The sequence below is a fragment of the Pararge aegeria genome, chromosome 7 (genome assembly GCF_905163445.1).
Source record: "Pararge aegeria chromosome 7, ilParAegt1.1, whole genome shotgun sequence".
Taxonomy (NCBI): domain Eukaryota; kingdom Metazoa; phylum Arthropoda; class Insecta; order Lepidoptera; family Nymphalidae; genus Pararge; species Pararge aegeria.
In genome coordinates, this window is record NC_053186.1 from 8,603,587 (window position 1) to 8,747,765 (window position 144,179).

A 144,179-nucleotide genomic window follows, 5' to 3' on the forward strand; every position below is an offset into this window, starting at 1 on the left:
TAGTACCCATAACACAAGCTACGCTTACTTTGGGGCTAGGTGGCGATGTGTGTATTGTCGTAGTATATTTATTATTTATTTATTTATTATTATCATAGTCAGATAATAATAAATAAATAAATAATAAATATATATGATGATTACTGCCACACTGTTGGGCACAGGCATTTTTACATACCCACATAATCATATTCAGAGAGAGACTGTGCTTTTTCAATAACATAGATGGTTGCCATTTATTCTATAGACTATGATGTAACTAATGTCGCAATATGATTAACACGATTAGTGAAATAAGCCGGCCAGTAGAATGCATGCGAGCAAATTCACCACCGATTAATTTAGCCCGTATTATCCTTTGTTTCAAATGACAAATACGTTTCCTAACTGCTAACCGGGTAATGGTTCGGATAATCGGGCCTTATGGCATGTTGTTTAGAAATCTTTTGCATCGACGCGTCCTTATGCGCGTTCTATCAACCATTTTCACTTGAATCTGAAAAGAGTTTGCCTATTGACTTTTGACTGTAGCCAGTGTTGGGTGTGCGCAGCGCGACGCGGCGCGATGCCCCGGTCGGCACGCTAGGGCATGCTCTGCGGCGCCGTGTGGTCCGCCGCGCCGGTGAGCCTGCGCGGCCTGGCGCCGCCGCTGCCGCCGCGCCCCGCACTGCTGGCTGCGCTCGTCATGCACGCGCTGCATGCCAGCGACGAAGACAGCTTTATAGGTGAGTGGCAACCCTTATCTGACTTATAGCTCCGTAGGACTTTATTCCGGCCCAACCGGCGTCACAATTGTCATCGTCGCAAAAGTACACGCTGCATGAGACTCTCGAGCTTCATAGGTGAGTGACAACCCTAAATAAAATAAAACAGCCCCAATGATCAATCTCCAATGAGGTTCCAACAACGCGGGAGATATTATAGTCCACAAGTGTGTGCACAACATGGGCGTGCAAAGGGTTTTTGACCTGGGTATGCATTAAAAAAGCAACAATATAAAACAACATAGAAAAACCTTACAGTTTTTACAAAATGTTTAGGTAAAGCAATGTTTTATTACACTTATGAAATACACACACACACATCGCTGCTGGTTAGTCAAGAATCTGTATCATAGTGTTTCATTCTATTTCTTCCAAAACCCTGATAGGCTCTGAAGGTAGGGTATGCAATGCCTGTATGCATGTTTGCAGTGCACGCCACTGGTGCGCTGACACAGGTTTTCTTTTCCCTGACCGTACAGATCAATAGGACGGTTAACGGTTAACGTGCGGTGAGGTATAAGGGTGAATCACCGCTAATTTCCAAACTCTCGGCCATAAGCGGTGAAATTAATGGTATTGAGCATTTCTTGATAGAAAAACCCAACCAACGGTGAAGGAAATCATAGTGTGGAAACCACCATGCCTGAGAGTGCCCCACAATGTGTTCAAGATTTGTGAAGTCTACCAATAGCCTGTCCTTGTGGTGGACTGCGGCCTAAACCCTTCTTATTCTGATTGAAAACTCGTACCTTGTGTGGGCCAGTAATGAATAACCCTTAGAAGATCATAATAGGCGGATTTACTGAGAAGAGGCGCATCAGTCGCAAGAGGAAGTGTTGTTTACTCTGTTGAGTTATCCAGTTGCTTAGGGACATTTTCTGCAGATGGACAACTAAATTTTATAACTTGTGTGTGGATAAAATCGCGGAAAGAAAAATGTTGGTTTTTTGTCTATGTCGTGCTGAGCTATATTTAATAATTGTATTTGAAAAGATCTACCAACCTTCATACCTACTTACTAATCTCGAATAATTCAAGCGCCGGCGTTTTAGATATTTCTCGTAGTAATTAAGTGATTTTTATTTATTTTTGATCGTAAATATTAAAATAATACCCCTGCATAAAGGTAGGACAATAAAGTCAGGGTCACCAGCTCACCGCTGCAGACGAAGTTAAATCAAAGTGACCTTCTTTATGTTATGACGAACCTTCGTTTTAGTAACTATGGTAGAATAACTGTATAGTAAGTGCATCGAGGTTACCTCCCGCGTCGTAGCGGTTAGCGTAGAGATAAACGAAAGATCGTAGCCAAGACATCGTTATTAAAAGTCGCGGTCTCTCTCTAGTCGAGTGCCATCTAGTGAAAGTACTGTTTCTCTTGATGGCGCTCCTTTGATACTATATAAATCGCAGTTAACTTCCACGCGATCGAATTAGTAAACGTAGGTTCAAAATCTCACTCGAGGCAGTCTAGTCACGGGACATTCTAGCACAGTGCGAAAAGTTCGAGGTGTGTATAATTTAATCGGGCAAAATCACCGCATCAGACGCCGCTACCCATACATTGTTGTATTCGCTAGACTTTTTGCGTAATTTTGGGAATATTTCAACAGGTGCCCACTTAAAACACTACGGTTTCATACTTTACATGGACGTTTTTCCATTCCATGTAATAGGAAAATGTCACCACTCTTTGGCCTTGACGTTAGATGTAAAATCACCGATACCCCCCCTACAGAGGGCCACTTTAGGGTCGTAGAGAAACTTCAGCAAGGGCAACTGTAGTGTCATGGAGAAATTACGTCACCATCCTCGCTTACAGTGACGTTTTTCCCGTGGATGTAATAGGTATAACTTATCTGAGTCACGAGCCTTTAGCCCTGATGTTTGGTGTAATTTCACTGATAAATTCACAACAGAGACATGGTGATATTATATCTTCTCGCGTCGTAGGGTAAAGAAAACTTCGGCAAGTGCATCAATACAAATCGCAATTATGTCGATATAACATCTAACATGCTGTATCATACAAAATGAGGTCTTTTTTTAGTTTTTTTGTTTCAGCGCCAATCAAAAAGTCTTATTCTACTATCAGTCAAATTTTTTAATTTCATATTACAGTTCTTGTAGACGGTAATAGGTTATTTAACATCCTGATACAAGGACAATTATAAAAAATTCAAAATTCATTTATTTCAAGTAAGCCTAATATAAGCACTTTTGAAACGTCAAGTCTGTCTGTGTGTAGTGACTCTACCACCGGTTCGGAAGGCAGATTCTACCGAGAAGAAGCCGGCAAGAAACTCTGCAGTTGCTCTTTGCCAATATCAACAATTTACATTTTACATTTTAAAATTCAATTTTTATCTTGTGAGTGTTATATATATGTAAACTTAGACTTGAGCCTAGTTTCTTAGAAAAATAGAAATAAAACTGTAGCTCACCTTGATATTTAACGGGCTTACATTTAAAAATGGCAAAAGTTTAGATCACTTTTACGATGGTATAAAAATGTTTTTGTGCCAATGGCGACGTGCTCGGAATGCCGATGAGTTTCGCGTAATTCTGTGAGCAATAATGTAAAAGACAAGTAACCAAACCTGGAGCACTCTAAAGTTTGAGAACAAAGTCTGAGCTGAAACTTTGGGCAAGCTTCAGCTATCTTCAACCGTTTGCTTCTATTAAATTCAACGAAAGGTTATGGTTACACAAAAAAAAAAAATTAAAAAAAGTCAATTTTGTAGTAATACTTCTTTTGTTGCGTTATGAAAATCGGATGACATTAAAGTGAGTTTTGGAATGTAACAAAAGCCATGAAGTTAACAGATGCACTTTTCACAAGCTTAATTCCTAAACACATGTTGACTCTCGTAAAACTGAATTTCAAATGGTGATTTACCTTTATTGTTTATATTATACCTAAATGAGAAAGTGTATCTGTATGTTTGTTTATTTCTTACCTATGTACAATGTACCAATCTGTGGATACAGATTCCTATCTATATTCTACCACCCTTGACTCCAATGTCACCTGATGTAAGTGAAGATGACATTGGAGTCAAGGGACTGAACTCGGGACCTCTTACTTAAAATACCACAGAACTCACCACTGCACGAAAACACTGACTAAATAATTATGCGACGTTAAATGTGTAACATCGATAGCCTACTAACCGATCGATGACTTCTATCAGTAATACAAGGCAACCGACTCGTTCCACCAAAATGGCTGTGCGAGTCACGCGAGCCGCTATCTGCAGACATCTTGGCGCCGGTGCCTCCCCCTACTCCCCCACGCGCGCCGCTGCATGGTATAGTGCGGATTTTCTTAAAGACATGTTTTGGTGGCTGATTGAGGGTTGCGCTTTAAGTCGACCTGGAGAAAACATAGTTCATAGGACAAAGATTATAAATAGGTAAGCTTACTGCTTAAAATAAGGACTTCAACTTCACTTTCAGGGATGATGGGATGGGATTCGATTTCCAGTAGGCACCTCTAACTTTTCTAAGTTTTGTGCGTTTTAAGCAATTCAAATATCACCTGCTTAAATAGTAAAGGAAAAAATTGCGAAGACAGGTTTCTTCATGTCTAAGAGATGTTTTCAAAGGTGTGTGGAGTCCACCAATCCGCACTGGGCCATCGTGGTGGACAACGGATTTAACCCCTCCTCATTGGGAGGAGACCTTTGCTCTGTTGTGGGCTGATAATGGATTAATGTGATGATGATGAAGCTAACTGCGAAAGCAGAAGCGGTGATAGCCTAGTGGGTAGGACTACGGCTTTACTTTCCGTGGGCAAATTTGAACCCTCTTCAAAAAGTCTTCCAATTCTGACAGGAGACCCGTGTCCTGTAGCGGTAATTGCTTGATGATGATGAAGTTAACTGGGCAGGAGGTCGGTTCAAGAAAAATAACTGACCTAGCTCAAAATTACCATTAAATTAGTCAAGGTAATCCAATCCAACTAAAACACAGAGTAAGCATTAAGAGGTAAATGCTTTCAGTGAAATCATTAGTCTTTTGTCGACTCTGAAAATAATATAAATTCTGGGTATTTGTGAGTGCACTCGACGAATACAGTTCGGACTCAAGCGTCCTCGTCGAAACGTTATTGGTGTATTTGGGGAATCTCAGGGTTTATATTGAATCGGTATTAATTTACCTCAATAATGCGTTTATTAAATAAAACTATGATTCTCTCGTAATATATATAACATTAATAATTCATGAAATATCATAATACGAGCATCTCATGTACATGTGAATCCTTACTAATATCACATCTCACTACCGTGTACTTTTCATGTAATGTACCCATGAAAAGTGCCACCTGTGGGCCTTTTTGAATAAAGATAGTTTTGACTTTGACTTTGTGTATCACTTTTTATCCCAGAGAAAAAACCGTAATAAACGCGGACGAAGAATGCGGGCAACAGCCAGTATTATTATAAATCTGGATATTACTGAGACGCAAAGTTATAGAAGTGTACATTATAATATATTTAGCTTAATAAAATGGTTAAAATGTTATAATTATAATTGGTTATTATTTTTATGTAGCTTTTATAATTCTTGAAATAACACAAAAATACATTTATTCTCTTAACTAAATGGAAACGAATAAACTAATGGTACTATTTTCTACGTAGGTATTTGTGAGCCCACTCGACGAATACTATTCAGATTCAAGCGCGCTCTATAAAAAGTTATTCATTAAATCCAATTTTTTGCATTCATATTTTATTCATGGTTAACACAAATTCATTTGTCCATTTGGTCTTTTATACATTGGGAAACTAATATAACACACGTTATATCGATTACATATTGTACACATATTGTATATATGTTAAACTTTACGCTCACGTTTGTGTTTAATTCCAGAGGACTTAAATTAAATGATGATACATTGCACTCAATAAATATATATATGTATACTTAATGTATAAATAATTAGAATATTTATACGTAACATGTGGAACCTGTAATTTATGCAATAAAACCAATTCTTTTGTATAAATGGAAACTTATATATAAATTCTGTCTATTCGTGAGTGCACTCAACGAATACATTTCTGATTTCAAGCGTGCTCGATAAATCGCTATAACTGTTCGTTGCATAATCGGAGTGTTTATATGAAAAGATATGATGAACTAAGTGACAAAATTTAATTTTTTACTAATAATTAAATATTTAACTTTTGGTCTATTATCAAAATGGTTTATTAAATACGTTATCACGTATATAATTACGTTCATCACAGGTGGAGCACACCTTTAAAGACTTTAGTCTTCAGGTCTATTTGTATCGACGAGTTGGAAACATGTCATAGTTTTCCAAATGGAAACGTTTATTCTGGATATGGCCTCATCCACAAACTTAAAATCACTTAGTGTAATATGAACCAAGCTAAGATGGATCTCTTTGAACAAAATGTACAACGAGGAAGCCCGTAGGAGAACCAAAGTAGCCAAATTATACCAAAGGATCATCAACCTGAAATGGCAGTGGGCAGGTGATGCCTCTTGCAGAATTGATATTCGCTAGGAGGGACGTGTTCTGAAGGTGAGACCGCGTAAGAGTTCAAGACCGATACACTACATACCTCGGAAAGTCGCTGGATAAGGATAAGGATACGGAGGTAGTGGACATTCTTACAGTGGAGAGTTTATATCCAATAGCGATAGAAAAATTATAATGATTTTCTCGTTAAATGTAGTATTTATAACAGAAACACGTGGATTAGTTATCCATGTTGAATGTTAAGCTTAAAAAATAAAGGTTTTCTAGATATTTGCAACGTATTAGTGACGTTATTTCTTGGGCTTTTGTATAAGCGGCAATTTGTAAACTTATAGTAAAATAGAGACTAGCCCCGACATCGCACGGGTGGAATGTGGATACTAATGTGGGGCAGTTGAGAGTCATTTAGTCATCAGTCTAAACGAATATGATTATGATACTACATAGAAACCATCCTCTTGAGTCACTCCATCTATTACATTAACATGCGTTGCATAGTTCATAAGATCTAATCCTACAAACAGCGGGAGCGAGTCAGTTTTATACGAAAAAAAACACGAAAAATCATCGAGTCATTTTTATATTTGTTTAAAAATAAGGATGCTGACATGGTTTTCCACAAAAAAACTCTTTCCAGCTGAACACCATTTTTCTTTCGTACTCTCCTTCTGAATTTATCTTAAAGTCCTTCATTTTACTACTATTGAAATACCTATTAATAAATTTGACGGTTTTACGTGAGTAGAATAATACCAACCGTGCCAAACGAGCCGCTATTAGAATATTAATAGTTTTAGTTGGGAAACTTATACCGAGTCACTCTCATTTCTCAAAAGTTAATACCTTTTAATGAGGTTTAAGAAAACGCAAACAATATTTCGCTGAACAACGTTGATCAACCAAACTGGATAGGTGACCGATATGTCCAATTAGTGTAGTATTTGGAGATTCGATTTGGCTTTTTGTAGCTCGCCTTTTTGACGGAATTTAATAAGTTTGTCTAAGATCCACGAGGTTTGAATTCCCGGTTTTGATGACCTTCCTGGCTCAGTAGTAATCGCTGTGGTCTTAAAAGTCGTAGGTCCTGGGTTTTATTCGTGGCAGGGAATTTATAATTTGTGCATTTTCTCTAAGGTGGTATGTTGGGAGGCTTTGGCTGTGGCTGGTTACCACCTTAACCTTCTTTTATTCTATTCTTAATAGTCAACTATCTCCCTCTTATTTAAAGGATCATTTTCGCTTTATTTCTGACTCTACTTCTCATTCCAACCTTCGATCCCGCCTCGGTAACCGCCTGGTACTCCCATTTTGTAAAAATAAGTTCTTCGGTAATTCTTTCACCTTTAAGACAATTATGTACTGGAACAATCTGCCTGATGAAATCCGTGGAAGTAATTCCCTTCCTATATTTGAGAGTCGTCTGCAGGACTACAACCTCTCTTTGGGTGTTGGCAGTTGAAGTTCTTGCTTTACTACTGTCTGTAAATTATGTATTAAAATCTACTTTTATATATTATGTAAATTATATATTTATATATATTATGTATATTTTATACTTTTATATTACGTATATTTATTAAAATTATCTATGTATTAGTATCGATACATATTGGTATTTATGTATATACTACAACACTCTTGGCATTATCCCGTTTTCTTGCTCTAAGTCCTTTCTACAAAGGTTGCCTGTAAGTGATTGCTTGCATAAGGCCGCCTTTGCATATCCACATTGTTTACTGTTTCATTAATGTTTCTTTTCCTATATGTATGTTATACGTGCAATAAAGTGTTTCTTCTTCTTCTTCTTCTTAACATTAAAGATGTAGTGCCAAGCGATTTAGCGTTCCGGCTACTGCTATACCACACACAGGCTACATTGTTCGATTAGATTGTCCTTTAAGCCCCTTAGTCTTAGACTGTATATTTACTAACCACCCGATAAGATTGCACTCGAGGGACTACTGTACACACTAACATGTATCTATCTATCTATATATATAAAAGAGAAAGTGTTTGGGTGTGTAGACTCCGAAACGGCTGGACCGATTTCAATGTACCTTTCAGGGAATCTCCGGATTGACCTGGCGAGTAATCCTGTAAAGTTTGGTGACGATCGGAGCACTCCTATTTTTGAACTGTCAAACTGTCAAAAAGACCTTTAATTTACTATGATGATATTCTATTGTTGGGTGTACATGGGTGTAGATAATGATCTTCACCCGCTCGAGAAGAGAATAGAAGAGAATGAATACGGAGAGAAATAAATGGTTTAATATGTTATGAGACTTAAATTAAAAATTTAATGATGTAAGTTTATTGTTTAAATAAAATAAAGCAAAATCTAGCCCGGCGAAGCGGGCTGGGTACGCTAGTAAATAAATAAATAAATAAAGCCTTTATTGCTGATATCTAACACCCTATATCTCGCACTTTAGTTAATATCAGCGCGTCTCCTGACGCATAGGCCTCTAGGTGTTTCCATGTATGCCGGTTCCGTGCTTTCCTTGACCATAGTATGCCTGCCGTCGGCTTGATATCATCAACCCACCGCTTTCTTTGTCTACCCTTTTTTCTTTTTTAAGCCATCCCTAACTTGCCATTCAGTCAAAGCTTTGGTCCATCGCGTTTCTCGCGAAGCATATGCCCTGTCCATCTCCATTGTAGCGTTTTGGTCAGGTCATCTTCAAGCTTAGTGATTTCTCTTAAGTCTTTGCACCTCCTCCTATCCTTTCTAGTGAAGCCCAACATGCTGCGTTCCGTTCGTTGGCAAGTCCTGATTTTTAGGAGGGTTTTTTTGCAAACAAAACACACTAACATGTACCTACTGGAATAAAAAAAGGATAGAAAATTAAGAAATAGGCGACATCAAACGTGTTTTTTGGAGCCGCTGGACTCAAATGGCATAATTTGACCTGACAACAACAAGACCTGTATCCAGCAAAGGCCGTTCATCGACAGGGGATCGAAGGATGATAATGAACTAAGTATAAGATACCTTCTATTTGTGCCGCGCAGTCGGGTAAAAATGAAAGAACTAGCGACATGCAAACTGGCAACAACAAATTATCAGTGCAAGCCATTTGGCACCATGCCGAGGAGCTAACGGGAGAATTTACAGGATGCAAGAGTAGCTCAGGCACTTGTAACACTTTCACAATAAAAGTTTTTTCAGAAAATCTGATTCAAATGCCACAACAAAGTAGAAAATCTATTTTTGTTTTTTTTTTGGTTTACTATGAACATGTATTTCACATGCCTTTTTATAATTAAGTAGTCCGCAGAAGTCACAAAGATACTTCCCATAAAAAATAAATACTTAGTAAATAAAACCGCATTCAAAAATAATCACAAAATCTAGATGTACCTAGAATAAGCAAAGTCTTTATAAACCTAACTAAAAAGTCTTTAAAAACCTAAATTGTGTTTAGACAGTCAGTTATTTTGTTGGTTGACATTTGGAAATCACTAGGATTTCTTTGGAGGATCACTCGATACATATTGTTACAACTTACAAGAACAGGTTGTTAATGTGTGACTTTGTAGAAATATATCATCTTTTAAGTGAATGAATATACTTTTATTGGATCTTTTCTTTTTTTATTGAATAAAAAAAATACTTGCTTTATCAAACTAAATACGAGTGCAACTATTGACTTAAATAAAAGCAATCAGCCCAGAAACGGTAAAGACATCGCAGTACCTACATAGATTAAAACGCATTGAATTGAAAACGTCCGCCATTTAAATTGGGTTAGAAATAATAAAAGCTTAACGGAGATGTCATTGTTCGAATACGAATAACCTCTTGAGCACGTTTTGTGCGGATTTTCCGCAATACCAGATCATTTCTGCAGCGCACATTCAAACTGTTATCCAAAGAGAATATAAACACAACGTTGTGTTCAGTAGCGTTACTACCCTATAAGATTACTTTCGAAACACGGATTTAGACTCTTGAAAAACTGAATATCCAATATTTGCTCCTCATTAAGTTAATATGAGACCTAGTAACTTAAATTACAATCTACAATTTAGTCTCGCTGTTTTCTTAAATGCGTCAGTGCTGCCATCTAACGATAAATCATAAGACTGATGTCATAAGATATGTAAATTATCGTGCTGGTTTTAAAAAATGTATAAGTAATTGTGCATACTTATTACTTTAAAATTACAGTTTTTACAACATGTATCTTCCTGTCCTTAAAACTGGCCCCCTTGATCACCGGAACTATGCTGCTTAGCGGCAGAAATAAGCAAGATGGTAGTATTTCAAGCTACGCTTACTTTGGGGCTAGGTGGCGATATGTGTATTGTCGTAGTATATTTATTTATTTATTTCCCCTTGCAACTTCAGTACGAGCTGTCACAAAAAGCTCCACTAATACTAAAAAAAAAATCATTCTTTCATTCATTCGAAACCTAACCGATGCTCTGTTTGATTTAAAAGAGTTTCTAATTTTACACTTATTTTGGCTCGTGAATTTTTACAGAACAGTCCGTTTTGGAGCCTTGACACTCGATCAATACTATGGGAATACATATCGAGCCATGTTATTTATTAATTTGTATGACTTATATTCTTTCAAGGCAAGCTTCTGTGCATATACGACTCCAAAGTTTAAAAACCTCGTCGATGTAGAGTTAGTTATCACTCTTATTTCCAAAAGTTGTCCGCGTGAATTTTTGAATAATAGACAATTCTATATTGGAGTTAATCATTTAGTGAAATTGCGAATTAAAATAGGAATCGGATTTGGATGATTTTAGAAAATTTGTGACAAGCGTCCCACTCAGTTCAATTCTTAAACTAAATGTTTTGTGATTAATTACAAAGAAATATAACATGAATGCGGAATCCGAAAGATTTGAGTTAGTAATCACTCTTATTTCCAAAAATTGTCCGTGTGAATTTTTGAATAATAGGTAATTCTATATCGGAGTTAATCATTTAGTATGGTGTCAGTTTAAAGTAGGAATCGGATGGGGCTGATTTTAGAAAATTTGTGACAAGCGTCCCACTCAGTTCAATGCTAAATGTTTTGTCATTAACGTCAAAGAAATCTAACATGAATGCGGAATCCCTAAGATCTTTAGATGATTAAAAATCTAGAAGGTAGAATGTTTCAAACGATTTCCACAAACCTCTACCGTACAAATTCTATGAAAACCTAGTGAAATGATGCAAATAAAAGTGACGTACTTTCAGGTATTCAGTTCAGATATGACTCAGCTACATGGTTTTCCCGGTAGCCTATAAACAAGTCGACGTCCTAATATTTTATGCAACCAAATTTGAACTATATCGATCTGGCATAAGGTCGAGATTTCTGTGCTTGCTATTCAGGAAGGTTAAAAAGATTTGCAATAGAATTCAAACTTTAGCGACGGACAAATAGAGTTGTTATATCTTCGTCGACGGGTCAGGAAGGTCTTTAAGGCTTTTGCAGAGAGCAACGCACCACTATTAGTCAGATATTGGTTTTGTTTTTCGATGCTAGTGCAATGCAATGTGTGGGTTGTTGACTTTAGTTAAATTCCTGAGATATATTCTGCAGTTGAGTAAGTTAGTTTTCTTATTCGTATGTTTATAAGTCACTGATAGCTCCGATATAATCATTCGCAGATACTCCCAGCAATTAACTTAAGTAGAATCATTAATCAATGACCTATTTCGTTGATAACTGCATACAGATAAAACAGCTAAAAACCCAAATTAAAATTTACTAACTTCTCTAAACTCGGAATAGCAACTCCATACAAATCAGATATATTATAACATTCTACGCTTCATCACTCATAATTTAGAGCTGTCGAAAACTATTTAACCGATCCTAAAACCGTTTTAACCCCCAATGCAAAAATATGGGATGTTATAAGTTTGTCGTGCTTGTGCGTGCGCGCGCGCGTTTGGGTGTGTGTGTGTGTGTGTGTGGGTGAGTGTGTGTATTTCTGTGGCGTCGTATTTCCTAATGGATAAATCTATTTTGATTGTTTTTTTTTGTTTGAAAATTGAATTCGTCGGAAGTGTTCCAAAATTTGAAAATTGGTCCAAGATGGCCGCCGCACGCCGCCTCAATATGACTTAATACATATTTTTTCACAACACCCTCTCAACATCGGTACTCATCTAGCATTCAGTCTCATTTTACATCCGCGGAATGTTGCAAGCTCACAACTTTTTCCCATTTTATGGTGAACGCTTAGAAAATTATAGGTAAAATAATTACTGTCAACTGCGAAATCATATGAAGTAACTAATCGTTTGTTCGAGAAACAATTCTAAAGGGGAGTGGTTTTTTCCGCTTCAATATTAGTCGTGTGCACGGTTTCTGTTCTTTATTCTTTGTGAAAGGTTTTGTGTAGTAGAATACTCTATATTGAAAAATGGGCGGTTTTATAATTTCATCCTACAATAGAACTCAATCGTCCTTTGTTTGTGTTGTTGCCGCTATGCTGTGTCTAAATGGCATCCTAATGGATAATCAATACGTTCCAGCGGTCGCCAGTCGCGGATGATTTATTATTCATTGGCTGGAACTAAGGATATCTACGTTACCTTTAGGATATCTATGTTTCTCCAGCAGAGACTTCTTTCTGCGATCATTTCCATCTCATAATCCTAACACAGCTTTTCTGGGGTAATATCTAACCTAGTTTACTGCCCTAAACTATCTAAACGAATTTTAATGTTTTATTATACTGAATAGTGATCAGAATGCAGTCAAAGTCAAAGTCAAAGTCAAATATTTCTTTATTCAAATAGGCACATAGATGGCACTTTTGATACGTACATAACAAGTAAAATATGACATAGGAGTGGATTGATGGCGATAAATAAATTCGTCAACTTTAAACTAAGGCTACGAGGGTTCCAATCGCGGCCCTGGTCTAAGAAGCCCACAACAAACTTAGCCGGTTGTTATTTTTTTTCGTTATCACCATCTCTCATTGTCTTTTAAAAACTATTAAAGAAGCAACCTGGTTAGAGCAATAATTTACACCCAAGCATTTTTATCGTTAACATAGTCCTTAATACTATGGCATTATTATTATTCATTATTATTATTATTTACTTAATGGCAGCCATTTTATTTTCAATCCATGGATTTAATTTAAGATATTATAATATAGTCCATACTAATAATATAAAAATGAAATGTCTGTTTGTTTATTAATTTATTACTTCTGCCAATTCGACTATGTAGTGTTTGCATCTATTAAATAGATGCACATACATTGTCTCACGTAGACTAGCAGAGGGGGTCAGCTGATAATCGAGTAGTCTTGTGACGGACACGGTACGGATAGGACGTGCGCCTGAACTGACTTTGTAGTAGAGAGCCAGTGGATTGCGAATACTGCCGGCCATTACAGGCTATTTTGATGAAATTTGGCAAACATGTCGCTTGCATCCTGGAAGATGGACATATTACATCATATATAAGATGTTTTATTCCAGAATAGCACTAGAGTAGAGTTAATGGGGTAATAAATAATAAAGCCATTCGCAAAATTTTGCATACAAATAGCTGTGTAATTTATTATTTGATTGTTTTCGAAAAACTGTGTGGTGTGTATAACCACATTAAATTTCTGATATCTGTGATGGATCACGCTAATTTCCTATTCACGAAATATTTTATAAAATGTTGACTCGAACTATAAATCGGATCTAAGACCTCGTAATACTTAGTCTTCAGTGGCGTGCACAGGGTTTTTGACCAGGGTATGCAAAAAGCAAGTACAACATATTGAAAAATTCCCCTCCAGTACGGGTTATATAAAATAATTTGGGTATGCAGTGCTTTTGTGCATGTATGAAGTGCACGCCACTGTTAGTCTTGCAAACTACTACATCAGAGAGGTAGTTGTCGATTTTTCTTGTTGTAAATAAGCGGTAGGCCACACTGTTAGTTCAGTAGAGCTTTTGTGACAAAGCTCGTCGACGTGCTCATTTCTACCACAAAAGCTCGTCTGGGGAAATACTACTTATCTCTTCGTATAACATACATACGTATTGATAGTATTTATGTTATAAATTTACATATTTATATATGTTGTATATGATTTTTAGTAGTTTACATTAATTATGGGTAATTTCATGTATGTTTATATCTTATTTGTATTTATATGTAATATATTTATATTTTTATATAGTTAAATATTTCATTTAAATAATTGTATAATTTTTAAATCTTATTGATTGCCACCTACCTCTTTTCTAGGTTTTTTCCTTTTACGCCTTTGGTTGCCTGGAAGAAATCGCTATGTAGCGATAAGGCCACCAAATTGTACTCTCTTGCTTTTTTTTTTATATCTCTGTAACTACATTTTTTCTTTGGTGTACAATAAAAGTGTATTCATTCATTCATTCACTCTACGAATACATAGCATTGCTGTGTTCCTGATTTGAAGAGCGTAGTGGCAGGTGTTATTATAGGCAAATGAGGTTTATAGGCACAGGTCGGCTCTCCGTAGGACATGTTCCTTAGATGCCCTGCGAATTGTTCCTCTGTTTATAGGCGATGATTTGCATCGTACCATTTTCAGTTAACCATCTTCTCGCTCCGTCAACTAATAAGAATATAAACGGCCAAGTGCAAGTTGAACTCGCGCGCGATGGATTCAGTAGCATTAATTACAAAAACGGTCAAAAATCATGACCGTTGTATGGGAGCTTTTTTAATTTTTTTTGTGTTCCTGTGAAAATTTCAACTGTCTAACTATTACGGTTCAAAATTCATTTTCTTTCAAGAAGGCCCTATTTTATAAGCACTTTTGAAACGTTAAGTCAGTCTGTTTGTAGTGGACTCTACCACCATGTTCATGAGATACAACCTGATGACAGTCAGACGGACGGACTGGAGTCTTAGTAATAGGATCCCGTTTTACCTTTTAGGTACGGAAGCTAAACTATACTAAAATAATTATACTACGGCAATACACACACCACCATCTAGCTACAAGGAAAGCTAAGCTTGCGTTCTGGGTACTATGATGATTGATGAATATTTTTATGAATAATAAACATAAATACTTATAATATACATATAAACACCAAGAAATTGAAAACCATTTATATTCATAGCACAAACATTTTCCATCGAACCCGCAGCCTTGGACTCCGAAAGCAGGGAAGCCCCCACTGCGCCAATCGGCCGTCCAACAATCCGTCAAAAATAAAAGACAACTAAAGTGTGCAGTTGGTATGTGCTTCATTCTAACGCAAAGAACTGGTTCTTCATTCGCTGCTGTAGAATGGTCAATACGCCGTTGAGCATTGAAGGATAGCATTTTACCCAATCACTACCCTAATTACTTGTGTTGTTGCGTCATAATAACGTAACTTGTTTTATCATAATCATTTTTACTTGCTACTATTTTAATTGGTAAAGAAGGCTTCGGCATTAGCTAGTTACCACCGTTACGATTAATACGTGCCGCCTAACGATTTAGTGTTCCCGTTGGTATGATGCCGAGTAGAAACCGCAGGGTGATGTGTTTAACTGAACTGCCATATTCCTAACAGTTTAGCCCGTTACCATCTTGGACTGCATGCCCATCAGCCGAGATTGTCAAGGGCAAACTTGTAGTGGAATAAAGAAAAAGCTGGCTCCCAATACATCTAGGAACATATTGTAGACTAATGACAATATTTCTCGCCAGTCCCGAACGGTTAGCCAGACGGTAATAATATTTGACGATAAAAACTTTTCTCGCTTGTAACGACTCGGGCAATAACGATTGTGGGCGAAACGAACGCGCCGTAACGAAACGAACGTGATATTTTGTAACGGAGCAATAACACACAATAACTGCAGCACTAGCAGTTTTATCCAACTTGCAAAAAAGAGGTTCACAATTAATCGCTATCCTCTTAATATTTCAACTCTCACATAATATTTCAACCTAAGCCGCAGCCTTCTTTCATGCGTGGATGTCTTATATTAAGTATTATTTTACCATTTCTGCAGATCTACGTAAGATTTTGAAATGATTCGATTTATATTTAAATATTTGGTATATTAGCTGTTGCCCGCGTGGTTCATTCGCGATAGGAAAACTAGAAAACAACTAAAGTTTATATTACTCTGTGCTTTCGTCTATATGGCCAGAAATCAAGTTGATTGATTTCTTAGTTGGGGTATTAAGACAAGACAAACAAACAAACAAACGAACAAACAAACACACTTTCGCATTTACAATATAATTAATGATTACATTGAATGACTTTACGTAAAAACTCCAATAAATTCTGTTTCTTTCCGATATTCATTTCATTTTAATCGAAATTATAGGAAATAGCATTCGAATCTAATCTAATGTATTAAAGGCGAAGCATCACGAGCCAAGTAGTCGAGCAAGTCTAGTCTTTCTCGAGCAGAGTTCCGTACTCTTAAGAGAAAAAGTATTTAAATAAAACGGTAATCTTATACGTATTGATATATCTAAACGACTATACTAGAAAGTGTGGAGGCTTCGGCCGTGGCCAGTTACCACCCTACTGATAAAAACGTGCCGCTAAGCAATTTAGCATTCCTGTACGATCTTGCGTAGTACCTAAACGATTCGGGGTAGGAGTTTAATATAATTGTGTACCACTAACGGGTTAGCCCGTTACTATCTTAGATTGCCTGAACACTTTTCAGCAGAGTGAGATTTTAGCTGAGGGCTAACTTGTAGTGGGATAAAAAATTAATAAAAAAAAAGTTAGTTTTACTTGTCTGTACAGTTTATGTAAATAATGACCACGCAATTAATGATAATCGTAATAATTTCCGATTTTTCTGAAATTGATGATTGAGATTTGATGGTCGCCTATTTTTTTATGTATGTACATATATATATATACATACATAAAAAAAATAGGCGACCTTCCGCGCCCATTGCTTTCGATTTTTACGCATCTCAATCTCTCTCTCTCTCTCTCTCTCTCTCATATATATGTATATACCCTTCTCTGAGGTGACTCGGCCGACCTAAATGCCTTGCAGTTCTATCGTAAAAAAGATGAAGGAATAAAATCTTCTTTCTTTTGTTCTTGGGCATAGTCTCCCAAATATAACAGTATCTAACTAGAAAGAAAAAGAAAGAACAGACTACCTGAGGTATAACAAATATATAGAACATCGCCCAAAAGACCAGTTTGGGCAACGCTCTGTATATCTAAACTTGTAGATGTAATAAAAAACTGGGACTCCTCCGCACGTAAGTGAATAATGCTATCTGTCCCACTATGAGCTTCAAAGGTAGGCCCTTATTACACTCTCAGACGATTAACGACCCACTGCTAACCACAGGCCGTCTCTCTCACAATAGATTCTGTATTAAAGCATCACCCACAATGCTGGTTCAATGCGGGTTTGCGGGCTATAATGACTATAACAACTTAGTTACTACTACCGGTTAGACTAACCGGGTGTCCAATCGCTTAACGTGCTCTCCGAGGCACGGGAGTTGACCGCCAATTTCCTTATTAATAATAATAAAACTGGGACTATGTTTACAACAAGGTCAATTATTTGTGCGAAAGTAAAAGTCGACGTTAAACTACAATCGCTATGAGAACAAACGTGATCCAGTTATAATGAAAATCCGAGCGAAGTACGAGCAACTTAAGAAGAAATAATTATAGGTTTTTTACCGCGAAACGACTAAACTGATTTTACAGAAACTTTTATAGCTAGTTAAGACTCGAAGTTTCCGAAAGTTTTCTTGGCAATTTATTGCGGGAAATGGGAATGCAGAAATACTGCGCAGGAAGATTATTGCAAGTAAATAGTAATTCCATATGAATAATTATAGTTAAAACTACAACTGCAACTTTTTGATTTCTACAACTACAGCCCGATTTCGACAATACTGTTCGCCTCGTTCATAAATGATGAAGGTTGAAGGATTCAGGCTACATTCTTAGTTTATTCTACTAAACTGTAAGGCACAGCTGAATAGGTATATAATAAAGTCAAATCGTCTGTTTTTAAATAACTTTTGACCAAATCACAGTTAACAAAGAACTCGATTCCATTCCAACGATAATGGCCTGTGAGACACAGCTAAAAGAACCAAAAAAGTTTTTATATGTATAATCAGTTGTGGAGGATCGCATAGTGTAGTCTGTGACTAGGGTTGACACCTTTTTAAAACGATCGAGTTCAGAAACGTCCTATTAGTGTACACGTTCACTATTTCAGTTGACACGAAATTCACTAGCCACTTTGGTAATTTGCTATCAAATAACCTATTATATCCATATTTATCATTCCGAAACCTAAGTTTCTAGCTGAGTCCATTTCATCTCAGTTGGCAGGTACAATTACAAACTAAATACTTTGTATAATTGCTCAAACCATTATTATAATGAGCGCTATTTGATCGTGACTTTCCACAGTAGGTAAGTAGTTTGTCCACCAAATTTAATGGTGTCAACTGAAATAGTGAATCGGCCTGCTAATCTCTATCCAGTCGTGTTCGAGCTGCCTATATCAAATGGAGTGCAGTGAGTGTGTTTGCGCACGCACGTGTCCACTATAATATCTCCCGCATAGTTTGAAAATCTCTCTGGAGATTGACATCCGCGCCGTGGCTGTAATCGGTCAACGAAACTATTATTCTAATGTACAACTTGGGTGCATAACTGCTTACCTCAGGAGAGAGATTTCGAGGTAAGACTCTTAATGCGTTCTAGGAAGCTTAATATCACGTACGTGTAAAGTTGTGAGACTCAAAAGAAGGCTCAGAGTTATCCAGAGTTCGATTTTATATTTTTACGAAAACGTTAAATCTGAATTAAGTATAAGATCCAGCTTAACCAACATAGTCCAACGAGTCGCAAAGTGGAAATAAGCGGGTCAACATAGCTTAGAAGAATTATGGACGTTGGGGTCCCAAAGTGCTGGATATCCCGCACCGATAAGCTTAGTGTTGGTAGACCCCCTTTAGATAGAAAGACGGCATCAAATATATTCTCATGACAATCAAGATTGAAAAAAAGAGTGGAGATTGCAATCGTCCTCATTGGCTGAGGATTGTAATGATAATAATTATTGGGTTTTCTTTATTTCACTTTGAAATAAGATACAGGTTTCACTATAATTTTCTGATACTTTATAGAATAAGTCTGTCCATTTTAATGTACTATATTATAAAGTGAGACGTGTGGCAGCCCTATCTTCGAGGGAGGGTGCCCACTCCCTCCTCCAATGCCCTCTTTCAGCCAGTCGACTGCCGACCGCGCGTGTATATGCACTAACGTTACGTCCTTCATTCTGTTTTATAGTGATTCCATTTTTAAACGGTGCCCTATACGTGACATTTGTTTTTTTAATTGGGTATTTTATAAAGTGAACTACTAGTGAGAACATTAAAGAAAAATCTGTTTAGTGTACGGCGTACGAAGGTTTTTTTTTTATTGTGATGCTATTGTTAAACAGTTTTAATTATTATTTTCGTGTTTAACTTAATGTTTATTGTGTCAGTTATATAGCGTGATTGGATTATATTCATGTCTAGGTCAAAATTATAAAGGTTTAAGTAGAATCCATTCATTAACTGGTTATAAAAATTATATTACAAATGATTCTGTGAAGTAAATTTATTTTATCCGTTTCAATTTTTTATTCGCTTTATTTAAGCTACCTAGTTAAAATAGGAGTAAATTTTTAAAAGCAAATTGTTAAAGGTATATGCAGACATAATCGGCCTTCGTGCAATAAATCTAAATATTATTGATCGAACTAATATATAGAGTAGGTACATCAAAGACGTTTTATGTGATTAGGAAGTCAAGATTTTTTCTTTTAAAACACTGAATTCTAATGTAACTAGATATTAAAAAAAAGGTAGCCATGTTGACATCGGCCGATCTTCTTTTCAGTCTTTTCTATGCCAACTTCAAAATACTAGTAGGTACCTGCCACATACTTGTGGAAACGTTTTTTTAAATTTTTTAATGGCTTTACAAGTCGCATTTTACTCGATTACCCATAAAATCCACCATAACTTCAAAATGCCTTACCAGATTTCGTACCTCAGTACCTCAGTACTATCGTTAAAATCCATGCTTCATTCCGAGTGACCGTGGTGCATTAAAAAAAAAAAAACAATAGGTCGGCTTTATGGCGTACTTTTAAAATGTGAGCACATTAGTAAGATAATACAATTATTTAAGTGTGAAAATTCGAACAGTTTTTGGCAGCTGTTTTAATTAATTACCTTCGTCTATTTAACTCTATTAATTTTCGGTTGCAAAATCAATATGCAAATGTAGCATCAATATGTAGGCAATTTAAAATTTCGTTCGAAGCAGTATAACGAATACTTATGTAAATTTTTGTTGCAATATTGTTATTAACATCCTTCGTTGAAAAAAACTAGATTTACATTGGCTCCTTGCTGTGTTAATTATGTGAATAATTAGTTTTATTTATCATTATTATTCAAGCATCAACTTTGCGATTTTGTCTACGTACTTACCTACTTAGTGACTTGGTCACAAACAAAAAACAAAAAACATAGTCCTTCCGCCGAAATTGACTGTACTTGCGCTCTAATCTCAGAAATTTCTGCAGGGAAATAAGCACAAAAATAATAAAGCATTGAGTACGCTGCTTAAATGCAGGTTTGCGGGCTTTAACGATTAATATCACATGTTAGAAATAATAATCTGGCACGATGACAATAATGTGCTCTCCGAGGCACGGTGATGAATCAAACACTTGGTAGTCTTTACACGTCTTTGAAAACATTATTGAGAACTCTCAGGCATGCAGCTGTCCTCACCGTTCATTTAAGTAAAACGCACATAACTCCGAAAAGTGAGAGCTGACCGGGGATTGAACTCTTACTTCTCCCTCAAGAGCTAGAAAGAGAAGCCGAAGCCTTACCCTTTTAGAATTTAAAAACAACATATATTTAACAATTCAAACACATAACTAGAAAATTCCTTTTTTTTTCAATTAATAACGTGACCGATTTGAGTTTCCGGCCCATTAGTGACCCAAAAAGCGCGGCGAAAAAAGCAAATGATGGATCACCTTATGAAACAGGGTGTGTTAGGGTGTGATAGGGTGCAGGGTGTTCGTGATTGATCAGACTTGAACCGGCGACCCGTGAACGTTGCGTGAGCTTCGTTCGGAGTGCACTAACGAGGTGCGATTAGTTTGTTTGGGAAGTTAATGGACGATTGGGGATTGAAAATTTTTATCTTTTTGTTGACAAATTACGTGTTTCCCAAAATATTACTCTTGTCTGAACAATGTCCTCTAACACTGGGCAATTTCGAAATAACAATTAATATTGAAATTTATGGAGCACAGTCATTGACTTTTATAATTTGCACTGGACGGTGTCCATGCCTGGTATTGTCCCAATAAATGACAAAAATTACTAATGAAAAAACATTGCATCATCTTCATCAACACATTACCAGTCTACTGTAGGGCATGGGTCTACTCTCAGAATGAGAAGGGTTTAGGCCGTAGTCCACCACGCTGGTCATGTGCAGATCGGTAAACTTTACACACTTTTGAGAACATCATGGTGAGCTCGCAGGCATGCCGGTTTTGTCACAATGTTTTCCTTCGCCGTTAAAGCAAGTGACATCATCATATCGGCCCATTACCGACCAACATGGCACAGGTCTTCTTCAAAAATAAGAAGGGGTTAGCAAGCGACATATAATTAATTTTTTTATAAACAGGTGGATCGTTTTTCAAGAGATACTCATTACCAGCCCAGAGCCTACAAATAAGTAAATGCGAGTCCCGATCCCGATTTATATGATAATCGATGAAGCCTACCAATCCGCATTAGAACAGCGTGGATAATGTCTTAAATTTATATATTTTATTTATCTTCATCTTATTTATATTAATTAAATGCAAAACATTCAGTCAATACCATCTCACATTTGTGGTATTCGCTCGATGAACTTTGTACGATGCAAAACAGCGACCATTAGAAAAGAGAGGACCGGATGATACAAAATTACCACTTTCAATTTTTTTTATTTGTCTGCAGCAATAGGAGGTTTCCTAAATTTTTTTTACACATCATCCCATAATTGAGGCGAAACAAAAATAAATAAATTAAATCGCACCATATTTGTGTGCCTATTATGTACAAATTCGAGCGAATTATGAGTACCTACTATGTAACAATTTAAAAAAAATTTAGGTTAATTTGTTTATTATGTGTAATTTTGGGCTCTTAGTTATAGATTTGAATATAAGTTGTTAATTTCAACTCGAACAAACTGACCATATGAAAGGTATACATACAAATAAAAGTATGTAGATAAATTGGATTAAGAGAATTAAAACCGCCATTTTTCTCAACTACTTTATACTCTTAAAAACCGGCTATATCAGCGGCGATAGCTTAGTGGGTAAGGCTTCGGCTTTCCTTGAGTGGAGACCGAGTTCGATCCCCAGCGGCACCACTGACTTTAAGGAGCTATGTGCGTTTTTAATTTAAACAATTTAAATATCACTTGCTTTAATGGTAAAGGAAAACATCGAAAACTTGCATGCATGCATCTCCATAATGCTCTGAACGTCGTGTGAAGTCTATCAATTCGCACTGTGCCAGCGTGGTGTACTACACCCTATTATTTTAAGAGGGGATCTCTGTAGTGGGCCGGTAAGGGTTTTTTTTTTAAATAATGATGATGATACAATACTGCCTACCAGTACAGTAGGGCCATTAAGTTAAGTTAGCTACTACGAATAACTTATACCAAAATTTAAATACCTACAGTTACTGCATGTCTGGTTAAGGTTAAGAATTAAAAACAAGGGCTTTATGTAAACTTTTCAGTTTCCGACTTGATTTAATATCATTTAGGTAGACACTGAATAGACCTGCTGGTACTCGAACCCAAAACCTATTCCCAAATCCAGTAACCACTTCACCGAAAAGGCAGTTGGCATCGATAGGAATTACGGTTCAAAGCTAAATCTGGGCCACACAAGAATGCCTACATTTAACAAAATGGCGCGCAATCTGGAACATTGCGGGGTCGTTGACTCCCATACATTCAATGGTTATAATAACCATTCAGTGTATGGTACGGTTTAACCTTATTTAGTTTGTTTAAGGCGCGCTTCCCATCAATATCGTTTTATTTAAAATTTTTAGAAACGATTTTTAGAAATCCATTGTAAGTCAAAATCAAAATACATAGAAATATTATTCGGAAGTAACTGTGTATGTTATCATTTCACGTCTAAATCACTGAACGGTTGTCAATAAAATTGGCTGCACTGAGTAGGTATTTTTAGCCAGGAAAAAGGCACAGTTTCTTGTCAGTTTGACAGCTTTTTAGTCATTGTCCGATTTGTAAAATCTTTTTTGCGGTTGAGACCCCAATAATTGAGGAAGATATTAATCATTGTACTTTTGTAGTTTGGGGTATATTTGCTTGAATAGCGAATTAATATTTTTGTTAGGAAAAACTTATTAGAAGTTGGATGCGGATGGAGTCTATAAAATCCAAAAAAATCAAAATTCGTTTATTTCAATTAGGCCTAATATAAGCACTTTTGTAACGTCAAGTCTGTCTGTGTGTAGTGACTCTACCACCGGTTCGGAGATTTAGCTTGGCAGATTCTACCAAGAAGAAGCCGGCAAGAAACTCATCAGTTGCTCTTTTCCAATATCAACAATTTACATTTTACATTTTAAAATTCATTTTTCTATCTTGTGAGAGATGAAAGCAGAGCCTGGATGCTTCCAAGCAACCGTTAAGGAATTTATCAATTTTATAGTAAAATAAACCTCGCTGTAATAAATTTGTTTTAACATCTTCTTTAAACTTATGCATTGGTAGGTCCAAAATTACGTTTACATTCCTAAGGAATCATATTATAAAAGCTTATACTCAATCCCACAATTGACTTTTGCACCTTTTGCAGACGATATGCAGATGTTTCTAATTTATGACCATTTCTTGTAAGTCGACTGTTTATATCCACACTGTTTATGTTTATGTTTATACTTTATTACCACCCTTATGACGAAGACGTGACACCAAGCAATTAAGAGCGTTCTATGTATGGTTTAATATAACTACCAGTACCGCTTACAGGTTAGCCCGCCTGGTTAGGTGATAGTGCTGTCTAGGGCTAACTTGTTGTGGTATAAAAAAGGCTTCATCATCACTTACTATTGGATGAGATTGCAGACAAAGGCTTTAAATTTAATAAAAAAAGTGGATGTTTAGCCTTCCATCAGACTTAAGAAATAGCTAAAAGGAGACAAACAACAAAATTTTTCTCGTTTTACCACAAACTTAGTCCGAGCTTAAAAGTAGGAACGTTCTATAAGTCTTAGCCTTAATTATTAAATCACCCTGTCTACCTTTTAAAACGGCATTTAGTTATGCACCTACTTGCCAGACAGGTCTAAGGTCAAATAAGTAATTAATGTATTCACAAAAAAAGACAATGTTAAAATTGTATACATTGATATTTCAAGTGGTGACCTTAACTTCTACACTACAATTCTTAGAAAGTCGTATTTCTACATAATATTTTTTTATGTTGTAATAACTTGTTTAGGAGCGATTATCTATTAAAACATTTTTCAATTAACAAATTACAAAGTTTTGATGAGCTAATAGCTTAGTTGATGTCAAGGTAGATACTGCCAATTTCTTGATTTCAAAACAATCCCAAAAATTATTGGCACGTCCAGAAATTAAACTCAACACCTTGTGATCCTCACCTAGACCAGCGAAACAGATAACAGATTAAAATATATTAAGTGAGAAATATATAAATTTTAAGTGCATATATAAATTACGGAAAAAGCAGATTTTGAACCATCTCTCCGACATATTAGTTTCGGCATCGGTTGTATGAGATCAGGGACTTGATTGGCAAAGTACTCGGGCTGCAATTGCTGCAAAGACGAGGATTGAAATCCTGCCATAACAGTTACAACTTATAAACTCATATAAAAAAAAAACATTTATTTCAAGTAGGTAGGTCTAATTTATAATCACGGTCTAGCTTATAGGCTATAGGTACGTGGGTACGAGTTGCAAAAACCGCATCCAAATTGACATACTAGATTTATCAGGAATGACAGTCAAAAACAAATATTGTTAGGTACTATTTCACGAAACAATTTTATCGTTTAAAAGCAGTTCCGAAATTGGCTTATTTCCCCTGTAAAGCCTCCAATAGTCATAATACCTAAGAATCTATGGGCTTAACTTTCTAGGTCACTTCAGTCCGGGTTTTGCTCTGAATCGCTGGATTAAACCTTTCAAATGCCTAAAACTAAAAGCTGAATTCAGAGTAGACCGTTTCACGTAATACCTACCTTGCGCTAGAATGAGAAATATGTTTTCAAATATACTTCATTTTTGTTACCTTTTATATGAGGTAAAAATGTTTTCATTCTCTATAGTGTAAAGGGATTTTAAGACTTTAGCTTATTGCTGTGCTTTAAATAGGAAAAACTTTAGTCAAATTTACATTGTGGGATCGGATGGGTCAAAAAAAAAAAAAAAAAAAAAAATAAAGATATTTGTCTGTATGGTTGTCCTATTTAACTGTTAAAGACATGTAAGGAAAAATAGACTAATTAAAGGCAACTTTAAATAATTATATGAATCGTTCAAAACTATTTTCCAGTGTCCATGAGATTGGGAGACATAACAGTCCAAATATGTCATATAAAATTTGTAGTGACAGCCTTCCTTAACATCACCGATTACAATATCAAAATGGTTTTGTTCCTATATAATGAGATGTACGCAATACCAAGGACGTAACCAGCTTCTGGCCTAGCGCCTAGCAAGTGAAAATTAAAAACGCACATAACTCCAAAAATTCAGTGTTGCGTGCCGAGGCCGAAATCGGTCTTTACGAAAGGAAATCCGAAGCCTTACCCGCTAGGCTATCACTGCTTCTTACGAGAAAGATATTCATATAATATTATTTAACACCGCAGTCGGGTAAACAAATATGATACAAAGACGAGTCCAGCCTTAGTAGAGTGATTACCGCACGTATTCGACCGCATCTCCGGTCGATACTTCTGATTGCAATTTGATATAACGTTTAGTAAATCACGTAATTGTTATGTTTATAAAATTACGAAATGCATTCCTATATAATTAAATTAACAAGTTCGAAGACTCAAATCGGAATTTATAAATATCTACTAGTGTTGCCCAAATGCAAGAACAAGACGAGACTTAGCCAGTCTTGGTCTTGGTCTTGCGCCAATACACCTGGTCTTGGTCTTGGTCTTGGTCTTGCGCTCCCAGTCTTGGTCTTGGTCTTGGTCTTGCAGCAAGAGTCTTGCAAGTCTTGCAATTACCTATTAGTCTATTACTATTTATTAAAGTTTACTTTAAATCTTAGAAAAACGTATTAGAATTGGAACATTGTGAGCTTGAATTAACATAGCCATAGTAAAGATCAAGCAGATTAATAAATAACTGAAGATTTGATAAGAAATTCGAAAAATCAACTGACCTATATGTCGTTTTCCATGGAAGTAACTGTTTCTTAATAAACATTTATGATTTATAAGCTTACATTTGCTAAAACATGTAAAAAAACAAATTAATTACAATAACTTGACTGTATTTTAAAGAACAATACTTATCTGTCTAGAAAGAGATTGAACCCTCAACTTATAAGAAATTTAATAAAAGAGTTTTACGATTTATCATTTATTTGAATAAAAAAAAAAATACAACACAAATCAACAGCTTTATCATTAGGTTATGATACTTTATATCAATTCTTTTGACCAAGAATTAATACAAAGTAACCATCTGGCTGACTCATCACTTAACCTATTTCTATGTTTTCTAATTACTAATGATGCTTTAGAAAATAACCTCTCAGCAGGTACTGAAGTTGCAGGTATTGAGAGAAAATCACGGGCCATTAACGATAAAATCGGATACTCTGTCTCATGCGTCCTCCACCAATCTAAAATCACCAATCTGAAACTTATTTATTCTTTGGAACACCTGTAGGTACTCTTAAAATTCGAAATTATTTTGCATGAATAGTGTCAAATGTTATGATTTCGGCGCGGCGGCAACGATTGTTTTAGATTTCAAAAGAAGCCGCCGGCGCGTGTATCATAACCATGTACTTCCGAAAAGCGGCAAATTTCTTTGAGAAGTAAGTACAAAACCTTTGATGCCGCATTATCAAAGTGCCGATGGTTAAAACATAACTATGCATGCACTCAGTTTGATTTTAATAGATATTTTTTTATTCGCTATGTTTATGGTATTAGTCGTAATGCGCATAGGTCCAGTTTTTCATATTCTTTGATATAGTTTTTTGCGTCTCATAGAATTCCTAAGCGTACCTACCTACCTATACACCGAACTGTTACACCTAACTACTCCGTGAAATAGCGCTAAGTCCTAGCTGCAAGACGCAAGAGTCTTGCAGGCTATGTCTTGTTCTTGCTCAAGTCTTGCACGGTCAGTCTTGGTCTTGGTCTTGCTAAAAATACGCGGTCTTGTTCTTGGTCTTGGTCTTGCAAAAACGCAAGAACAAGACCAAGACTGCAAGACCAAGACTGAATTTGGGCAACACTAATATCTACTATCATTATAATTATTATGTCTTGTGGTGACGGCAGATCAGAATACAGTTATCGCCTATCCTTCTCTTTCCACGGGTGTTATTCGAGGCGACTTATTCAATAGTATATACCGGGGCAAATCCACGCGGGCCGTCACTCGAGGCCGGTTATACACTCCGAGAGCGCTCAATAGGTATGGTGAGGGCACAAAAAATCAATTTAGTTACTCGCCTAATTAATGAATCATCTACTGATATTCGGCTCCATATTAACCCTCGTAATTTTAAGGAAAAACTGAAGTCTTACTTTTCAGGTATCTTATGACATTTTATACCTACACAATTTATATATAATAAACTGGCAAAAATGTTCCCTTTGTTAGCATATATAACAAACCCGGGTGGTTTTCTGGTGCTAGATTTAGGTAAGTATTTTTCTCTTTGTAAACTTTTATTTATAAAGAAAATTATAAATAAGTAACGATGACGATAGCAGGATACATAACGGACGTCTGTGCCACAACTACCATCTACTGCGATCACAAACCCGTTCTCCCCAGCGTGGTGATTATGGCTAAACCCTTCCGTCGAGATAGGCCTTTCCAGTTTAGGACAGTTATAGATTTTTGATGATGATGACGATTATAATTTTGTTGACCTCTCTGGCGCAGTGGTGTCACATTGTTGTCATTCATGTGGGAGGTACTGGGTTCAAATTAAGGAGCCATTTGGGAATTTGCAACTCCTTGACGGCCGATTGGCGCAGTGGGCAGCGACCCTGCTTCCTGAGTCCAAGCCTGTGGGTTCGATTCCCACAACTGGACAATATTTGTGTGATGAACATGAACGTTTTTCAGTGTCTGGGTGTTTATCTATATATTGTAAGTATTTATGTACATCATTCATAAAAAATATTCATCAGGTATCTTAGTACCCATAACACAAGCTACGCTTACTTTGGGACTAGATGGCGATGTGTGTATTGTCGTAGTATATTTATTTATTTACTGGTCAGAACTGAGCAAGTTCTGGTGAAAGGCTTCCACACCCAACAGACAAGACGAGCTGCCAAGCGATTCAGCAATATGGGCGCCAGGATAAATACCAAGCCTACCCGATAAATGCGGAATGGATTTCATATTAACTTCCGAGCGCAGCAAGGGTATTCTATCTAGAATCCTTAGTGTAGCGCAAAGTGTCGGGCGCCCAAGACGAATACAGGATTCAATTTGCGCTAAATACATTTTATGAAATTTACATTCCATAAAATAATTAAGGCTAGTTAAAGATAGAAATCAATGCAATGGGTCAGACATATAAGTTTTAGAAGGAATTTTCAATAATTTATACTCGATTTACAATTTTGAAGAGGGAAACGGCCACCATTAATTAAAGCAAATTAGCAACATTTAACTTAAGAAAATGAAAGGGACTATATTCTAATGCTCGTAGTAATACCATCATTTAACAGGCTTTTTTCGGATGCGTGTCGTTTCTTAATTCAAAGCACATTACAACCCATAGAGGTAATGGATTTAAGTACATTACAACTCCGCTAAGCCTTATAAATGTAATGACGTACTTTACATGTAGATAACAGGTCTTGTTATAATAAAAAAACATTGTCGACCGGTTGGTACGAAACAGTATATTAAATAAATGGAGATACAATTTTAATTCTTTAATAAATTGATGAAAACGCGGAAATGTAAAGTTCAACTTGGTAAATCTGAAGGTTATAATGTTGAGCGTAACAGCATCATCATCAAAGATGAGATCATAGTTAAGCGCAAACCTGTCAACAAGTCTTTTTGATAAATGCTGTTCTAGGGAAAATCGCTTGCATACTATTCGCCTATTCATTCTTGATTTGAGATCCATAAGCTATCGGGAAAGGCGGAAGGCGAAAGGGGATTTTGCGAATTAGATATGAAGATGCAAAGCGCTTCGTACAAGTCCAAACTCCATAGGATATCCACTAAGTAAGAGAGCAGATCCTTACGATGCCTTGCAGTACTATGGTAGAATATTGTACCTAAGAACCTAAGAACACATTCCGAAAAACGTTTTCTAAATTACCGATAGATAGGCGATTTTGCGACGGTGTTCATAACTTTGAAAGTACCTGACTGTTTTATGGTAATAACAACCCTCAAAGCACCATACGCACCGTGTTGCTCCAGATGTTGGAGGCCAAGATAATTTCGCGCAGAAATTTATAAAAAAATATACATAATTCCCATATACCTACAGTATATGGGAATTATGTATATGTATAACGATTAACCACTGGAATACATTATACCGATAGATCTTACTTTATAAACATAATGTTAATTTACGCAGTATTGAATCTCGAATAGTTTTGATGGCTAACCAAACGCTTTGGCTACTCAGTAATTTTTTGGTTTTTATATCGTCCAAGATGCGAGCAACTGAATAGATATAGCAACGTGAATAGAAACATTTTTTTTATTATTTAGCCTTTAATAAATAACGTGTATCTGGTTTAATAACGTGTATCTGGTTTTCTGTAAATCTTAAATAAAACGAGCACTACAGATAAAACCGCAAAAACCTGTACAAAGAGTGAAAAAAGTAACGCAGAGGATACGTTCTGAACAATTTTTATTCATTTGCATTTTTATGATACAGTATTGTGGATTTTTAATGATGTACTTAAGGTGTCTATCGAATTTCTTACAAACATCGCTTACTTATAGCAGTATTATTTAGAAATTGCATAACTTGACGTCACTTAAATAAGGATTATTATTCTAAAACAAGAGCTTCAACGATATTACAATAATTAACTTTAACCGAGATTAATGAGGACAATAAGCCCACTGAGGTATAAAATTAAAATAATGGATAATTCCACAGTTTTTCTAGAAGTGACCTTGAATTGTACGTTTCAGTGGGGTGCTCTTATAGAGACATTAACGGGCAAACTTAGCTCAGCTGCCTGTGCAGTCAGAAGAATTTGATAGTTTACAGACGTTGAAACTGTTAGGCTTGTCTATTTTGCGAACTTTCACAGTGTTACGAGTATGTCCAACGGGATCTTGCTATGGGACAAAGCGACTGATATAGATATTTACAATTAGTGATATCAGCATATCGTCTAAGAAAAGTGCAGAAAACCTTTGTGGGACTGAGTATATGCTTTTATAACATAATACCGAAGGTAATATTAGATTTACTTTTACATAAGTTTAAAGAAAGTGTAAAAACACATTTAATACATCGAAGTTACTATACTTTTAATGAATTTCCTAAAGACTAGGTTTCCTGGAAGCAAGCCGCGCTCCGCTTTTATGTCACATAAAATAGAACAATGATTGTTAAATAGTAAAATGATGTTGGAAAAAAAAACTGCTGAGATAGAATCTGGTACCGGTGGTAGAGGCACTACAAACAGACATGTCGTTGCAAAAGTGCCTACTTGGAATAAATGAATTTTGAATTATTATTTTTTTATCTCATTAATGCTTTCGTTAAGTTCATCATCCCCAGCATGTTATTGAGCCACGGCTTGGCACAGTCTTCTATTGTAGGACGGAGGAATAATTTACGCATTTATATAATTGTATAGATATGACATATTTTATATTTATTTTTGGTTAATAAGGCTTTGGCTTCCCTTATGTAATTCGAGCCCCGACACGCACCTATAACTTCTTTTCGTAGTAATGAACGTTCCAATTAATTTTGAAGGAAAACATCGCGAGGAAACCTTCATGTCTGAGAGTTTTCCATAATGTTCTCTAAGTTTACGAATATGCCCTTTTCCAGCGTGGTAGACTCCGGTCTACACTCTTCTCGCTCTGTCAGGATACTAGATTTTCATCCATAGTTATTATTTTCAATGCAAAAGTGTGGTTGTTGGTTTGTTTGTTTGCACTTTCTTCACGCCCTAACTAAGCAAACAATCGACTTGATATTTGACATAGAGTTAGTTAAAAAGACGGAGGGTATCATAGGCTAATCTTTTTATCCTAGAAAATCAAACGGTTCCCACGGGATTATCAAAAAACCGTGAAAAAAAACTCGGACGAAGAACACGGGCAAATGCTAGTTACCAATAAAAATAATATTGACGAGATCATTTTGCCGTAAAGCTATAATTAATAAATGTTTTATACTTTAAATTTGACCCAGTCACCCGCTTTCGAATTACGTGTAATTCTCAATGAAAGCGAGATCTCATTAGCGAACAAATAACATAAATATATACTTTATATTATGTTTCTTTCGCACGGTGCTAATTGCTCTTGAAAATCACATGTAAAGTTGAGTTCACACACGTGAAATTAACGCTGGTTCTGGTTCTGCCTGGCAAGGTGCACCTCTTTACCTTACTTATCGGTGTATATTCCATAGTATACTAAGCAAAGCTTATTTTTATCTAGGTCCATTACCGGCCCACTACAGAGCACGGGTCTCCTCCCACAATGAGGGGGATTTAAATCGACTACCCCGCTAGCCCACTACAGGTTGGTGGACTCTACACACCATTGAGAACATCATGGAGAATTATCAGGCATGCAGGTTTCCTCACGATATTTTGCTTCACCGTTCAAGCAAGTGATATTATAATTACTAAAAACGCACATAACTTAGAAAAGTTAGAGGCTGGGATTCTACTCTGAGCTCGTCGAGCTCCTACCAAATGCGCTATCACCGCTTTTGATTATCTGTATCAATTTAAACAAGCTTTTAAAATTTAAATATTTTAGTATTAATGCAAATTTAGAAAGGTAATACGTATTGTATTACGTTGCTTACATTTATGTTAATATAATGAGAATAAAAGACGATATAAGGCTTGATTTAGGATCTACAACCTGCCTAGGTAATCATCTGCCGATAGCTTTAGTATGCAGATGCGATCGACATTGACATTTCAAGAACGTTTTTTAAAAGTTAGTACGGTTGACCAAGCGTCGTACTCCTAATTATTACGCTCTTGTTAGATTTCTTATGGCCATTTGAATGCCATCCTTATGTAATTAAATTAAAGTTGTAATTTTTATACGATATAGAACATTTTGTAGCTTACAGTGTCTTAAACTTAGCATGTTTTTCTAAACCTGAGAGCATGCCCGAGGATACTCACACTTGCGCGCACTGAATACATTCAGTCTAGCATCTAGGATTTTTTAACTAGACCTAGGTACTCGTTTAATAACAAGTTTGGAAGCAGTTCGCTTCGCTTTCATCAATGATTATTAATCATCAAAAATTTACGTTTATGCTGAAAAAGCTTGTTCTTGTCAGCTTCTTTCCGGAAAATCTGCTGAGATAAAGTCACTACAGACTGACTAACTTGTAGTTTCAAAAGTGAAAGCATTCTTGAAATAAACAATACAAAAGTGTTTAAAGTGTTCAATTTTACAATTCATACAAAATTTCAACGTATTTGGAGTAGTGTTTTTCTTTTTAACATTATGAAGCTTTTGAAACTTATTGTTTCACACTGCGAGTAATTTAAACTGCATTTCAGTTACTTTATTCTAGCAGCTCTAGCATAAAATATAACGTAACAAAAAATATATGGTTTTCTTTACCCTATTTATGACGAAAAGATTGTACGCGTTATGCGATTCAGCAAAATAGAAGATTTTGCCGAATATGAATGATAGAAAAAAAATTACAAAGCGACGTCTAACGAAAATTATAAGCACATTTATCTTACACTATTAAAATATATTCTAATAAATAAAATAATAAATTTTCTCAATGTAACTTATTAAAAATTTGGGATACAATCAATAAAAATACTACATAAATACATATATACAGAATATTTTGGTTGTTTTAAATTACTTATTTGTAACTACAGATGTATCCTCTGTGGAGGTAAAATAAATTGAATAAAAATATATACCTTAATTTATTATCAACTCGACGACTACAGCTGACTGTATAAAAATTGCAAAATAAAAAAAACAAGTTTCCAAATGCAACGTTGCATATTGAAATCGAATCTAAACATGTCACGATCTTAAGTAAGTCATTAGAAGCACCTGAGAATAGTTTAGTTATAAAAGTCATTGAGGTATGAGTCATCACTTTTGAATACTCTCTCATCTCACTCGACCGTTCTGGAGTTGTGGGAATGACTATGGTATTTTAAAATAACGGTCTAATCTTGGCTGATTCAACTTAACTTTTGAGTAACGTGAAAATTTAAAATTTTGAAATCTTCATGCTTCTCTGGAAGCATCAACATCGTGCATAATTTATTATTTTAAAATAAATTAAACACCCCGTAGGTATGAAAATAACACTCCACAAGCAAAATGCGTATGCAATGTCAATAAAAATATTATTTGTTTATTTATTTTATTTTATTTATCTGACAGCAATGTTTTTATTCGGTAATTGATTTTTCCCCAATCAATTCGGTCTGCCTAATATTCTGTGTACTACTTATGTCTTAGTAATTCAAATATGTAATTTTAAAAATGGCTGCGCCCAAATTGCACATTCACACGTTACATTACATAATTAAATTTATTTTAAATCTTGTATTATAAATGTAATATTATGGATTGAGTTGAACAAATAAATTGAAATTTAAAATTGAACGTTAGTTTACATAAAAACTTTACACTTAGGCTACAGAACGAAGTGTGCTTGTATGACCTAACAAAAAGAATTAGCTGTATAATAATTAGTTATTTCCTTTTCAGTGCACGTAATAGGAAAGAACAAATTATATCCAGATTGAAAAGAAACAAAGGCATTTAGTTCTCACATAATTGCGATCGCTATACTTCGCACCTTGATAATTACTATCTTAACTATGAGAATAAGATGTTTTACGATTTTACAGTTCACTGCTTTGTAAGGAAAAAGTGATAACTAATCGCGTTCATTTCGATAACAAGCCTCACAAATCTGTCTCATATAACATTCAAATGAGCATTTCTTGTGTACTAATTTACCTATACTCTGAACTAATAAAGGGAGGTTTTCACGACCTCCCTAGCGCAGGGGTGAACGCTAGGGTTTTAAGTGGAAGGTCCCGGGCTTAATCCCGGTTTTGTTAGCGATTTTATAATTTCAGTCTTTTTTCTAGTATGGTCTAGTGAGAGGCTTTGACCGTGGCTAGTTACCACCCTACCGACAAATACGTGCCCGTGAGAGATTTAGCGTTCCGGTACGATGCCGCGTAGAACCGATTAGGGTTACGTATGGGCTTAGTGCAACTGCCTTACCACTAACAGGTTAACGCGCTACCATATTCTCAGACTTCACCATTATTTACCACCAAGTGATCGCAGTCAAAATATAAAATAGATAAATAGAAAATAGGTATGTATAATATATACCTATTTTCTAATATAGATATATATATATGTATATATATATATATATATACAGGCTTAAATTATAAGTAGTAGAAAGCTCTCGCCCTGTAGTTGTTCACATTTGAACTTTTGTTCTAGGATTTGAGAAATATTTATTTATTTATACACTTTATTTGTACACCACAGATAGGAAAAAAAAACAATGGACACAACAAAAATAAACTAAAAAAGTAGGATACAAAGGGCGGCCTTATCGCTTAGTAGCGTTCTCTTCCAGGCAACCTTAGGATAAAATATTAAATATTTAACATAGATTAAATATTTTAGGGAAGCGGTGATAGCCCAGCGAGTAGGACTTCGACTTCACTTTCGTTGGGCCGAATTTCAGCACGCACCTCTAACTTTTCTAAGTTATGTGCGTTTTAGGCAATATTAATATCATTTACTTCAACGGTGAAGCATAACATCGTGAGGAAACCTGCATGCCTGAGAGTTCTGCATAATGTTCTAAATGGTGTGTTGGGTCCAACAATCCGCACTGGGCCAGCGTGGTAGAGTAAGACTTTAACCCCTTCTCAGTATGGAAGGAGACCCGTGCCCTGTAGTGGGCCGGTAATGGGTTGATATGATGATAATTATGATTACATAGAAACTCTACTTGATACTGTTCTGTAATTTAACACCGACAACAGCGCTCGAACCACGACTCTATAGAGTCACAGTGTAATGTATCTATACAGAAATAACAAGATTAAATAAATTAATACTGAATTTTTAAAAGAATAATGCCTCTCGACCTTTCTGTTCCTATCCAAGTACAAGTTTGTATACATATACAAACTACAAGGCTGAGAGATTTCTGGTATTTCTATTCAACTCTGTATGTACCTTTCTACTAATATTATAAACATCAACTGTACGATGCCGAATTTACAAATTCTTGCGTCCATCCTCGAGTAAGTTAATCTTGTCGAATCACTTACCTAAGAAGTTTTACCTTCAACCTCTGCTTTCTGCGGTTACCTTCATTTCTTTATGCTCATTTCATTTATATTCTAATCACGCTATACACTATCTCACATACTTACCTAACAGTTAAGTATCTACATTACGTAGGCAATATTAAAATTCGTACGCCGATGTGTCCCTAGCTTTCCGCAGTGACACTCCGCATAGTGATGTGCCGTGAAAGTGTTGACAGAATGTGTTAGTGCGGCACCAACATGGGATTACATAAACGAGGAAGTGAGTATAATAATATAGATTAAATGTGTCAATTTCTATAATAATGTGTTACTTTTGGGTTAATGTGTTACAAGTATATAGGTGAATATGGTTCGTACATAATAAAAGCAGACGATCATATTTAAGATATGTAGAGGTAATTCTTAAATGAAGACTCACAAGTCCCACGAAAACGTATTATCAGCTGATCGTTTTCTTAAGTAGGGAGGTATAGGTTTTTTTAAGAATATCGTCAGAGTAAATAAACGTTATGCGTTTGGATAATAAAAATCAGTTGACCAGAGATTACTACTTTAAAGTGTTTTTTGTGTTGCGATAATTGACATTATTATTTGGGCGTCGTCGCTTTTCTACTGGAACTTGAACATGGGTCTTTTGCGTGGTGCTTCCAGCAGCTACCTATAACTTAAAGTTTTCTTTTTCTTCTTTTGTTTTTTGGCTTATTACTTGATGATGTCTATTAACCTAACGGTGGTGTTTTTTCTTGCAAACAGAGAGGAAATCTTCTAAGAAGAAACACGACTTCCTGAGGGTGAGATCGGATTCAATAGTAACGGTTCCTAGATGCTATTTTAGGATTACACTTATTATATGTCCATCTCGAGTATTTAAACAGTTTCTGTGGCATCTCTCAGATCGCTGAAGTGGTTGTGGCGAACATAGGTGACAAACTAAAAAACATACACTCTTGCATTATATATTAATAATATGGGCATAAACTACGTGATATTTGTATATCGCTGCAAAAGATGCAAAGGTTTTTTGCGGGGTTAAATAAGATTCCGAAGGTAATTTTCTAAGAACATTTATTACAGCAAGGTTACTATATAATTGAATAATTGCATAATGGTAAGGAAATTTGGACTCAGTCGTGCTCCACAATATATACAAATTATGTTCATTTTGGAAAAGAGTAATGCTATGTTTCTCGCTGGTTTTTTCTCAGTAGAATCTGCCTCCAAACCGGTGGTAGAGTCACTACAAACATACGGGCTTGGCATTTCAAAAGCGCTGACTTTTCCTTCTTCTTGTGTATCTCCAACAAGCGTAAGCTTCATAAATTCCAGTCTATTTTCGCGATGCGAAATAATTCTGCTGCGTTCGCGATTCAAGTCCACTCTAAGGTCTTTTTCTGCAACCAACGCCTCTTCTTCCGGCAACTTCTTCCATCATAATTAGTTGCATGAGCATAAGATATGAATCTCACGTGCCCCAGATAAGAAATTTTTCTGACTTTGATGGTGGGCAAAAGTTTCTGGTGTTGGTTGACGCGTCGTAAAACTTCCACATTGGAATCTTTGTGAATCCAACTCATGGCCAACATGCTTCTATACAATTAATAAATAAATTTGGAATTTCAATTTTATACAGCAAAAAACGTTTTGCATTATACTGAAGTTTTGTACCGTGGACAGATATTGTAAGAAAGTGTAAATAAGACTTGTGCTCGATATCGATCGCGCGACCTTCGTCGACCCGGCCCGGTCTCCGAGCACGGCGTCTCGAGCCAGACGGCGTGCTATGTATGTAATTACATTCATTTTAAAACACTAGCTGTTCCCCGCGATCTTCCATATAACATACGCTAGCTAAATTTTTTCCATAAAAAATTTCATTCGCTCTTCTAAGACTCACCGTGTCGCTTAGAGGGTACAATGCCAAAGATCTGTTTGGTGGGCAGTATAAAGATTGAATTAATTATAAAGTACACCATACAAGTTCTCCTGCTTTTCGCAGAGTAAATTAAGCTTAATTTTCTATGATATGGGCTAACTCGTAATGGAACAAAAAAAAACCTCCCGACTCACCGTATCGCATCGCCCGTGCTATTACTCCGGTTTCACTTACTTTCTTATTGCTCGGCTCCTAAAGGTCGTAGATGTGATCGCCTTCTCGAGACTTGTGCTATCAATTATATAATATCGGTAGTTCCACAGACAAAATATTTTTTACCCTAATAATAAGTTTTAGGGGTCATTGGTTGAAAGGACAAATAATAATTTAAAATTAAAGTTCCCTTGTAAATCGACTATTTAGCGGTATCGAAGTAGCCGTTTTTATAGGACTATTTTTAAACGGCTTTAAGTATGTCAAAGTATGTAAATAAAGTACAAATCCCAAATAATACGTTTACTCTCCTTAAAATTGACTTCTTTCCAAATATTTAAACACTAAGAGAGTTTATACAACATGTAACGGAATTACGAAATAATATTATATATACGATTTTTATTTTTCCATGCAAACGAATTCAAAACATTCCAAGGGTATGACAACCCTTTTGAAGATAAAAGACCGACACGAGCATAGTATCACTCCTAACTACCCCCTATTAGTATAAATATTGCACGCGTGCGAAGCCGGGGCGGGTCGCTACTTATTTATTTATACTTTGTATAAATATTAACATATGTTCAAGATTTTTTTTGTCATTCAAAGAAAAACATAGCTTCTGGAATGAATAAATACTTATATGTACCGAACTAACTACCTAACCCCCTTATGATTTATGTCTCCGTGAAGTTCAAGCTCATGTGAAATGTAAATGCAGTAATGGATTATTATTATTACTGCATTCCTTGCAGGCTTGCCCTCTGACACAACAGTTGGCGTGCGTTAGGGTTTTAATTGCGCTTTGCACGAATACCTACCTCCTATGTTTAAAATAATAAAAATATAAATCCTTAATGAGCGCAACCCAACGCGTTCGATAACCCTTTCTGACTTCCATAAAGGGGAGGTTAGAAACTCGACGCGTTTATTTTTTTAGGGTTTCGTAACCAAGGGTGCCACTGCAGAAAGTTGCCATTAAATAACCTGTTAAATCCATATTCTGAAACCTAAATTTCCATCTGAGTTCATTTCAACTCGGTTTGCCCATACTTCTACGAGTACGTAATAGTTCTTTTGGCATTATTTGATGGCAACCACATCTATAGTGGCTTTCTAAATTTGGTGTTCAATGAGACACAGAGAAGCTCTGCGTAACCATTATACCACAGACTAAGTATAATTGGCCGAGTCGGCGGAGCATCTCTGCTTCTGGTGGCAAAATTCGCTTTCCATTGTCAGTTTATTGGTAGTCTGTTACAGTCTGTCAAATAACAACCAATCTGGTAAAAACATGGCATATATATTGGTTTTTCGATGCAGAGGATTTTTATTGACGTTATAGTTTCTTTATAAAAAAAGGGGCAAAAAGGGGTCTAATAATGTCTCCGCCATGTAACTGGGAGCTTAATAATTTGCTATAGCCCGCCACCAACAGGCACATCAGGCTTTGGGGGGGGCTTTCATAGCTTAAAGCAGTATTAGTTTAATATTTTTCATGTTCTTGTTTCAGAATTTTAATTCTTATTGAAGGGATGTCAAGGTTTGCTACAATAAAAACCATCATTTCAAAATACTACTATTATGTAGCACAACGGCTGAATGTAACTATTAAACGGGGCAATTGCGCCATCATTTTGGGTACCATGTCCATAAGTGAACAGTTAGACGGCTTATATTTCTTGTGAATATTTTTAATTTTGTCAAATTTATGTTCATAGAGTGATGCTATAATCTATATCTATACCTAGAAATAATAAAATCGCAATACTACTTTAAGAAATAATTTGTTCATTATAGTTAGGCCGAAGTACATCTTCGACGTTATCGTATTCGAGACTATTCTCAATTTCGTTAATCGAAAATGACTCTCCGATTGTTACACTACCTTGTACCTGTAGAAAAAGACTAGACACTAGGCAGGAGATATTTGTCTATTCTGTCATGTAATAATCTGCGTGTAAATAAGTCCTATTGACTCTTTGTTCGATAATCGAATGCGCTTCTAAGACAAGGAACGTGCAAATTCTGCTCGTGTAGTCTTATGAATAAAATGACAAATAATCTATCCAATTTGAAATCTTCAGGTCAAAGATAAAGTTTATGAGTGCTAGTGCCTTTATTTTGTGGCCCGTTTACCCCTCTTTATGCAAAAGGCCGTCAATTTGTATCTACTTCCAATCAGCAACCGATCTAGTAAATAATCTAGTAAATAATTTCCGAGTCCATCGATACGTCGCGTTTTAGGCCTCCCGTTTACCCCTCTTTATGCAAAAGGCCGTCAATTAGTATCTACTTCCAATCAGCAACGGATCTAGAAAATAATTTCCGAGTCCATCGATACGTCGCGACATGCCGGCACTTAGCCGGTATCCTGTAATCCGACGCTGAAGACCTACGACCGCTGGCGTCCAATCCAAGCACCCACATGTATCCACGTAGCCATGTTATATCAGCAATTCAGTAAAAAATATATGGCAATTACTGAAAATAATAATTACTCTGCATAGCCAATACATATGATTTTTGGCACCCTTCCTGGCACAGTAGTGGCTGTAGTCTTAAATGGGGTTGGGCATGGTCTGATTCTCGGAAGGGGTAACTTGGTAATTTTAAATCTAGCTTCTTCTAGCTTCTCATAGAAGATTGAAGTCATAGACAATGCACCCATATTTATATCAAAATAACCACCGGCACAATGTCATGAACATTAGCTATGACCAGTGGCGTGCAGAAAATCTCCAGTACGGGCTATAAATTCTTAATCGTAGACTTTTTATAACTCTTACAATGCTTATCTTTAAGTTTTTTGTAACTCGTACTGGAGATTTTCTTCATTTTATATCATCTGCATACCCTGTGCATACCCTCTATACACGCCACTGGCTACGACTCAAATATAATTGTACCTATTTCTTCGAAACTATTTACTAATTAAATAAGTTTTATCAGCGCATTTGTTAAAATTCTAATAAATTTAATAAAATAATAAAGGCATAAATCAAATTATAGTTATCCAAAGTTTAATTTTTTACCCACTTTATAAAATAACTGTATCAGTAGCCGATACGATAAAATGGGTTACGGGTAAGATTATTGCCCTAGCAGGTTAACCTGCCAGCAGGGTTACATGCGCGAAATAAGATAATTATGTCTACTATTTTCTCGTCCTATTTGTATTTGATATGACGAGATAAGGCGAAGACATAATTATCTTATCGCGCGCTTCTTAGGACGGCCTGGGAGATTGCAGTCAAGAGATAACTTGTAGTGAACAGAAATAATGTATGGATACTAACTTAACGTGTTTTTGTCATCAGAGAATGGTCTGCTCTCATACGAGAACCCGAACTACCATTTGGACCCGGCGCGCCTCGAGTCCGCGTTATACGGAGACCTGTACGACGACATGCACGACGACAAAATGCCTCTAGACTATGACTACCTTGACAATAGGAGGTAAGTCCTAACGTAATATAACTAAGTATAGCCCATTTTTTATTGTCTGTGTTTAAATTTAGGTTACCCTTTTATTATACTCGAAAAAACGTTTTCATTACCTATTCGAATTACGTTCATAGTTGATTGTGGGAAATGTCCCACTGCTAATCACAGAATGTAAATGTTCATTTTGGAAATTTTATCCACTAAGTAAGATTCTTACCGGCTTCTTCACGATAGTCAGCTTTCCGAACAGGTGGTTGAGTAGTACAACGGGTAGTAACCAACAGACATAGTTTACGTTTAAAAGTCCTTACAGTAAGTAGGCCTACTTTAAATAAATTAATTTTGAAATTAAACAATACAACTGCAGTAAACTAATCGGATTATAACACTTGAAAACGGATTATAACAATAAATCCGCCATAGTAATTTTTTTTTTGTTTATAATTATAGCCATTGTCGATTGGGATAGTGTAAAAATTCTAACGATTTCTCATACATCTATATCTGTTCAGGCATTTAGAAGTTATGGTAGAATTTAGAAACCTACATAGGTATATTACATAAACCCTGAAAACATAACCCTCTTTTTTGGGCAGGCATGTGAAAACATGCGGTTTTTTTATCGTCCGTTGAAAATTGACGCTAAATTCCAGTCCCACTCACTCGCTTTGTATATCCTAGTTGCGCGTATGAGGCATGAGCCATGATTAAATTACGAGGCAGAACAATTGAGCGCCGCCCGTGCATATCTTTGGATTGTGCAGCAAAAAACCAGGACATGTTTTTGTTAGCGTCAACTTCGGTTGGTATTGTTAAATTTTATGAGCGTATCAATGCCGGATTATGTCACGGTGGGGCCTGTAGTAAACTTGAACGAGGCGCCTTTGATTTTAATTATGTATAATCGCTTGGATTGTAGGGTATACATTTTCGTGTGTAACCTAATCTGATTAAAAGTATAGAGACAAAACTGACAATACTTTTATAACCATTACAAAACCTATATTTCCGACCAATTTGAAGATAATTAAAAACCTGTACACTTTACCAAATATTATACTGGTAGAATTTGCCTTGGCAAAACTCAATTTTATAGACATTGAGTTTTGCCAATGCAGATGTCTTTTTTCGCATATTATGCAATAAAGCATTAAAACAGAAAATAAAATATATATGTATTAGAGGATTACCCTGTTAATAAGAATGTTAAAAAAGTACTTAGATAAAGATAATAATTCTGTAACAAGAGCGTCAACAATATTAAAATAATATTAATAGAATGTCTTCCAGCTTAATGGTTAGGACTTTCGCCTTCCTTTCGGGAGGGATCGAGTTCAATCCCCATAATATATCTCTGAGTTTTGAGAGTACCTAATGGGCCTTTTAAGAAATGATCACTTGCGAAGATAAAGAAAATGAAAAAAAACCTAAATACCCGAGAGGCATGTGAAGTCCCGTTAGAAAAAAAACTTCGTATTCTAACAGGAGACCCGTGCTTTACCTATACGGTGTAATGGCTTGATATTGATGATGATGAAACTATCTTCTACATAGTTAGGTATGGAAAAGATCAAATATCTTCTTATATAAGCTCCCAAAAATATAATATTATCAAGTTCTAAAGCACACAACAAGTCTATCAAACATTCTCGTAGGTGCCCTGCAGCAATATAAAAAAATATAGAGAAACAGAAATAATGATTTGCAAAGTTGTTGCCAAAACGAGGCAACTTGGAACAGTTTTCTAGGTCAGCCATTCCTCATATATAAGAAGACTAGATGAATGCAATAAGCTAAGTTAAATGTTAGGTGGCTAAATACGAATACTTATAATTTTGGTTGTCGAATGTTTTCAAATTTACTAGGCTCTGCCGTTTCACCCGCGTTAATTAAAGTCCATTACTCAGATATTGCAGCCATTATAAGTAACGCACCCATTTATCCTATAAGAGTATGCCTTATTACTCATAAATTGGCGTAGAGCCCTGAACTTAACATTTTAAATTATTCAAGCTAAAGGCGTTCGCGGAATGCTAATAGCTGTACGTTCGTGCGACCCTAGTAGCTATGACACATTTCTTATGCAAGGCCGTGTTGATTCTTTTTTAGCTTAAGTTTTAGGTCATATCGACAGATAACACCCGAAATTTATAATCGACTATCATCAATAGTGTGTGAATGTTTACAATTTGAATTTGACAAACATGAGTATAAGCGGTGATAGCGCATTTGGTAAGAGCTAGACTTCACTTTCGGGGGTCGAGTTCGAATCCCAGCACGCACCTCTAACTTTTCTAAGTTATGTGCGTTTTAAGTAATTAGAATATCACTTGCTTCAACGGTGAAGGAAAACATCGTGAGGAAACCAGCATACCTGAGAGTTTAACATAAGGTTCTCAAAGGTGTGTGGAGTCCACCAATCCGTACTGGGCCAGCGTGGTGGACTACGGCCTTAACCCTGTTGTGGGAGGAAACCCGTGCTCTGTAGTGGGCCGGTAACGGGTTGAATGTGATGATGATGATGTTGATGATCAATAGCCTATAACGGTCCACTGCTGGACTAAAAGGCCTCTCCCAATAACCAACTGACCAGACGGGTTTGTGATCGCAGTAGATGTTAGTACAAGAACAGAGGACGCTGCTGTCCGTTCTCTCGTTCGTATACCCTACACGACTCGTACGAAACCGCGGGATGGTGTTGTGTGGTGACAACTGTATTATAATCTGCGGGCACCACACGGCATAAACAATAATAAATCTCAATTCACTCTATCATACAATTTCGTATTGCAAATCATCACATGACAGAATGAATTTGCTCTCCTTTAGCCATAAGCGATAGATTCTCAAACATCCGTAGGCCTATTTTATAATGGCTTTATGTCAATGTCAATATCAATCCATCTTGTGGCTTGAGCTGTAGTTTATTAGATCAAACATCAGGTTTTTTATTTATTTTTACTTTCTTTCATTCAGTCACTTTTCCTTTTATACATAGTTTAACAAAACCATTCTTAGCGGACACATAGGTAAGTTAAAGCAGCTATCTACAGTACTTATGCCACAATTAAGTCAATCCAGTAGTTTGAATTGTGCGATTAAAGATCAATTTGTCATTTTTTCCTTTTAGTAAAACATATTAATGCATGTTAATACTTGTTACGGCTTTAAGAATTGAACGAGGCACGGCTGGAGACTAATAATTTATGAATTCTGGACTAATACCCAATATTTCATCATCATCATCATCATCACATCAACCGATAGACGTCCACTGCTGGACATAGGTCTTTTGTAGGGAGTTCCAAGTTCCACGATTCTGAGCCGCTTGGATCCAACGGCTACCTGCGACGCGCTTAATGTCGTCTGTCCACCTCGTTGGGGGTCGACCAACGCTGCGCTTACCAGTACGGGGCTGCCATTCCAGCACCTTGGGACCCCAACGTCCATCCTTTCTCCGAACTATGTGCCCGGCCCATTGCCACTTAAGCTTCGCGACTCGTTGAGCTATGTCGGTAACTTTGGTTCTTCTACGAATCTCCACATTTCTGATTCGATCGCGTAGAGATACTCCGAGCATAGCTCTCTCCATCGCCCGCTGAGTGACTCTAAGCCTTCTTATGAGGCCCATAGTTAACGACCATGTTTCAGAGCCATAGGTCATCACTGGCAACACCCAATATTTACCAAAACATTTATGATCAGCAGGGCACAGGCCGGAGACAAAAATTATATCCCCTCACAGGGGATATAGTGAGGGGATATAATTAACCTGTCCACCTGCTAAAGTACACGAACATAGAATAGGAGAAGTTTACCCTCGTTTATAGATAGACTATTTACACACATAGATTATTTGTATATTATTTCGACTAGTGCGCCAGTGCTCTGAGAGTTGATAAAACTGTGGGAGAAGATACATTTTTATCATTTCCCCGGGGAGATAATTGTCTTCTACCCATGCTAACCGTGCTGGTAAATCAAACTCAGAACCTCGCAATTCAAAGTCGAACATATTTATTAACACTATGTCAATAAGGCAGTCGACGTTATGATGCACAGAGCCTTCAAAATTGAGTCACATATCCATTTATCCAATTACACCAAGTTATATTACTCATAAACCGTTCAGCCCTGAACTTAACATTTTTAGTTATTCAAGCTATTGGCTTTCGCGGTATGGGAAACATTTGTATGTTCAAGCGTCACACGCTACATGACACATTTCATAAGGTAGTTTTATGTTGTTTTTTTTTTTTTATAAGTTAGCCTTTGACTGTGCGCGGGTTCGAAATTTGAACTGGTGGTAGCAGTAAGAAGTAAAAAGTAATTTTATGAATGAATGTTTTTCAGTGTATATTTATATCTATTTATGTATATTATTCATAAAAATATCCACCAGTCCACTTAGTACCCATAACACAAGCTATGCTTACTTCAGGGCTAGATGGCAATGTCTGTAGTGTCGTAATATACTTATTTATGATTTATTTATTTATGTAGTAGTTTTAGTAGTTCGGAGCACAAAAAACCTTTTCTTTCTAATGTTGAGCTTATTACTACCACACTTTTTTATATTTTTATAGACATACCACACATTCTTTCAAATACGTATTATCTATGCACTGCCAGTAGAATGTTGTGATAGACTAGTGGTTAAGAATTTAGACCCCCTTTTTGTGGTACCGAACTATAACTTTTTTCCCGGCACGCAACTATAACTTATTGGAGTTATGTGCGTTTTAGGCAATTAAATTACTCTTGCTTTGCACGGTCAAGGAAGACATCGTGGCATGCCATGATAGTTCGCTATAATGTTCTCAAAGGTGTGTGATGTCTACAGTAACTTACTAAGGCCCTTTTCATACTGACAGGACACCCGTGCTTAGTAGTGAGCTGGTAATATTTTGATAATGAGAATGCACCCTTGGCGTGCACTTCATATATGCACAAAAGCACTGCCTACCCTATAATTTATTTATTTATTTATTTATTTATTAGTAATCCAACAGCGTTACAAACAATTTTTGTTAAGGGTTTATCTTATTAGTAAAATAAGGCCAAATCTAGATTACATATATAAAGCAATAGGTACAAGTACAAAATTTACAAAATAATCACTTACGATATTCACAACAGCATTAATGAGTGTGAGTGGGTGTGAGTGTGCGTAAGTGTGTGCGTGTGTTATAATTAATAATATGTATAATTTATATATAGTTCGTATAGGAGGATTGTGGACATTTTATGCAATTTTTCTGCTTTATGCATACCCTGGTAAGAAACCCAGTGCACGCTACTGGAATGCACTATAATTTGTTTAACTTCTATAAATCCTCCTTCGCCAGCACGGATAGTGCCAAAATAAGCAGCAACGCCCTTAAAAATAGCCTAGCAGTTCTACTTTTTGCCGGCATCTTCTCAGTAGAACATGCCATTTTAAAAGGTGGTACATTCGCAACAAACAGAAAGACTTAACGCTTCAAAAGCGTTGAATTTATTTCAAGTACTCCTAGTACTTGAAATAAATGAATTTTGAAGTAATACAGTTTTAGCTCGTCGCCGTCAGTTGAAAGCGTTGTAACTGGGGCAATGCTTTGTAGATCCAAGTGATATAACAAATTCCGGGACAATCCCGGAAATCCCGCAGACCTGGCGGCTATGGTGTGATGTCACGGGGTCACTGACCTCTCCAGTGCGCAATCGCAGTGCATCGATCGGCGCTGCAGTGCATCGGCGCCACGCAACCCGCGATGTGTGTACACGCTTTGGATTATGGACAATTGCGGACTTATCTTTTTCTATACTTGGTTAGGTTGTTGAGGTAATTATGTTATAATCTTTTCGGGTAAAATATAATACAGATAATGTCGTTCTTCATTGATGCCACGCATAACGAACAACCAAAAGCTATCGAAAAACGGTTTTTAAATAAAATAAATCCAACATTCAATTAACACAATTATCTAATTTTCTTGTAAATTTTAAAGTTATTATCAACTTTCTATCTCGCAATAATTTGTTAAAAAGAAAAAAAAACAAACAAGTAATGACATAACCAATGACTTTACTTTCAAAATCATTATACTGCCAGTCGTGAAACATGTAAAATTCATAGATGAGAATGATTAAGGAATACTGCGGTAAGTGCAGGTCGAGAAAAGGACTTGAGTAGTAAGGTTATCCCGATTCTGTCATGACTTTGTCATCATTTAACACGGGATCAAATGCATTTAACTACTTTAACTCTTCTTTATACCAGCAAAGTCAAAGTCAAATATTTCTTCATTAAAATAGGCCCACAGCTTGCTCTCTTGATTGCTGTACAAATATGGACGTCCAAGACTCACCTGTGAACAGCGACTCCTTGCAGTTTTCAAAGTTTCAATTGGATTCATGCCAAAATGTATTAAAAATCCACATTTATTTCAAGTACGTAAGGTATACGTTACTTAGTACATTTAAGTTATCTTCATAATTCATTTTATCGATAATTCGCTTCTGTTTATTGACAACCAAAATGAAGTTAAGAGCAACCTCATGAATTTTTATGTTTACAACCTCCAAACAACGTTATAAAACTGTTTACGTTTTAAAATGTCTCCAATCTACACCCAGTAAACATTTTCGATCATAAAGCAAGTATAAAATCAGTAATCGCTCGTTTATTGGCCCCAAGCATCCGCCGCGAACGGAGCGTATATCCTACGGCGGAACATAATTATATAGCTTGGGGTTTGGTACAAGATACAAACTTTATAAGGGTATTGGGGTTTGTTACATAACGTAAAATCGTAGTGCAAATTTTCGAAGCATTAAACTTAAAAATTAACCTGCATATCAATAAAAAAAAGGAGAAAAGTGATTCATAAGAGATAAAGGCCATGTATTTAAGGCAAGGCCAAAAATGCTACAGTCATTATAATATACACATAATATTAACTGGAAGTATAAAGATCTGAGTTGTTAAACAATACCGAAGTATCGTAAGCGTTGGCGTTATAAGCCAAAACATGATTTTTTTTGGATGTTTTCAAGCTGCAAACCAAAAAAATAAAATAAATTTTCATTTATTAGCTTAAACAAGGCTACTTTATGAGAGAAAATTAATTTAATTAATTTTTAGTTTTTGAAATTTTGATCTTATTAGTATCATATAATAATACATCATCTAAATTTTAATATTTGAAGACAGGAAAATATACTTAGGGACCCGACACCATAATCCCCGTGCATGTTTTCTGGTCATGCAATTACTTGAATTGTTCAAATAACAGCAAATTAGAAAACAATAACGTAACTAAAACTTGTACTAATTGAAATTTTGATCTTACAAGTATCTGCCTCTTATTTCAGCAAAAGGGATCAATGTTACTACTTATTTATTTTATTGTAATTTTTTATTTCTCTTAAACATAAATGTTTAAACAAATGAAGAAAACTTTTAAAGAACTAGCTTAATAAAAATGACAGTTATATTATACATGAATGATGAAAATATTAGGTTAAAGCCACTATTTATAGCACTCTTATCGCTCACACCTTGCACCACACGTGATCCTACTTTATTGCAGTACGTGACGTTCGGCGCTGCAACTCGATCTCCTTTGAGCTTTTCAGCAAACTGAGGAAACTATCCCCGCTGTGTGCCACGACTTAGTTCTCGCCTTATTTACTAATATGTACCAAGTTTCGTTACCAGTTAGGTACTCACATACATAGGTCATACCTAATATTGCTTTCTGCTATTGCCTCCGTAGGTAGATGGGAAAACTGTTCCACGCTCGTTAACTAGGTTATAAATAGAGAAATTAAATTTTAGTCTAACATCAAAATTTTCTTTATTCATGTAGGCCTATCACAGGCACTAATGAATCGTTCATACATACCTACATGTTTACATAATTGTAAGGGGATGGTGATAACTTCGTTCACCAACTTAAACCTAAAGCTACGAGGGTTCCAAACGCGCCCTCGTCTAAGAAGAGCCCAGAACAAACTTAGCTTTAATTAATATTTAGCTATGAAGCTAGAGCAATTCACACCCAAACTTTTTATAATAGGGTTTTTCATAACATCATCAACCCATTACTGCCCCAGGGCAAGGTTCTCCGCTCTATCAAGGGGTTTAGGCCATTATCCACCACGCTGTCTAAGTGCGGTTTGGTGGACTTTACACGTCTTTGAGAAAATTATGCAGAACTCTCTGGCATGCTAGTTCCCTCAAGAGGTTTTCCTTCACCGCTAAAGCAAATGATATTTCATAAACGCACGAAACTTAAAAGGTGGGTTCCGGGGTTCGAACTCCCCCCGCAAGTAAAGCCGAGGTCCCACCCGCTATCACAGCTTCCATTTCAGTTTGCAACGCTCTAAAATCGCATCCGGTCATTTCACGCTTTGTAGGTACTGCTAACCACACGCCTCCTCTTTGAAAGGAGTAAGGCAAATAGACCGGGGTGTGCTCTAATTCCCTACACGGAACTGATTGGTTGCAGAAATATCAAATCTTATCATTATCATATGCCAATAAGCATGTTATTATGCACCAGTATCTCTTTCTCTCTCCGAGGCAGATCGGCTTCGCCTATTTTTGACCAGACCCGAAAATCAAACTAATAACTCTGTGATCCGTATTCGAACATGCGCCGCTAAACCAAAGAGGCAATTAAATAAGTTAATTATTGGTGTACGTCTACAGTTCCACAAAAATTTGTTTGTGTTTAGTTCCATCGGTAACATGGAATCTGTAATGTTGTTTTTGATAATAAATATTTTTTAATAGTTTTCATTTTCATTTATTGATTCAAAGCATCACCAAATCGAATTAAATATCATACATTGATATATTGTAATAGCCTAAAGTAGAAGTAGTTAGAATCTGATCTGAATCTGAAGCTGTATCTGATTTCTTCTAGATAAAACTATGGTAGGGGTTTACTCAAAAACTATTAGGTTTTCGGTCACACTGATAAGGCGTCAGATACAGTACATAATGTTCCTCTGAAGCCCGTGAAGTATTATTTCGGTTTTCATTTACAACTATATTTGAGAAGCCTGTGAAAATATGATTACTTATTTACGTAGGTATTTCAGTAAGAGTTTTGATAAAATTTTACGCTCGTCATGAGCCCCAATTTTGTGGTAGACTGCGGTAGTTTGCAGGAAGGACTCGGGGTAAATCGCTATTTGATAACGGAAAGCGTGTTTTGGTTTTTATTTTTGCTAAAGGAAGGATAATAGTTTTTTTTATATAGGCGTAGTTGAGATGTTCACTTTTTTTGTTTACTCTCGACCCGAAATATTTTTATTATTAAAAACTGGTGTGTTGTGGCAACTTACTCTGCCTGTTTTTTTTATACCTCTAAAGTCTATGTTATCAATTTGCTGAAATCAATGGACTCACAAGAATGTAGTTTTTAAAATAATTATGAAGATATATATTTGGGGCATGTTCTTTGCTGGTTAAAAAACCTATGTTAATTAAACAGAGTTAAACGATACACGCCATCAAATATTAAAACAACTAATATTTTTAATTAAAAAAATCCAGTGCAATTCACACGCGGCTGAAGTGAAACTTACGAAAAGTAGTCTATGAGATTTTGAGATGGATATAGAGTATCAGGAGTATCAATGTTTACAAAGCTTAATATATATAACATAAATTACGTATTATTCAGTTTCCATGGTAACTAAAACAAAACGTGTAATGTATTAACCAGTAATGTGTCATGGAAATAAGAAAATGTGTAACTTACATTTATTTGTTATCGTTACTTTCCGGGACGCATTTTCGTTTCATCGAGCTTAAAATCACAACAATTCTAAATAAGTTTAACACCAATAAAACTTTAATGCAATAATCCTTATCCAAATAATTCACATTTAAGACCTACTTTATCCTGTTTTACATAATATATGCGCTTTATGCGAGAAACATCACTCTCATTTGATTTTCATAACATGACAAAAGAATTAGATATATATGTATATAACAAAATTTACTACTACATTTTCATAAAAGACAACGAGGGCCTACCTAGTAGTCTCTTAGGGAAATTGTGTTTTGGTGTTATTTTGAGGCAACAACAAAACAGTAAATTTTCACCGTATGAGAGCCGTTCTTTTCTACATGATGACATAATGTTTGAAAAGAACGGCTTCTGATTTCTCTTCTCCGTAGGATTTTACTTCCTAAATGATGCTCGAATCCCTACTTGGAGTTCAAACTTGGAGTTTCGAAGGTGTTTATAAAGTTACTTACTTTAAATGAATGAATTTTGAATAAGAATTTTAAATAAAGAACTTGCACTCGAAAGTAAGCGTACGTATTGAGAAATTAGGGATTAAAGGAGAATACAGTTTGAACACTTTATATCTACTTAAATAATATTTCTGGGTACAACATGGCGAGACATATGTAAGGTAACATATTTCACGTAACACATAAGTACCTACAGAGATTTCTCTACCTTTCACCCTGTCGTTGTCATAATGGTGCACGAGTCCTCGTAAAAGCACTGTCCTAGTAAGCTGTAAGGCTTTAAAGGAGATCAAGTAGCAGCGAGGTTCATATATATATATATATATATATCTCCATATATATTTTTTTCAGTTACAATTACTACAGTAAGATAATTTAAAAACATTCTGTCAAACTGTAAACAGTATGTTGACGGGATCGGCTCTGTTACAATATAACGTACAATATAATGTTTAGATGCTAAAACTATTTCGACTATAAGTAGGTAGTGTATAAAAACAAGTGATGTTTTATGATGGAGCTGCAAATGGTTACTTTAATAGCATTTACAGGTCCCTCACAAAAACTTTAAACGTCTTTTATAAGACTCTTTTTAAAGACTCACTAGGTCTACTGTGCTTAAGGACACAAATGCAGAGACACTTGTGTTCCTAAACTCAGCAGGAAGTCCACTAAACAGACTGGTATAAATAATAAGATTTAAACAAACACAATGGTATGCATTTGTTTGGCACGGCTGGACCAATTTGACGAGACTTTCATAGACAAGTGGAGGATTATATGCTTAGGTTATAAGCTACTTTTTATTTCGGAAATCTAGCCCGAAAGGATTGGCAGAAGAGCTTTTTGTGTCAAAGCTTGCCCGAGGAATTACTATCGCCATGCTTATTTCTGGCGCCAAGGGCGTGATTACTGGTGCAGTTACACCTTCTTAGTGGTAGAATACTAATACTACAAGCCGGTTCATTTGATACCCATATTGAGAATAGTATGTTATCCTATAGAACACTCCCTACCTTTTAAACAAAAAAATAAAAAATCAATAGTTTCATCCGTTCGGGAGCTACGATGACACAGACAGACATACACAAACATACAGACACGTCAAAATTATAGCACCCCGTCGTTTTTCCGTGGGGGGTTAAAAGCTTTACATTTGTAGAAAATCTTTTCACCACGAAATTCGGAACTAATTTAGTTGGCAAAAGTTTAAATTGGGTGAACAATTTATATACTTGTTTACTTGGCAAGTTTGTCGTTGTGAATGGGTGTAAGTTAGTTCCAACTTGCAAACCTCTAAAGCCTGTCTTGAGGACCAACCTTTAAGACAAATTATGTGAATGTAACTTTTATCCAATAGTGCAAAAAAACATAACAGAACAATATTTATTTAAAATATTGTTCTGTTATGTTTTTGTAATATTTACCAAACAGATTAGAAATATCTAGGAGGCAGGAATATATATTTTTTTTTATTCGCACGTAATAAGAGGACGCGTTTGTTTATAAAAATTAGAAAAATTTTTTTTAGGTGATTTATTAAAATGGTACAATAACTGTATCCAGATTTATACAAATCCAACCTCAAAGAGTTTATTTGCTTTTATTTACACTCTTTATTTGCACACAAAAAATATAGAAGAAAAATAAAAAAACATTGACAGAAGCAGTATACAAAAGGCGGCCTTATTGCTTATTAGCGATCTCTACCAGGCAACCTTAGGATAACGAAAATAAAAGGGTAACAGTCTGAAAGAGTTTAATTAGGTGATGGAAGTATATTTGTTAAAACGCGCTATATATCCCTGCCCGACTAATCTTTACTCATTGATCAACGTTTGAGAAACACAACTTTACTGTATTGTAGATCACTTGCTATGTTTTTCAGCTTTGGTTCCCTCTACATTTGTAAAAAAAAAATTGTTGCAATTTCCTGATGTATTTAATTTTCTAATCATTCATATATAGAAGGCAAGATTGAAGTCACGACCTTCGAAATTAAATTCATTATACATAACCACCATTTACATCTCATTCTTATGGACCCCTGCAAGTAGTCGTAACCCCCCGGGGGTCGATAAAGAGGTCGGTATCATCGAGATCCTTCTCTGCGAGTATCTTCTGTTGTCAAAGTTTAATATCCATTCAAATGCATCCATGAATCCGTTCGGGAATTAAACTAGAACGTGACATCGTTCTGGATGCATCGAGTGTAATGAAGTGGTTTTATGCCTTTCCCAATCCAGTTGAAGTAGCAGTAGGTAGGTACATCACAACCACGACAAAAAATACTAATATTATAACTGCAGAAGTTTGTCTTTTCGATTGTTTTATAAGGTCTGCATCCGAATGGTGCCAACAGAACCTGTTGTATGCCCGTTTATTCGTTCGTTTGTTTGTCCGCATGCTGTATATCATGAACTATCTAAACTTAAAATTATCAAAATATGCGTGTGTATTTTTTCTTATTGCCACGAGAGAGTTCGCCCATAATCACCACGCATTTATTCATTTAATATATAAAAATCACACCAGGTTGTGGTTATAGGTACTTACATCCCTTCGACTACTGCAAAATAGAATTACCTAAATTATTAAACTAGGCTTAGAAAGAATTAGTTTGGCCATTCAAAGGGGCAATGCTGCCAGCATCTTAGGAACTGTGCCTCGCTGCGGTGGTTTCGAAGACGTTTTCGATTTTATTTAGTTTAACATAGTTTATTTAAGGTTATATTTATAAAACAAATGTGAAAGTTATACTTATTTAAATAGAAATACAATTTTTAAACATTAAAACAGGCTTTAAAGGGCGTATTTTGAAAGCTCCTACTTGTAAAACTACTGAACGCAAATCGACGCAAGTGTTTCAAGGGGCTCTTCACTGCCGCTACGGAATTAAAGTTTTTAACGAATGCTGCTTCCATTATTGCTTGGAATTCCTTTCTTGTTCTCCGCAAGGATCGTTAGCGAGAGAATTTTCCAGAACGAAAGTAGGGACCCCGTTTTTTATGCACCTAAAAGCACGTTTTTAGGATATTTTAAAATACTTGTAAGAAAAAATAAACAGTGCTATATGACTGTTACTACTGGAAATTATGAATACGCCGTTCTGATTTTCTAAGGTTGCTGTATTTAATTTAAATTCAGGACAGATTAAAACGTAGTGATTATATTATATATTATATTATTATATATAATAATCCATTCTTTGTATTGTAAACAATATTTTATTTACTTTTTAGTGTACTATACTTTATATTTTAAAATATAAAATTAGAAGAACATAAAGAATTACTTTACTACTTTACCGCACATGTAGGACAGTAGAAAAATGTCATTAGACAAGTTAAAACATTGAGTAAATAGAAGGTAGCTTACTAATGCAACATAGGCCTCTTCCGGAGGCTTACTACCATCGCTTAAATCAGTGTTAGGTATTTTAATAATGTTAATTCTATTGTTTCAGAGTTATAGCTAATCGAATTAGGGTTGGCATAACTTTTAGTCTACTTACATTGTGTTTCCACTGCAATTCATTCACGCCACGAAGTGCACGCCACTGAAAGTACCTATGCCATATAAAACTAATGTTCCTGCTTTAAGCAATGGTGACAGGCTCACTCGGCTCGGATGTAAAAATAAAATATCTACGAAGTTCCGTACATCAGCTGAGCGTGTGTAAAACTTATATTTACCGTACGCGATTAGGTACGTCTAGTTTATTTACAGCTTTACGCCTGTGGATCGATTGGACTCTATATACACAGCCCTGTTTCCTTATAGCCGTTTGAGCCACCGAGTTGAGGTAAATTGTTTTCGCGTTGCCATTTCTGTTTACTTCCGCGTTGGACCAACATAAACAAAACGTGAATATACACAATTGACTTAGGTAATATAAACCGATATAAATATTTTCTTATTTTCGTAGAAAATTTCTCTAATATATGCTTCTATGTTATGATACCGAAGGTGATATTGGATCGGTGAGGTGATGGGGAATTTCGTAATTCCTACTCGGCAGAATCTGCCTGGAAGACAGATTCGGTAGAAGACAGAAGCGGCGGTAGGCGCGCTACAAACATACATACTTGACGTTTACAAAGAGCTTATAAAGTAGCCTATTTAAAAACAAATGAATATTGCTTTTTTTAAAAGTACAGCCCTCGAGTGATTTTGGTTTTTTGGAATTAATTTATTAAAGAGAGAGTTGAATAGACAACTTTTTATTCTGGATATCGATAATTTTTTTTTAAATGTTTTATATTTTCTATGTGTAAGATATGATTAAAAGGTTGGGAACTTATTAGTTTAAAAAATGTAGGTAAATATAGATTTTCTATGCGGACGACCGCTAGGGTATTTCTAAAATGTAAACCATTGTTGAAAATAAAATACGGGTTTGAAAACATTGCAATAAGGAAATGAAATATGCATTGCGATCTCATATTCTGCCGGCACCTGGCGACCGTTTTCTATACAAAACCGTGCATCCAGAGTTCTGTTGACATTCACAAGTATGCGCACGTAAGAGCTGAACACGTTTGCATTATCCATATACTTATCTTGGATTAAAGTTTTCTCGCTGCATTTCCTTGCGGCAAACACTGAATCCAAATCTAAACCTACTAACCTAAGTAAATAAATTTAGTTTGCTGACAAATCTCTAGAACTGAAAAATCTCTTTTGCATTTTTAAGTCCGGTTTTCGAGAAAATTTTTAGAAGAGAACCCCTAAGGGTCGGGAAACGGGCGGAAGATGTTACGCGGTCGGTAGAAGCATGAAAGTTTCAATGGGTCAAATTTACTTATCAGAAGTTGTAAGCAGACATTAAGTTGCGGGAGTAGGAAGTTTGTAAATGTAGCTGAAAATCTTTACATCAGCTGATAACTTATATTGAACCAAGCAGCTTAGATAGACACACAAACATGAACAAATAGACTAAAGAAGTGGGCCAACTTCACCTTTAATACGTTATATACGTATAATGAATCCTTATTCTTGGCTGTACCTTGTCTGACACACTATCGTGTGTCTTGATAACGTGTAATTAATAATTTAGCAATATCAAGATGGCCCAGTTGACTTCGTATCTTATACGAGGAAAGTATAGGCGGGGTTATACAATACAATACAAATGTATTCCCCTCTATCCTCCGAGGATAATGCCTCTATCTAGAAATAATTTTGTTAACGTAAACTCAAAGTGCAGTGTAGACATGTCGCTATCATTTCTTTTCCTTGAAAAGATAAATACTTTAGATAATCTAACACTGTTAAATGACCATCACTCTAACACTTTTTTTGCCACCACGTGCAAAGAACTCAAAGTCGAAAATATAAAAAAATAACATGAGAGAAAGAAAGAGAAACGTAGATGTGATCTTTTAAAAAAATTTCATGCCAAAAATTTTTTAATCGGCTCAGTTCTGGATGAGAAAACAGCGTAATACGAAACTTCGGTCTAGTTAAATTTTACAGGTAAAATCAGTCTGAGCTACATCTAAGATACTGTCTGAGATACTGTCCCTATCGTACTTTACGGCGGAAGACAGGCTCAGCGCGACGGCTTTACTTTACTTTACTAAAGCCGTCTATTAAAATGTACCTATTGAATAAAAATACAAATTAATCCAGCCAAATTCTTGAAAGCAATTCATATTTATATCGTATATATATTATACAACTGCATATTTTATATATAATGTATCGAATCTTAAGGTTTTTAATTGAATTATAACTACAGTGCTTTGAAAAATTTACAAAAATTTAGTTTTATTGCTATGATGAAGAATAAGCGATATATGTACATATCACTGCGACATTATATATTTTCTCCAAAAACTCGGAACTCCAATTGTTTTAGCAATTATTTGGATCTAATTTGATAAAGATCTAGGTATTGCCAATAAAAAACAAAAACTATTTTTTTCAACCACCATCATTTTGGCCTTATGCCCTTCATTGATATATTATAGAATAAAGATGTAGAAGATATTATAGAAGGGGGCGTTTTATAAAGATTTTCCACTTCCGATTCATATCTTCATCTCGAAGTGTTAAACAAAGCTTAGTGCTTTGTATCTTCTAAGATCCCTTTTCATCATGTAATTGAAAGATAAAATGCCTGTTCGAGTTTGAAGTCACAAAGAAAATCTTTTGTTAGACGTTAAACTTATCTCGTATCTCTAACAATTGGTTTAAATTGAAACTTAAGTGAATCGTTCATTGATCCTTCTTTTCTAGTAACTGACGGCATTTTTAATAGTAACAAGTTATTGCTATTATTACTATTACAAAGCGTCACTATCAAGAAGATGGTGCACCTGATATTCATCGGAATACCTTTACCTATAAACAATGGCGTGCATAGAGGGTATTCACAGGATATGCAGATGATATAAAATGAAGAAAACCTCCAATACGAGTTATAAAAAACTTAAGGAAATGCATTATAAGAGTTATAAAAAGTCTATACTTAAGTATTTATACAAATGTGGAATGCCTTGCCTGAAGATGTAGTGACTGCAGAATCACTGAATTAGTTTAAGAATAGACTGGATAAACATCAAAAAGACAAAGAGCGCAAGAAATGATATAGACGCATCAGCGAAAGCTGCTTAGTCTATTATATAATAATAATAATAATAATATTTATAACTCGTACTTAAGATTTTCTTCATTTTATGTCATCTGCATACCCTGTGCATACCCTCTATGCACGCCACTGCCTATAAAACAAAACAACACTTCGCAAGGCATGCAAGGAACGCGTCCTACAAAATGCCGCCCTGTGACCATTAACCTGAGGCGTTAGCCTCATATGCCAGCAATTACAATCCTTCTCTATAATAATACGGGTTCCTACTAAAGCAATAGGGTACCTATACCTGTAATACCTGTAGGTATACCCTATTGGTTTAGTAGTAGGTAGGTAAGCGATATTACAGCATCCATAATAATAAAAAAAAAAACATTTGTTTCCCAACATTTTACTTGAAATCGAGACTTAGAAAAAACTATACCTCCCTATAAGGTGATCATAAAAATACGCAGTGACAACCAAAATTTTTAAATCTGTGACATTTAAGGTCAAATAGATTCAAGTATCGAGCGACAAGCAAGAAAGTCCTAGATAATATTGAAACAATGATTTAACATGTGATTTGTAGCCCTGGAGAACCAGTTTGCATCTTTCAGCCAGCTGGGCACAAGAATTCCTCGATGGGCCGAATGTCCCCCTATAGAGCACTCAGAATGAGTCGGGCCGTAGTCCACGATACGCTTGCCAAGTGCGTAAACTTCACATACCTTTGAGAACATTATGGAGAACTCTGAGGCATGCAGGTTTTCTCACAATGTTTTCTTCGCCGTCAAAGCGTGTGATATTTTATTACCTTAAATTAAAAATCGCACATAACTTTAAAAAATCCGAGGAGCTTGTCGGGGATTGAACTCGGTCCCCCCGAAAGGAAGGCTGAAACTGTAACCACGAGACGATCACTGAGTTACTGAATCTACTATCCCTTAAACATATTTTGACGGCCGATTGGCGCAGTGGGCAGCGACTCTGCGCTCTGGGTCCAAGGCCGTGGGTTCGATTCTCACAACTGGAAAATGTTTGTGTTATAAACATAAATGTTTTTCAGTCTCTGGGTGTTTATCCGTATATTATAAGTATTTATGTTTATTATTCACAAAAATATTCATCAGTAATCTTAGTACCCATACCACAAGCTACGCTTACTTTGGGGCTAGATGGCGATGTGTGCATTGTCGTAGTATATTGATATTTATTTATTTTATATTGGCTCTAAAATACTGACTTGATATGACTGATGGTAGATCAACTTAGCCGTGCATATAGAACAAAAGTATGTATTACCCCAGATACCAATTTGAATCCAGCGAATTAAACTCTGCATGAAACAACAATTCATTTCAATTAGTGATTCACAATCCACAAAAGAGGTACATTTGTTTTAAGATTTCATTTGATGTTAGCACGCGATTCGATGTTTGAAGATTCATATCTACAACATTTAGCTATTTCTACATGAAAAATGTTTTGTTTTTTTTTTTTTTTGTATCTGGACTCCTGTGTCTAACCTAAGGTGTACGAGCCACAGGCACATTTTGAAAAGTTTATATTCTTCTTTTGCTATTAAAAATTATCACAAGTGATGGCTGAATGAGGATTCTGTATGACCTTAATTCAATGTAAATACCATTTAGACATGTAGTACCTAAATAAATACATACCATACTAATAGTTCTATATGCACGGCTAAGTTGATCTACCATCAGTCATATCAAGTCAGTATTTTAGAGCCAATATAAAATAAATAAATATCAATATACTACGACAATACACACAACGCCATCTAGCCCCAAAATAAGCGTAGCTTGTGTTATGGGTACTAAGCTAACTGATGAATATTTTTATCAATAAAATACATAAATACTTATGATATACAGATAAACACCCAGACACTGAAAAAACATTCATGTTCTTCATACAAACATTTTCCAGTTGTGGAAATCTTTGACTCAGTAAGCAAGGTCGCTGCCCTGCGCCAATCAACCTATACGACCGATATATAGCTAGAATAGTTACATGTATTAGTAAATGGTAACTAAGTACCATCTAATAAGTAGGTTTTGACGAGCTCCCTGGCGCAACAGTTAGCGCTGATAATTTAAGTAGGATGATTTGGAACTTTAAAATTTCCGATTTTTTCTCTGGTTCGGTAGGAGAGGCTTTGGCCGTGGCTAGTAACCACCCTACCGACAAAATCGTACCGCTGAGCGATTAAGTGTTGCGGTGCGATTTGGGGTAGAAAACTATTAGGGGTATGACTACCACACTCCCTAACAGGTTAGCCCGCTACCATTTTAGAGTGCATCATCACTTACCACTAGCTGAAATTGCAGTTAAGGGCTAACACGTAGTGGAATAAAATAAAAATAAAAACTTACCATCTAGTAACTAGAGTCTAGTTACTGTCTTGTCTAAACGTTTTACAGCGAGCAATATCAAATTATTTTTATTTGTTTTTTCGCCACATTGAGATAATCACAATTTTATGCTTAAAACGCTCTCGTGGGTATTAAAAATAACCAACAAAATTCTTTTGAAGTCACTAAAACTAGACGTTCTAAAACAAAATGATGTCCTCGTCCGTTCCCGTAATCAAATCCCCCTAGCTTGTGTCAACTTGGAAGTCGTAAAAATGCTCGAGGTCTATTAGAGAGCGGGTGGTATAAACTTGATGCTCTACTAATTAAGCGGTTTGTTTTGGTTAAGGTAACAATATTGCGACGTAAGCTTTGATATATATTTTTTTTTCTGTGTTTTAGAATCTTTTGTCTTGATTAAAGTTTAACTTAGCCCTTGGCTGCATTCACACCTAGAAAGTTATATCGAACCAATACCCTAATCGTTCTTTATACTGGTCATCATAGCGGAACGCTAAATCGCATGACTACTGTATCGGAAGGGTGGTCTAGCCCAACCAACACTTCCAACTAGCCACTTAGCAACACCACCTAGTGTTGCCAAGTGGCTAGTTGGCTACCTAAACATCAGAAAAGAAAAATCCCAAATTTCCTTGCCGAGGATCGATCTCGGGACCTCCACTTATAATCGAGCTATCAGCATCATATCCCTCAAAAGGAACCATAGCTAAGAAAATAGTATATTTTTTACCAGGTAATATAACTGTTAACTATAACTGCTAAGTAACTTTTTTTTGTTTTCAGAGTGGAGGACGAAGCGTCTTCGCCTGTAAACAAAACAAAGTGAGTAGATATACTTAATAAACGAAGTTATTTTTTTTAAAAAAACTACCCAGAATTTTTATTTCAAATTTGTCTCTCTACTCTACTGTATTTTAATGTAGGTATAACTGTATACGAAGTAGTTACAAAATTTCACAGCAGCTAGTTGCCTGAAACCAAAAATCTGCTTAGAACCAGCACAAAGAAACCAAATCAAAAATTTTTAAACCAATTATGGCAAAGTACCAAAAAAATAACCTAACCCGGGGTATAGTGGTATAACCTACCCAGAAATGTTTTAAGTACTTAGTAATGCTTAAAACTCCAGTTTGCTTGAGTTTTCATAGGAAAATTACACAAATATTAACGTATCTAATGTGTCTCAAAAAGTAAATTTAGTAAAATAAAGGAAGCCTTTATAGATGAGAATAATCAGGCGATGTTTACTTTACAATATATAATTGCTAAGATTGCAATGTCAACATCTCCTGAGGATGCTTCGGTGTAGGAGAGAAACGTGGAAAAGAGTACATTGCTGAAGATCCGTTTGGTGAGGAGTATGAAAATGGAAGAAATTATGAATCATAATATACAGATTAAAAGCTTAATTTCCATAGTATCATGGAATTCCTCAAAGTAACGCCTGATTCTATCCAATGCTTGTCCTTTATTTCGTTGCTGGTTCCGAGTACATTTCCTGCAGTGTTTGTCAACTACGGCATCGTAAAACAAAGGAATGGGGTCCCGAGGATGACCATAAACTTGTTACGTAGCTAATTAAGTGGTTTGATGGTAATTGCGCACACCGTCCGCAATCAACAGAGCTTTGTCAGTTTAAACGAATGTTTCATTAATTCGTATATCTCGTTGGCTTAGTCGACTACAGATTATGAGGATGGTGGTGTTTCCACACAATATGCACATCTTTGAACTTGCCTATCAAACACATAAACAGTTTCTGACAGTCAAAGGTAGCACAGGAGAACTTCTTAATCTCATGGGACGGCATACATTCCACGCAGACAAAATCGTGGGCACTAGTAAGTGATACATCAGCAGTGCAGAGAACTGCATTCATTCATCCATCAATTGGCTGTCCATCAGCTTAAGCTGGCAAACAAACGACACAGTAAAATTTATAACACCCCTCTTCCTGCTTCAAGGTTTATACAAAAGCAAGACCGTAAAGAGAAAAGTAAATTTATATATTTTTCTTGGCTTTGATATTCCCCTATGTCTAAGTTCTGGAGAAACAGGATCATCTTCTACATTAACTATGTTTTACAGTGAGAAAAGTGGCCTAATTACGCCGCCTCAACAAAATGGTGGCGGGGAATCACCCCCACCGGAGAAGGAGCGGGCCGATCAGGAGGACTCAGAGAAGAGACACTCCAGCTCAGTGCCACATTGCGCGGAGGGCCCGAACGATGACCTCTACGCTATTCCTGTCAAACTGCGACCGAAGAAAGAAACACTGCCTCCAGGATGGGAGAAACACGAAGGTAAAGATCTAATAAGATTATGGGAAAATGGTTTTAGTTTTAGTCTCCTTTTAGTCAACTTTCTCGGGTTTGTTTTGCTACCAAACATCATGACCATCATGGTAATGTGCATAGGGCACGGATCTTCTCTTAGAAAGAGGAGGTTTTAGGCCGTAGTCTACTACGCTCTGTGTTCGTTGACAATTGTTTTGCACTAAGTAACCACTTTTCTTATTGGTGAATTTTCAAATATTCTTTATTCACAGATAATGACGGTCCATACTACTGGCACATTAAGAGTGGGACGATCCAAAGAGAAATACCAAAAATGCCGCCCATAGAAGCGAGAGAGTCACGTATATCTATGGTGCGTGATTGCTCTAACTTATCAGACGTTAAATATGAAGGTGCCATGACCTCGTCCGTTACAAGAAGTACTACCAGCGGTGCTTTGGATCAACACGATCAAGATACTGAAAGAAAACGTAGAGAAGAAGTCGCATATAAGTAAGTGGTGAAGTTTTTGTCATAAATGCTTTGATATTATCCTAATGCTGGTAGAGCTTCCAGGCTCTCACTATTTATGAATCCAATGATGGTTAGTAGATTACTATAAATGCACATAACAGTGACACTGGATTTTTTTACCCTGACCGAGTTCAAAAGATCGCGACTAACCCTGGTTTAAACAAAGTTTTTATTTAGAATAGAAATATCGCTACCAATCCTAATTAAACTACGTTCATACTCAAAATATAATAATGTTGTTCTTACAGAATAAAAGTTTGTTTTTTGATATCTTTTAGGTGTATGTAACGCATTGTAATGCTTGCATTAAGCCGTATTAAAAGAATTCCAACGGAGTTTAGCATTTTATGATTTCCAATATAATTATTGGAAATCATAAAATGCATTGATGTTATAAAAAGAAAACAAAACTTTAAATTAACCAAATCCCATAATTGGTATCCTAAATATTCATATATTTATCGATAACAAAAATTTAAGTTGTATTTTTCCACCAGGCGGCGCAGTTATCCGGCGCGTCCCGAGTCTGATGGACGTGCGGTTCGATTCTTCGTGCGTTCGCTGGGGTGGGTGGAGATTTCTGAGGCAGACCTCACGCCGGAACGATCCAGCCGCGCAGTCAATAAATGCATTGTCGACTTGAGTCTTGGACGAAATGATTTGCTGGATCAAGTTGGACGTTGGGGCGACGTAAGTACTTTGTAACCGGATCACAAAAGTGAGAAAAGTCATCTATAAAATGCGCTTAACTTGTACCCGATCTTCTTAGATAAACAAAATAGTCAAACAGAGAATACTCTCAATTAAATTGAGTTGGGCTTGTTCTACTTGAAACTTGCCGGCAAGAAACTCAGTTCCTCCTTTATCTTCAATCCAATATCTTCAATTTAACATTGTTTATTTTTACTTGTGAGAACAGTTTAGAGATATAAATAGTGCAGAACCATGGTGTTTTCTTTATTCTTTCTTTCATCTTGCGGCCTAAAATTTTATGATGAGAAACGCATATTCCGTTATCTCAATAATTATAGGTATTAACCGATTTCACCTGTTAATTCCACCCTAAATTTTCATTTCCAGGGAAAAGACCTCTTCATGGACTTGGACGATGGAGCACTGAAGCTCATCGACCCGGAGAGCCTGAATACCTTGCACACACAGCCAATACACACCATCAGAGTATGGGGGGTCGGCAGGGATAATGGACGGTGAGTGCCGTGTCTGGTACAGTGATCATACTATAGGTAGCGATGTAATAGCTATAACGTACGTTTTACCCAGGTTTTACCTACATTCATCTTTGAATGTCGTATCTATTTAATTTCACATAATTTAATTCCTCATGTTCATGAAAAGAGATCTATTTACAAGAGAATTAGTTTTTTCTTGATTATTAATACAGTTTTAATGTACGTCTTAAGTTGCGAAATACGTGAAAAATCTGCGTCTTGCCAGTGAGAAAGTAAATACACTTTCACTGTATATCAAAGAAAATAAGAATTTATTTATTTAGTCAAAGTAAACTAATAAATACATACACCAAGTTAAATAGGGTGCAATTTGGTGATAAAAGGCGTGATGTCAAGTCATAACAATTAGTTACAGTTAGTTGGTTTGTAATTTTTAGGCAATTTGCAGTTTTATATGAAGACAGGAATTGTAATCGTTTCTCTAAATCAAGTAATAGATAGTTATTCTTTTTAAAGGTGATGTTTTAAAATGACCTTGTATAGAACGATAATATTTAGTCGGTAGCTCATCATTTCATCCGTACTAAGGGTTTATATATGTTATATTATAGTATGAGTAAAGAACCGGGTATGGTGATTCGCGATCTACGCATAGACGTAGGCTAACTATTTACTACTCGATATACCACAGATAATCAAATATTTATTTTCAAATAACATACTGGACAAGGGCGAGTTTTATCCACATTAAATAGTGTTGATACTGTACCTAATGACTTTCTTGTTTGGAATAAGACATAAATACGTTTTATGTCTTATTCCAAATACATACATACAATTATGTTTTAGTCACAAAGGTGCTGAACAAAATTGTCCCTTACATCTGTTCTCACGATTCATTCGAGTAATAATTATAACATAACTTCAGTCCAATCTGTGCTACGTGTCATAAGTTGTTGCTAGGACCGTTTATCTGTTAAATATCAGTAATTGCTAGATGTTTGTATAGATCACAATTTCATCTAATAACTAATGAGATTTTTTTTCATAACGCATTCTCGGAATAGTGAAAGGTATGAAAATGGCAGCCTTAAATTAATCATTAAGTAGAGAAAAATAGATTTTTAGTAGATATTTATAATTTTGGTGGGATGGCGTGACGGTAGATTACATAAAATAATCCCGATCATTTCGCAGGTGGATTTTGACAAAAGTGAACCAACGCATTGGTGCTACTAGAGCTTTAGCACCAATTATAAGTTAAAGCTTTTCTGTATAGAATATAAATAAAAAAATTCAATCTTACCTATTTTACCTACCAGTAAAAATAGCGCAGCAAACTGTTTTAATTATTAGTCTAGGTTAAGTCAATATAAACTTTTACTAATAAACGTACGAGTAAAACGGTTGTTGTTACACAGCTGTCATCTTCTTCTTTCGAATTTCAAATTACTGATGTAAGCGAAAGAGAAGTTCCTAATTGTCTAACTAATTGCCAGCTAAACAACGCAATGTTTATAAGTAAGGCCCGACTCTAGATATGCTACTTATTTCTTCTTCTAGAAGTTCCTACAAGAACGTTCTAAGAAAGCTCTCTTTAAAGTAGTTTCTTATCTGATGCATCTATTGACGTGTCTTGGCAGAAAAATAAACCCGTATGCCGTCTCATTAAATGGTATAATGCTCTCTTATGCCGTCACAACTCAAAACTTTTTTGTGTTGACGTTCAAAATCTACAGGGCGTCCAGTGACGGCATACTTTTTTTTTCATTTTAAATAATGCAATTTATTTGTGACACCAGGGATTTCGCGTACGTAGCGCGTGACCGCGTGACCCGCAAGCACATGTGCCACGTGTTCCGATGCGAGGCACCTGCGCGTTCGATCGCTAACGCTCTGCGCGACATCTGCAAACGTATCATGATTGAGCGCTCACTGCAGCCTCCACCGCGCCCCACAGACTTGCCTGCGGCTAGGCGACCGAGGCCACTTTCTGGTAAGATTTTGTTTTAATATTCTGTCAGAGACTTAAAAAAAAAAGGAATAGAACAACTTTATTGCAACACAACACTATAGGAAAAATACAAGGAAAACAGTAATAGTACTTAGTGCTAGGGTGCAAAGGCTTAAAAAGCCTCGGTGTGAGGAATGCGTCGGTGTTAGGACCCTTTCCCGTCCCGGAATGCACTTCTAATTTTTATGAGCTACTTTTTTGGTTTGAAAAGTGCAGGAAAACTTCGGGAGGAAACTTATGTCAGTTAGATTTATGACTGTAGTTTCCCTCCAGATAATACACCACTGCAAAATTAAAAAAATTCTAATTCAAAATTCATTTATTTCAAGTAGGCCTAATATAAGCACTTTTGAAACGTCAAGTCTGTCTGTTTGTAGTGATTCTACCACCGGTTCGGAAGGCAGATTCTACCGAGAAGAAGCCGGCAAGAAACTCAGCAGTTGCTCTTTTCCAACATCAACAATTTACATTTTGCATTTTAACATTCATTTTTCTATCTTGTGAGAGCTGAAAGCGGAGCCGGATGCTTCCAAGCAACCTTGTCATTAAAAAATTCATCAATTGTATAGTAACCCGGCCCGGAAGGTCAACAAAAACAATGGAATATAATATAATTAAATTAATATTTGATTGTTTTAGGAGCATCATTCCCCACGCCAATGGAGGAACCTCGGAAGACAGTTAGAGCGCGGTATTTGGGCAGCGCAGAAGTTCCAAGAGCGACTGGTATGGATGTCCTTAACGATGCACTCGAGAGACTGGCAGCAGCCAGAGCACCCTCCGCTTGGAGACCAGTAGCAGTGGCTGTGGCTCCCTCGATGATCACGATTACAGAAGAAGGGGTAAGGAAAACCTAAGTTATATTTTGACCACTTTACTTACCCTAGGTATTGTTCAGCAGATCGTTTTATGGCGCAAGAAATAAACCAGCCCCGATTAAGACAAGATTTTTGCATCAAGTAAATGATTTTAAAAATATACTTTCTTCATGAAGAATATTTCAGTCCTGCGTGGCTACATAGAATCGAAGAGGACGAAGTCACGGGGCACTTTATACTTGTACCTAATGTACCGTTAAATTAGATAAATGAAATTTACAAATTGTATTTTTTTGCAATGGTACTACTACAAATAATGACTTAAATTGGTCGCCTGGTGTCCGAGTAAAATTGAAAGGTTCATGTTTTTTAAAGCCAAAATCTTTACTTAATATAAATGCAAGTACTTATCAAGTGTGCTGTTTCTTTTTTATTTTAGTTACACAAGTTGTTACACATGTTTAGTTAAGTTTTACAAGTTAGCTCTTGACTGCAGTCTGTGATGGTAGCGGGCTAACCTGTTAGAGGTATGACGCTATGACAGTAGTATAAGAAATAAGACTCACGGTTTCTATACGGCATCGAACTGAAACGCGTTGTTTAACACGACTTTGTCGGTATGGTGGAAACTAGCTTTCCCCGGACGTCCAACAAAGCCAACATGAAGGACATGCCGTGGGGTTTTTAGTTTGGGTATTTAGAGAGGGGAGACCCACATAACCTCCGTCTTGCCCAATGGTCGTAGGTAGCGATAAAGCTTTTCCACCACAACAAAAAAAGGGTGGTAACTAGCCACAGCCCTCCTGTATCATCACGTCCTACTATGCTAAATTAGTTAGAATCGGGGGATGTTTTTTTTGTCCCCTGCCTGTACTTCTAGCCTTGCTGCGTATTTAACATTTTAATTCTAAAACTAATTATTTATTTAACTCTTTATTTGAACACCACAATGAAGTTAGGAAAAAAAAACAATAGAAATACAAAGACAGAAGTAGAATACAAAAGCCGGCCGTATCGCTTAGTAGTCATCTCTGCCAGGCAACCTTTGGATTAGGACAAGATGAGCGAGAGCGGACAGGTGGTGTAAAATTATTATAAACCTACATTCAAATAGCTAAATACAAATACATAAACAAAATTTCACAAATAAGAAAAAATATAATAAATAAATATAAAATAATAAACGTCACTGATAAATGTCACTTATCTCGCATGCCAGGAAACCAATCCGATCGTGGAGTGCCGGGTGCGTTACCTATCGTTCCTGGGTATCGGGCGGGACGTGCGCCGTTGCGCATTTATCGTACACACGCCACAGGACCAGTTTGTGGCACACGCCTTCCACGCAGAACCATCCTCCGGGGCCCTGTGCAAGACTATTGAGGCTGCTTGCAAGGTATGCTCTTATCATCCTTATTCTTATTTATCTCTAATATTATGCCAAAGTGGTTTATTTGTTTGTTCTTCTTTTGAGCAGAGCTAAGAAACTGATCAACTGGATTTTTGGCAAAGAGTTAGTTGAAAAGGCGGAGAGCAACAAGAGTATTATTCCGGGAAGGCAAACGTTTACCACGGGATTAGTAAAAAACCGTTATAAACGCGGACGAAGCAAGCGGGCAACAGATTTTACTATGTCCCTGGATCCAGTAGCTTATAATTATGAAAAATTTAGTTCCACAACTTTTTCCTTGGATCAAATTATCATCACCATCATCATTTCAGCCTGCATACGTCCACTACTGAACATTATAGGCCTTTTCAAATGTGCCGCCCATAACCCGTCACTTTCTTTATGTCGTCGTTCCATCGTGCTGGAGGGCGCCCCACACAACGCTCAATCTCAAACAAGAAATGAGATTTCCACTTTCCTGGTCCAGCGACCATCACACCTACGATAAACATGGTCTGCTCATTGCCGTTTCAACTTGCTGATGGTTTCTCGTGATTTTGGTTCTCCTGCAGATCTTTTCGTTTCTTATTTTATCCTTCAGTTAAATTCCTGACAAAACCCTCTCCTGAAGTCGCTGAACAATTGTTTACTTGTGGAACAGTCCGTTTGCAAGTACCTACCTACTACAAGAAACGTACAAAGTTTTCATAATAAACGTACGCGGTGACATCCATAGCATCAGCTTTGTGTACATTAAAGGTCAAATATAGTCAATTACTTTCTATGGCAACATAAAGATTATCAAGATCCTAGATAATAATAAAACAATAATTCACACACACGTTTCCACGACCAATGTATTATGAGAGGAGTAAAGGCAGACTGGGTCTGTGCACAGCGACAATTAAGTCGATACTCGTTGACTGACTCCTTTGAATGATTTTAATGGAGACCTAGTGACAGTTACGCCAGAGAAAGGTTCCGATTAGTCTTCTACACATTTAAAAAGCCTATCATAACAGTCCACTGCTGGACTAACGGCGTCTCCCGACGGAAGGGTTTGCCGATAATCACCACGCTGGGCAGACGGGTTCGTGATCGCAGTAGATGGTAGACCTACTGGCACAGAGGACGCTGCTTCCCGCTCTCTGTTAGATTCCCTTGATCGCCTCGTACGACACCCACGGGAAGAGGAGGGGTCGTTACATCTGTATTCTGATCAAATAATAATGATAAGCCTGAGCTGTTTTAAATCTGTTTTTAACATATCAATGAACACACAAAGTTGTGTTCACAGTTGCGTTATCAGAAATGCCTGGACGCTCACGGCGGCGGTGCGGTGGGCGGCTGCGTAGGCGGCGGGCCACTGTCCGGGGAGGCCGCCCGCGCCTCACTGGGCCAGGCCCTCAAGTCCTTCGTGGGGTCGCTGACCGGCCGGCGGGCTTCCTGAGCAACTCCTGCAGGTTAGACCTCAATATTCATGCTTTTATCCATTGAATTAAGAACATTATCTAACTAAGACTATAAAAAAAAACTTTTTCACCGTGGTTAGTAAAAATGTAATATTTGTTCCAGCTAACTCCCAGCGGTCGTTAACGAGGAGCGCTTCCGCATAACACACCCGCGCCGCATGCGCTCCGCAGCCGCACCGCACGTGCCGCATCCACGACGCACGCTGACTCCCGTGCAGCCGCGCCGAGCGCGAAACGCATCCGCACCGCAGGGCACGCTTTCAGCTGCATTATATCCTTACGATTTCAAGAATATTATCAAGGCGTGTAATACATAAAGAATGAACTATAGGTAACACCTAAAGCAGGACATCCGCTATTTTCGCGAACCTGAGTGCCTAGCGTGAGATTAATGATGGAAAACGGTATTGTCAATGCTCTCAATTGGTGCTCTTTGCATTCCATACAAATCGTAGTTAACTTTTACGCGATCGAATAAGCAAGTAGACGAAAGTAGAAAATCTCACACTGGGCACCCAACATCCTCATTTCCACGCTCTGAATATGTTTATTTTTTCAATAAACTTATAATAAAGGTACCCCTTAATATATCGTATAAGGAAATCTACTGCAATCATGTTTGACCAATGATATATGGAATCTCCAGTCTTCTATATGGAATCAATTGTCCAGAAATGTATATTACATTAAAGGCCATTTTTATAATCCCCCAATAAACTTAAACTGGTGGAAAAGTGAATCTGGTAGTTTTAATACAATGGCTATAAAAAAAAAATTATGAAACTCAGTCAGATAGTTACTCAGTTTGCATGTGAAAGTACAATCGAATACTGTTCTTTTAGCTAGTGTAACTTATCAAATCTACGAACTTAACGTTGTAGTGGGTAAACTCAATCTATCAAATATGTTGTCATATCTTGGTATTTGGTCCTCCATATAAAATGACAGCGAAACGTTAGCTACTTTTGGGAAATGTAGCCTGTAGGAATGGCGCTGGTCGCAGAACAAAATCCTGGCTCCTATACGAGTACTGATACGAAATTGATTGCCAACAATATTGGTAAGGGTACCCTAAATAAGAGGTAAAATTTTCAAAACAGTTCGGACTTGGGAGCTTTTTGGACAGTCGAAGTAGCATCAACAACACCACTAAACAAGTTCAGAGTCAGAAGGGGATCGCGAACATTAACGATAAGTCAGTGAAGCTACTTCCTAACTTAAATCATATTTGCCTATTTTATTATTATTATTAAAGACTACATAGAATATGCAGATTGCAAATTCATTAAGCTATTATATACACTTATAGGTATGTTCTACTATGAAAAAAACGTTTTATGAGTTTGTGATGACAAGAGTTTCTTTGCAACTACCGACTAAATTAATTTCTTAATTTTTGACGTTAATTTGGAAATGTGTTTATAGAAGTGTCTACGTCATAAATAGTATGAACGTTTCTCTGTGTCATATTTAAATATGACGTGATATCGCCACAAAGTATCTTCATCACTTCTTGAATTCATATTAAGTATGTAATATTTACACGACTGCCCAAAATAAGAGTATAAAATCTGGAGGGTTTATGTGTGTTCTCCATTCCACAATAGCCGCACGTTTAATGCGCGTCAAAATATCGCCGTGTGAGAAGGCCTTTGCAGTCCAATTTTTTAAATCATCTTTACTTTCATTCGTTTATTTACCTAAGTACCTATATATTTCGTATTAAGCTCATTGCTCAGGGCTAATATCTTATTCCATTAAATCATACCCTAAAAAATAGACGACTTTTCATGAAGTGTCTATAGCACAAAACAAATTGCTTTGCAGAGAGTGGCAGGTTCACTATTGTAGCAGAAAATAATTTATGCCGTCTATAGACAGTAGGGTTGCCATATTCCTAATTTTCATTTTTAAAAAGCTAAGTTACGTAACTATTCTTAAAACCAGCTTATTAAAAATAAAAATAGGGTAATCTATGAGGAATATGGCCACCCTACTGTTAGCTACCTTTATCATACTAACTTATCTATTACATGATAAGCTGTGGTTATAATTATAAATTAACATCGTCCATTTAGTATTGATAATAAATATAACTCAAATGACATATTAATTATTCACAATTTCAATAACATTCACAATTTAAAATATCACTGCTTTTATCACGGAGTTAGGATTTGTTCACACTTATAGGTATACCTAATGTTGACCACGTGTTGTTTAGCGTATTGTAAAAAGCCTTTACTTACTTACATATAATATAATAAAGATATCATAATATATCATAATGCTATTAGAAATTATAAAATATAACTTGTTTCAATAAAAACTAAACAAGTGAACAATTTATTCAAATCTAATGTCAACTCACTAAATTGTGCTGAGGACAAAAATATGTTAACAAAAAAATTTGTAGGTAGGGTAGGTAGGTTCCTATGGTATAGGTACAATCTGCGCTCTTCATAATTTGAAATATTTATTATACTACCTTTCTTTTTTTCCGATAAGTTACCATTAAGTTGTTTACTTGTTTACGATTCTATTAAAACAGAATATATCTAACTCTTGTATTATTACAAGTATATTGCCGAAAGGATTGGTGTTGTTCACAATTTAATATAAAATTGTAGGTATTTATGTTGATGGTCTCATAATTTTATAGTTACCTTTAATACCTAGTCGTAGTAAATATTTACGTTATGGTTTTGTAAATTTTAAGCGAATATTTTATAATGATATCTAGTGTTTAAGTCGCTGATCGTTTAAGGTATTTTATAGTTTTTAGTCAAGTTTAATATAATTTACGTTGTGTAAAGAAACACCTGTGTTGTCATATACGAGTTGTCAAATTTAAATGGCAGCACTGTGGAGTCGAGCATTTTTGATTAAAACGCGTGCAGACAAACACAACGTTCACAGACAAGATTGCATATAGTATTAAATATCTCGCATCTTTGCACCATTGGCTATATTTGACGGTTTAGCAAGCTTCATAAAGGAGGACCGGACATATTGGTGTTTGGGCCCTGCACTGCGAATAAAACGGATGTCATTGTAGATGATGATGGATTATGGATAGTAAAAATAAAATATGTTTTACTCAAACTTTTTTTTGTTTATTCCCCTTACATCCACAATAATAACCTTATCAGTTCTAATTTTATAATAATATTTACAGTACTTAACTTTTTGACAGGTTGTCTTTTTAAAACACATAGCTGGACAGCGTTGGTTGTTCACTTATAGCTATGTATGGAGTTCCAAACCCCAACTGTCAGGTAACTAACCATTGTCTCAGGTTCCATGCAGTTTTGCCGGTTCTCCTTTAGTCAATAAACGGCATGCGTCAATGACAAACATAAAACTATATACTCACTGGCTTTGTTAGTATATAGCGGAATAAATCAATGCTGAGAATAATTATCTATTATTGGCATTAAATATTTAAGGCTTAGTTAATAAGGTCAAAATTGGTATAACTATGTAACGTTAATAAATAATAAAATATGCTGGTTATTTAAAGGCGATTGTAAATACAATTGTAAACTTTGGATGGATATTGATTAGTTTTAGTTTTAGTAAAATGGAACGTAATTTGGTGATTTTCCACCGAGAAACATAAAAGTAATAATCATATTATTATTTTTCTGTTTCTAGTTGGAAAGTTTGTTTCGAGCACGGTATGAAGAAATTGTGTCACTTTTGGGGTGGTCACTAATTTAGCCACAAATTTTATAAAAAGCTGATTTCCACAAGAATATACTAAATAAGTATTCAGTATAATCCATAAAGATAAGAAGTTGAAGATAATAATTATTATAGGTAATTCATACCTATTGAGCCCTAGATATTTATGAGAGCGCTGTGCAGCTTTGCTTGCTATGAATTCATATCTCTGACCTTCATTTAACTTAGAAAGTACCTACGGACATAACATCTTTAAGCCGAATAGGCAAATGTTGGAGGTTCAAAGTATTGCCTATGGGATCAGATAGTAGCTAAATTAGTGCCCGTTCTAACTGACTTCTTGAATTTGAGTGGAATATCACGTTGGATGTAGAATAGTTATACAATTAGGGTTCTACGTGTATAGGTAAAGAGTTTATTTTTGCTTAAGCTTGTATAAAAATACGTATTGAATTGCGGAAGATAAAATATTTTTGGTAATAACATCGCAATGTAACGATGTCTAGCTTATTCAAATTAGTTATTGGCGTAAAAAGGCCACTATACAATACAAAACGACGTAATTTTTAAATAACTGTTCACAAATTAATGAATATTTATTTGCCAATTTGGCTAGAATCAGAAATATTATATTTTTTATCGCATGCCTCATTGTAACAAGGGTGTCTGAAATCGTTGAGCTTTCATAACTATATTATATTTGTATTTAATATCCTAATAAAATAAACGCGATATTAAGATACAAGCTAAATAAACCTCTGAATGCCATTTTGTTAATAGTCCAGACAAGATGGCCGGTAAAATTGGCAGATGGCATTGAATAGCATATATAACATGTAGTTCATTTAAAAATGAGCCTATACAAAACAGTAAATTTGTGTAAATAGGGCGTTGGGACCCACTTAAATGCGAATTAACTTGAAAGCACTGAATCTGAAACGTGTAATTATGTGTTTTTGTGTCTATAACAGTTTTAAAATAGTATATCTAAATGTATGTAGCGATGATGTACCTATATGACCTTGTGCTGACTTTCTGAACGCCTGCCTTAGCAGTAGTGTTATTTTAATTAAAATAAATATTTTTTTCGCATCAAGGTCATATTCGTGCCTCAAAGATAGACTAAGGCGTTCGTTAAAATCACAAATTAGCTTCAATATATACATACTTCAAATACCTATTAGTGATCAATGTTGCTTGTCGTATGAAAACTTCATATACAATCAATTTAATTTAGTAATGCCGGTAAGCTGTCTTTGATTAAAATCAGCGTGAAATGCCCTTCATAAAAACACTAATAAGCATTACCGGAGTAAATCCCACTTCTGATGCATGGTATTGATTCAACTATTTTTATTTAAATATGATAAGACCTCTTTTACATTGTCATTATCTGAAAATACAAAGAATGCCAACCGGCGTTATTTTATTAGATCTACTGTAAATGATACACTGAGTTTTTCTAATTATACGTAAACATAGTTTTATTCACACGTTAATGTTAAGTAATCTATGTCATTGTTTATACAAGATGATATTTATATATTATGGGTGGTTAACACGAGCTTAGGGATACTTTTTTAATCTGAAATTGTAAAGGCAATAACTTGTCAAAATAACTATTGCATTCTTTATAATATATATAGATAATTAATCACATACCTACATATTATATAGTTAACAGTATATATTAAAAGTAAAAAGTATGTTATTGATGGGTGAATGATTTATAAAATAAATTTACTAAAAATTGATTTACTTTTAACAGACATCTTATATAACAGTATTACACAGTGTAGACCTATTATAACATTTTACTTAATCTGTAGTCACTTATGCAATGTTGTTATTTAATTTTATTTTATAAAACTTGGTCCCTAAACACGTGGTTTCGTCCGCTCGTGTTTGACCACCCTTAGTTGCAATAGGCCGACTGCAAGCTTTTGACTGCCCCTTATCGGACGAAGTGTATGTCAATATTTTCTATAAAATATAAACTTTATAATGTAGTCATTAGTTAGCTTCAAAATTACAGTTTCTAGCTCACGGATGGATTATATCGGTGAGAGTAAAATTTAAACCGTCATCGCTTTGACAGCTTAAAAGCCTTAAGATTGTGGCTTTTAATAAATAATTTTGTGAAATTAATAAAAAAAATGATCATAAACACATTTTGGTTGTGGGTTTTATTTTTTTTCTTGGCAACAAATTTGCACCTAATTTTCTTTAAACGCATCTTGAAATATCCAACTTGCGTCAATGCTCACGATTTTGTGTAGGCACTTTGAAAAACTACAAATAATGCGCAGGAGTAAAAACTGTTGACAGTTAAAGATGTCCCAGGCTGCGATACCGTTTAACACTAGTTTAATTTCATTGCTAAATGATTATTTTCTTACTATAGAAATAAGACGAAAAAATGTGAATTTGTCAGTAGTAATTTTTTTTAAGGGACCATTTTTATAGTGCCTGCGTAATAGTTTTCGATAATATTTTGATTTGATATTTTTTTCTACACGTAGAAGATAGGCCAATGAAAATACGAGAAAAGGGAACTAAAAACAAACCTCAATAATTGAAAATAGCGGTTCGGCAAAAAGTTTTAATAGCTGCAGGTATTTTACAAAAAAGAGCTTATTTCATTCAATTTTAGTGTACACTTCAGTTTAGTTGTAATCTTAATTAATATGTGACACAAAAAATGGTAAGGTAAATTTAGGGTAAATCCAATTAATTGAACTCCAAAATCGAATTCCTAATATCTATAGTCCGTCCATCATATCTTGACGCGTATGCGAGACGTTCAAGAATTTGCGGAATTTTATTGGAAGTTTGTGTTGCCATGATATAGCAGTATACTTGGGCCTGGTAAACAGAGAAAGCATTTGCTAATTTACTTAATTTTTTAGTGCGTAAGACAACCAATTCAATTTTCAAACACTTTTCAATTACGAAGTTACACTACTCTGGACGGACGGTATGTTAGGCCACGTTACCTACACCACCGAACTCAGTAAAACGGTCATTTTAGAAGGGCAAAAAGCAAATTTCAAATAAAAATACCAAATTTCTATTCATTATAAATATTTATTCATCATTACATTGGACATTATTTCGAATTCCAGGTTAAAATTTTACATCATACATAATTACAAACTGAAAAAAAAACAATGTTTATATTCGCTCACATATAAAAAATTGCTATACTTAACGCACGATTGAGTGGTTTAGTGTAGCATCGATTAATTGATCATTTCATAATTTACGAAACGAATCCCATCCTCTCCGTAATAAAATGCAGTGAAAATAAAGTGAGCTTAAGTTACGCAGCAAACACATACTAATGAAGATTTACGGTCCGTATTAATAAATCGACATATAGAACAGGACAGCTTATCTTGAAATAATTTAGAATTGACGACACTGGGTTCTAAATAATGAGTCTTGAGTTAATGTATCTGACCAAGCGGCACATGACTGAAGCGTCCCCGAGCGCACTGCGCAGTTTTTCGTTCCCCATCTTGTAAAGTTGACTGTGCGCTCGTTTAAGTTTGATATATACTGTTTACTATTACGTTGACTTTTGCTCTTCTACTTTAGATATTGATTTAAACATAAGTGATTTGACTCGATTTTTGTGTTTGTTGTTATATAGTACGAACTCAGTTTCAACATGTTGAAAAGTGGACGTATAATCAACAGCCAGTCACGCGAATTGGTTGTGAAGTTAAAGGAATACTTTGAACGAACGAACACTTTACAATGCATAATCATATCAATCAAGTACTGATACAAACTTGAATTGATTTATCGTGAGTATCGAGTACCGAGTCTTATGGTTCCATAACTAGTTACGTCGCGATGACAAATGTCAAAACGGGCCTTTTACTTTTTTAAGACTATAGAATCATTCGTTACTTCGCCAGTTCAAGTCAGTCAATTGTCAAGGTAAGAATAGAGGTAAATAAGTTATATTTTACTCCGAAGCAAATCGATCTTTGAGAACGAATCTACGCTTGCGAAACAAATCTTATAAGAGCAAGGGTAGGAAGAGAAACTAAAGCGTCGCTTTTCATGTTTAACACGGTCGAATGTACCTGTGCGCCTGAACCTGGAGTATTTAAGAGGCCATTTCATGAAATCAAAAGTATACTTTTTATCCTAGGGTTTTAGGAGTGCCTTAATATCCCCGACTAACGATACGAACTTGAGAGGGAAAGGGGCAGTGTGCTCGCGAGTTTTACGTAGGCATAGATAAATCAAACTTTTTAGCGGCAAGGGATTGTGAACGCTTTAATTCGAATGCGAATTTAAATCCCATCGCAGAGCGCGACATGCTTTCGCGTCGAAGTGGGCGAAGAGTTAAAGACTCGCGTATATTATTAAATATAGAAGGGTTTATATATAATACCTTTTTAAGCCGCGTCTGTAATAAGAGGCGATTAGCTTAGTGCCTACTAATGATAGTTATCATTCGATCAAAGTACAATTTTTACTTAAAAATAATAGATTTTGTATTCACGTGAGACCTAACAATTAACGATGCAAGGCAAATTACTCGACCAGTTGAACAAATTTACAATAAATAATAATGCTTTCCGTTACAAGATACCGATAGGGTAATCGTTAAAATATAATAGTTTAATTATTTTAACAACACAGAAATGAGATTCGCAGAAGAATCCATAATACAGATATAATCCAACGAGTCACGAAGCTAAAGGGGCAATAGGCAAAGCATAGACGTTAAGGTATGCATGGACGTTGAGATCCCAAGGAGCTAGAATGGCAACCCCGCACAGGTAAACGTACCGTTTGTAGATCCCCACTACCTAGTTGGTGGACGGACGAAAAGTCGCCGCTGGACGCAAACACCACAAGGCAGTGTTCTACAAAAGACCTATGCATATCCAGCAAGGCTCGTGCAATCGCTCGTACTGCATTAAACACAGAAGTCGGTTATATTTTTATAAATACTTTTTTTTTTATATAATAAGAATTATTTTCAACACACCCGCAGATCCCGCGAAATCCGCGAAATCTTTAGTTTTCACCAAGGGGGAAAATTAACAAAAAAAGACTAAGATGACGTAAGTTTCATGCATGCATTGGACGGATCATATCAGCGCCGAAATTGTTTTGCGAAGTGCAAAACATGGTGAGAGACGGCAATCGCGCAGTTTCTAAGGAGAGAGAGAGAGACAGGTATGTGGAAAAGGTGAGACTGTATCCTGGTAGCCAGTAGCCTTGGTTATCGATTAGGGAACAGTCAGTCGGAAACTGATGATAAAATCTATCAAACCTATATATATAATGATAGATTTACACGGATGTGAAGTTAGTTTACATAAAAACTTACACTTAGTATCGCTGCGGAAATGTTTATCGGGTAGTGTCTTAATAAAACCAGAGTATACCTGAGTTTACTCTGGCTTTATTAGCACCCATGTAAACTAGTCGCCTAGAAATACAAACGCGGTGTTTCATTTACAATTAGGTTTCATTAAAAATAATCTGCTCCACGCTCAAAAAGAAGCAAGTTAATACCGTCGTTTATACAAATTAAGTTATTGAAAGCTGTTATATATTACGTTAGAGTAATTAGTATAAAATGAGTTTTGATTAATGACGAGGTATTAGCGAGTCGATGGCTAGAAGAAGATGGCTCTTTCTGACATGTTACTGGCCTACCGATAATAAACACAATGGTTGAAGCCCTGGGTTTACATTGCATTACCTGAAAGTGGTTTCCGGCCACGATGATGTAAGTTCAGACAAAACGGATGTCGGGGCAGCAATTTACACGGAGAGCAATACGGCGCTTGGAGAAAGTGCGAAATGAAAGAGGCTCTAGGCTGCGCAAGGTCGGGCGCACGTAAAAATAACGGGAGATTCACCGAACAGGAGTTATGAATTACGCAAATACCCATCTAAATTCAGCAACAAAACCCGTCTTCATCGTCGAGGAATTCCGAGCGGGTACGAAGCGCGATCGATTCACGACTGTGTCGATATTTATACAACTTTCGGTCTCGGTCATTCTGACTGAACTGACTGTTCGCCGAGGAAAATCTCACAGGACATCTTACAGAGTTCTTCAAGACCTAGAAATTCAACATCATGCGGAGCTTTTACGCAAAATGTTCAAACGGCTTCTACGGTAGGAGTAGGGATTCCCCGTATTTGGCCTACACATTTTCAGGGTACCTTTGATACGACACAAATATCCACAAAATTCTGGGTACATGGCTGTAAAATCTGCTTTGTCTACCAAGTTCTTGTAGCTTGTATTGCGCACTTAAAAATATATAAAACTTAAAAAACTTAAGAAGAAAAGAGACTAATAATGCTAACTTTCGACAAGTGTTAAAACGTATGATGTTTTATCTACAATAACGCCATTTAAAAAACATTACTTTTTTATATCTGTGTAGCAGTGTCGTTCTATTTATACAATGGTCGTCGTTATGCAAACCAGATCTATTAGTTTATTACCTAACTTTCAAAAGTTTTAACGAACGAGCTAGAAAACTCATCAGACAACAAGCTGCGGCAAGCAATGAGGTGCTGTGCAACAAGGTGCGCAGCGTGTTGCCAGGGCAACGATGTGTACGTTCAAATCGACAAAATGCAAAATCGTGAATAAAGTTTGCGTGCTTTACGAACGAAGGCTGTCATTTATTACAATGATTTTGCATATATCGCGTATAATAAAACTTGGCTTAATCCGGGTGTCCCGAAGCACCTGTCTAATGCATGGATTTATTAAACCAAATAATCACTTTTTTAACTTTTACACTAACTTTACAAGCAAAAAGGCAGGTCTTCAGATAATTGCAAGACTGTAGTTGTCATAAAAATCAAATCTTGATTTCTCAAAGCCTTGGCTTAGATACAACATGATTTTAAGATTGTATGCTGGTTCTGATGTTTCAGTAATAAATTAACATTTGTTATGCACGGTTACTGCTCCAATTAAAGTGATGATATACGTTGGTGTATGGACAATAAACAGCTTAGTTTTGACTTTGCTAGACTTCAGCAATGCTTTCAATACAGATTTCGACATTCTGTTGTTAAGTTATTGAAAGCTGTTATATATTACGTTAGAGTAATTAGTATAAAATTCTGTTGAGTCGGTTACGCTTTCTCAACATATCTTCATTAATTATTAACTGGTTTCATTCGCGTATTCGCGTCAAACAAACTCACTCCCCATGGTGCGATATTACTGCCGGCGTGCCTCAAGGCGGTGTGTTGTCACCGTTACTCTTCTCTATTTTCATCAATTCGATAACTCAAAATATCTTCTCTCCACCGTATGTATGCAGACGATGTCCAGATTTACCATCGGTCAAACTTTGAGAATCTCTAAATTTTTCCTTATTCTGGATTAGAGTAAAGCATAAGGCCTAAATGTCAATCCCAGGAAATCGCAGGCAATAATTATAGGCAGCCAGAGCTAAATCAATAACATTGATTGGGTTACCCTTCCGCCTAGTTTTTGATGGTGTTATAATTCTTTACTGTGACAATGTCAAAAAGTGGGTATAATTCTTGATTGTATCTAAGTTAGCCGCACCATTTAACAGCATTTAGTTGGTCAGCAGGGCAACTTTTGCAGCTTTGGGCTATTTGCGTCGCCTTCGATATTCTTCCAATTCCTATCAAAATTATGCTCGCACTCTTCTCCTACCCGTCCTTGATTATTGCAAGCATTGTTGACTTAACCGAAGACCAGTTAATAATAGCTTGATACTTCAAAATACTAGCATTCAGTTCATATTTGGGTTACGCAAAACTGATTATATTTTACTAATCTGACTTTGCCAGAACTTGCACGTAATTTCTATTCTGATTCGTAAAGGTACCATAAAAAGTGTGCTGTTCAGGCCATGAAAATTTGGAACGCCCTGCCGTTATATATTCGTGAGGCGCAGACTATCGGGACCTTCAAGAAACGAGTGAAGGATCGCTATTTGTCTATTTTAGTCGCGCATCGATTGGGTTAATCACTATTGTTGGTTTTCTGTTGTTTATCCTATTTTATGTTGAAGATTTTAGTCTATGTATGTTTTTATTTACGTATTTTTTGTAGTGTATTTATATGTTTTAGTGTATCTATTTATTGTACCTCCTGGCATGCAATTACATATGCATTTCTTAATACGCCTTTGGTTGCCTGGAAGAGATCGCCACGTAGCGATAAGGCCGCTAAACTGTACCTTTCAATGTTGTGTACAATAAAAGAGTGTCCATTCATTAATTTGTTATATAATATAATTTTTAGTTTTTACCATAGTTTGTGATTCAAATTTAAAAATTAAATTTACTAAAAATTATTTTTCAAACTATACAAAGGCAATCTGATTTTTAAAAAAATATTTAGGTACTATTAAGGCAATATCGCCGAAAGACCAGATTCACTTTATCAATTCTAACACATTCCTAGACTAGATATACAATAATCACTCAATAAATCCGATTTGCAATAAAATACTGCAATTTTAATTTTTTTTGACATTCATTCTAGCACTAAAGTTTATTTTTCTTAATATATTTGCCAAATAAAGTGGGTGTGTTAGATTTGGTTTGCATAAGTACGTCTAAATAATTGCTTACGAAATAAAATCCTGTAAAACTATATTTAATTAACGTTTTATACAAAATACAGTGTTCTATACAGGCCTTAACATAAAAAAAAAATCATTTGTGAAGACATTTTCAAAATTCATGCAATTTAGAACTCAAATTAAACGCAATAGTATATACATTACAAGCTTATTGCGTCTAAAGCAAGGTCAACGTGACATGATAAATAATGTTAACAAGTTTGCTCTCATTTGTGTGGTAACGTTCTTACGACACGTAGATATCAGAGCTTCAAACTAGGAAAGGCTATATTATAAAAAAAAAAACACAAAAATAGCTTCGAACTTTTCATATATATTCTAAATTGTATATCTGGTAATGACATCTATGAACTGGATAATGATTTTTCTTGTCTGAGGGTGAGCGGTAACTGGGCGGATTGACCGCTCGTGTTTAATCTTGCTCTAGACAGTGCTATGGATAGCAAGTGGAGATGCACTCTTTCTAAGTTTCTTATGCCCCGTGTACACGTGTACTGATTTTAGAGCGGTTTGATTTACTGCTCCCCGGCCAATTTACTACAACCAAATCGAAATGACCAACCAGTTAAATCTAAATATATCGGTAATTCCTAAACGGGTTTAACTGCTTCTGTCTTCATACAAAGCTCACATTTTGACAGCTCACACTTTGATATTGTTAAACCTAAATATATCGGTAATTCCTAAACTGGTTTAATTGCTTCTGTCAGTTCCGTATTATGACAGTATTATACTCATCGCAAATTTTACAATGCGACAGATAATTTAACAACAATCATGTTAACAACTGTAGGTATGTTTCAAAAATTACTAAATAAGGAATCTGAAAGGTTTAAATTATTCCGAGGCAGGCGTTCTTGTTCTTGCAGTGAAATGTTGAATGAAAGTCCTGGGAGTGAACTGAGTATTATGGCAGAAAATAATGTAATTTATGTAAGATATTAATATTTATAAAGAACATCCAGGTTAAATTTCTCTTATTTACCTTATCTCGTTAACCTTGCTTTAATACGGTGATAACAAGCCCAGTTTGTTTCAGTTCAATCTATGACTTTGATGAAGATATAACTGTTGAAAAGTTGACACGAGACTGATGTGTTTATACCGGCATCAGTCTGTGAAAAGACAGTCTAAAATCCCCCCCATTTCATCAAAATAACAACGAATCAATTATTAATCACATTCAATCAGTCAATAACATTGTTCATCAACCTGATAACATGGATTTAACTGAACGTGTCCACTGTTACAAGGACTTACAACTAAAAGATTTATAATCATTAAAACTATTAATTTATGGCGATTTTAGAAATGTTGGACACAAGTTCAAAACTAAATTGAGATTAGATAATTTATTTTCGAATTTAGAACAACCGAAAACATATTTTTATTTGTGTATGATATTCATATATTTACCCAGGAAATAAGGGTATTTTATTCTATTATATATTATAAAGGAACACTTTTAAAAATGTCGGTTTTGGCAATGTAAGAAAATTGACAAAAAGTATAGTTCTTTAAAAAAAAAAGGAAGATCTTAAAATTTTCACATTTTTCAAAACTCAGACAAGAACTATCAACCACACACTATCAGTAATTTATCATTTATCAATTATAGATCTTATAGTAATAAGCGGCCATCTTCAATAAATAGACTATCAATATCATCGATCTAACAATATAATCATTTCATGATTTCTTCACCTTACAACAGTATCGGCAGCCACACATCCTGCAAGAAATAGCACTAAATTATTATTGTGAAGTAGGTAAAGCTAGTATGGATACCTTTATACTCCATTTTCAAACCTGTCTTAAAGCCCTCGCTCATTTATCGGCTCAATACCGGTTCAACTCCAATTTATGATAGTTGAACACGAGTCGACCAATGGAAAACGCATCGCAAACAAGTCTACAGCCCGACATCAAATGTCACATTTACAACGCGGTATCGAAAGACCGTAACGCTTTGTCAGTAAGTTGAGGACGCGTCCTCGGCGAGTATACGTTAGAGGAGTACGAACAAAAATAGTCTAAGACAGACTCGGCAACTCGTGGCCCAGTGGTGGTAGACTATTTTCACTGTTTTTAACTACTTACTTAAAGCTCACTTTTCAATGCTCTAATTTGATTGGGCTTCGAGTCTGTATTGAGTCGATATCTTATGCGAAGGCCTTTATAGTGCTAACATTAATTTAATTACTTTTTAGTCTATACCTAATTTTAATATTAATTTCAATATGTATTGAAAAAAAAAAGTGAATCAAAATAAAGAATAAAAAATGAGATTACATTTCAAAATAAAGAATAAAAAATGAGATTACATTATTTTCTGATAAACGACAGTTTCTTCTTATACTTATCATTTCGAATATTCGGATCGAAACTTTGGATAGATAAAGTCAAAACTACTAAACTGACTACTTAAAAAATTCTTTCGTCTATAGATAACAATTATATTCTAAGCGACAATCTAAAATCTAGGTTGTGTTAATCATTTTTCTATTGAATTAGAAACGCAGCTCATCGGGTAATTTAAATATAAAAATAAATAATTATTTATTTACTAACCTGTGACTGCACTATATCAATCCATTTTAATTAAAGAAGTTCGTTCTGCGCTGTAACAAAATATATAATTTTCATAAATTTCTAATGATAGCTATACAGCACTAATACCAATTTGATTGGTCAAGGCTCAACACCCAAACCTCGAATGGATAATTGACTTATATAGTTAGTTATTCAACTGGAGTAAAATGAGAAAAAAAAAGGTTTAATTTTTGCGGGATTTACAAATTTATTTTCTAGCAATCTTTCTCAAAGTGGCTTAACTTTTCTTTAAATCGCGGCGTAAGCTCGCTAGGGCCAACGAATTTCATAATCAGTTATAGAAAAGTAATTTACCAATTTTGTTTCCCTTAAACATTGGCGTTTTTGCTTATAAGTAAATTTTAAGATAACACCGTGCAATGCGCATTTACGAGCCGAACAGGGCTATTTCTTTATCTAAATCGTCCAATATGGGCGGTCCAACGATATCAGTAACAACTGTGTTGGTTTGTCTATTTAAGTTTGTGACGGGCTTTTGAACATGCAACAATAACATCAAATCTAATGCGAACTATGAGTTGCGAGTAGTTGTCTGGGACTTTGCTTTTTTTTGTTCCCCTACATGTTAGCCCAGGACTTTGCTTTTTTTTGTTCCACTACATGTTAGCCCTTGACTGCTTTTTCACACGGTGGTATTTCAAATTTATGTAGCCTAATGGTAGTGGGCTAACCTGTTAGGGAAGAAGTAATAAACCCATATCCCGTAATCTGTTTCTACGCGGCATCGTACTGGAACGCTAAATCACTTATCGCCAAATTTGTAGATAGGGTGCTAACTAGCCATGGCCGAAGCCTCCCACCAGAATCGGATCTACGCTGCTGAGGAGCGAACCCGAAAAAACGACACCCACATCATTTGTCGACATAAAAAATTGTCTCAAATTTTGGTATTAACGATTAAAATTGCAAAGCAAAGCTTCATTGCAGACTGAGCGACCTTACCTTACCTTGAAACTTATTTCGGGAAACCGGTGGAAAGGGGACTTTAATCATTTGTAAGAAAATAAGTACTTGAGTATGCTGTTGTAGAATTTCGTTCAGTCTGCATTGAGTCGTACTTACAGGCAATATACACAAAAAGCTATCGAAATAGGTTCTGGAAGAACAGATAGTATAACAGAGAGAAATAGCGTGCGTTAGTTTGGGTCGTCCGCGTTTCGCGCTCTTATCCGGCAACTCGTTACTCGTAAAGGAGCAATTGTAACGTTGGCGAAACTCGATGGCGTCAAAACCTCAGCGAAGTGAGTTTTGCCGCGTTCTTTGCAACATTAAGTATTATTTAAAGCTAAGAGATGTGTGGCTTGTCTCGAAATGGACAACAATACGGATCAGGTTTTATACCAAGCGCGAACTGAATGCTCCGTATATTTACAATTTATTTATGTATTCACCTTTCACATATTCTTTATATAGATTTCGGCCTTGAATCAACTACAATTTAATAAAAATTTACAACTTTTAAGGTATTTATAATACATAAGATATATTTCCGAGAATGTCGTAGAGCTGAGCTTAGTTCGGTCTACAATGATCCTATAAATTGTGGATGTACGTTTTCAAGGTATGTTGCTCGGCATGGTCAGCTTGCCTCCACTTGGTAATATTGCTCGAGCATGCTCTCGCAACTTATCGCTCGATTTGGAACATGATAAGTACTGGAACTATCATTATATAACTATTTACAAGCTAACGCACATAGACTTGCGGCCACACATTGATGCTATTAGTAAAGAAATGTAAACACAAATTATATTTGACACCAAAGCTATATTGAACAAGTTGCTAAAATGGTATGACGGAACCTGACATCAAAGATGAGTTAAGATGGAGACATGGTTAAAATGTCACATCACAAACACAAATGTTTCGATAAGAATTTTATCTTTCTTTTACTAATAGCTTAAATCGTTAGCGTTTTATTTTTAGTGGATTGAAGAATGTATGTTGTTCAACTAGTGATCTCAAACAGTATGAACTGGCACGAAATTATTAATGTATCACTTGCACGCGCCTATTGTGTCACAGAAAGGTTCTTGAATATAATTAACCCATACAGGATCATCCCCACTTTTCAAAAGGGAGATATGAATGTAAACTTTATAGGACAAGATACAGTATCATTCGTGACAAATAAACCAGCCTCCATCAATAAATATAATGGTAGTAATAGGAAGTGACCATACAGCGTAGAGAGCGGAACTTACATTTTGTTTTTATGTGGTTCGCCGATTACGACGGGCCGGTTGTATGTTTGTTTAGAAGACTCATTCTTTGCTGCTTAAACTCAAAAACTCGTGTTAGCACCGCCATAGGTACACCTAACACGTTACAATCCACCATTTCAGATAAGTGACAGAAAATCTCAGATTTAAACATTTTAAAATTAAGTGGAGTAAATCAAGTCATATAACTAGTTTGCAGTTTGCTTCCACAGTAAAAAATAAGAATATTTCACAAGGTTTAGTTCAAAATCTCCATCGAACCAAGTTATTAAACCAAAAATCTAGATTGTTTCTAGAGAAATAATTGTATTAAGATTATTAAGAATATTTAAACAATGTTAACACGCAAAACACATTCACACGTATACACATGCATGCCCAAAATGATTGGTAAAGGTTTCAGATTTAACTTTTATAGATTACTCTTGTATGAAAACTTATGTCACTTTTGCAACATATGTTAATTGATAGAACATAATAATTTATCTAAATAGAATATTAGGAATCTTTTTTATCAATGTTGTATTTTTTATCCTTGTATTTGGAATAAAGGTGGCCAAATTTATTGTAGTTGCACTCATTATTAATTTATCATTACTTATTTGTAAATAATGATGTTACCTATGTACTTATAAATGAATTCAATTTTATTATTTATGCATTTACATAATACATGAAGAAATCAACTTACCACTGGTAATAACACCTCCATAGGAATTGCAGTTTAATGCAGTTGGTTCTTGTGAATGCTGGAACAAATAAGTTTTAAAGTAAATATTTTCCAATGTTTCAGTAATTCACAGTTCTTATTACCATCCAACAACACTCCTAGCCTAACTAAAGTTATATGTAATACTGTACTGTCATAATATAAGAAACCTTTGTTATAGTGAAAAATGTGCTTATGTAATAAATCAAAGCTACAAAGAATACATAAACACAAACTATAATATGTGGGGCAACATTAGTAGATATAGAAGTATCAGTAGAAAAAAATTTGTTACCTTCTAGTCAAACTTGATATGGAATTTTGATGAACAATTGTAAATCAAAGCTACAAAGAATACATAAACACAAACTATAATATGTGGGGCAACATTAGTAGATATAGAAGTATCAGTAGAAAAAAATTTGTTACCTTCTAGTCAAACTTGATATGGAATTTTGATGAACAATTAGTCGGGCAGATTTATATAAACCAAAACTACATAATACACACTCATGAGTGTGGCAGACTGTTGCATTTTGATCGAAAATTTGACACATATTAAAACTCTGATTGAAGCAGTGAAACACATATTTTACGCACACATGCTACATATGCACTTGATGTGCAGAAATATATAAGTACATGTACCACTATAGTAATAGTTGTTAACATTGTTTTTGGAACTTTAAAATTATTAAAATTAAATGTTACTTCTCACCTTCATCTCACTGATATCTCTCATCAATGAATCAATTTCTTCCTTAGTAGATTCATCAGTCTTCTTTCTAAATTCCTTAGAACTAACACTTTTCTCAATCCTAACCTTTACATTGTTCTTCATTGTCTTATGATTGTCACTTTTGTCACTTCTGTCCTTCAAAGGCACTATATCACTTTTCTCACTTATAGGTTCACTTTTGTCCGCAGATTTCTCCTCTATCACTTCTACATCACTGCTACTGTCATCAATAGCTACAGGTTCCTGAGGTATGTCACTTAAGGGATCAAGATCTGATACGATAACTATATCCTTTTTTTTCTTTACTTCTGGTGGTCTTTTATCTGGTTTAGCGAATGTTGGTGAATGATGTACAGATACCAAACCAGGTCGAGGTATATTATTTTCAGCTATTCTCATACTTTCGATTTGTTTTTTACTGAATTCATCTTTACTTTTTGGACTCTTTTCTGGCTCTTTTTTACTAGGATTTGTTGTATCTATAGTCAAAGGTGTGTCTATTCTTTTATGGTCCTTGTCTTTATCTGTCTTTTTATGTTTTTCTTTATCTTTAGCTTTTCTGTTTGTGACCATTTCGTTTAATACTGCAGGTGATTTAACTCTTAGTAGTGGTTCCTTGGGTCTGTCATTAACATTATTAACTTTCTTTTCTTTTTGGTTTGGTACAGGAGTTATCGTTATACTGCCTATATTTGGAGGAATGTACATATTATCATCTTTACATAGTTCTGGATCTTTCTTTCTATCTTCTTTCTCCATTACTATATCTTGACTAAGAGAATACGAGTTTAATACAGTTCCAAATACAGCTGCGGGGTTAATTTTGTATTTATCTTTGTCATTTTCATCAATATTTTTGACAGATGTTGTGACCGTTAAAGAACTTGGGAACTGTATTGGTTCATTGAACTGCTGAGTACTTGCGATGACAGCCTGTGAGGCTGATCCTAAGCGTTGACGTTTAATGTCGGATGCTTTGATTTCTTTGCTGAGACTGAAAAAATAATAATAAAAATATCTAATTACATGACAATTGACTGGCAAGTAAAGTAGATAGATAGATAGGCAATATGTCAGGGTAATAAGTAATCTGGCAACCTCCTAGCTACATATCTCTATTCCAGGATTCGATGAATAATACAATAGTAACGCACGTAACGATAACATGGGAGTGAGGGTTCCACTAGCATTAGAGAGTGAGGTTTAAGAAATAGGCTTAATGTTGGATTAAAAACGATCCGGCGCGACACGCTTGGTAGATGTGAAACATTGAAACTATTCTTCATGGAAAATATGCATCAAATATTATATAGTTTGTTTCCTTTAAAAACCCATCCATTGATGTAATATACTTTCTATTGCATAATTAAATACAAAATATTTAGTTTTTTTTTTAATTAAAGGCTTTTCACAGTCGAATGAAATCCAATCTGACAAGTTTTTTTTAAATTTTAAAAGAATTGACATTCCCAATTTTTTGCATTGTCAAAAGAAATTATAATTTAAAATATGACTCATATTTGAATGCCTATGGAATATGTATTTCCCTATTAAGTTTATCTTTTTCTACAACACTACACAGTGTGAGATTATTTACCGGCGTTTAATCGATGGTACTCCCTCATCGATTTATATCGTATCGAAGGGCATCTACCTGTCACTATAGGGCGCTCTTTCAATACCGCACAAATCGTGTTAACTTTCACATGATCGAATAAGTAAACATAGATGGAAAATCTCACTCGGCACCAGTAACTCACTCTGCCTGTCTCAATAGCGTCGGCATCCTGACGAAGCCTGAAGGGAACAGCTTCAAGGCCCTTGTGGCTAACAAGGTTGCGGCAGACTCGGGGTCGCCAGCTAGGGCAGCTAGCCGTGCCAACAACGCCCGGGCTCGCGGGCACCAAGGGAAACGGCGTTTTGGTAGTCGCTTGTCTATGTGTGGGGCTCCTTCCACTGCTGAGGCTATTTGGATCTTTTTTCTGGAAAAATTACAAATAGAAAATAAATTAATTAAGTGTGAATCAGTAGACCTCAGATGAGATGAGCAAGTGTTAATACATCAAAATTTAATCTTAACTTTTGTGGACTCACCTCTTTTCTTGGACTCGTTCACATTCAGCATTGTAAGCAGCCATCATACCTGGTGTGCGTTCATCTATCAACACTTTAAGCCTGAAACAAAAAAAAAACATGTAAAACGCAGACCTAGCAGTATAAAGTAAACTATTCTTAAATATAACTCGCATGATTTAGTTATAATCAATGGTTTTATTATTTCTTAGGTATAAATAATGAAAACGCCCTATGCGGGGAAAAGATAAAAGTGTTTTTGCAACACATCATGATGATCACAATTCCGTCCACGACGCAGTGTCATAATATCGTGTACACGAGCACACACAAGTGAGTCGAGAGCGATGGCAACAAAATTTGACGTCATCATTGAATATCAAAATACTAAAAAAGACCAGTAATTCTAGAATTTGATTTTAGTAAGGTAGGAAGTAAGGTTTACTTGTATTTTGGACTAATCTTACCTTTCCAATGTGTTTGAGATCTCAACTTCTTTCTCGTCAGGAGTGAGGCGGCTGACGTCCAATGGTTGTAGGGCGTCTTCAGCTTTGCGTTTAGGGGCTGTGCTTGTTGTATTAGTGCTGATGCTTACAGATGCGAGGGATTGAGCAGTTTCCAAATTAGGCGTTGGTGTTGACACTACAAAACGAAATGAAAATCTACAGTTTTTGTATTTTTAGTTCTAAATTTTCACCTGATTTTTGAACCTTTATATTAATATTTTTACTATTTTAACAAATCGGTTCTCATTTATACCTAACACGAAGGCTACATATTATTTTAGGGTAAACAAACTATACAAACCGAACAAGAAATCTGTCTCATACACAAAATCTACTTTTAAGCTTAGAAAATATAAGTTTCACTCATATAACTCCTTCAGCCGGGCTAGCACAGGCAGGAGACAAAAATTGTATCCCCCGATTATATAACCTGACAGGGGATATAATTAACGTATCCACCTGGGAAAGCATGGGAACATGGAATAGGAGAAGTATACGTCCGTTTATAGGAAGGATATTGCCACTTGTGCGCCAGTGCTCTGAGAGTTGATAAAGTTGTGAGAGAAGATAATTTTTTGTCCTTTTCCCCAGAGAAATAATTGTCTCCTGACTGTGCTAGCTCTGCAGGCATAACCTTATGATAATTATTTTTATAATTCTTGAAGTTGATATTTTATTTTTTTCCTTCAGTACCGATCAACCACTGAGACACGAAGTAATGAGCAAAAGCTAGTTAAATCTAATATAACAAACTCACTGGCATCACACTCTGCGATAATTTCAGACTTCAAGTCTTTAACCCGCTGCAAGAGCTTTACCCGCGACATATGCATCGTCTTAGCCGCCCGGTGCCACGCCGCGCGCCGCATTGCACTGTCAACTCCGCCTTTCGACAGTGCGAGATTTAACCTGCAATAAAACAAAATTTAACTTTAGTTATAACCCAAAAAAATATCTAATACTTGCAGAAATGTAACCGAGAATTCTACATCATTGTTTACAAACATGAGATACACGGGTCCCGCATTTCGGAAATAGGAGTCGTAAAAATTGAAAAGCCTTACAATTTTATCATAGCATTGCTAAATCGTCTCATCTAATTTGCATAACGCGCCAAAAGTATAACATCAAAAATGGAAACAAAGGCCTGGAAAAATAATGCAAATAAATAATATTAAAAAACCACTGGGTGAAAGCTTTATGGAGCTTTATTTGGCATGCCTATCTATGCTTACAATGATGTCAGAAAACAAGTTGAGCAAAGTTAATTATTAGAAATTCGAATAGGACTTAATCGAGAACACCTCGTTATGGGAAGGCAAGGTAACAAGTAAATACACGTACCTAACCACACACTGGTCTGCCTTAGCGGTGTCGGTAGGGTTATCTCTGGCCTGCTGAACCAATATATCCAGTTCTTCCAGAATCTCTTGAACTGGAGATGGCAACTTTACTTCCACCTTCGCTTCTACGTCCCTGGAATAAACAAACAATTAAGCAATACAAATATAACGAAAACTTATTTGATTAACATAAGCCTGTGTATCTGTAAGATCCGAAAAAAAAATTAGTACCCTATTATAAGTACGACACCACACACATCGCCTTCTAGCCTTAAATTAAGCGTGTGTGATGAGTAATTTTAGGAATAATATACATTATACATAAATACTTTCAATATAGAGATAACCGCCCAGACACTGAAAAGCATACATGTTCATCACACAAACATTTTCCAGTTGTGGGAATCAAAACCCCGGCCTTGGACTCAGGGTCGCTGCCCAATGCGCCAGTCGGCTGTCACATTTTACAACTGCCTAAAAGGAGCGTATTTATAGAGTTTTGGTTCCAAGACTATTCTAAATGTTCAAACCGAAAGTGTCATTGTTTCCTTTTTCTTGCCGCGAAACCAGAAACATGACCAGAAGTTTCGGTTTCAGTTTCGAAACTGAGGTTTGAAGCAGAAATTTTGTTTCGGCCGTAAAAACTAGTTGCGGTCGGTCACTAGACATATTGGGACATATTGGGTCTAACAGTGGACAACAATCGGTAGATATGATGAATAAATAAATAGTTATTGAGGTATCCGTTTACCTGGAGCTGTCCGAAGTGATAGCGTTCTCAGAGCTAGGCGCTGGTTTGGAAGTCAGCGAATCAGATTGGGAAGTACGAGAATCTGCACTTTCCGCGTCCCCTTGTACGTTATCTAAGTACAATAAAAACTTCACTAGTTAAAGTTCATTAACATGCGATGTGCGTAAAGTCTGTGGACAATTTGTCAGCCTTATAGTCAGTTTTTATAGAAATACAGATTACATAGCCCCCAGATAACATAATCAGCTCGTAGGATTAAAAACCTAAAGTTCCTACCACTAAATACAATAACCTATTTTAAGGGAAACCAAAATAAATTAACGAAATACCCAAATATTGTTCGGTCGCCTACAAACTTGAAATCAAGTAATAACTAAAAGAAATATTAAATTAAAGAATATTATCTCTTCCTTTCACTTACTAAATACTCGTAAATGTTTGTACTGATATCTAACAAAAATACACAATAATATGACCGACAATCATTTGTAATAGTTTGTTACCAGCCAAACTTTTAACAAAACACTACCCACGTGTATATTTTTAATTTATAATGCGTTAACAAATCGTTTTACGCTCCTTGTGTATGAATTTATTTTTTAACCCACCCACATCCCTACTTATTATTATCAGCTACTTTTGTTTTAATAGTGATGATCGAGTATCTAACAATCATAGCTAAGTCGCATTAGCAGCTTGTGTTCTAAAATTTTACTAGATCGCCGGTAGAAACAAAAGTAGGTTACATTAGAATCTCTGTATTAAGTTTTATTCAAATAAATGGTTTTATCATCAAGGGTATATAGCAGTAAAATACTTTTATGCCATTCAAATCGGGCATTTAATTTCGAAGTTATCGCGAGTTTAAAAATGTAAGGCCTACTATCTATTTGGTCTATTTACTACACCCGATTTGTTTTGCAAGAATACACAATCTAAAAATATCAGTAGAACTACAACTAAATTGATGCCATACGTCTTTCATTATTCCAGGCAATAGCTAGTTATATGTGTAACTTTGTAATGTACCTAATGTTGCTTGTATTGACTTTTGATTTAAAAACGTTCAAAGCCACGGGGGTTGCCACAAACATTTGTGGACCCTCCGCGTTGCTGTGGCAAGAGATGAAGAGAACATACCGTCAGAAGTCTGTTTTCCAGATGTGGCAGCAGAAGAATCTGTTCTTCGTACTTTCTTCGCTTTCTTCTTGTCAATGTTTTTGTTTTTCTGCAATTTATAGTCTTTAAAAATAATTGATAGCGTCTTAACTGCTTTACACACAGCGAAGCAAAAAAAAAGGCACTACTCAAAATAAAATACAGAAACAACTAAAAATGTAGCAAGTGGACGCAAAGTCAGCTTTGCTTTGCTTTGACAAGAATGCCCAGTGCTGATCTTTAGTTGGCTCCATTAATTTTGACAGATAGATGCTTTATTATCGATAAAAGTTAAACATACATTTACTTGATACAAAAATTAAGACACAAAAGTGCAAATTTATTTTAAGAATACAAAAAACATTCGCAGTAATTCGATAAAGTTAAAATTTCCTTAGTTCGTGATTATTTTAGTTTAATATTAAAAACAATTTATCAAATCTTAACTGCTATTACACAAAGCGACGCAAAAAAATAGGCACTACTACTCAAAATAGAATAGAGTGACAGCTAAAAATATAGCAAGTGGATGCAAAGTCAGTTGTACTGTGCTTTGATAAAAATGCCCCGTGCAAATTTTTAGTTGACTCTATTAATTATGACAGATAGATGCACTATTATTGGTAAAAGTTAAACACATAGATTTAATTGATACAATAATTAACATAAAGAAGGGAAAATATATTTTAGGAATAAAAAAAAAACATTTGCAGCAATTCGATCAAGTTAAAATTTCCCTAGTGTGTGATCATTTTAGTTTCTTCATTCATTTTGGCAGCAGCAGCTCCTGGATCCATTTATCCATTTTGTGTTTTGGTATGGTTTCTATTTATTTATTCACTAGAGTCATACCTCAGTAATCTTGCCAACGTAATCTGGATACAGATGTACGTAGGTTGCTTATTTGTGCATTATTAGCATATATGGAAGTCAGTTTCTTTTACATAAACTCATAGAATGCGTTTCACTATGTAAAAATGCGAATTTTGTTATAACGTTAAAATATCGCTTTCCGCAGCATAGCTTCTTTTATATATTACGTCTTGAAGTAGTTATTTATGGGATATACTGCATCGATCACTAAATATTCTGGAGTAGTAAGTCCGTTTTAAGCCTTAAGGCTTAAAATCTGTCGAGTACAACGTGAAACCCTATTGGTGGTAGTTGCAGGAGTTAATGGCCACGAACTTTCACCGGTTGTTGAAGGAGATTTACTAGCAAAATAACAACAACTAGTAAGCATGCGAAAAAAATAAAACAAGCAAAGAGATAAATTAACGATTTTTTTTTACATTATCATTTTTAATCCACGGCAGTAACGGCGTGGCGGTCTTCAGAATATTTTCGTTCTTAGTGTCATGTTGCCATTGTTACGAGTCGAAAAATGAAGTGAGTTGGCACTTACTTAACATTGCTATAACCATTCTCTTCTTATACACGGCCAGGTAGAATTAAGGGGGTATTAACACGTTGGCTGCTGAAAACACAACGTTTGTGTTTGAAAACTACGTAACGCGTGTGCGGCTCGAACACGCTAGGCGTGTTAAAATAAATGTACCTACAAGGATGCGGCCGAACACGCTGGGCGTGTTTTTCCGGCGTTCTGTGAGTGCGGCAAACACAAACGCTGTGTTGTTTAAATATACTGTTAGAGCGGCCTTTACGCAACAAGTGTGTTATACGTTACCGCAAGTACGTTTTATTAAATATTAGTTAAACGTTAACGCGATTAAGTTTTATTATATATTAGACAGTATACCTACTTAAAATTCGTTGTTTTGTGAGTTATCTAATCATTATGCATGAGTGTTTTTCTTAATAATTCCCATGCCATCGAGAGAATCGACCAACACACGTATAACTAACAAGTTCATATAAAAAAGATGTTTTCGACCAAATATTTGCAACAATAGTATAATACCATCGATCACTAAATAATACCCACCTAGATAATTGCATTGTTTTAAAATATTTTATAGGGACGCGAAATAGATATTGATATCGATATAGGATCGTCGTCCTATATTTTAGCATATTCTACAATGTTTTTCTGCAATAAAGGTATCCACAACATAAGTTTGACGTCTATTTGTATATTTTTTAATATTTGTACGCCTGAGTTCGCCTGCACTATTTTCATTGGTATCGGTATCGTCAATAATTTATTTTATAAATATCGGTTTGCATTCCATTATACCGACAGAATTACAAAACGATGCATCCGCATCCTTATTTTTTCTTATCGTCTTAAATAAACGTTATCGGTGCGGCCAGCGGTACCAATAAACTACTCAGGAATGAGTTACTATTGTTTCGAATTTAAAAGTAAATTTAACAATGGTTCTGTATATTTACTGGAAGGATTATTATATTTAAAATGCATATTATTTTAAAATTTGCTTCTTTGTCGGCAATCCGCATTCGTATGTAAGTAGGTATTTAATACTGTTTTTTTACTTATTTATTTATCATGATTCGTAAATGACATTCACAAGTTACACACAGGTTGACGTTGCCGCGATTTTGAATATAGTAAAATAGTGTACCTACCAGATGTAAAGCCACTATATTTAAAGCTCTTTAGAAAATGATTATTTTTGAAAAAAAGAAAATCTGTGTTGACTACATTAAAGTTTTATTCTATTTTATCCAACAAAAAAATACAAATTGCTATTCAAATGCGACAAGTGTTGGGTTTTCATGTTGTTCAATAAATAAATGAGAAAATACGAGTGATGTAATAACACACCTGTTGCGTAAAGGCCGCATAGCTGTCGCGATAAGTTTAAACACGCCAGGCGTGTGGGGCCGCATGCTCGTAGCGCCTGTTTCGAATACGCTTCACCAGTGCTGAAAACACGCCTAGCGTGTAATCCTGCCGCACTCGTGTACCGTATTTGTTAATGTTAGGCAGCAGTCAACGTGTTAAGTCGGTGGGTTATAGGATTTATATTAATAAAAAAGAAAATTCAACGTTTTCCTGAGATCAATACATTGAGAGAAATAGCGGTGTAAAAAACGGGTGTGTATTTATGTACACGCGTTAGATGTCATACTTCTTTGGCGTAGCAAGCTAAAAATCTGTATTACAATTTTATCGTTCGTCTTATTCTGCGTTTGCAGAAAAAAACGACACTAGCAATAGAAAAAGAATATTTAATACATTGAAAGTTTTTTTTATAACGCATGATCTAGTTATCTCATTATCAGACAACCAATTTTCAGTGAACCTTTTTAAAGTCAAACTAAAATGACTATAGCTAACTTAAGCCAGAAACAAGAATTGAATTGAATGGAGCTATCTTCAGGGTGATGTTTTTTTGTGACGGTGTAAAAATTTGCTCTCATAATTTTTTCCTACTGCGCCAAAAGAAGTATAATGTCAAAAATACGTAATGAAAACCATTAAATTCCTTGAATATATTGATACAAGATTCCTTGATCATATTTTCAAACAGGGTTACTTGATAGTATTTTGAAACAATAATAACAACTCACGGGTTTATACGCACGCGCGTACAAGTATGATTTGTTTTCGGTTTCGTTTAAGAAATTTTAAATTATTTGAAACAGAATATTAATGATACTTTTTCCCAGTTTACCCCCTTTTTATCCAGCCTAGTATAAATAAAGTGCGGTAACAAAAATAAAACTGTACAAATGGTAAAACGTTTTCGGGACTCCGGCTCTCAGCCACCTTACAAGCATTTATTCCAGTCTTCTCGATCGTATATTCATATTGAAGATTATCCTGATAAAGATCCTGGTAGAACTCCTTGGGTATTCGATTGATATTCCTTCTCTCTTATGCCCCATCAACATCATCACCATCATTATTCAAACACTTAACTTTTATTACGTTTTAACTTATCGTACGTATGTGTAACCTCTAGTATAAGAGATCTTTTCCTCGAATATTTGTCTTCTTCAGCCTGTCAATATTCCATAGCTGGCCACAGGGCTTATATTCCCTTCGCGCTGCTCCAATATGCGGTTTGGCGGGCTATTACGATTTTTGATCATCATTACCTATGAATATCCATTGCTGAAAATGGGTATTTTGTACGGATTTCCAAATTTCTTCCATGTGTCCAGCGGCCCCCTGCGACTCGCTTCATGTTGTATCACCTAATGCGCGATGTTTCGCGGTGTCATCATTTCAGCACTTAAGGACCGTTGCATCCATAGGTATTCCATGCTTTAGGCCCCGCCCCTTGACCTTGACGTTGAATCTGGTTTTATTATCACATGCTAAAAATTCCCTGGACGTAGTGCTCAATATGCTTTTACAGGACTTTTCCTTTTTATTTCTTGTTGATACAGTTGAAGATTATTTTCAGTGATCGACAAATTTATTGCGACATAAACACTCACAACTAGACGAAAAAAGTGTACACAAAAACTAAGTACAAAAATATATTTAACGTGAAACGGTAAAATGTATTCGTGAATCCATAAAACATGCGTTAATGAACAATGAATTGTCTGTCATCCAGCTTCAGCTAGGTTACAGAGAGTTAAGAGTGTTAGTGTTTGTGACTTAGTGAGGTTATTTAATGTACCCCATATAGTATGTCTCCGAAACCAAGGACATGTCGATCGCAAGAGAAAAAAATATAATAGGACTAGTTTGTATCAACTGTGGTAAAATGTGCAGAAATTCGAAATGTGATTTCTGTACTACAATTAGTGGCACTGAATCTATTCTGAATACAATGGAGAACTTTTCTTCCAAGTTCCAGAACTTGACCAGTAATCGTAATCTAGGTATTTAATGTCGACATATTTTCATGCATGATCCCATAAGGTAAGCGGAGACCAGTGATGATAATTAGAGACATATCAATGTTCGTGATCCGTATAAATATAACTTAAAAAGATTAAAACCAAAGTGTAGACAGAGAAACATACTGATTTCACTTTCGTGTATAAGAGTCAGCGTAAACCAGCCGGTGCGTTATTTCTCGCATGCTCGGGAATTTATTCCAAATAAATGGATTGAAACTATCAAAGAATCCGACTAATTGTAGAAAATGTAAATATTTTTAACTGGAATAGAATACCTACAGAGATTTGACTGTTTAAAAAGTTGTAAGTAGTCATTGACATTATCAAAGTAAGAATTCGTCCAAAAGTACTGCTTTCTTGTGGCTACTGTAAAAAATAAGCTTTAAAGATAGAATTTATAAATTAAAGTTAACGGATTAAAGAAGATATTTAATTGTTATCATCAAAGCTTAAGGCATGTACGTAGCCACAGTCCTCAGTAAAAATGGCAATATTTTGTATAACTTTTTAATACTAAATTCAATTCGAATATAATTGGGTAAGGAAATCGTTCTAATTGCTGGATGTAACTATTCTATACACATAATATATAAAAGCAAAACGTCACTCACGATATGAATGATAAAATTTGATGAGGACGATATTTAATTATTGTACATGGGAATTGGTTTGAGCATGCGAGCGTAGAGCCCGCGCGGTAAGCACTGACCCTAGGGACTTTAAAACTGTGGACGTAAAACTAGTTGGTTAGTATGCACATATTATGAATGAATGTTATATTGCATTTTACTACTACCTTTTTTTATTGTGTCCGCGCCTTTTTAAAATCTCCCATACTCATATAATAGTATCTGCAAGTTATGATTTCAGATGGATTTTTTTTATCTATTCTGATATTCAATTAATGCACAGCTCGTGCAGGAAACAAGCATGGCTGCACAAGTTAAGTATATGGAATATATTTATACAAGGTCATTTGGAAAGGGGAGGTTACTAGCCCTAAAAATATCATTATTTCATTAAGGGCAATTTCTTTGTAATAATTGACAGAGCAAGCAGATGGCTCACCTGATGGAAAGATAAATCTATAATATATTACATGTGTTTGTGTGCAGGAAAGTGAATTATTGTTTTAATATAATGTATATCAATTCAAGGAAATATAATGTAATATTTTATGTGTTTAATTGACCTTGACACCATTTAAATTTAATATAAACACAGCTGATGCCATCAGGTATTTGTCACTACGTATTTTAAATGAAAATTTTGTCAAGTTAATATTCTAACTCCCTTAAAAAGCATTGTAAAGCGGTTGTACTGTCAAATTACTTGTAACGTCAAGTTTCTGATTACAGAAAGAGGAATCATTGCGGAAAAACGTTTTTAATTAGTAAGACAGTAAAAGTATAGATTCCGAGAAAAAATTATCATGAATAAGTAATATAATACAGGCTTTCCAACTGGCCTTGTATATTCATTGCGTAAGGGCTTATAGAAATTTCAGTACAACTAAGAACTTATTTGTTACTATTGCAATTATTTTACTGGAAGGCTCTGATGTAGTCCCCGCAACGGGGATGATGGGACTTCATCAAGAGCCTTCTTTTGTTCTAAAATAGCCCCGCCGTTAATGGATAGAAGCAGGCGTTACGTTACGGAATTCCATGATATATTATGAAATTTAAGCTTAATTTGCTATACTCCGCGAAAAGCAGGAGAATCTTATTCTATCTATTAGTTTCGCCATTCCCGTTATCTATCCTCGTTAACTAACGGGTACAGTAGGATTTGAGTAGAATTATTAAAAAAAATGTCTCATCATGCCCGTCATCTATCCTGGCTAACAGGGACAGTGGAATTCGGTGATTCGATTATAAAATAATCGCGTCGTCCCCGTTATCTATCTATCCTCTTTAACAGAGACAGTGGCATTTACGGGGACTATCTACCGGGGACATAGTGGGACGTATCTATTTTAATTATTTTATTTCTCTATACAAATCCCTAGTATTTGTTGACGATAGGAAATCAGCCTTTAACTGCTATTACACCTTGTGCAGAAATAATGCAATCTTATGTACACTGATTAATTGCCAGTTACCAAAATTACACTATAAAAGGGGCCTTTATTTTATACATTAAAGCACGTTTTAGTTTTGAATGTGAATGTGTTAGTTAAGTTAATAGGAAACCCCCCAGAGTTAATTTAACTGACACCATCCATTAATCTATCCGACATGAGGGCAGAATTAAGGAACCTTTTCACTAAGAAGTAAGAAACACAGTTAGTTCCTTCATTTTTATAGTTAAACCATTGACACAGGAAAAGTTGTGTGGCAGGTGAGACTGTATTCTATTTACATTCAAAGAATCTTATAAAATTATCATGTTAAATAATATCTTAGCCTAAATCGATGGTAAATAGATTGTACCTTTTTCCTATGCTCAGTCTTGTGTGAATCTAGTTCACCATTGGCAATCGCTTTGGGGTCCTTTGCCTCTTGACTGTCAGATTCTGAGGAACTTTCTGACGATTCTTCCTCACTACTGCTCGACGATATGCGTCTCTGTTGATATAAAAAGAAATACATATATAGATCAAAATATTCACTTGATTGATTTAGCTTGTAAGCATATACAACAAATTCTATTTTTTTAAATCGCACACTAGTGGATCTAGTAATAAAAAATATCCTCCTGAATGCAAACTGCATGCTCTTCAAAATTTCATAAGGATTGATGCATTTTGTGAACTAACAAAAGCAGGAAGGAACAAAAAGATGCACTATTGCTTTTATAATATTAATATGGAGTTTTTATGTATGTATTTATATTTAAGGGACTATAACAGAGAGATGGCAAGAGGAAAAAAGGACGGCCACAAAAAAGGTGGGAAGATAACCTGTCAAAAGGATGGCACAGAAGGAATGGAGAATTCTAGAGGAGGCCTATGACAATTTTTTTAGGAATAAATATGACTTAATTAAATAATAGATTTAGTAACTAGTAGTGTATAAGCAAAAATTTATTTAGTCAGAAAATAAAGGCTATTTTTATTTTTTAACAGAGAACCAGTAGCAACGTACTCTGTGCTACTAATACCATGTACAGTGATCATGAACCTGTCCAGCATGGTAATTATGGGCAAACCCTTCCCTTTGAATACAAATTTAGTCCAGCATTGGAATGTTATATGCTATTGTTGATTTATGTACATTATCTTAAACTGCAACGAGACATGTTTATGTAGAAACAAAATACACTGTTTTCACACAATGACTTGCCTTATTCCTTCTATTTTGATCACCATCAGACACAGTAGATTGGTTCTCAGGCACTGTCTTGAACTCCAGCGAGCCACAGTTTATGTAGAAACCACCATACAATGTGTCACACTCAGGTGGTATCATCTCATCATACTGGAATATATAATAGACATTAAAAATATTATTAGCAAGTAGGTAAATAGACAAAATTGTTACTTAAAGTTTTACTTTAGAGAGTAACCAACTGATCACAACTGTTGGAATTTATTTGGGATGATAATTATAATAAATAAAACATCTTACACCATGTGTGTTGTCTATAAATGAGTCATTATCATCGTAACCAGCGCCAATGTCAGCAAATTCATCATATTTAGATCTGCCTTTTCTGCCATATGTACTCTTGCCACCCTGAAAACGTTAAATGTTATAATGAGTAAATTACATTCGAAACTAGTAAGGACTTAAACTGCAAAGTCCTTAAACAATTGATTTAAAGAAGCAAAAGCATATGGAAGCAATAATAGTGCAATAAAATAAATGAGGAGAGGAGCAAGATATAGTGATATTTATGAAAATTAAGCTTATAAAATCCCGACTAATACTCCGCGAAAAGCAGGAGAATCTGTATAGTGTAATTTATAATTTCTTCAATCCTTATACTACACACCAAACAAATCTTCGGCAATTTACCCTCTACGCACGTTTTGCTCCAAAACCGGAGCATCCTCAGGAGATTTTTACTTTACAATGAATAATTGTTAAGTGCCACTTAACAATATATCGTGGATCTCCGCCAAGTAACGCCTGCTTCTATGCAAGATATAGTGAGTTTGTGGTAGGCAGATACACTAAGGTAGGCAGGGTTTTTACGATCTATGTACTTAAATATGGCTCTGACGAGACACTGTGATCTTAATACGGAAATGTATTATAGTTATTGGATATGCAGACTGTCAAGAGGCAGTAGAAACACTACATCATACTATCTGTGCTAATGCATGAGCATAGCATGCAGCCATTTGCTCAGAGAAAATACAAATTCCCAAATTCCAAAATTTAAGTTTAAAATGTGGTACTAACAAAATAATTAAACAAGTTTTAGCAAGGTAATGAAGTAACTGAACAGAAGTTGCACAAGGCAGTACAGAGTGGAATTAATTCACGGGACCTATATTTAGCATTAGAAATCCATCAGGTAAGATGTTACTAAAAAAATTACCAACTTTAGTCTTTAACAGTAAATGTTGAAAGAGCCAATTGGTTCTGCTTATTGTACTAATATCTTAACCGAAAAGTTACAGGTTACCAGCTTTTGAGCACAGCATGGTGATTTGTATGCTTCATATACAATATCCTCAGCAATGGGATGTTAAAATATATTGTTGAAAGAGTTACTGAAATTCCATTGCTGACTTACATATTTTTGTTCAAATTTCCTGGCTACTCTTTCAACATCATCATCATTGTCAGAAAAAGGGTCCAGCCCAGATGTTTTACCATTCTCCACTCTCTTCTTTCTCTGGAAAATAAAGATAAAATGGTTTAAGCAGAATCAATATCAACATCAGGCTGCAAAGGTGATTAAACCAGACAGTGTACAAGTAAAAAGGTCCCCTACAACATGAAAAAAGCCACAGAACTAGCAACAAAAGATACTGAAAATCCCAACATAACTAATTCCCTACGTCCAGCAGTGGACAGTATGGTCAAACTTTTAGTAAAAAAGTGCAAATAATCCTGTTAATGTGTGTGTGAAATGTGAATGTTAAATAACAAGTGTGTTTTAGTATTGGAAGGGAACCCCAAAGTAATTGGTTCAGTAGATCCAGAGATTACAACTAACAGTGTCACAAATTCACAGACTCAAAAACTGTACCTCTTTATAATATTAGTATAGATAAATTATTTTTTGACTATTATTTGATTTATATGACAGACTTCCTTATAAGTTTTCTAGCTAAGCTTTTGGCTATGAGGTATATAATAAAGAGATTAACATATTATTTGCAATTATGGTACTGCATTCTTAAGTCAGAAGTCAACTCTAAGACAAACAGACAAATAGATGGATCAACAAAGTGAAATATTACAAGTGAATTATAACCCTCCAAATGAGACATGTTCATTCATGAACATTCTGTTTAAAATGTAATTCAAAAAAGATTTGGGACAGGGCAGTCTTGCTTTCATTCTATCCGTCCAGCAGTCTTGTAAGAACACAATATCCTGCTCTCCCAGACAGAACCTTCAGTAATGTAGATATCTATGTTGTTGTTGCAGAGGTTTTTCCTTCAAAGAATCAATTCCATGCCTTGGAGATGTTAAGCTGTTGGTCCACGTCTGATCTCAAACAAAATAAGAGCTGCACAATCTTAATAACTCATGTTATCAGGCTCCATTCCTACTTGAAAACCAGATCTTTGAGGTCAATATTAGTATCTCAGCTTATTTCTTTTTTTGTATTAATAATAATAATAATTCTTTACTTGATAACTTAAGACCCAATAAGGATTCCGGACTATTATAGAACGAAATAAATTAAAATACAGTAGTAATAAAAACCTAAATCAAAACAAATTACATTTGATATTACTATTAAATATACAATATAATTACAAATTAGAATTAGTATTGCTTCTGTGTGTTCTGTTGCAACTAAGCCTATCTAACATGTAAAAAAACCTTTGGAGTATGCTTTTATATACCTTATTGTCTAACGTTGGTTTGGTTGGATTTAAAAATGCTTATAGAAAAACTGCTAGATATATATAATTCACTGAAATTTTATTAATTTAATATTTTATAGCAATACATGTTAGCCTGCAATCTCATCAGGTGGTAAGTGGTGGTGCAGTCAAAAATGGGAGTGGGCTTACTTTAAGAGGTATATTTAAATGAGGTGGTAAGCAAATTAACAAATTTGACATGCCCATGTTTAAAAACAACTGTCTTTAAACATGGGCTAATAGCTTGTTATTAAGCTTCTATAAACTACAGCACAACCTTGTACAATTTTAAAAAACGAGTCTGTCTAGGTTAGTCTTTTCGGCTGAACCGATTTTGATGAAACTTTTACAGGCAGGCAGAGGATGCATTCAAAGATGGTAGCGAGCTCACTGTTAGAGGTATGTAAATAAAAAACATAAAAGGAATGAAAATGCAGAATTTCGATGGGTCCATGTTTACGAAAAAGCTGCCGCTTATTATTTATTAAGCTTGTACAAACTCCAGCACAACCTAACACCAATTAAAAAACAGAGGCTGTCTAGGTTAATTAATATTTTTGGGTGAACCGATTTTGACGCAACTTTCACAGGCAGGCAGAAGACTTTCCAAGAAGGAATCCACTCTACTTTTTCCGCGCGAAGCGGGAAAACAGAAAATCTATGCGTCTATATTAGTATTAATTATATCTTTAAACTTTAACCTTGTTTATTAAAAAAGGACAAAATTATCAACTACTTTACGACCTTTCATACTAAAACATAACCCTAGAACGGTGATTTATTCTCTAAAAATTGTAATATTACAAATTTATATCAGTCACAAAATTTGTTTGAAGTGTCGAAAAAGCAATACCTATGTAGGTAAATCATAATAAAGTAGAAAGAAAAAAAAAACAACGAAAAAAGTTGTCAAAAAGTCTGATAATATCGGAAATAACACTAATATTGGCATTTAGCGGCAATCCCGCACGAAATTACCAATGCAGCCAGTAAATCGACAGAATACATAACTATTTATAAAGATAACCAAAATCAATAGATTAACATATACATACACACACACTAATATAAACAAAGCAAGATCACAAATTCATGACTGATCGCGCACACACACACTCACACACAGAATCATTCAAATATATACACGCATACGTAATACAAAACATAACCTAAACCCCATTTAACTCCGAGAGCTATCGATCTATGTTAAATGTCTAACAAAAAGCTTCTTCCTATTCATAAACGCTACAAAATCCTGCCTGAGCGAAATCGTGCAAAATGCAATCATCCCGCGCATTTGGCAACATTGCAAATCAAGTTTCAAAGCAAGTACATAAACATAATGCAAGCTAAAAAGTCAATTACCCGAATATTATAATATCGCGAAAATAATCACGAAAACCTATACAAAAACGTACGTAGTCTTACCATACGTAAATAAAAAATACGTCACACATTCATCTGCACGCTATCTCTCTCTATAATTTATTTATTTCGTGTAGGTATTTAAAATTTCCTAGCTTATGTCACACCAAAACAATTAAAATATGATTTAATAAAACTTTAATTAGAAAGTAACCTAAAATAACCTTTTGCCGGAAACAACAACGCTATAGGCGGGTTAACCTAGGTCATCAAAGTCGACTACTTTCGCTCGATTTGATAGAATTGTTCTTTATAGGTGTCGTCAGCAATTAAACAGCAACATATTTTTAGGTCTCTATTTAAGATAACTTATTCATCTTAGCTATAAAAAATAGTTATTACGTCGAGGAAACCGATCAAAACATTGCTTCCTAAAGCGATGTCCTAGACTCAATTTTCTTCTTAGATTGTTGCAAACATGGCGACCGATATCTGGGCTTCTCGTGAAGCCCGTGGACGTAAAATCTAGTAACAAAACCTAATGCAAACCTGTGTAACGTAAGCAAAAAATATCCCAAACCGTTTCGGGAGACCCAAGTTTACAACCATCTCTAACCGCCAAACCGAGCAAGGTGTCAATCTCGTAATTTTTCACATGATTCCCAACAATGCAAAGAGCTGAAAAACCAGTATGGTTGCGTAAATTACTATGATTTTCTGTTATAACTTACCGCTGTTGTTATGAGTAGTGCCTTGTAATTCAGCTCTGGATATTTACTTTCGTTGCTTTCGTCCAAATTTACAGTTAATCGCACTGTCTTATTCACACTATTCTTTGCACTTTTTGGAGCACCCACTGTTATAAGAGTAGCACGTTTAGGGTCCGACATTTTCCACCAAATTCAAGTATAAAATGATTTTTTTCAAAGCATGACACGGCCTGCATTTTCAAACTGTTTAGCACATTGCCTCCATGTTGGAATGGAATTCATTGTTTGGGTTGTGAGCGCCACGGAATAAATGGAAACTAATAGCTTTCGTTTGCGCAGCAGTCCGTAAGATGACACTATATTTTATTTTATTTTATGCTAGATGTCGCTAAAAATTTAATATTTTTAAACAATGTTGGTTTTATTTTATCATATAATATATTTTTTAACTAAAATTGAAGTTGGTGTGATATTCCATGTATTTTTATTAAATTAGAATATGTGAATATGATTTTATTGACAACCGTTGTGGTTCTCTGTTCATCTCCTGGAACTTGGGAGTATGTTTTTAAATCAAAGTACTACTTAGTTTCTGAACCCAAGTGCAGATGTCGCTTTCATAAACTAGTCAAGTTAAATGCTTGTTTAAAATACTGTTTTATCGACATTTATTTCACTATTAATGAATAATCCCACATAAAACCCAATTAAAAAAAATAAAAATGTGAAAATATTTAAAACTAATTTATTTTAATTTATCTATGTAGCTAAAAAGTTATTGAATTATATCTGTAATCTATCAACGAAAATAATTTAACATTTGACTAAGATATCAAAAAATGATTTTAGCTACTATTCCAAGAACAATAAAGTACCTAGGTATGATTTTTGAATACAGTACACTTTTGGGTATATAATATTATTTAAATGATAGGTATATGGTGCCCGCGTATTCGCTTCGTCCGCGTACGGGTTTATAATAGTAGGTAGGTATGTTATCGCGGTTAGCTTTAGGCCTCTATCCCTTTGGCGTTATGCGAAGCGTTTCATTATCGTCTGCTCAGCAACACAAGTTTCAAGTATCTAGTAGTGCAAGCGTTCACACTTTACGCTGTGACTTCGCAACGTTAACGTCTTCGCGTCAACGCAACATTAACGTTGCGCTTATTATCATGATAATGGTAGGTAAAATCACGCCGCCGTCCCGGTCAGTCATAATACATAAATTCGAATAGGTTTTTGGATAGGTAGGTAGGTATTAGAGTACCTACAGTGCGAAATATTCACTTTCTTGTCAGTAATCGATTGGACAATATGTAACGTTTCCAAAAATTGATGATAATTTCTTTTTCTTTTACGTCATTTTCGTTCTCCTAATGGACAACTCAAAATGTAGTATCTACATTTTCAAAATGTACACGTGAAATCGCAGCATGTGCGCGATGGTGACGTTAACGTTCTGGCAACGCTGCGCATGCAGGCGTTGAAGAAACGCCAACGCTTGTATAACGCCAGTGGGATAAGGGCCTTAGCGGGCCGGTAGCTACTTTAATGGTAAATTTAATATCACCCGCTCGGAAACTGGCAGTTGCCAAACCTATCTTACTCCCCGTATATTTCTTTACCAACCTGTGTAGGTAACATCTAATTGTAGCTTAAAGCACATCAATTTAAAAAATATACTTTGCGTGTTAAGGTTCCATCACCTATTTCGTCGTCTTTTTGAGTAGAATATTCCAAAAATATAAGATAAGTAGGCATAGGTATTTATTTTGAATGAAGCCTTTTAACGATGTAACTTAAAAATTAAAGCTTTTAATACCTTATTTAACCGCACAAGGAGTTGAATTTTGATAAATTGTAAACAAATTCTAATTATTATTAACTTCAAACCAAAATATCAAGTTTCGTGGATATCTAACTTCATACAACACATAATAAATGATGAATGAATGAACTTTCAGCATTGGGCAATCCGTTACTAGTTGGTCTTCTTAGAATAAAGACTAATGGGTACCTACTTACGTCATAAATGTAGCCTGTGCGTTGACGGTAGTAAGGAAAATTATTTTTGTTTATAGATTAACGTACCTACCTACGTTATAATAAGATAGGACAGATAGGTAAGTATCATTCCTCAAATAATCCCATCAATTAATTAATATTTAGATTAATCCGATTTGAGACCTTTTGATTAGTAATCTGAGAGATTGATTAGGAGTTAGGTATGTAACAATTATACCTATCTAGTAAGTAGTAGTAGATAGCAGGTAGTTAGTAGACAGATTAATTCAAAATCGGCAAGTGCGAGTTAGATTTTTAAAAGGAAGTTTCCGTAGGTATGCCGTACGCACCATGGTAGGAAAGGTTTCTGGAAACAGAAATTATTTTGTAACGGTGTTATTCAAATAACAAGGTACTTACCTTGTTATTTGAATAACACCGAACTGCATAGCTTAACTAATTTGGTACCTTATTATAATCTGTGATATAGGGCATAGTATGGATGATCTGAAAGTCAATGCAGCATTTCTTGACTTCTCTAATTCTTTTAATACCTACTCAGTCTTGTATAATGCTTAATGTCTGGACATGGAAAGCATGAGCAAAACTACTCTTTAACATCGCTATACTATAGTTTTTGTTCTCTTTCGCTAGAAAAAAGATAAGAACAAAGTCTAGTCAAAGCTAGAATCAGTTTGCTAAAACTAACTCGTATTTCGCTTTTCACTGGCGAGATATAGCATACATACATAAAGTCCAAAGACTTTCCAAAAGATTTTGAAGCATTTAGCCTTATTAATATTAACTGGAGACAGATAGCCGTATCCACACATCATTATATATGTATTGTCGTAGTATATTTATTTATTTATTTATTATTAACCTTTTCATACATTTTATTATTATAGGGGAATATTTATCCATATACATTATATTACATTATTACATTTTATTCCCCTATAATAATAAAATGTATATTTTACCGGCCCACGTTAGAGCAAGGGTCTCCTCCTGCAATGGGAAGGGGTTAAGGCCGTAGTCCACCATGCTGGCCCAGTGCGGATTAGTGGACTCCATACACCTTTGAGAGCATTATGTAGATGTTAGAAGGGCATGCAGGTTTCCGCAAGATGTTTTGTTTCACCGTTGAAGCAAGTGATATTTGAAAACGCATAAAGCTTTTTAATTTTTGGAATTATGTATCAAAATTCATTTATTTCAAGTAGGCCCACTTTATAAGCACTTTTGAAACGTCAAATATGTCTATTTGTGGTGACTCTTCCACCTGTTCGGAAAGCAGATTCTATCAAGAAGAGCCGGCAAGAAGCTGAGAGTTGCTCTTTTCCACCATTAACATTTACAAACTTGCGGGAGATGTGAGCGAAGCTGGCTGCTTCCAATCTACCTTATCATTAAGAATTTCATCAAATGTATAGTAAGCTCGCTGTATTAGGGCCGGAATTACCTTAGGAATCATGTTGTAAAAGCGTACACGCAACCCCACAAAGGAGTTCTGCGCCTTTCGCAGACGATATGCAGATACACCTAATTTATGCCCCTTAAGTCGATTGTTAAAATCAGTTATTTGTTTATAAAGAGTACCTAATATTTTGAATTCTATCACTTAGATAAGAGGCAATTGAATTGATTATCTTTATTATCAACCCATTCTTGGTCACGGGTGTCCTCTCAGAATCTTATACTTCACGCGCCTATTAGAAATATCATTACCTTCACTCTTTAAGCGGGTGATATTTAATGGCTTAAATAATTATTCTGAAAAGTCGGAGGCGAGCCTGGAATCGAATTTAGAATGGAAGGCTGAATTCCTAGTCACTGAGCTATCACCGCTACCTTACTATACTACATCATGCTTAGCCCTGAACCATTTAATGAAAAAAAACTGAGCTCCCCAGTAATTACTAAGTCAATTCAGATTTAACGGAGTGTGGTTATTAAAAAAGCGACACTATCAGCAGGGTGGTTAGTGGGTGGTTAGAGGAGGGTTTTCGGAAAAACGTTGATGGGCTGGACATTATGAAGCAGAGATTCCTATTAAGATAAAGAACATTAGTCTGACTTTAGGCCCGTTTGATATCTTCCAGTACTTGACCAAGTAGCAATTTCCACTTTTAATTCTTGTTCGCGATATAATACGCGATCCAAAAGCTATAACACAAAATCGCAAGATTTTAGTTTAGTTTTTGGTTTAAACATTTTAAATTAATTTATTATATTTTGCATCATTTGATAAAGAAAACTGTAATTGCATTTATAAGCTATGATATTAAATATGTCAGTAAACGGGGACTATAAGAGGGTGAGTTTGAAGACAGAATGAATTTTATAACATTTTTGCCTTTTTTTGTTTTTTTTACTTATGGAAGTTACAAAACTTTAAGAAGTTCCATACAAGTAAGGTGACAACATATAGCCCTGTGAAAGAAATCTCTTAAACTACCTTCGCTCTCTCCCCTATCAACACGATCAGTAGCTTGCTAATGCCAATACAAAATTCTGGATAGTCCCAACTCAAGTCCAGCCGTAGTGTTTGTATACTCATTGTGCATACACTATTGAGTCGAAGTTCATAGTGTTCAATGCTGTCAAGTATGAATTATTTTAGGAGTTTTATTGTAACGCAAGCCGGGCTTTTCGGCTTATATGGAAGTACCGCCACTGAACTCAATGATCCAACCCAATATTAATCCCCTCTTTTCATAATGCGCTTTGTAAAAAATTGGTTTTGCTTTTGAACCTATCAATTATTATTTTGCTTAGCTTAGAGATTTGAATAAAAACACAATAAATTTAAAAATCACCGAATGGACTTTCAGTTTTGTTACGAATACGGTTTTAGCACATTGACGTTATGCTCACGAGGAAGGATTTAGTGTAAAATTCATTAAGGTTTTCTATAAATTGGCGGAAATATGAAGACGCTTGTTAAGAGGTTGATAAAAATCAAACCGAGTGGAAGCTTTACTTATGTGCGCCACTTAAAATTTTGGTATTATATAAAATAGTGTTTAATGTTTGTAGTAATAATACCGAGGAAAAAGTCAGCGAGGCTAAATATTCTACTACTTTTTATTTATTTATTATTATTTAAATTTAAGTAGAACTGACCAAGCACATTTATTAAATAAATTGATTGCAACACAATTGATAAAATAAAATAAATTGAAATACTTACGTGATTAAATTAATTGATTAACACAATATATAGCATGAAATAAATTTGATGAACAAAAATGATAAATTATGGAAAAAGAAAATGTACATAATAATAAATTCTTACAAAAATGTAGGATCTGATGTATTCACAATAACCGTTTTTTGAAATGGGCAATCATAACACAAAGCGGGGCACAATCGAAAGACGACGACATTGTTTTGTATACCTAATGATAATAATCCGGGTATGGGGCATATTCATGATCTACAGATTTACTTCGGGATATATACTAAGAACTTTTTAATTTATTTATGGTACATACATACGTAGCTAACCTAACTTTGGAGTAACGTAAATGTGTCAAATTTGTATAGTGTTGTCAAAATTTGACGTTTAGTCATCTGTACCTATAGGTAAATAACATGATACGTTCGTTCGTTCGTTCATCATACGTTCGCTGACATAAAAACTTACTTTAATACTCCAGTATTTATTCTTTATCGATAGCGTATTCGAACGAGGCACAAAGTGGACATTATTTCAGGGATCTTGAAACTTGAGATAGGTATACGGTGGCAGTTCGGGAATATTATTCATTAGAAAAAATGAAATTTAACTCCCACTCGGCGACAATGTAAGACGACGTTGAAATGAAAAGGGCGGAAGCACGATTTAGAAAATCATTTATTTTAATAGCTATTCCACATTATACCTATTGACAATGGCGGGAGAAGTAATTGCAATAGGTATCTAATTAGATTGTAGTTCCTACCGTCTACATATTTAAAATATGGGAAAGAGTATTTGTTTATTTGACCTTATTTCTCGCAGTAACGAAGCGTCTTTTGATGTGATTTCTTGCACTTTATTGATTTAAAACGGCTAACAGAATTTGCACCACTAAGTGCGGGCAAATCCGAGCAAGTAATTTATAACTAAAACAAAGTATAATATAGTTATTATAGTAAAATGAAGAAGTCTAATTTAAGGTGTTTATTTAATTAAATATAATACAGTTATCATTATTCGAACTCTAGATTCTTATTCCAAATCTGCCTATTCTGACATGAAAAATATTTCCTTTCTAGTTTCTTGGATAAAAATAATTTCTCCGTCAAACGCCTCTCAAATCACAAAGCGGTATTTTAATAACTCATTTACGGGCAACTCAATATATTTATAGAGGGGGGCATTTAAATAAATTTCATCGCGGGCCCTGGATACACTAGCAAGTGATTACAATATTTATGAGCGGCTTCGTTCGGTTCGTGACTGAAATTTTACCCTTTCTTCTTCCAAACGCCACTTCGCAATCACTTCGGATCTATGAACGAACCAACATACTTGCCCTTGACATAGGAACAAACATTTTTATTATTTTACTCCTCGTCTTTAAAGAAGATACTTGAAACCACTATTTATTACTTTGTTATTTAGCTTTTGATTTTGATTTAGTGGTGACGATAGCAATGGCCGTTTAAATAATTATTTGCAATATTTATTTTAATGAGCTCCGTCATTATCTTTTTAAAGCTCACCTGGTTACCATTGAATTTAAATGGGTTGTAAGTATGTAATAGAATGTGCACCGTAAAGATCCTATAGACACGTGCGAAGTTCTTTGCTTCCCCGTTTCTAATAAGCAACGCGAGGATCTGTTAAATAGTAGGTACCTTTAAATCAAGAGTGAATAGGCATCTTCTAGGCAAGCGCGTTACTTTAGGCTGTATCGTCACTTAGTATCAGGATTAATTGTAGCCCTGCGAAGACTATCCTAAATAATAAAAACACTCATTAGATTCTTTTAAAAACAACTAGGGGCGTTACGGAAGATTATCTTTGTCGTGAGATTTCATTGATTTCAAACAAGATTTCTCCACGTTATTTTCGCCTTTAAAAAATCATTATAGATACTTAAATGATGATATAAGAATTTTTCGCAATGATAAATGCAATCTTAATGCAAAATGTAATCATAAAAAAATAAGCCTAACTAAGGCTATATTGTAATTTATGGTACTTTTCAGGGATGTACAGGATTCTATGTCTATCTCGAGGATAAAAGCTATAAATATATGAAGCACCGAATTTCATCTAGATCAGTGCAATGAGCCGCACACAGGCAACGAGCAAACTAAGAAATAAACAAACAGACACACTTTCGCTTTTATAATATTAGTAGGAATTAATTAATTAGGCATCACAGGAAGCATGGAGAAGTGGACCCGTAGATTGCTCAGGCACTCAGTGGGCATCGGGTGGTCAACCCCAACCTTATAGCATTCGGGAAAGCTCCAAATTAGGAATGTTATTTTTATGGAGAGGACGGGACGTGCAAATTTTGAATGCCCAGCTTGTGCAGATTTAAGATCTGTGGCACACGGAGTGAGCAGCGATGTAAACTCTCAAAGGCTGATTGCGCGCATGCTCTCCAGCGGTAAGGAATGGCAAAACTCTGCGAGAATGTTAAGAAGCACAAGGAAAAGAGAGAAAATGCTGTAAAAGAAAGAAAGGTCTGCATGAAGTAATGCTTAGCAGTTCCGTGAAGACCTGCAGTTGATAGGCTAGTGGTTACAGCTACTGGCACCCTTTCGAGGGAACCGAGTTCAATCTTGCAACGCACCTTTAACTTTTCAGAGTTCTGTGCGTTTTAAAGCATTCATTAAAATACTAGACATGCCCTACGGCTTTGCCCGCGTAAAATAAGGGGCCCAGCGAGCTACATAATCTATCACTTATCTCATTAAATCAGACACCAAACGATAAGTTCCCCCCAATGTATTTAAAGGCGTGTGAAGTCCGCCAATCCGCAGTTGGTCAGCGTGGTGGACTACGGTCTAAACTCTTCTCATTCTGCGAGAAGACCCTGCAGTGGACCGGTAATGGATTGATAATGATCATTGATTAATTTAAAAAAAAATGTCTGATTTATTTAAAGAATAAATATTTACCATATCCTTACATCTAACTTCCGCAACGCATTTGGTGTATTTGCATTTGATATCCGGTTCAATCTATCTACATGCGAGCTCATGAAGGGCCCCAATATTTTATTTATCCACACCTGCCCGTGAACGTACTGCGTGTTATAAACACTTTGGGCATTTCAGTTTGATTGAAAGGCTTTAAGGCTGATCGCTTATCGGTCACAATGTTTTTAGAAAATTCCCTCTATGTCCCGAAATAAACTGATGCCCGTTTTCAATAACGACAAACAAGGCAATACAACACCTAATTAAATGAGGTTCCTAGGCATGCATTTAAAATACCATCAAATAAAACTAACCTAACTTTAAAATGATTCTTGACACAAGTTGCCATATTTTGTGTTTGTATTATCATATTTTTAATTTTTTGCAAGGACTTTTATTTTGATTGAAAATCCTTACAAGGTTATTAAAAAAAACTCATTTTTTTCCATTGGTCAAATGTCAGTTTTCAAATTCCTTTTATATACCGCACCGCCAAATCAGTGTCGTACTTTGGAAGGCGGCTAACAACGTTCACCATGAAACTTTTTGTTCTTTAACTTTAAATCACTAGGCATCTGGTTTAGGTGTTTCCTGTGTTTATTGAAACGGCCATTAGTGTATATTGCAAGGCTCAATTTTACCAACCCGGCGTTAACCCGTAAGAGCATGCTACTCATCATTGCGGTTGCCACCTCTGAGGACCTTACAAATAAACGTGGCATAGCGTCGAAATAGTTCATAGCTAATCAGTCGCGAAGCTGAAGTGGCAATGGGCGAGCAGATAGCTCGGAAACCAATGAACGTTGGTCTCATAAGGTGCTGGACTGGCGACCTCGCACCAATAAACACAGCGTTGGTAGACCCTGATGAGGAGGACAGATGTCATTAAAAGAGTCACAGAGATTCGCTGAACCCGAGTGAAACAAGACACATACAAAGGAACTCTTCAAAAAAGACAGCAAATCAATCGCGATTGCTGTTATCATGCAGCATAAGTATGCAATCACACGACATAACATCACGCCTGTACACTCTAAAGGTTTACACACACTCGTAAGGATCTGCATCCCTACGTGGTCGATATACCGCGGACGCCAACGAAGCGCTTCGCATCTTCGTTTATGATCCGCATCGCTAGGATCTGGAATACTCTTCCAGCTTCCATTTTCCCCAGTTCTTACAACATGAGTACCTTCAAAGCAAAAGTGAATAGGTATCTTCTAGGCAAGCGCGCTCCACCTAAGGCTGTATCATCGCTTACCATCAGGTGTGATTGCAGTCAAGCGCTCGTCTATAAACAAATTTTAAATACTTAATACCTATTAACTTTGGCGATGCTTGTAAGCATCCAAGCTTCTATAGTAGTTTCATGATATTCTAAGCTAAGCTCTCTGCTCTGCATTTAAGGCAGACATTCGATTTGATAAAACAAGTAAGAGTATCGGCACTTACTTTCATTTTTCCTTCCCAGACCGCATTTCTTATTTCCTTTTTGTACTTTGTGTTGGTATTTTTAAAAACGCAAACACACTCTTTGATACAGGTACAATGATGAACAGATCAAAGGTAGCGTTTAAACATACCGGTTTCTGTAGCAGGCAAATAGCGATGTAAGTTAAATCGTGATTTTTCTGGGGATTACGAAGTTCCAATGGCATTTTAAGCAGTATATTATATTGTAGGTAGTTAGGTATTACTACCTACTGAAAAACCTAGTGGTTTTGATACAATAATAACCTACATGACATAAACTATGTTCAAGATCATCTGGATTAGAACGAAGGACACCACCTATAAAAGAAACACTTACCTACCTATACTCGATTAGGAGAAATATAATTTCAATTATTTACGTATATTTATTACGATTTAAAAAAAAAACTTCTAAAATTATAGAATTAATATTTTTTTAGTACTCGGTGTAACTCAATAAACGTGTTTATGTTGTGATGTATGTTCTTTCTGTTGACTAAATACAGGTTTCTCTTATTTATTTTCTATCGTTTAGTAAATCGATCGTTAAATATACTTTTTGTTTTATCAGGGTGGGCCAGGTAGTTCAGTTTACAAGTTTTGTCTTTCTGAATTTTTCCCCAGAAAATTCGCAAGATTACGAATACCCTCTTTTACCTGCGACAGTTCTATGCTATACAAGCTTTCAATACCAAAGTACAAGTTTTCTATAAAGGAGATTACACTCTTAAGCTCACTGTAGCCGTAGTTCACGTGATATTTTTATTAAGAGAAATTTCCGTAGAAAATCAGACGGTGCTCCCAGAAGAGGCGATCTGAGCGCAGTGTAAATAAAATCAGAGGCTTTGAAATTATTGATTTTATTTGATTGGTTTATTTACCTTGGAACTATAATATTAATATTAACTGTACTCTTCTAAACTTAAAAAAAAACAAACCTATGTATGAAATAAAACTAACTAAAATCTATGAAGACTTCGATACCACCTGAACGAAGCACAACTATTTACATTTACTTTTCCTTTTTTAACTTTTTAATTTTGATTAAATAAAATTAACGGTTTTATGTAGAAATTAAATGAAATGCATTTATTTATTACGTTAAGTTTTTGCGATTCGCATTCAACCACCAGTAAAGCTCTTTTGTGCCCCCGTGAATAACAACAAGAGGTATAAAATAAATGACGATTATAAACAAGAAAATAAGAAGTAAAAGTTAGATATCTCTACCAGTGAACCTAGGCAATGGGAAAGTTGGAGAGAAGCATATTTATTTACTCTAGTCTCAGAGCTTTTCTTGTGTGTGTGCTCTCTTGTTGTGTACGCAAACATGCTTTGTCTTACGTAGTAATATAGCTTCGATAAAAGCTTGTAACCTATAGACTACTTAGTTATATTTCAGTTCGTGGGTATCTTTTATATGCGCCTAACAAATAGTTATCTGATTCTTGTATAACTACCTCTTTGGGGTATCAGTAGGTATGGATCACGAGTTCGAGATTTAATTCCCGTGTCGGGCTTAGTAGATACCCTTTAAGGATTGCTGTGTATGTGTGCTTTTGTGTATGTGTGACTGAGTAGAATTTTCCTGTCACCAAGAGTCCCAAAATGTTATTTAAGCGTAATTTTGTTTCATATCCAACATTCTTTGGTAATTTCTCTAGTAATGTATTAAACTGTGCAAGGTGCAGGTGCATATTGGACGGCGCGTCCCCAGACGGGATTTACATACAATTACGTGAATTCGTCCGCAATTGTTTATTGCGAATCTAATAAACGATGCAAGAGAGAAGGTGGCTTTCAATGCAATTGTAGATAAGACAGCTAAATAAAATGCAAATATTATATCTTTACTTTAGATTCTCCTTTTAAATATATATAGTGTTAGGAATCAATTCCAACCTAGCAACAAAGGGGGTGCAAAATTTCTATAAAAGACGATTGCCACATTTGTTTGGGGTAATTTGGTCGTCTACTATCGAATAGTGGCGTTGCGCCGCCATCTTGTGATTAGTTCGTAAATTATTTGTTTTGTGCATATCTTCCTTTTTTTTAGTAAAATCAATCAGTGAAAAATCAAACCAATCAGTGTGGTTCTCGAATCATCTTTTATTTAATAATTTTCCCTCCTGATTTTTAAAAATAGCATTAGCTGCTACCCTCGTTCTTCGTCCCCGCTTATTACGGTTTTAATCAAATTTCCTGCGACTGTATGTTTTCCTGGAATAAAAAGTAGCCGTTTACTTTCCATTCTTACTTTGCCAAGAATTAAGAAGACTGGTCGCTAATTTAGGGCATGAAGGAAGGACAAAAAAACACAATTCCGCATTTACAATATTAGAAGTTAAGATATATGTGTCATTGGCGTCCGGTTGCTCTCTTGCCAAACTTACGTTCCTAGTGTATCTTGAAACCAAAATTTGGGCTCCTCTTTGCCCAAAAGATTTGGTCTAAAGAAACTAAATTAAGACGAAATTCCTGGCATGCGTTAGTAATATTATGTGAATGTATATTTCTTGGTTTGTACTTAGGTCACTCAGCAAAAGAGGAACGTTTTTTTCTTGACTGCTATCTCAACTGGTGGCACGTAATACTGCAGGCTTGATGGTAGCGGGCTAACCTAGGGTATGGTAGTTATATTAAACGCAATCGGTTTTTACGCGATATCCGGAACGCTAAATCGCCTGGTGACACGTTTTTGTCGGTAGTAACTAGCCACGGCCGAAACTTTTCACCCGACTGAATTGTGGAGATTTGTGGAAGAGCTTATGGACTGTATGGTTACATTCACAGACAACTTTTATTCTATAAAAACATACGCGTTTCCTCAGATACTTCTAGTAGATGGGTTGAAGATACTTCAGCGCGACACTTGTTCGCCGATACAACAATAAAACTAACGGCATGTGCAAACACGGGTTCACGTAACGGTCTATACTCTATTAAACAGGCCAGTAAGCCCCCGGTAGCGCGGAATAATAGAGAGAAAATAATACGGCCATGTTTTTATAGCCAGTCTATTGGATTTCCGATAAACAATTGAGTGCGAAGGCACGTAATTCTATGTAAATCCAGATGGAACCGGGTCACGCGTTTCGTACTCGCATGCATGCATCGATACGCACCTGCGACTGGCTTATAGAGTAAACCGTCTAACGTAGGTAGTATGACCGACCTAATGAAGCGGTGTTCTCTCAGTGGGTAGGATTTCGACCTCACTTTGGAGGGCCGAGCACGCATCTCTTACTTAACGAAGTTATGTGCGTTTTAAGCAATTAAAATATCACTGGCTTCAACGGTGAAGGAAAACTTCGTGAGGAAACTTGCATTCCTAATAGTTTACTACTCCATAAAGGTGTTCACCAATTCGCACTGCGCCAGCGTGTTGGACTACGGCATAAGTCCCTTCTCATTGTGGGAGGAGACACGTGCCCTGTATGGGTTGATATTATGATGATAACCAACCTTTCTATAACTAAAGTAATATGGATCTTGACAAGTAAATGAATGAATGAATACACTTTTAATTTACAACACGAAATAAATAAAAAAACAAAGCAATCAGAACACAGAGTGACGTCTACCAATTCGGTAGATTAGGGCCTAAAGTTTTATTGTCCTGTCACTAACGTATCAGTTGAATTCACCATTCAAGCACAAACTCTCAACAAGGAAAGCGTAGCTGTTAAGAGTTTAACATCGGACGATATAGAAATAAGCTCGAAGTAATCGATGTGATGAAAGAGGATGAGGAGATCCGTAGAAGAACTGTTAATAACACAGCTTAAAGAATCTTAAAGCTGAAGTGGTATTGGCACATAATTCAAATTCTGAATTAATTTATTTCAAGTTGGCTTACCTTAAAGCACTATTAAAACGTTAAGTCTGTCTGTTTGTAGTAAATCTACCACTCTACTCAACCGGTTCGAAAGGCAGACTCTACCGTGAAGATGCCGGCAAGAAACCCAGCAGAAGCTTTATCCAATATTAACAATTTGCAATTTAATATTAATTTTCCTATCTCTGATATTACCTATGGTTGTTGAGGCCTCTAGGTGCTAAAATGGCTTCCCCGAATAGGTGGAGAGATTATTTCAAACGAATCGCAGGGAGCAGCTGGACGAAAGCGACACAAGTCCATTAAATTTAAAATTCCCAACAAAACCCTATGTACCTACTAAAATACTCATGGACGTTTGGTTGACACGTGGATGATAATGAATAAACCACTGGCATTCACTAACCATATCCCAGTTTAACACGAAGGTAGCTGTTAACAGTGGAATTTAATCAGGTCAATTGTCCATTAGACCCTAACTGTTTGCTGGAATCTAAGTTGCCTGCCATTACGCAACGCTTTAGCTGGCAATACTATCACCCATTCATCCCATAACCATGTGTCGTTTGCCGTATTTAGAGTGCCGCTGTGGAACAAAGTTTTTATTTATCCATACACATATCTTAATATATATAAATCTCCTGTCACGATGTTTGTCCGCGATGGACTCCTAAACTACTTAACCGATTTAAAATTAAATTGGCTCACCGTGAGCGGCCTGGTCCAACTTAAGAGATAGGATAGCTTAGATCTTTAATTATAGTCACAATTTTATTTTATTGCAAATTATTTGTCTATAATTATTAATTGGCAGTCACATGTTATATATATATACTCATTTAAAGCTTAGCGATACTGAATACTTTAAAAACAAAATCAAACGCAGACGAAGTCGCGGGCAACAGCTAGTGTATTATAAATGCGAAAGTACGCACTGTTTGTTTATTTGACGGCCGAGTGGCGCAGTTTACAGCGAATCTGCTTTCTGAGTTCAAGGCCGTGGGTTCGATTCCCACAACTGCAAAATTTTATTGTGATGAACATGAATGTTTTTCAGTGTCTAGGTGTTTATCTGTATATTGTAAGTTTTTATGTATATTATTCATAAAAATATTCAACAGTCATCTTAGTACCCATAACACTAGCTACGCTTACTTTGGGGTTAGATGGCGATGTGTGCATTGTCGTAGTATATTTATTTATTTATTATTTATGCATTTGTTTGTATGCGACGTATGCCGTAACCGTTGCAATGATCTTGATGAAGTTTGGTACAGTCATAAACTTGTAAAAACCGTCGATCAAAGTTTTAGTGACGTTGCGTTTCTTGCAGCGGCTTTTTCTCGGTAGAATTTGCCTTCTGCAGCGGTGGTAGAGTCATTAAAGCAGACAGACTATTGTCAAAAAGGCTTGTGAATAGACCTACTTTTTTAAATAATTATTTGAGAATCCACTTTAAACCAGATAACCTAATAGAGTCAGCGTTCCTCACAAGTACAATTGTAACAAACAATAATAACAACAGTATAATATTGATTTACAGCTTCCAACCGTTCATCGGTCATTAGACGCCGCTATTCCCGATAAAAGCAATATTGTTTCAGCACATTAAGCGCGACAATAGCTCGAGAACTGCCGTTTCGTTCACTCCGGATAAACATAACCGAACGCGAATGGTATTCGATTGCTATTAAATACGGGTTGACATTAAAATTAACAAGAGGTCGGTATGGCCTAGATATGGCAGTCGGTCAAGTGTCGTTTACCCAAGTCCATGCATGGATGAGAGACAGATGGTCCTGTATACGACGCCTGTTGAAGAGTGAGTGGGCTGAAACCAATTTTACTAAAGGTAAAACACTTATAAATTCTTCTGCAGCTGGAAAACGTAGTTGCATGGTTGAAGTCCAGCTGTCATCTGATTTAAGTTCTTACGTGCTTACAGCTCCGGCTCAGTGCAAGGACGTGTTCCGCAAGACTTTGGGCTTGAGGTTGTCGTGTATCGTCGCAATGGAGATCCGAGACAATTAAGCTCGTCTTAGGATATTTTTTATTTTAATATTGATGTAAAGTTTGTCTTTTTATTCATAGTTCTTATGTTTTTTAGTATTTTATGTGTTTTATATGTGCCTATAGTGGCCCGAAAAAATAAATATAAATAATAAAGCACGCTCCTTCCAATAATCTAACTTTGTGTCGCGAGCATTCCTTGTGCGTCATGTATAATACATTTATTCGAGAAAAACAACCTGAGATGTAGAATAAGAAAAGGGCAATTTTATTTTTTCTATGTTATTATATACAGCTTTACAGCATAACCTTTGGATGATATACCGACATAGCGAAAGGTTACACCTTGGAGAGAGACATAATATGATAATAGTGCATAGCCAGGAAAAAAATGCTTCTCGATTTTTAAAAAACCAGAACAAATGCCAAGGTCTCGGGCAATATCTAGTTCAGTATGTACCTTAACAAATACCAATACTAAGAAAGCCTTGCAATGTAATGAAGTAAGTTTATATGGTTAATGTAGCCAAAGGATGCCTTTTGGCTGGGCGGCTTAATGTGCAAGCACAATTTAACAGCTAAGTCATTGTTTAGTTCATATTACGCGACACAGATTAATGCGGGCTAGGCAGTAGGCCACGATGTTACAACGGCTTTGGCAACGAGCCTGCCAGGCAGCAAGCACGGAAGGCCTATTCTGTATCTGTGGATATAAAATTAAGTTAAAAACTATGGCAGGACTTTACAGTTACCAAATTCATAGAACTAGATTTAGAGCTAGATTAGTATTAGATCCACAAATAATTTTTTATTGATAATGTTACAATAAAACTTAAAATAATTAATAATAATAATTATTAAACTAATTATTTATTTTTCTAAAAACAATTGTAAATAGGTAACCAAGCTTAATTATAAAATAAGCTAGAGGCCCTGATAACTAAACTGAGTATAAGCTCGTATAATACTTAGTTATAAGTGCTCTCCCCAGTCGACAGTGATAGGCTTTGTGCTTATGATTACAAAATTTAATAAAAAGTACATAATAATAAATGTCTTAGTAGTTTTTTTTTAAATTGAAACCGGCCCTTCTGTCACCCGATGAGGCAATCAACCGTGGTGAAATGTCTCGCAAGATTTTTTTTTGCATTTAGACTCTGGCCCCAGGTTCTCCACGGCAAATGGAAAAAATGAGAGATGCCGTTACCCTGATATGAGATGAGGCCTATGTTTTAACACATGTTGAGTCCGTACTTACATTAACCTGGAACTTTTAATTTATATATTTTTTGTTTTTAATGCTAATTTTCGTTTTTGTATGTAATTCCTTTGGTTAATGTATATTGATAAAGCCTGAAATAAATAAATTAAAAGTTTTTTGATTAGGAAGCACTCACACGAGTAACAAGTGTAACCATAAGAATGAAAGGTCTTACTTTCTAGACTCTAGTAGATTCTCGCATCACCATTCACGATTAGGCTTAATCTTAATAAAATGTTTTGTTTTACGCGCTACACGCAGGATAATTTTTGTATTGGATAATCTATTAATCGCGCGCTTAATATCATATCGCGCTTACAGTAATAAAAAGGAACGGGGCATAAATGTAAAATGTTTCAAACGCGGTAAAAGTTATTCCTTTTAAGGGCTTCGGTTGCGTACGCTGCGTAAACGGCCAAAGTTACGCAAAGATGCAGTACGTCGGAATTGTCGGTGATCTAAACATTCTTATAAAATGTTAACTACAATATATATACATACAATACAGAATATGCCTGCTGCATTGAATCCACGTAGCTTATTTTACCGAATTTTACTACGCTGTACTTACTGATCGACGCCCATGCTATATATAGGTTTGGTCAAAGGCTAGATCGGACTGTACTTTTTATGCTTTTGTACCCCGTGCACAAAATCCGTTCAGTTATTTTAGCACGGAAAGCATCATATAGGAACCATACATTTTTTCGGGATAAAAGGATGCTATATCACTTTTTTTCTATTTTATTAAACTACAGGGTAGTTCTTTAACCCATACACTTAATCGGTTTCTAAGCTATCATATTGGATCACTTAATCCTATAGCGGCACGTCTTTGTTGTAAAGGTGGTAAATAACCACTAAGCCAAGTTTAATACCAGATCAAAGCAGAGAAAATTCACTTTAATTTTTCGATATAGGCATTATCTGCAAAATTATCTCAAGGCGAGATTTCCTTACTTTCGTTTGCTTGGAAAAAAAAAACTGTTGCATTCATAATCTTGGACTATCTAAGGTAAAGTTATCAGTTGAGGTTCAAACCTACGCGAATCCGAATTAAGTTTCTAATTCCTATTCAGGTATAGCTATCCAGATTACGGGTTTAAGGGAGGATGTGTAGCCGGGATTAATACTGCGCCAATGTTTACAACTTGGACGTCATAAATGTTTATGAACATTACGAGGCAAGACTCCGCACGTATAGTCCTTCGCGTTTTCGTACGAGTGTGTGACCATGATGCCCATCCTGAAATATAGACTGGACTTTTCTAAGCATGTAATTGTAATTCCCATTGATTCATTCTATATGAATAATTACATGAAGGACTATACGTGTATATTCGTATAGAATGAATCAATGGGAATTACAATTACATAAGTAATTACATAAGTTATTACAGTAGTAAGATAAGTTTCCCACATAAACTTTCTTCCGGGATAATTCTTCGCAAAAGGGGTATATAATAAGAGTACTATATAAGAGACTAGTTCGTCGTGCTGTAGGAATAGTTTTAAATCTTCCACGAAAATTGTGCGAATATTTTTAATTCGGTCTGGTACTTCCCAAAATGTTATTCCCCTTTTTCCCCTCATCACGATGCTACTCGTGGTCGACCAAGTGGTTAAAATAAAAGATTCTAGCCTAAAATTAAACTATCAACTGAAATAAAGATTTTTCTCGAGTCAAGAGATTAAACTCTTTAGCTTTATTAACAGTATAGACATTAAATTATTGAATTCGAGAGAATGAATTTGAGTATACTCCTTATCCGGGAAACGGAAGCAAATCGTGTCCCCTACAGCTACAGCAATTTTACGAGACAAAAGGTCCTGACGCAATGCGGATCGTTAGCGGTGAATCGCCACCTGTTATTTGGTTCCGCATACACCTATAAATAAATACGTAATTGTTTGCCAAAATTAATGTTTTCCGACCGAACACGGCATATAAATGGGGGCTTTTATTTTCTTCATTGAAAGCTATCTGACAGCGGTATAAGTTGATAAAAGTCCTTTGTAAGGATTAAATGGGTGAATTCATTTTTTTTATTGGTAACACTTTTCATTCATTTTGCCAGTGACTTCATCAACGTGGATCGGTTTTCCCGGGATGCTACCTAGCTGCGAAATATTTGTTATACATGTTAACACTCAAATCTCGAATATTCAAATATGTATTCTACAGTCTCTTATTAAAACGATTACACATTTTTCCCATGATAGTCAATTTGTTGCTCCGTCACTGCGTGAAATATCACAAACCAAGCAACACTTTTTTTTAAGTGTCTTTGATCGTTAGATTTTTTTTGTCCGTTACTAAAAGACTTACAAGTATTTAGCTCTACGGCTCACTTACTGGGCGGAGTGCTCTTGAACTTCTTCACACAATCTTGTTCTTCCATTGAAGTACAGAGCAGTGAGATACCAAAATTTGGTTGACATTCAATTAACTCGCTCAAAAAGTTTCTGTTACGAACCGCTAAGGTTAGTATCGAATGCCGAATGTCGGTTGCCTCTTTGGCATATATTTCCTGCACGTATATGATTGAGTAAATATACATTTTCGAGGAAAGCCCGCTCTAGCCTAGACTAGGCTAACAATAATCATCTCTTCTATGATAAAGGAAGCCTGTGCCCAGCCGGCTGACATTGATAAGCGAATGACGATAATGGCTCAAACAGCTCAACAGATTTGTATGAAAGGTAGATCTTAAAATCTTTAGGTGCTTTAATTTTTTGAAGAAGCCACCTATCAACTGGTGACACAAAGTTCGATTTTACCGTCAATGCGAGCCAATAGATGTATCAAATCAAAATAAAAACTCACACATATGTTAAAGCGTGGTCTTGACTCTTGCTACAGTTTTGTGTGGGAAAAGTAATTTAATAGCATAATTCACACTTCACGTGTTCTTAAAAGATCGTCTAAGCCAACACAAAAGAACACACTATTATTGGTGTCGCGTCCATTAATTGTGCCCAGACACAATAGCGGGCTGTGATTGGAAAACTTTAGCGTTTGCTGAAAGTTTTCATATTAATTCCTCTCTCAAAGTCGTTTGCACACTCCATTATTTGTACCAATATGGACATTATTACCCCGTATAAATCATATTTGGTGGGGCTTTAGCCGAAGCATTTTTCTAACAGGTGAGTTTTGAATGGTGAGGGTTCCTTAGTCGATTCATTCATACACTTATTCTACGAGATCTTAAATTCAAGGAAATTGAATATTACCGAATGAAATCTTTGAGATGTCGCTCAATAAATTTAAAGTAATAGATAAATCCTTTTATTATAAAAGATTACTTAAACGATAAAAATGCTTGTGTATGAATTTCTTTAATTACATAGCTAAATATTAATTAACTGTGAGATGGTGATAACCAAAAATTACCCGGCTAAGTCTGTTGTGGGCTCCTCTTAGACCAAGGCGCGTTTGGAACTCTCGTAGCTATAGGTTTAAGTTGGCAAACGTTGTTATCACCATAACCCCACAATTATGTAAGCATGTATGTATGAATGCTTCATGCCAACATGAGTAAAGAATGTTTGAATTTGAATTTGATCTTGTTATTGAATTCGGAGGTCCAGTACGAATCCTCCACCTCTAACTTCCCTAAGTTATGTGCGTATCACTTAAAACGCATTATTTATATATCATTATATTATATATCACTTGTTTTAACGGTGAAGGAAAACATAGTGAGGCAACCTGTATGGCTCAGAGTTCTTCATACTGTTTTCAAAGTTGTGTGAAGTTCTCCAATCCGCACTGGGCCAGCGTGGTGGAATACCGCCGAAACCTTTCTTATTGTGGAAGGAGTCCCGTGCCCTGTAGAGGTCTGGTAAAGGGCTGATATAATGATAACAAGTAGTACGCGGGCGAAGTCGCGAAGTTTCGCTAGTTTATGCTATTTGAGCACCTACTAGCAGATGCTTAAACCAACATTTGCTTCTGTAATGAATATTACAGTCGCTTATAAGTCCTAGTGGGAGCAGGCGAGTATTGTTGTGCATAATATCTCGAGTGTGCAGTTTACCCGGGTTTATTAAACGACTGTGTACAAGTGAGAAGTAGAGGCTTATTTTGACGTTCTGAGTGCTTACACCGGAACTTCGGAAGTATCGTAATATCAATACATTAACGGCCCACTACAGGGCACAGGTCTTTTTACACAATGCGAAGGATTTAGGCCGTAGTCCACAACGCTGGCCAAGTGTGTATTAGTAGACTTTTTTTTAAATCCTTACTAATATTATAAATGTGAATGTAAGTTTACTTGTTACGTTTTCACGCGAACACTACTACATCGATCTTCATGAAACTCTTTAAACATATTCTTGGAGGTATTAAAAATAATATAGTATACTTTTCATTGAAAAAAAAAAATTACGTAAGATAAAAAAAATGCTTGTGAAAAAATCTAAAAATATCATATATAATGTCTATACTATGCAGCAATACGCTGCCTCCCAAAATTACGAGGGCGAACCCGCAGGGCACATCTAGTAAATAATAAATATACTACGACAATACATACATCGCCATCTAAGCCCCAAAGTGAGCATACTTTGTGTTATGTACTAAGATAGCTGATGAACATTTTCATGAATAAAATACACATAAATATTTATAATATCCTAATAAACACCCGATGTAGTATAATTCAGACACTGAAAAACATTCATGTTCATCGCACAAACATTTTCCAGTGCGAATAATAAAGTCGCTATATACTCGTATTTCAAACATAACCTGGCTAGCACGACTATTTCTATTTACTTGTTCTAGTCACAAGCTGAAAGGGCCACTTAAATTTTTAACATAATTCAGTAGAGCAAATGCAAATACTGCAAAGCACAGCGTTGGTCTCTGGATCTTCAACTTCAACTTGATTTACCAAAATTGCCCATATGATAAAAATGAGGCATAAGGAGTCACCGGAGCACCCCGGGCACGAAACCTTAGTGGAAATCAGAATAAACACTCATATATTTATACAGCAACAAGCGTACCCAGCGCCATCGGTCGGGCTAATTTATCAATCTAAACCATCCAGGTTGCCACCCAAACAAATACCAAAAAAATAATTTAAATCGGTCCAGCCGTCTAGGAGGAGTTCAGTGACATACACACGCACACAAGAAATATATATATAAAGATTAACGAATGATGATGAAAAAAGTGAAGCAATTTTTAAACAAAGCGTAGGTATTTTAAACAGAACATTTAAAAAAATAAAGAAGTCTCAATATCCGAGCGTCCCCTCACGGTGTGAATTGACTCCAGAAGGCGATTTGTTTCACTTGGGCCGCATTATCGGGATTTCGAGGGCGGCGACTCGAATATATTTTATCTGTTGCACTCGAACGGACTTAACGACCCGATACAACAATTTATTTGATAACCAACTAGTAGTTTATATTATGCATTTTTAAACATATTCCCATAAGAGGTAGTATATAGTTTTCTATGAGCGTTCTTGTGGTTCTTGTTCGTAGCTTAGTCTGCATAAGAATTCTGATAAGTTTTATCGCATGTTACTTTCACTCTACCAGCCATTGTGACAATATAATCGCATTGTTAAAATATGACTTATACCCTTTCTTAAGAAATCTATCGGATGCTAAATGGCAATATCGAATGATTTTTCGAATTCGGCTCGTAGTTCATTAAACAAAAGACAAAAAAAGAACTTTTCAGCAGCTTTATTATTAGCAGGTATAGATATTACACAATTTTATATATAATAGACTAGCTGTTGCCCGCGACTTCGTCTGCGTTTGTTTTTTGATGTGGCATTAAATTGCTGCTGTCCGCTGAGGAGTTCTGTCGTCTATCTCCAACCACAGTTTGGGCACACAATTAAACACATATAGTACAAAAATAATTATTTAAATCGGTTCTAATTTGTCGGAGTTATGATGTTAAATCGTCAAACACTCATCCCCTCTCCCAAAGGTTAAATCCCAAACCGAGCTTAATGACGGGATAAAAAGTATCCTATATTACTTCTAACACTTCTAAGAATCTATATATATCATATTTACATTCTCCGTGGAAAAATACATGGTCATACCAATTTTTATGACAATCGGTTGAACGGGGCGGAAGTCGATACTTGACAGCGCCGCCTGGTGGGGAGTTACATCAATGGACATAGCATGTTCGTTTTCTCCGAGGAAAAATACATGGTCATACCAATTTTTATGACAATCGGTTGAACGGGGCGGAAGTCGATACTTGACAGCGCCAACGGGGCGGAAGTCGATACTTGACAGCGCCGCCTGGTGGGGAGTTACATCAATGGACATAGCATGTTCGTTTTCTCCGTGGAAAAATACATGGTCATACCAATTTTTATGACAATCGGTTGAACGGGGCGGAAGTCGATACTTGACAGCGCCGCCTGGTGGGGAGTTATATCAATGGACATAGCATGTTCGTTTTCTCCGTGGAAAAATACATGGTCATACCAATTTTTATGACAATCGGTTGAACGGGGCGGAAGTCGATACTTGACAGCGCCGCCTGGTGGGGAGTTACATCAATGGGCATAGCATATAAACCTTCTCCGTGAAAAAATACATAAGCATACCAATTTTCATAATGATCGGTCAAATAGTTTCTGAGTTTATCGATGACATATATACAAACATCCTCTTTTATATATATAGATATATTTTTAGCTAAATCACACGATTAAGTTAAAAAAATCTAAAAGTTTCAGAGTTGTCCCTGTTGTGGTGGCGAGAACTACCGTATAAAACAAACCGTATAAAACAAACTATGCAATATTTGAGTGCATCGAGTACAAGGAGATCGTGGAGATGTAGAATTTCTTGATAAAATTTAATTCCTTAAATTTAATATCTTAATATTAAAGAGCAAAAAGATTGCAACAATGGTCCATAAAAAGAACTAGTAAAAATAATCAAGAAAATGCGTTTCATAAATGAAATATTTTTGAAGTATGACAAAGTGGGAGAAAAATGTTGGAAAAAATCCGAAGTATTTTGTTAGGTGACCATAAAAAATGGATTCTTCGAGGGCCTGAAGTTTGAGATTTGTTTCAATGGATTGATTAATGATGGCACGCCATTAGCTACGGCTTTTGCGGAAAAGAATTCTCTGATTGTAAAAGTCATGAGCGGAAATAAAATTGCTCTAACATAATAAGAAACATCCGAAATAACTCTGCTGTATAGGTATATAAATATATATATCATAGGCAATGATGCAGATTCGAAAGAAAAATTATTCATCAAACCACATAAAGAGGATACTAGTTATTTCAAAGTAACCTACGTTCTCAGAAAAATACTTTTTGCTTCTAAGTATAGCGCCATCTCTCAATTCATGTTGTAAGTTAAAATTCTTCTTCTGCTTGCGGCTCAGGTTGGCCTGGCGTCACGTCAACCGATATCGATCTATTATGAAGACGTTGGTCTAACTCTGTGATGGAAGAAATTTAGTGTCTTCTGGTTGTATTATATACTTCCCCAAAGGGTTGCTACGTTTATGCATCAACGTAGGACAGATTAAATGCAGCTTCCTGGCAGAGTCTGCATACAACTGTGTCCTGCAACTGTAGGTTGAACATGTGTCTGTTAGGGCCACAATGCCCCGTAAGCGCTCGCCATAGGAACATAGGTTTTTTTTTCTGTTGACTGCATTAGCACTGCCTCCAATGCGGCATTTATGTTGAATGGTTTTATTAGCACTCTAGAATGGTTACTTTTGGGAGTTGTATCCAGTAAATGAGTGTGGTGTAATTGCAATCGTTTTGTAGGGTGAGTGGCGCCGGACCTTTGGGTATTCCGCAGACTGACTCAGGACCTTTGTTGCAAGTCCGTTTCTAGGTTCAGTAAAAAAAAAATACTCTCTGTTGGACGTGTAGAAATGACACAATCCATCGCAAAATCACGACACCCACCGTAAAAGAGTGTGTGAATAGCACCACTGACAAACAGACGGCCAAAGAAGCGCCAGAAAAGAAAATTTCCAATATTTTAAGGTATGACCGCACCATCAGTGAGTTTGTCTTAGTTGAGCAAAAAATCATCAAAGCCGTTTACCATATCACTACCTTCTCTTTTGAAATTAGAAATTAATATAATGCAATTTGCAAGTAGCTAGTATGTCTACTTACCAATAAAAAGACATTCCGGATCTTTCAGACTTATTGCTTGCTCGTGCTTAACATCTGTTGTATATATATATATATATTTTGTTTTCTATATGGTGGTGGTTCTATTGTATCGTTTGATAATTTTATAAATATTATTTTGCTTTATTTTTCCGTATACACCCTCTCCTTGTCAAGTTCACTACACATGTACTTAAACTTTTCCCAGGAAATCCGTGACGCCAATCAAGGCTATACCTAAAAATCAGCGCTGCAGTTGTTAAATACTGCAGCATCACGCTGAGGTAGCAGCCTTTTCAGCTGAAGCACCTTTCTATAAGGCATTTAGTTTGTAATATAGTGTATAATTAGTTTTCATTAGTTTACTTATGTGTGGGAGCTGAAAAAAGTTTATTATTATTATTACTTTATAAGCACTTTTGAAACTTCAAGCCTGTCTGTTTGTCAGCCGCAAGAAACTCAGATCTCAAGTCTATTCTAGCTAGCTCTCTTTAATAAAACAAAGTGAGTTTCTAATATATATTTGAACGACTAGAACAGTTCAAACGTCACAAATCTTTTGATTTTGTTGCCTTAGACAATTTCACTTGGTTGGCTCAAGTTAATATTTTGGATGCATAACCAATTTCATAAGCCTAAATTTGGTGTCCACCTGCTTTCAGTCCTCCAGAGTATACATAAGCTGTAGGTCTAGATCATTATAACTATCATTTATACTCAAGAGTTTAGGTTAGTTACCCAAGCCCCGCCAGCCCACATTAGAGAGGCCTGAAGGGATTTTAGACGCGGTCAGCAGTGTATTATTAATGATCAGCTAACTTTTGTTTCTCGGAAATTGTTATTGATATAAACCAGTTTCACTTGCATAATTCAAACGGAGTAGGCTCCGGCCGCGGCTAGTTAACACCCTACCGACGTGCTGCTAAGCTATCAGGCGTTCCGGTACGATGTCGCGTAGAATGGGGCAAAAAGGGGCATGAGTTGTTCTTTAGAGTATAGAGAGGCCTTTAAAGAAGAAGGAGGTGAGCATGCTTCAAAGTTCTCAGACCTCAAAGCTAGTAAATTCATCCAAATACATCAATAAATCCTAGAACCTGTTTAGGTTTTATCACTGCATGGCACATGTGCACGTGAGCCGGTAGCGGCTGAAATTGCCGATCCTAAACGCGTCCAATTGCACGGTTAATTCCGTATTTATCGCCCAATTTCGCATGTACCTATGGAGGAATTATGTGCAGTTTGATTGGTTTCGGTGAACCTGGCACCTGGGGGTTTTGTTTTATTTACGATTTTTTGTTTATGGCTGCATCAACCAATGTTCATCGACATTGGAAGCTGAAAGCTTCCAATGTCGATGAACATTGGTTGATGTCGAGCTTGCAAGCCGTGTAGGCCTAGTGGTTACTTCAGCCTATCTTTTGGGGGTATACCTACCTATCCAGCAAGAGAGCAAGTGATATTAAAAAATATCACTTGCTCGACGGAACACGACGTGAAGAAATCTGCAAACTTCTCCAAAATGCCTCCACATGGAGTGCGAAATCTACCAATCTGCTCTTGCTGCTGTCAGCGGGGTTAACCTACAGTCTACGGCCTAAGCCCTTCTAATTCTGAGAGAAGACCCGTGCTTGTAGTGTGAGGTTAATAGGTTGATAATGATGCATTTTATAAATGGGAAAGTAAGTGTTTTCTGTCGCGCAGAAACGGAGCAATGTATTGAAGTGGTTTTTTTTTGCATAGAGTTAGTTGATGAGAATAGCATGTTACTTTTAGTCCAGGAACACCCTAATAAGTAGAACAAATCTTCAAAACACCTATTTCAAAACATGGTCTATGTAGCCACCGCGTTCAACATTTCAGTGGAACAACGAAAATAAATTTCAGTGGCACATAAAACATACAAACCCAATGCACACATCTCATAGTCATATCTCAGAAAAAGTTGCACTATCCGGGACAGCGGCGTTCCAATTTATTTCCCGGTGACATCGCGCTTGTATCGCGAAGGAGCATACAGGTTAGAAAACTTGGAGGTGGTTAAATTACTTGATTGAAACAGAGCTTTGTTAAATTACTAGCTGCTGTGCTGCCGAGGTTTCACTCGCGGTTTCGATACCGTGAGAGTATCGGAACAAAAAGTAACAGCTCACAGTAACAGTAACAGTATCAAGATTCACTAATAAAACTACGTATTATACGAATAACAACATACATCGAGCTTTTGGTTTTATCGTATTAAATTTTAAAAAAGCTGTTATTGCGACTAAACTCTAATAGAAATAGATATAATATCATCTCGCGGATTTTTCTGTAGTACAGTAGTTTTCTCAGCGCACACAATAATTAATTCCATATATTTTTTTACCTGTGATGGAAGATATAATTTTGTCCGCTCCCCGGGGCGAAAAGTCTCTTGCCCAGGTGAAAATTATCTTCCCGGATAAAATGTATTCTCCCCCACAGCTTTATCAACTGAGCACTGGCGCACAAGAGGAAATAATATCCAAGTAATAATAAGCGGGGGTAAACTTCTCCTATTCTATGTTCCTGTGATTTATCAGGTGGACGAGTTTATTACATCCCTTGCCAGGGGGCATCGAGTCGGGGGATATAATTCTGTCTCCTGCCTGAGCTAGCCTGCTGAAGGTTTAGAAAAGAGCTCTGTTATCTATGCAGAGCTTAGCAGTGAATCCGACGATTTTGAAATTTTTGACAATTATTTGGGTAAAATTAAAAACGGTTTCCATTTTTAAAAAAGCCCATACAAACGCAAACGATTTCGTACACAATAGTTCATATTAGGGGGAATGCGTGGTTAAGAATTTGACTTCTCTTTTGGGGGGACCGAGTTCGACCAAAGGCAGACAGGCACCTCTAATCCTAAGAAGTTATATATTTTATAAGCAATTATCACAAGCTTCATTAATGAAAATATTAGGAGGAAATGCATGCCTGAGAGTTATCCATAGTAAATAAATACACTACGAAAAGCTAGCCCCTAAGTATGCGTTTTGGGTATTAAAATAACTGATAGTTATAGATTAATCCTATCCTATCCTATCCTACTAATATTAAAAATGTGAATGTAAGTTTGTTTGTTAAACTTTCACGCAAAAACTACTGAACCGATCATCATGAAACTTTGTACTCATATTCCTGAAGGTATTAGAAGTTCAGCTCAGATCTTTTGGGAGAGGGAACGACATAACGCCGTCAAATGATAACCAATTTAAATAATTACTTAGTTACTTTTCTTATATAAGAATACACAACTTAAAAATTTCAGTAGAATTACACCTGAATTGAATGCCACATGTCTTTCTAAAAACAAAAACAAACGCAGACGAAGTCGCGGGCAACAGCTAGTATAATATAAATACCTAAATACTTATAGTATACAGATAAACACCCAGGCACTGAAAAATAAATCATGTTCATCACACAAACATTTTTCAGCTATGGAAATTGAACCTACGGCCTTGGACTCTGAAAGCAGGGTCGCTGCCCACTGCGCCAATCGGCTGTCAAAACATTTTTTCCAATTTCTTCCCTATAATTAATGCCTAAACTCTACACTCTTCGTTCTCTTAGAATAAGGCAGGGCTTCGCAACCTGGGGAAAGAACTTTTCGATTTTCATTTTGATTTGCCTTGCGGGAAAAAATTGTCTGGAGATCAATCGCCAAGCTCAACCATTACATTGATAGGTAGTGTTTTCAAAGGCCTTTGAAGTCTACCAATCTGCATTTGGCCAGTATTGTGGACTGCAGGCTAAAGCTATCTAATACTGAGATGGGTCCCGTGTCGTTTAGTGGGTCGGTTATGGGTATTTATTAAACTCTTTATTTGTATACCACAACATTAACATATCTATCTATATATATAAAAGAGAAAGTGTGTGGGTATGTTCCGTATAGGCTCCGAAACGGCTGGACCGATTTCAATGACACTTTCAGGGAATCTCCGGATTGAACTGGCGAGTAATCCTGTAAAGTTTGGTGACGATCGGAGCACTCCTATTTTTGAACTATCAAACTGTCAAATACACCTTTAATTAACTATGATGATATTATATTGTTGGGTGTACATGGGTGTAGATAATAATCTTCACCCGCTCGAGAAGAGAATAGAAGAGAATGAATACGCAGAGAAATAAATGATTTAATATATTATGAGACTTAAATTAAAAATGTAATGATGTAAGTTATTGTTTAAATAAAATAAAGCAAAATCTAGGCCGGCGATGCGGGCTGGGTACGCTTGTACAAAATATAATAAAAACAGAAACATATAGAAAAAAGTAGAACAGCAAAGGTGGCCTTATCGCTTAATAGCGATCTCTACCAGACAAACTTTGAATTAGAAAAAAAAGAAGAGGAGAATAGACGGCTGGTGGTACAAATTTTTAAAAAGTTTGGAAAATCCAAAGGTGCACGCCTCATAATCTCATTTTTTTCACAATAAAATTGATTTTTTTTTAACTGAAACTTTCAATGCTCATTACAATTTTTTTTTTTCATATTAATTTAGTTACTTTAGATAATTAAAAAAAAAATATTCCGATACGATAATTTTTTCGACCAATTTTGATGCCACATACACCCGTCCATACACGGACGTCCAGAAAAGATTATGTTTAATGTTATTATTTACTATGTTAAACAAAAAAATTGTTATTGAAATGTATTTTATGTGCCTGACAAATTATTTGACTTGATATTAGTGTACTCAAATTAACCTGTAAGTGCAATATAAATAACAAAAAATCAATTTCAGTTTCGAGAAAACTGCTTTTTTTGAAATGTCGAGAGTAGAGCACAACCTCAACGCTTCGCTTATGAGGCGTGCAATACATGGTATGATGATGATGATTGTTGTACGTATTTATTCACAGTGGTGAACGAGTAACGCAATAGATGATTGATTAATTAATTAATATTTATAGAGAGAAAGAAGGCACCTCATCCATATCCAGAGCTTCCCACATCGCAGTTGATCGTTAAAACGATTTGTCGGTCTGTGCGTTAACTGTATTTCGCGTCTGCTCGTCATGTCGACGTCCTTTTGTTTGAGAAATTGTGTTCCACACATTTATTACTAGTTTATGTTCTGTGTTCCTTTGCAAGTGTTTCATGTATTGTGAGTGTTATTTGAGGTGGACCAATTGCTTGAGTTCAGTTATTACTATTTATTCATTTGTGGTGCTACGATAGCTGGAGGTGAGATAGCTCTAGTGCGATAGTTAGATAAAAGAGTCTTGATTTAGATAAATTATTATATTTTTAAATAACATTGTTTATATTAGCAAAGTAATATTTTTCTTGAAATTACAGTAACATGCGTTTTCGTGTGTGTGAATGATTGCTTGAATATTATCTAGGACTGTTTTTTATAGTGAAAATTGACGGACCAAGCAGTTGGCTTACCTGATGGTGGTGGACACCAATCGCCCATAAACAGAGCAACAATTCGCAGGGTATACAAGGGAGACGTCCTGCAAAGACCTGCCCTGTGTCCATCAATCTGAGGCGTACGATTTAAGCACGCACCTGTAATTACACTGGCAACCATTTTTTTCAGACTGGACCACAACAATACTGTTTTGCAGATGAAATAAGCATGGTCACGAAAAGTAGGTACTACTATTGATAAGTTTTTGCCGTTGTCATAGTTATCGGTTGACCTTAATCTATACTTTACTTTTTACTCTATAATTTTATAAAGAGGAATTACTTCCAAAATAGTCGGCGGGGGAAATTATCAATAAATATAAATAAATATAAATATACTACGACAATACACACATCGCCATCTAGCCCCGAAGTAAGCGTAGCTTGTGTTATGGGTACTAAGATAGCTGTTGAATATTTTTATGAATATAATACATATAAATACTTATAAAATACAGATAGATACCCAGACACTGAAAAACAATCATGTTCATCACACAAACATTTTCCAGTTGTGGGAATCGAACCCACGGCCTAGGACTCAGAAAGCAGGGTAGCTGCCCACTGCGCCAGGGTACAAGCAAGTTTTGAATAAATCTGATGTTTTGGTTGATACTGCGTATCTTATATCGGGAAAAACATTGTAGAACAAAAGTTTCATCCCTTTCAAACTCGCCTTTTAAGAACCACTACGCTGTTCCAATATGGGTTGGCGTGCACATTGTTGGCAAATACATAGTAAACCAAATCCTTACATATTCAAATATAGACTAAAATCCAGTCGGAATCTACTCGAAACTTCCTAATAGGCAATTTTGGTTTTCAAGCTAAGCGTTGGACCTAAGAATTTAAAGTTTACACCCCCATAGCACCCCGATTGTACCCCGATTGTACTACAACTGTACCCTAAGAGCCCCGAGATCACGACGTAATGAAAGATACTTGTGTCGCAAGTTTATGGCCGAAAACTTCAGCTTCAAGGTCTTGGAAGAACAGGTGTGGTGGTTACATTATACAAGCGGATGGGGTTCTATAAATACTAGGTTTTACGTCCGACTGCGTATAGACTTTTTTTTCCGCATGCATCATCATCTGTAGTCTTTTAACACTCTACTGCTGGGTACAGGTTTGCTTTCGCATGGAAGATTCTTCAGTGTAGATTACTCCAAAAGTTAACAATATGTTAACATAAGTTAATTGAGGATTAGATCTATATCTCTACCGTTAAATCAACCACTTCTATATCAAATTATATAAAACTTATACAGACGTCAGAACCTGTCTTTCAATTTATAACGTACAACACATTACGTGAACACAAATCTCTAAACTAAAGTTGTGATTTCTTTTTAGAAGCAGCGTTTTTTGCAGTCCTCAAAAATAAGAACTGAACTTAATTACTGAATTATCACAATAATATCTTGAAGGCAGAATAATCAATTCTGTGTTCTCTATATGGATTTAGATTCACAGAAAATTTAAATTGGATCGAAGATCAAAGTATGAAAGGTGTCGTTCAAAAAATAATTGTTACTATCCTGGCGGGCCCAGATTGCAGCAGCGGGTTTACTGGGAGGGGGTTTAAGGTATAATACCTTCCTCTGAGAGCAATGCGAATTATATAGGTTGAGGGTGCTGATGAAACTGTTCGTTTTGGAAATGGTTTTAAAAAACACAATCCTATTTGCATTTCATTTGTCGGTATTTTTGCCTACCCAACTGTCTTAAAACGCTTACGTATATCACCATACTCTAGGTCTGGTGAATCCACGCACATCGCTCTTAGGTCAATTAAATCAAAATGGAACTTTGTTGTTTTAATGTTATTTCGCGTCTCGCAATTCTTAAGCATAAACGCACAAGCTGGGGTGGAGTAAGGCTGAGGCTTTAGCGGACCATGTGGTACCCCGGCTCTTAGATAAATGCTTTACTGTATACAATATTATATGATGCCCATCCGAATACAAAACAACAGACTTCAAGAAATACTAAAATTAACCAAAATCAACTAAAAAGGAAAAGCTAAACCATTTTGCAATCGGTGCCAAGTAATATACTAATATTATTAGCTTCCTAGCTATAGCGAAATGTACACAAAGTATTTTTGTGATTTCCTTCTCCTTTTTTGTGATTTCCTTCTCCTTTTTTGAAGACGGTTGACTGCCGATTGGCGCAGTTGGCAGTGATTCTTTTTTTGGTTTGAGTCCAACGCTGTGGATTCTATTCCCACAAAGGAAAAATGTTTGTGTGATGTTTTTCAGTGCCTGGGTATTCATATGTATATTATAAGTATTTTTGTATATATTTTTCATAAACATTATTCATCAGTTATAGTGTGTGTTTATAGATAGGATTTTTCCAAATGCTTACATTTGTAAATACTTACTTTGAACTATCGAGATAAATCTCCAAGATTACATTCTGTAAATTGTTATAAACAATTTCCTTTAAACGAATTTACTATTTATTTTGTTAAGTTAAAATGCACTATAATTCATACAACATGACATATAAACAAACACGCCGGCCTTGGGTCCATATTTACTTCGGCTTGTACGAGTATGTGTTTAATACTTTATGTAGGTACTGGCTTAAATTGTCCGCAAACATTTTTGATATACGAATACTTTCGTAATATATGCGAAGTTATAAATTTCGAGATATTTTCGCTTATGAAATGGTTTCTTTACTTGCGTAGTTCAGGAAAGCCAATAATCTCGAAGAAAGTAATTTGCAGAGAAAATTAAACTGCAACTATGAGTTAGAGAACTATGTGAGAAAATAAGTTGTTTGCTAATAATTGATAATAATGTGAAAACACCGTCTAATAATATGTGAGTTAATTTGTAAGGAGTTATTGCTGATAATAAAGAAACTTTTTAACTTCCGTGGAATTTATATACTAAATTCTTTTTTTTTTTAACAATTTCAAGTTTCAGGAATCTTAAGGACTTGCAAAATAGCAATAGACATATTATAATAGCTGTAGATTGAATTAGTGATAGTTTTTATTGTAATTTTCTGCTTATATCAAAATGATCTAAACACTGCAAATGTTGCAAAAAAAATAAATATAGAAGTCGGCCTTTCTAACAAATTGTAATTCCAAATGAGTACCAATCAGTCTATATGCGCACGCACCATGAATTGCAACACGCACGCACCACGCAAAATACATGATTAGTTCTATTGTATGTCTTGCAGCACGGGACCAGCTGTTATTGCAGCATTGTAACTAACGAACTCAACGCATCCGGGGTACACTTCATAAACCACTCCCACCAAGGCTATGATTTCATAAGGCTATTTTTGAGCAGTAGTTATGCTTCCATGATTTTTTCGTTCGCTGTTTATTTATAATTTAGTAAGTATTATTTTTTCTAAAGTCCTTGAGATAATATTTCTAAGTTAGCACACTTTATAACACCGATACAGTCTAAAGCTCAACAAATCTCCCTAAATCCCATTCTTTTAAAAAGTCATTATAAAGTGTAATAAAAAAGCGATCCGTATTCGTAAAACGCGTTCGAAAATTCGCAGATAATTACAAACTCTTATCTCGAATCTGGGAAGGTAAGATTACCGTGGCGATGAAAAGCAACACACCGGCAAGTAGACGACTGGCTTCCGTATAAGTAACTACTAGTTGCGCTAGAAGGTATGTTTTACGTTTGGCCATGAAATGATGTTTTACCGTAAAGATAGGACAACAACAAGTTTTTTTTTTGCTCCACATTGTCTAAATAGATAGGTGTAAGAGCGTGTGTAAAATGCGTTAATGATGCACTCACAGCAACGGAATTTTTCAAACTGGTTTGCTATGTGTTGCTAATACAAAAATGTACTGGATCATTTAGACGTTGGAGGGATAGGTTGTAAGGCAAGGGCTACAAGCAATTTGGCAAAATTTTTTTATTTATTTAAAATGATTGCCCGTTTAACAATCTAAACCATCTATTGAGTGTTGCAATAATATAGACAAAAAAATCGGTCAAAATTATAACACATCGTGGTTTAGTTGTCGCCTATTTGCACGTTCTATTAACGTTTTTATAACTTTGTGATTTGTGCTTTTTCCACCGATTTCCATGTGACTTATTTTTAATTAAAGGTTCGGAAGCTTTGGCCTTCAGACAAATGGAAAGTACTTCCATCTGTCTGAAGTATTTACCCAGTTACACATATAAGTATATAACTTGGTCTCTTGATCAAAAAAGTAACCCATAACTATTTTTATATAATGTAGTGTTAAATATGTTTTCTAATCAAATTGCCTGTCTGTGCCTGATTACTTGCATAAAAAGCTGTGAAAAATTTTAATATTGCGCTAACTAGCTGAGCTTATTCGATATTGAAATCTCAATCCTCATATTTTTTTGACCCAATGGTCCTGTACTGTGGCATACAGAACGTTCTATTGGCTTCTCTTACCTAGAAGGAAGGTCTCGCTCTTATCTCTCTCTGGCCGTGAATAAAGAGGGATTCATTTTGAGTTGTCCGATTCGCTTTTCGGACTTCGTAACTTAAGCTGCTAAAAGAGAATGAAAATGTAAATTTTCTTACTATGAACACCCTCGCAGCGATACAATGTGATACGGTACACTTTTAGTAGCTTACATTTGACTAAGTCAACATATTTTACATTTAAATTATAACAGTTGATGAACTGCCTAGTTGGCCTGGTAATTAGTATGTTCGAATAATAAACAAATAAAAAAGCTTTTAATTCCATTCAAATAATATTACAAACATATTAAACAAGAATGAAATAAAAAAATTGTGTCTCTAAAGTTTAAAATACAATTTCGTTTTAACAATTTTTTTCTTTTATTATATTTAGAAATTTATTTATTAATAATTTCCATATTTAATTTGCAAAGACCCCTTTCAGCTATCCCCTACGCTCTATCTCCATTTCGTTACGGTTATTTTTTAAGCTTATAAGTTTTCCAAGATAAATATACTGATCTACGTATTCTAGCGGTTAATTTTTTATCTTTATATACTTGTTTGTCATGGATTTTGTCTTAGACAGGTTCATCTCCAACCCCACTCCAAAGGCCAAGAATGATTAGGCATTATTCAACTATCGGTAGTCCATCGTTTTATGCCCTAAAGTGCAAAGTTTTCGGTTATATGTAAGTAACTATGCTCTGAAACGCTGTAATTGACACTGACATTGGCTCATAAATAATGGATATGTGGTGGAAATACATATTATTATCTCTTCCATACCATTCGGCACTCAGTTGAAAGTCGTTAGCATAGTCCCGTAAATAGTGTTTTCAGCATATCAATTAAGGACTTAATTTCAATAAGATAAATAATACAAGATAATAATATTTATGGTATATACGTGTTATAAGTACTCTCGCATTCCAGCGTAGTTTGTAACGTAATATGTAAAATTCAAGCAACTATTCGGGAACCGTACTATATTTAATTTCGCAAGATTGCGAAGTCAACTTTTTATCCAAAACAAACCAAGGGATAAATGATTGCTTTATTTTTTCCCCAAAGCATCTTGTTTCCGTAAACACCAACTTTGACGTAACTCCGTAACTCAGTTAAAACAAACTTTGTCACTTTGTTACTGAGCTTTTTCTTTGCTTCTTGTGTTTCACTATTTACTGTTTCATTTTAATTCCGTTTCGAGCTAGGATTATAATAAAGTATGAAAGATTGAGGTAATTCATTTCAGAGCTAGCATATTTTAGATAATTCATATTTTCCGGTTATTGTTATTTTCTACCGAGATAATTGATTCTTATTGTTTAATATGTGATAATATGACTTAGAAATTTATAAATACGAAATTGTGTAATTTAGATTTTTACTTATGTTTGAATTGTAGTCACGCTTGCTATTATTTTTTTATTTACTTGAATTTTGAATAGAAGCAGGCGTTACTTTG

At 35.7% G+C, this 144,179-nt stretch overlaps 2 protein-coding genes across 5 annotated transcripts; one reads left to right on the forward strand and one right to left on the reverse strand.

The window, feature by feature from the left end:
• The first annotated feature begins 589 nt into the window (after positions 1 to 589).
• Positions 590 to 71,410, forward strand: LOC120625402 (protein Fe65 homolog). 3 transcript variants are annotated; one of them, XM_039892453.1, is made up of 13 exons: positions 590 to 725; positions 41,572 to 41,710; positions 61,722 to 61,760; positions 63,027 to 63,241; positions 63,487 to 63,727; positions 64,246 to 64,438; positions 64,829 to 64,956; positions 66,006 to 66,011; positions 66,741 to 66,934; positions 67,592 to 67,794; positions 68,990 to 69,166; positions 70,458 to 70,623; positions 70,736 to 71,410. In XM_039892453.1, the coding sequence occupies exons 1-12, from the start codon at positions 590 to 592 to the stop codon at positions 70,608 to 70,610; spliced, it is 1,824 nt and encodes a 607-aa protein (XP_039748387.1). In that variant the 3' UTR covers positions 70,611 to 70,623; positions 70,736 to 71,410. The 3 variants fall into 3 exon arrangements, with proteins under 3 accessions (XP_039748387.1, XP_039748388.1, XP_039748389.1); XM_039892455.1 differs by lacking the exon at positions 590 to 725 and adding an exon at positions 36,343 to 36,421; XM_039892454.1 differs by lacking the exon at positions 66,006 to 66,011.
• Positions 71,411 to 82,658: 11,248 nt separating this feature from the next.
• On the reverse strand, positions 82,659 to 108,186 carry LOC120624866 (yemanuclein). 2 transcript variants are annotated; one of them, XM_039891615.1, is made up of 16 exons: positions 107,949 to 108,186; positions 104,544 to 104,645; positions 103,427 to 103,534; positions 103,142 to 103,276; positions 102,290 to 102,424; positions 95,049 to 95,136; positions 93,909 to 94,020; positions 93,159 to 93,290; positions 92,572 to 92,723; positions 91,776 to 91,950; positions 91,330 to 91,410; positions 90,996 to 91,217; positions 89,215 to 90,229; positions 88,479 to 88,536; positions 85,524 to 85,573; positions 82,659 to 84,684 (listed from the first exon to the last, which is right to left on the reverse strand). In XM_039891615.1, exons 1-15 carry the CDS (start codon positions 108,105 to 108,107, stop codon positions 85,554 to 85,556), a joined length of 2,694 nt encoding a protein of 897 aa, XP_039747549.1. In that variant the 5' UTR covers positions 108,108 to 108,186; the 3' UTR covers positions 82,659 to 84,684; positions 85,524 to 85,553. The 2 variants fall into 2 exon arrangements, with proteins under 2 accessions (XP_039747549.1, XP_039747547.1); XM_039891613.1 differs by lacking the exon at positions 82,659 to 84,684 and adding an exon at positions 87,770 to 87,883 and having other exon boundaries at positions 85,523 to 85,573.
• Between the last annotated feature and the right edge of the window lie 35,993 nt (positions 108,187 to 144,179).

Excerpts from the sequence above, each read along its gene's own strand:
- LOC120625402 (XM_039892453.1), top strand. The coding sequence starts at position 590 with ATGCTCTGCGGCGCCGTGTGGTCCGCCGCGCCGGTGAGCCTGCGCGGC. Across the intron at positions 63,242-63,486 it reads AGGATGGGAGAAACACGAAG|ATAATGACGGTCCATACTAC; the intron begins GTAAAGATCTAA and ends CTTTATTCACAG. Across the intron at positions 64,439-64,828 it reads AAGTTGGACGTTGGGGCGAC|GGAAAAGACCTCTTCATGGA; the intron begins GTAAGTACTTTG and ends TTTCATTTCCAG.
- LOC120624866 (XM_039891613.1), bottom strand. The coding sequence starts at position 108,107 with ATGTCGGACCCTAAACGTGCTACTCTTATAACAGTGGGTGCTCCAAAA. Across the intron at positions 95,137-102,289 it reads AGACTGAGCATAGGAAAAAG|AAAAACAAAAACATTGACAA; the intron begins GTACAATCTATT and ends TATAAATTGCAG. Across the intron at positions 90,230-90,995 it reads ACGCTATTGAGACAGGCAGA|TCTCAGCAAAGAAATCAAAG; the intron begins GTGAGTTACTGG and ends TTATTTTTTCAG.